The following is a 144179-nucleotide window of genomic DNA, read 5'->3' as shown; positions in this document are numbered from 1 at the left end:
TCAGGTGGACAGCGGGGAAAAGGTAATATACTGTTGCTGCAGAGCACAATTCAGAGCCTCCGGTGAGTGGAAGCAGTTTGTAGCAAAGCGCAAACCCTCCTGGCCATCCTCTCTCCCTTGCTCACTCGTTCAATATATACCTCCACCTCCTTCCTCTCTGCAGGCTAAAGCCCATATAGCAGCCGCTCCATCTCTCCTCAGTATTTAATGCATTTCTTCCCGAATCCTTATTTTTTTATTTTATTTTTATTTCTGCCAAACGCTTCCCTGACAACACATCCCTCAGCCTTTTTTGCAGTAAAGACAAGAAGTAATATGGGGCTCATTTCGCAGCATGCCCGTGGCGCTGACAGGAGCGGGCTTGTGTCTGACAGAGCTGATTACGTTCGGGGGGGAAAAATTGCTGATCAAATTGTCAAATGGCCTAATCTATGTTTTTTTTTTCACTCATGGGAAGAAAAAAAATATTGTGACCCCATTTTATTTGTGGGGCAATTTCTATGACACGTTCCATTTTTCTTTTTTTTTTGCAAGACAGAGCCTGGCGTGACTCTAAATCAAATTCCCCTCTCTACCCGTGCCAACCAATATTTCTCACCCACCATAAAAAATGAATTCCATGTTTAATGTCTCAAAATCCGTGTGGGGAATAATTCTTTCCCAGCGCTATTACCTTGCCTTTTAAGAGCCTGTGGCCTCTCGCAAATAAGCATTTTTAATCTTCTTTCATTAGGGTTTGGTTTTATGGGCTTTGTGATTAGACGTCTCAATCCTAGCGCCAGCACTGATTGTTGTTAACGGCAACCTGTATTGCAGAGGGCTATTGTTAGCTTAAGTGTCTGCATCCTTGTTTTTCAAGCATCTCTGCCCGAAAAACACTGCCGATTTTAATTACCGCTCCATTCTAAACAATGCAGCGCTGTTACTGTGATAAGCGTTCAGGATTTCAGAGTGTGAGTTTCCCCTCAAGAATCCCTGTTGTCCCCCGAGGTTGTGAGTGTGAAGTGCCTGTTTATGTGAGCGGGCTTCATCAAGGATGCTCCTGCAATGATGTATCACTTTGGATGAGGAGGAATTCTCCCAACCAAATAGGACTGTATTCAAAAGGCATAGCACTGCACTGACAGATGGTTTAAAAGCTATGCATGGTTACTAGTTTCCGACTGTTGTAAAAAATGGTTTAGTCAGACAGAAAGTGTTAAATGCAGCAAAGGTGACAGAACTGAAAAAAAAATAACGTTGTGCATAAGCTGTCCTCAATGTGTGTTGCTGTACACATATTGACAAACAGCTAACAATGTACATTAAAGAACACCTCTTGGCAATATGTAACATACCATTACTTAATATAGCCTTTGATAGCGTTATTATGCAGTTGCAATACTGCTCATTATGTATTCCGAGACGGAAAAATGAATTGAGTATGCACTGTTAATATCAACACTGTTATATATTGTGTGAGAGGAGCAAAAATGTATGTGTTATGCTTGGTTAGGTAAACTGAGACGATGTGACATGAATAAAAAAAAAAGTAATTTGGATTCATTCTTAGCTGTGTATGAAACAGATTTCCTCTTATGCGGATAACATACACTATGCACACTTGTTCTACATGACACCACAACAAGGAACTATGAGCCGCAGATGTAGTGTAGTTGTTGCAGGATGTTGCTTTGTCTGTTCTGTTGGTAATTGTGGTGAGTCAGAGAGGAGAAAGAGGGAGACTAGGGCCCCATATGTCCCCCTAAACCCTTCCACACACAAACACACACACACACATACACACACACACACACACACACACACACACACACACACACACACACACACACACACACACACACACACACACCCCTCTTCTGGGCCAGAGCCTCCCTTAGGACATCCTGGTCCCGTCTTGAGCTAGAGAGCAGGCAGACTGGTGATTCCATTAGCTTCAGTCGCTAATAGGAAGTACACCTGGGTCCTTTTTGTCCTGCAACATATCCCCCATCCATCTACCCCTCCACATGCAGACAGACACACACACACAAACACACACACACACACACAAACACACACACATACACTCCAGGAAAAAATGGCAAGACAAAGGAACAATAGTATCAAACATAAATGAGTCAAACCGGTGAATATTTCATCTGTGTAAAATAAACTCCTCCGGAAAGCCCCACATTAAGTTCACTGGAAGTTCACTGAAAGATCTCGAGTGATATGTTGATCTGCACTTGATATACTGCACCTCAGTTATATATATATACATATTTGAACAACAAAACAAAGACATTTTGCAAAAATGCTTGTGGCAAAAACAATGGATATTGTAGTTTAGACAAAATTGGCACAAATAAATGCTTTGGGCATTTTAACTTTAACAGAGCTAAAGAATTGAATGTTTGGCCATGGAGGTAAAAGTTTGAATTTTGAGCCCCTTGTAGCTTATTGTTACAAAGTTCACAAGTACAGGACACACACAAGTGCAAACACATTATTCAGCTTAGCCTGAAAAGCAAAGGAAAACAGGTCTCCCTTGTAAAAGAGTATTTGGTCTCAATGGGATTAACCTGTATAAAAAAATTAAAAAAAAGTTGCACTCCAACAGTTACTGCAGATTCCCGGCAAAATGTACAAGAAAAGGAAAATGAGCAATTGCGCTTCTCCGGGGGCCAATTAAAAATTAAGAGTTAAAAGCAGAGGCAATTAATCCAGAATCATTACCCTACAATAGTGTCACGGTGCCAATTATTCCTATCGCTTATTAACTATTCACAGATGTTACAATTCACGGTGGTGTCTTCTGATAATCGTGAGGAAAAATTATTCTGATTATTGTATCAGATGTGAAGTCAAGCCATTACAATGCAGCTAGGATGAAACAAAAGCAGTGAAATGACCTATCTTCATTATGCATGTTTAAAACAAGTGATGAGTTTTTTTGGCAGCCTTCGATTTCCAAGACTCAGAAAAAAAAGTAGTGTGGGTGGAAATATATGAGATTTATGGAAACTTCTCCCATGTTTATCGTACTGCCTTCTGTTGAATAGTTTTATTTTTAATTAAGTTCAGCAGAATTTGCATACAAATCTACACATTCAAAATGAAACGTGAACTCTAACAACCTTATTTTCCAAGCAGTATGAATATGTAATGTTGTTTGTGGTTTTTTTTCTTGTCAATTTGGGCTCCATGCGCTTGTGTTCCTGAGAGCTACACTTGCATTGTTCTATTATTCAAACAAATGAGTTGTTGAGATAGTTTCTTTTGTATTTGCTTCCAGAAGGTTACCTTTTCAACTCATGGGACATCCATCATAACAGCAATGCAGCTACACACAACTGGCCAATAATATAAATATAAATCATCACACCTTAGATTGTTGTTTGTGGGCTTGTAAGGACACTTTTTGTAAGGCTTTTTGTGCCCAGTCTGAAATGGCTCTGATTGACGTGTGACTCGGAGCATCCGTTCCACCTCTTGCTTAGCCACAGCCTGTGCCAAGAGGATTAAAAATGGAGTCCTCTCCGGCCGCCATCTGGACAGAGTTGATCTGGGAGCACGGGTTGTCAGCCAGGACTGCTGACTATAAAAAGTGACGCACAACTACATTCAAAAACAGCTTGCAGCCCTTTGAGAATTTTTTTTTTTTAAAGGGGGTCATTTCCACACAATTCAGCAGTCTCTCTCCCCCCCCCCACTTTACTCTTTCTTCATGTTGCCTCATCTAAGGAGCGGAGACGGATACATAAGATTCATAACATATTTTTACTTTCTGCTGATCATTTGTTTTTCACTATCTGCCTTCTCATAAGACGACAGCACACACGGCATAATTGGCAAATTGTTTGCAGTGAATTCTTTTTTAGAGAGAGTGGTTCCTGTAGTGAGTGAAGCACTCTACCCAATTATTTGTGTCTTGTGGCCATCTGCCTTGACATTTCAACAGTTAAAATGAAAGAGAATAATCTGAATTCAACTAGTTTCATGCAATTACATGTACAAATTGGGGCTCTACAAAGATTTTTTGCAGAATTTATATTGCAATTTACCACATAATTGCAATAGTTAATCGCGATGAAACTTATTTTTTTTGATTTGCATGTTTAAAAGTGTTTTATTTTGCATTATAACACCGTTTTTTAAAGTCAATATTAACAATGAAAAACAATATGTACCAGTGTATCTCAATTGGGTTTCAAATGCATGCAAAGAAAGATAGTTTCGGAACTTATTTCAAATCCAAAGTAATGAGTTGGATTCCACTGGTTGACTCCAGGCCACATCACAATACTCGTTCATTGTATGCACCTTTAGAAAAAAAGTTACAAAGTCTAAGATTATGGGATTGTGTTGATGTAGTTAAATAAAATAAGATCTGTTGTCAACACAGAGGGCTTTATTATGTTCTGCACTGGCATCCAGCAAACATATAAGCCTTGTGTATCTGCACCAGAGGGCTCCGGACTGCTGGAGCTGCAATGGAGTAGATACTTTCCTATACAGTCTATGGTTGAAGCACACACATTGAGTGGAGTGAATCCTATCAGCTCCGCTACTGTGGGGGAATGGGCTGGCCCTGTAAGGGTCGTTCGAAGGGTAACACTAGCAGCATGCACAAAAAAAAAACACTTTATGCTATGATTTTAATTTATCGCGTTCAACGTGTTAACACTGACAGCCCTATAGTACAAATACAACAATCTGGATGGTACCTCAAATTGAATCAGGTTTCTTTCTCTACATAAAGGGAAAAGGGAAATAAGGGGCATATTGTTTCACTGTGTGAGCTCTGTCCATCTTCAAGACAGTCAAAATGAAATATATGAGAGAGCACTAAATGCTAATGCCTCAATAACCTTTTCCAATAGAGTGATGTGCGTCACCTTTGATTCTCTCGCTATATCATGGGTTTTAATTTTAAAGGTTAAAGCTGGTGGCTTTCTCCTCAAAATGCCAAGAGGACATCTGTGTGCTGTCTGTGTTCCCAAGTCTAAGGGCGAGAAGAGGCAGTGCATTGTGTGTATCATGTAAAAACATGAAAATGAGAGAATTTAGGTCAGTGTCGGCGACAACTGCCAGAGACTTCAGAGGAAAACCCTTCAAAGTTTTGATGTTTAGATGATGTAATTCCTTCTCTTTGGTGGATCTCTGTTGGGAATATGACGGGGGGAGGTACTAGGGATTTCTTGATTAGCTCTGTGACTTGGAGAGGTTATGGGTATTAGCATTAACCAGCTGATTTGTCCGCTTCAAACTGGAATTATGCCCACCCCCCTATAGACCAGTCCTCTTTACCCATGTGCTTTATCAACATTGTATAGCCACATATGTAATGGAATAACCATGCAGAGTTTATTTATTTTGTTTTTACATGGTGACTTATGCACGGTATTTCCTATCTTTTAATAACCACAGATCTAAAAGACACTTTTCCACAAGCTCAAAAATATGCCCATGGACTATACATATTTTTTCATCATGGCACCCTGTAATCCTATCTGCTCACTTTAGCCAGGATTTTGATATAAAACCGTATCTTTTTGGAGTTTTTACTCTAAACACTTTAAGGCCCAAACATAAACATATGGGTGTTAATGTATGGAATTCAATACATTTAAGTGAAGCCTTAACTCACACTCAGTGGCGGCTCCTGACAATAATCTCAGGGGGGGCAATTGTTGCCATGATGGGAAATATGACCCAAAATGAATTGAATGTCATATTGCATTTAACTGTTTGTTTTTCCTGTTCATCTGGCATAACCACTCTGGCAACGTTAGACAAGCATTGCACTGTACAGTATTTCTGGAAATTAAGTTAGTTAATTAAATTATTCTTGAATAAAATTATTTTAGCTCTAAAATGATTTAATTATCCGGCTGTGGCCATCACAGATAACTTGTCATCTACCAGTGTGCTCCTCAGATAGGCTTCCTTTAAAGAGGACCTATTATACTACTTTTCTGGTCTTAATTTCTTGTTTTACACTGCTATAGAGCAACCTGACACGAATCACATCACAAAAAACTATGTAGATTTTCGGGAAGCTCTTTCTCTTATTTTGGCGATCCAGCACATCCTGTCAACACTTGAGTGTGTGTGCTTCGGCAATCTCCGCTCCCTCCGCCTGTGCATCGGCCATCTCCGCTACCCTCCCCCCCCCCTCCTGCAAACCCCACTCCGTTGTGATTGGTTACCTTCCTTCCGAAACACTTTCAGTGGCGGGAAGCGCGAGCATGGACCTATAAGGGCGCGAGGCAGACGCGAACAGGGAAGTGACAGCATTACCATACATGGAAACATCCGCGTGGTCACATCACCAATTTTTATGCGACGTCACCAATTATGAAAGGGTAGACCGCTTTGAAGACGTGACTTCTCGACTGGCTAGAATAGTGTTTAGTGCTCTGCACTGACACCCCAGACGGTCAGCAGGGAATACGTCGAAATGCATGTAAGTCATTATTTGATAATTTAGTATGGTTAAGCATGACTATGAATCATCATAACAACGTTTATAGGTCATAAAAGTCAAAAAGCATCATAGGTCCTCTTTAAAAATTAGGAGACAAAAATGGATGCTGGCATAGCATGTGCAACATTAACAGTGCTAATCATCACATTGGTTTGGGTTACTACTGTCTACAGCACTTGGTAGGCGGGTTTATGTCGGACGGTGAAAGCAGCTGTCAGCTAAACGACGATCAACAGCTGATCGCCGTTCAACAGCCGATCAGCTGTTGAACGGCGCTGGCTCGTATATGCAGATTGATGTTTAATGTTTGTTTTACCTTTTCTGAGAGATGATGCATAGGGGTGACACCCAAAGTTATCCATGCGGTCTCTGTGCTGCCATCAGGATGGATAAAAAGCCAGTATACAGTCCATAATCATCATGCAGCGGCAGCAGGACAGAGCGTTAGCGCATTAGCATCCTGCTAGCCTCGTTAGCCGTTCAAACGAGCCCCGTGAAAATCTGCGTTTATACGATCCCCCAATCCATCTTGGTAGATACTTGCTTGATGGTTACATTTTGTCTGGGAAAGACCTAGTCCGAGTCCGATCAAGTAAGTAGCTTGCTAGCCTGAGTTGATATAAAGTTGTGTTGGTCTTGAATATGACCACTCTGGGCTGCATACTGGACATGTGACTGTATCAGTCACTGTAATTGGTTTATTGTTTACTGTACGTACGACGACAACACGTTAGGGCGAGCACCCCCGCAACCCATAGAGATTGCATTACGAGGCTTGCAGTTTGAAAAAAAAAAGTTTTACATTGATGTCTATGAGAGCGCTGGGGGCGATTTTCAACCAGCCCGACATCGCCCCAGAGTGACGGTACAGAGCACAGACGCTGATTGTACAATGATATTCAGACTTAGATGCAGGTAAAAACTGTATTGAAATCATAAATTATGATTATTAAAAAAAATAAAAATAAATCATCATCATTATTATTCATTATTAGCCTATATTTTTGTTTTTTGCTGATATGGCTCAAGGAGGGCGTCGCCCTATCGCCCTCTATGGGCGAGCCGCCACTGCTCACACTAACACTCTAGTTTGTAGAGTTTAAATGGTATTTATTGAGTGATTGTGTTTTGAGTGCTATGTCCCCACACATAACCTTGAAAATGTACACGTAGCCTGATATGTTATTATCACATTAGCTTTTTAAAACACATTGTACAAGATGAACAATATATTAAAGTACTTGACCATGGACAGTTTAAACTGAGTATACTGCCTTTTCTTGAACATAGAAAGACATGCACCATATCCCTACTATTGCGCTGCCACTTATGTCGACCTGGCAACAAAACAAAAAAGTCCTCCGCTACAGCATATGCTGTGTAACTGGCAGTCCTTATGTCCTCACTTCATGGGCAAAACATGAAATAAAATTGGTATTCAAAAGCGTCACATTCCTCTCTTCTTCTTGTTTTGGGTCTAAGGAAGGCAACCCCCTGTGATTCTCTGCCAGCAGGACTGTGATTGGTTATCTACCTACACAGCTGGAACAGCGATTTGCATGAAAAAAAAGTCCCCAATCAAAACATGTTGGATCAAATTTTATTCAAGCATTAACATAAAGCAGTAATCGTCGGTTTGGTTGCCTTTTTTTTTTCGCAGTGTGACGGTAACACAAGCAGCTAGCCGTTCAGCAGCCTACAACATGGAAATAAAAGATCTGTCGGAAAACATCAACTCTTGTGTTGTAATGTGAGCATGTTGTGTAAAAGCATGGCAACACAAATTGTCCAAGAATTGGAATAGCACTTCCTAAGACATGGTAGAAAATGCACTTCATGTAGCTAGTATAGCGTGGTATCTAGTACTGTATCTAGTCGACTGTAACAGCTTTAAATATAATAGTGTGGAATGTATGCGGAGTAGGTTTTGAAGTTACATCATACACTGCTCCAACTCTCTGCTAAAAAGAATGAAACATTGTCTGCAAATGTGGCTTTCGGGTGACAGTTAAAAAGGTGTCCGAGGAACTTTCAGGCTTGTTTTAATTCTACCACCACCTTTGGACAAAAGCGGTAGTGTTTTTACTATGCCAGCTGTTGTTCCTGGGTGAGTGTACCAATGACAAAGGCATTAAGAAACAATATATAAAAATAGATGATGATTTTGTTTGCTGTTACATGCACTTTTGACTGTTTCAGCAATATTTTCAAGTTTCCTCATAGCACCTTTAATGATGAAAGTTTGTTTACACTGTGTCTTTTTCCCCCTTGCTGCCTCAGCTGTCAGTCGAACAGAAATAATGGCCGCCCACACCAGCACACCCTTCTTCAACTCCACCTCCCCAGACTCACAATCTTCCACAGAACATCCTAAATCCAGCAAAACTTTTTCCCTTATTTAGTTAAAAAAAATAAAAAAATACTTCTTCCAGCAAAGACCGAGAAGTTCTGTAATGTTTAGCTTGGGTTTTAAACAAATCCGCGAGTACACGAGCTCTGGACAAAAGCAGCATATCCAAGTGTCTCTCTGATTAGAATATCCCCAGTGACCACTGCACACACCACTGGCTATGCTCTGGTGTGTATGTGTGTGTGTGTGTGTGTGTGTGTGTGTGTGTGTGTGTGTGTGTGTGTGTGTGTGTGTGTGTGTCTTTGGGGGGTTGTGGGTGCTCGCTAGTTGGCTGTAATCTGCTTGATGATGAAGATCCCCCACTGCTCAGGGGACCTGACGAAACAGAGGAGGGGGGTTTGCGCTATCCTGCCTGCCTCACGCCAAGGCAATCACGACCGTCGCTCACCACAGCAGGGCTCAGAAATATACACACACACACACACACACACACACACACACACCCTCTCTCTCCATCTCTCCCTCTCTGATGCATACACACACACACACCCCCTCTCTCTCCATCTCTCCCTCTCTGATGCATACACACACACAAGCTTCTTTGCCTCACATCACCGCTCACTCACTCACTTGCTCCCTCTCCCTCTCTCTCTCTCTCAGTCGTCATTCCGTAACCCGCACACACACAGACGCGCTCCACTGTGGTAACTCAGCACAGCACAGTGAATTGCACTCACAAGCCAACGTTCTGTTCTTAGCGTGGGCTCAAAACTGCACTCCGGCGAGCGGGATAATGAAAGAAAGGCACCAGGGGAGAATGCAGGGTGAGAGAGGGAATTAAATAAGCCAGCATAAAGGAGAGGAAAAGGGAGTCCGCTACTTGCAAAACAGAAGGTTGGAAGGACAGTTTCGATTCAGTGACTATTTTGGATGTAAACTGGCTGCGTCTGTCTTTGCTCTATAAAGTGTCCCACTAAAAGGTGAGTGTCTCTTTATCTTTTCAAGCTGTATTTCACATGTATTGAAGTTTTCACCTTTGTAGAATTGTATACTGATTTTTTATGAACTACACTGATCATTAGTTTCGGCACCTGCTTTAAATTGGATCGCTTGTTGACGGAGCTGGAGATGAGAGAAGGTGCTTGATTTGAGTGCAATATTGGTGTCATATCATGTACACACACACACACACACACACACACACACACACACACACACACACAGTTAAAACACTTTTTTTTCTTACTCACAGCTGGTTAAGTGTGATGAGATGTGAGGGCTCAGCTGTGTCCTTGACAAGGTTTCAAAAGCAAAAGGAGTTGGAAGGATAAGCAGCAGCAGCAACACAAGCCATTCTAAGTCAGGGGAGGACCGCAGCAGACACTTGTGTATTTCTTGGGCACTCTATCTTGGCTTGTAGAAGGACACATGAATTCAATAAGGGTCTTTATGTATTGGTGGAAATGACTGGGAACACTTTGAATGTGCTGACCCCGTTTTGTAGGTCTGAATTATTTGAGTTTAGTCTGCCTACGAGAGGCTATGGAGCGTTTTTTTTTTTTTCAACTGTGTTGGGCAGTGTTCAACACTGATTATCACACCATGGCACGTCAAGTGGGCTTGGCCAGTTGAGCTAAGCTGTGGGGTAAATACGCACATTCCTATTTTAACACAGTTATTATGAAACTGTGAATTCAATTAATTAATTATGCCTTCCAAATTGAAATGACAACAACAAGGCAAAGAAATGTATTTAGCTTGAATGTAACATATATTGTAGTGTATGTGTGAAGAGTGCAGCACTTATAAAACTACTTTCTGAATAGGAACAGATGGAGCATGATGGCTCAATCATAGAGCTTGAGATGATTTGCTTTTGTTTGCACACAGTGGTTAGCAGCAATAGTATGAGTGGGTAAATCCCATTCTTGTCTTGTTGTGAGGGATTAGAAGGGGAACAATCTGAGAGGATATCAAAGAGGCTTGTGACAGAGTGTGATTTTTTTTTGTTGCTGGGAAAAACATTGAATCACAGATGCAACCTTGCCCCCATTCCGCAGGAGAGCAGATGCTTATTTATTTCGGATGAGCCACAGACAGGGAAATACATAAATGGCGCAAAATAACCCCAAAATATACCCTCGAGGGTTGCGGCTTCCACATCTGCTGCTGTGTGAATATACACATCTGATTGTCACAAAAGAAAAGTCCCCACTGCAAGTTGTTTGCATCTCTTCAGAAAATCCAGGGCAATAATTATCTCAAGTGCCGTGCTGCGTCAAATGCACGTTGAGTTTGAGAAAAAGTGACAGCCACATACAGACAGTATGCAAAGACTATAGATAATAGCCCCTGTATGGACTTTTCAACACATGTGCATCGCAATTAGTACACGCATAATAACGTAGAATACTCACTTACCAAGTGTCAGTGTGTGTGGTTGTGTGTGTGTGTGTGTGTGGGGGGGGGGATATGTGTGTGGGTGTGTGTGTGTGTGTGTGTGTGTGTACATCATTTCTGACTGGAGAGATACCCTGTGTGAATCATCAGCACAGGTTTTTTCAAAGTCAAACCAATCTTCTCTCAATTGATAGATAACAAAATATAAGCTTCTGCTTAGCACTAAGCACATCTAAAGTAACTCACTTTACTGCCATGGGCTTGGAGTCCACTTATCAGCATTCAGCTAAAAGGAAAAAAAAACACAACTACAAAAAAATAAAAAACACCTGCTTTCCAACAATCAAATTACCTTTCCAAGGAGTCCACTAGCAGATAAAAGGAGGAGCTGGACCCGTTTGAGTACACAGAGGATAATGTGCAGTAAAATGAGCATTCAGGGAATGCAGCAACCAAGCACTCAGGTATTATAACGTCTGTAGAGGGGATAAATGAGGAGATACACAATGTACTTGAGGTATATTAGGTGGCCACAGAGACACTGCCTGGATGGGGTGCATATACTAACATAACAAGCATGTCATCTACCCAGTGACAGTGTGAAATGGAAGTAAAATAGTTGTCAGTTGAGTAGGGTTTTTATATAGTAATGTCAATATTTCTGTCATTTTCTAGCTACAGGTACAGATGTTTCCCTCATTGAGTGTTGAAGCTTCTCTGCAAAAGGACAGAGAGCAGAAAGCTATCATATTGTATTATACTGAGTAGTGTAGTATGCAATGGCATTGTTTTCACACTATGGCAATTGTTTACAATTAACACAAATCTTATCAGGTCCAATGTTAGACCATGAAAGTAGTTGTGCATGTGCAGTTAACGAACACTTTTAAGTATATATTTTTTTTAAGGATTTTTTTTTTATGCTTTATTGATAGTGTAGAGACATAGTTGAAATGGAGCAGAGAGGGGAGTGACATGCAGAGAACGACCGCGGGCTGGAATCGAACCCGGGTCCGCTGCTGGCTGAGGCCCATGGGGGGGGACGCCTTACCAACTGAGCTAAGGGTGCCCCCTTTCTTAAGGATTCTTGATTAATTACCCCCTACGCCAAAAGACAAATTACATTTAACGTTGGTACATCAACAAAAAAATTCAAGAATGTCATGATCAGCAATTACTCTTTACTCAGTGATGATGTGGTTGTATGGTCAATGCAAATGGCATCACATTGAGTCATTTGTGACACATTAAACATATCCAACTCAAGTCTTTTCAATGCTCATGTACAATACGAAGAAACATGTGACGGCCAAAGCAAGACATGTATCAATTACCTTCATGTCCTGACAGATACATGTTTGCCACAGCAAGACAGCAACACCACTCGTCAGGGGAATTGTAAAGTCGACCCACTCCCTTAGACCAAATGTGATGGAAAGACTACTAGAGTGCTTTGCGGTAAATTAAAGTATGTGTACACTGAGCTGTCATCATATATTTGCATCCGCTGCACCTGTTTGACTAGGTCGAGCTAGTTTATTTATGGACGGTCCGCAGCCTTTACCGTAAGCACAGCTATACAGTGATCAGTCATCCGGATGTGCCACCTATCAGCGTGTTTTGAAGTGAGTGTCCATCAAAGAGCGTGGGTCTTAAATAGAATCGATAGTCGAGATTATTTGGAGTCTCCAGACCCTCTTTACCGTGGGCTCTTCAATCTCCCACCCTCCCCCTCACACCCACTCAATGGACCTCATTTTGACATCATTCCGCTCCAAATGAGGTGTGTCTGAGTGTGCAAATGTGAATGTGTGCCTGCGACAGTGTGTGAGCGTTCAAACGGGTTGTCTGCGTGCATCCCTTTAGCACCTAAAGATATCATAAGAAAGCTGTCAAAAAAAAATAGCTTCCACATTATTATTATTTCAAAATCAGTGAACATATCCTTGTGAAAAAAATGGTGCTTCTACACAGCCTAGGATCTGTAGGTATGTAAAAACTAAAAAAATATATGTAAACGTGGGGCCACGACGTCAACATGCCCGTTACAGAGCCTAGGCTGTGTATTGACACTGATTTTTGTTGTTCAGTGCACACACAAACACAGTATTGACAGGTAGTGGATTGTGAGGACATCTATTAGATTTTGACAACAAGCTTTCTCTAGTATCGCTGACTCCACCTTTAAAAGCCTTTCAATCCAATCAAATCAGTTGTATTTGTATAGCCCAATATCACAAATAGACATTTGCCTCAGTGGGCTTTACATTTCATACAGTACGACACCCTGCCCTTAGACCCTTAGCTCGGCTGAGAAAAAAACTTCCAGTAAAAAAAACCTTTATCGGACAAATCCTAATCAGATAGTGGGATTTGGTTGTTCACTCTGCAGTTCTCAACTCTAAGTTCAGACAAAAACAATTGTAACCTGCTGTGTGTGTGTGTGTGTGTGTGTGTGTGTGTGTGTGTGTGTGTGTGTGTGTGTGTGTGTGTGTGTGTGTGTGTGTGTGTGTGGCAGCATTTCCCCCCCTCCCGCCAGCCAGCCTACACTCTGCCAAAGACCCCTGCAGACCTCTTGTGAAAGGGCTCTCCCCGGATCTCAGACAATCATCAGCTGCGAGTCCTAAACATCTCAAATTAAAGTCTTGCGGTGATGGATGACTCTCAATCTCCAGCAGATATTGCTCAGGCTTTTTTTTTTTTGTTGCTCTGAACGATGGGCCAACTCCCCCTCACTTCACTTAGCAATTATTTATATGGATTTGTCTCCTGTTTGTCTGTCAGCTCTTTTTGGACATGCCAGTGTTTTTTTCTTCCGCCTCTCTGTGGTACACAATGCTACACAGTTTTTTTTCTCTGCAAAAAGCACTGATGCTATTGCTATGCCTTGTTTCTTTGAAAGCAAAGCAAAGCAAATGTAACCTTCCCTATGGTACAAAACTGTTGCATGTTGTTTGAAGTAGCGGGTGGGGAAAAATAGCAAGTAGGTAGGACGCGATGACCTGAAGATACCGTTTTACATCGAGTTTGGAAAGAGTGAAGTGAAGGGAAAGGACAACAGTTATTTTGAAACGTTTTTCCACGTGAATGCATTTCCAATAGCAACCTTTTCCCTTTCGAGATGTTTTTTTTTTTAAAGGAAACTCTTAAGGCAGGTCAGTTCATCGTCTCTGCTTTTGTTAGGCCACCTTTTTTTTTAATAAACATTCTTCCATTAAGGTTCAGAATTTTGCTCAAAATAGCCCAAAGAGATCCCTTAGGCTGTTGAGCGTTTTTGAATACATCGTGTTGTCCCTTTAGAGAAATCCAGCTACTGATTCACAGTCAACAGTGTGAAGGGATGGTTGTGTTCATAAGAATCACTGTAGGCCAAACAACGGGCACAAGTACACAAGTGGATGATGGAGGATGATTCCTTTGCCAACGGCTTCACTCTACTATTCATATAGGCTCTCTTTGGTGTGTCTTCGTATTTGGCAGGCCCTGAGTTACAGGTTTTCCATTGCTTGCCAGTATCAAGAAAAACAGCCAATTAGCAGAAAGTTTCTATACATAATCCCCATCAGGTGCATTGCAGTGATGGAATGCTTTTGGATGTGACACACAAAGGATCCATCCAAAACAATAAAAAAGTCATCTCCTGCTCAACTCGACTCCATAACCTTAAACACCACCTCGCCGGCCCCCCCAACGGCAACTTGGGAAAGATTTTCTGTCATGCAGGTGAATGACTATTAGTTTACTGACCCTAGAGGTAGGAGGGAGATTGTAATGATTTCTAGAGAGGGTGCTGGGGGGCCTTTCATTATAGAGGGCTGAGCAGCACTCTAGCAGCACTCCCGCGGTAAAAAAAAAAGAAAGAAAAAAAAAAGTGTGAGGTAGAAATAGATATGGCATACTCCATTCTGTGGAATTGATTAAATCTTCCACTGACGACTTCCGTTGCTATTAGCATATCTTTTTTCAAAGATAATGGCTTTGAAGGATCAATAGGATGCCAACATGTTTGTTTTCACTTCAGTTTTAGGCTAGGAAAAAAAATTACAAGATAACCGCTAAGATGCATGTACTATTTATTACCGATCGATTCATCTTTGGTCTCTAAGATGTCAAAAAAAATGGGAAGAATTAATATGACAAATTCCCAGAGAGCAAAGTTATGGTCATCTTCAAATTGCTAGATGACAAGCCAACAGACTCAAACCCAAATGTGTTGATGTTTATTAAGAGGGGGTTGGGGGGATAACATTAAAATCATTCACATCTTGAATCATTTCTATATATTTTGGCTTGATAAATAACTTAAAACTTCATAAAGTCGACAGATTATTCAATTAGTAGGTTTTTCGTGTTATGAAACAGTACATTTAGGTGAACAAATACAATAAAAAGCCAGCTGCCTACTTTCAAGTAACCTATTACTTGACATTAAGATAGTAAGATTTAACAGTGCAACAGCTTAATGCTGCGAAAAAAAATGTTATGTTCTGTATGATGTAAAATGTTTATGGCTGCGTTGTCCACATTTAAGACGTCTTACGCTAGTACATTGACAAACACTGTTGCCCGTTTTCCCATCATCAAAAAGCCTTAGCATTTACTTCAGTCCTCTTATGTATGCCACTTAAAGAAAGACAAAAAAATCTATTGAGCTCAGCCCCGTCAAAACTCACCTTCATTCCATTAATAGAAAATGCGTTGCTTGATTCACACCATTTCCCTAGTGCTGAAGACATAACGTTCCTGTGAAGTAGTACCTCTAACAAAGTGTCACATGTTCCTCAACACCCTTGAGTTGGTTGTCCTCCCTATAGCATATAGACTACATACTTTGAATGTAACCCGTGGCAGCACATTCGTTCAGTAATGCTATCACAGCATCTCTTACACCAAAGCCATGTTTCATCCCATGTCTTGGATGTCGTGCTGCATATTGCATCAGGTATAACATATATCCCTTAAAGACAGTTCAAGGGGAAGCACAACCGTTGTGACTACCGACTACAAACAGGCAGGAGTGGAAAAAAAGAGATATAGACGTACTGCTTACTCGGCCTGATTTCCAATATCTGAGATGTATTTCAAAGCATAGCGTGCCTAGAATGGCTTGTTTCTGTGCTGAAGTTTAATTTCAAATATTTACCCGTGGAAGTTGGTCCCTTTTGGTATCTCGCCCGTCTTATCGTTATCGTGACAGGGAAGAAAATTACATCATAACTTACCTGAGTTGAACAGAGGCCGAGCTATAGCACAAGCAGCTGTTTGATATGGGTGGATGGGAGCTAACCGCTAAACGCAATTGCACTTATCTATGAAATATCGGCACACTCATTGGTATTACTGTCGTGATGTTCTCAGTATGTACTATAGGGTTTTGTGCTGCCGGTCGTGTCATCCTCTGCTGACAATGATGGAGGTTCACCCTATGTGACCACAGCGGCTTGATTGTCTGTTAAACACGCCATAGAGCTTTTATTGTCGCTGCTTTTTTTTTTTTTTACTGATTCATTAATAATACAGAGCGATGATTTTTAGCAATAAACCTTTTTCACACTACATTTAAACAGCGCAGCGAAGGCAGTTTGATGATGTTAGTTATAATGAGCTGGATCAGCAGTTTTTTTTCTTTTATATGATAGAAGAGGTGGGTGGATGAGCTTTCTTTCATTAAAGAAAATTGGCTAATGCACACAGGGCCGGGTTGCAGCACACATTTGGTGGATTTTACGAATGGAATGATGGGTAATAGAACACTACACAGAGGAGTGTGGGGTGGTGGTATGTTACCGATGCCATGAACATGATCCTGCTAAGAGGAAGCAGGCGTTTAAAAAGCTACTCATCAACTGCTGCTGGAGCCACACAATTTTGAACTGTGACTATGAAAAGCTTAAAGACCTACTTCACCGGTGGGAACATGAAGGTGTATTGAACTCTGAGATCCTATGTAGTATAAATGTGCAAACATTTTAGAAATCGGTTCATCCTAGCCTGAGAAAAGGCAGAAAGAGTGTTTTATGGTCTCACTGTCTAACCCTATATTTTACTACTGTGACATCACACTAGTAAACATGTAGGGTTAGGATTAACAGGACAGCTGGACCAAGGAAAGACTGAGGAAAGACTGAGGGAAGAAAAACCTAATTCATTATATTATAATAGCGATTGTATAATGAACGCCGGTTCCGTAAGGGTGAAGTATTCCTTTAAGGACAAAGAAACACTTACCTCTGTTCACTCATTGCTTATCTTCCAACAAATGCCTTTGAGGGAAATGTCACTGGAGGAGATAAGGAGGGCCAGTGTCATCTGTTTCTTCGTTTATTATTCATAAGAGTGCCCATGTTAAAGGTGCTCTGAGGAAGTTTCAGTTTGTGTTAATTGTTCGCACCCCCTTTTGGACAGAAGTGGCAGTGTTTTAACAATGCCAGCTGTTGTTTCTGGGTGAGCGTCCCCATGAAAAAGGTATACAGAAAATGATATACAAATAGGATTGTTTGCAATGATGGTCTTGTTTGCTGTTACATGTAATGCATGATCATCAGTGGAACAATTAAGACTGCATCAGAAATATTTTAAAGTTCCTCATAGCACCTTTAACATTCAATTACCCATCCGACCTCCCAAACCATCCATTGCACCTAAATCTTTGTGACTTTTTTTTTTTTTTTTTTAAAAGGTATTTTTTTGGCATTTTTATGCTTTATTGATAGTGTAGAGACAGAGTTGAAATGGGGCAGAGAGGGGAGTGACATGCAGAGAACGACCGCTGCTGGCCGAGGCCCATGGGGGGGACGCCCTACCAACTGAGCTAAGGGCGCCCCCTTCTTTGTGACTTTTAAGGATATGTTTTTGTTGTGTGTGTGCGTGCGTGCGTGCGTGCGTCCGTAGCCTACTGGGTTTTTGGATTCAACAGCTTACCGTTTTCAAAAACAGGGTCGGCCTCTTTATGCCTTATATAAACCATGAACCTGGGGAGTGATAAAGCATTGCACTTCCTCCATTAAATAGAATAAGAAATCATCTTGACAGACCCCTAGATCTTGGCCTGGGTGAGTCTTCTTATATGAGCGAGACTTGCTCAAGGTCAGCGTGATGGTACTCTTACCGTGATGAATAGGACGTGGAGAGGGAGTGAGGGGCCAGGGGGGTGGGGTGGTTTTGAAGATTTGGAGGTGTTTGTGGGGGGGGAGGGTTAATGTATTGTGTTTACCTGTAAATAGAGGCCACAGAGAGTTGTGTGTACCTCAGTTGTCACTAAGATTAAGGAGGCTACAGGAGTCAGGTGCCTTTTTTTCTTGGTTTAATGCTTGATGTCAAAAGTTTTCCCAGGAAGACACAAATAAAAAGTTTTGCAAAAACTGGCACGGAAAGTCGAAGAGGTTACATGACAAATAAAAAACAGTCTAATAAAACACCTGTTTGTTGTGGCCTGGAATACTTTTAAATGACCTAACCATTTAAGGATGGACAACACCGCAAAATAATATTTATTTTTAAGCAACCTCAGTTGATGACAGTACAAGTTTATTGAATATGATGAATATTTTGTTTTAATTGCCTAAAATGATTGTTCAATGTATTTAAGTTTAGTTAAATTATTATAATTTTTTTTTAGAAATGGTTCAACTTTCTTACTGAGAGTGCCACCTCAAGGGAAACAACTTTAAAAGTGCAGATGGGAATGCTTGAAAGAAAGTCTACTGACTGAGTTTGAGACAGAGTATGCGGGATGTGATGAACGCAATCTACAGACAGCGCATTCAGCACAATGAAATGTGCAGGGAAACCGCATTGACAGTTTGTGTTAAATGGTTTGCATCCTAGATTGCTGTGTCAAGAGGACACACTCTGGCGCTGGTAATTTTTTTTTAGCTCAATATTTAAGAGTCGCCTTGAGGGTCTATTTATCCTCACAAGGAGGCAGCTTGCATACGGAGGGTAGAAAATATGTTTCTGGTTTGCTTAGAAATATAAGAAAATCACAGGATTTTGTATTCTGATGATCAAATGCTTTGGTCAGTGTAACAGAGAGAAGACATTGTGGCAACAGCATCCAACATGCCTTTATGCCTTACACCAAACAAACTGGTTGACAACACTGGGGCCAGTTTTCCTATATTGAAACCGGCAAATTACATCAGAAAGGATGTTGTAAATGGACTAACACCGTTTAGTCATGTTCCTGTTGTAGATTATACCACAGTGGCATTGAAGGTTGGATGTAAAGCCCCTATCTCACTGGGCTGCGACTGTTTGCGACAAGTTGGAGACACAAAATTGCGACAAAATATGCCAATGTGCGACAATTTTCACTTGCCGTCTCACTGAGTTGCAACTTACGACATGTTTGCGAATGTCCTTGCCGGGAGGTCGCATTTATGTCTCACGGACGTCTGGCGAGTGTCGCACGAACGGAATGTCAGTCACTCGCCAAACCCTCGCAAAGTTGTCTCACACTTCTCGCACTTTCTGACTCGCGGAGACTAAACTGAGAAGGGTTTGCGACGCGTGCGACACACCTGCGACGACTCTGAGACTATTTTGAGACTGATTTGTCGCACACTTTTTTTGAACATGTTCAAAATTCATGCGACAGGACTGCGCGGCTCTGCGACTCATGCGAGGAAATTGAGACCTCCGCGAACGTTTGGAGACAGTTTAGAGACTCGTTTGCGAATGCAGTCTCCAACTTGTCGCAAACAGTCGCAGCCCAGTGAGATAGGGATGACTGGATTGTGCTTGTGTGATTTTCTGACTCCATGCTTGGGGCAATGCATGAATGTGTTGGTCCAGATGGTTGGTTCTTGCACAGGCACTGCACCAGCTTCTGTGTGCTGTGGCAGACTCACCAAAACAATGTATGTGCAGATTTAATCGAAACTGTATGTCATGTAGTATTTTTACACAATACAGTATCATAAGGCATTAGTTATTGGGCTCATACATTTTGAATAGTCATGGTACAGAAATCAAGTCTTGTATCAAATACTGCACTGCCTGGGACATTGAAACATTACTTGGAAAGGTTTTGATGGATGGCTGCTGTATTTATTTTCTTAATAGTATATATGTGTCCCATTTTGCTGAGTCAAAGTTGACTGCACATATGTTTGTGCACTGCCTCAAGTACACAGCTGCATCTCTAGTACCAATGCACGTGTCAATGAAGCTTGATCTAGGCACCAGACAGATTGGTTCGGGTTTTGCAGTATCTACAAATACTAACACCAGTAAGTGGAACACAGCAATGGCTATTTGATCGTATTTAACGTCCACAGGTTCCGTTATATTATTCATCCTCGGAGCACAACAATGAGTCAGACGAAGCATCATTCAAGCCAGCCAGTCAGGCAGCCCCCCCCCCCCCCCCTCTCAAAGGCTTGGGGCTCTGTATTTGACAGCTGTGACCCAGCCTGCTGAGTTTTGCTGATTAGCAAGAGTCCTCTGACTTCATTGTGGAGAGCATAAACAACTGTGTGCCCTGTCTCAGCCTGTTGGCACAGTACTCTCACTCTAGGAAGTCCCTCTGCCAGCAACAACACCCCCCCGCCCCCCACCCCTCAATCCCTGATTGTCTACACACAATCCGCCGGACCGACAGACCTATCACCTTTTCTTATATAGAGCCATGGATCACTCGAGCTGTTTGGGGGGAAACATCTTAACTTTAAATTGAGTTGAGATTGAGGGGAAAGTTTTTTTTTTTTTTTTTTTTTTACTCAATAACTTGCGGTGACACAAGCTTAAAATGTGAAGCGGAGACATCCCCTGAACTTGATTTCTTCCTGGATGTGTCAGAGGGTTTGATCCTAAAATGGATTTAGCACCTGCACTTACTTGCACCTGAGTAAGCAAAACGTGAGAAAAGTGAGGTCATAGATGTACAGATGAAATCCCTTAAATGTTAAGGCTTCGAACCACACACTGTAAGCAATTGCTGTTAATTTACGGCCAAATTTTAACAGTAATTTACTGTATTCATGTATTACGGTTCTTTACTGTACTTAGCAATGCATTGTGGGAAGGTACATTTGAAAAGACAGCTCAGAAGCTCTTAACAGTATGATAATGTTTTAAATTACAGTATACTACAGTATTTTTTGGAAAGTGGGCGGGCAACGGCCTTTTTCAGGAACATTAGTTTGAAATGAGCCATTCCAGATAGGACAAACTTCGAAGGACATGTGCTACGCATCAACAAAAAGTCCAGCATTAGGTCTACTCTGCATTGATCGAGTGGAGCGTCTACAAATGTTAAGGTAATATGTTTCTGATCAATTATTTACTCTTAAAATGTGGCTTTAGATAATGTTTGAAATTAAACTAATGCTCAGCAGCCTGTGTATCAAGTGAGTATGTGATTTTAGAATATTGTTTACCAGTGAAGATGAGTTAACTAGCTCAAACATTTATACTTAAGCGCATGTTAGAGTCCATGTATGTTCAAACCTAACAGTGTTGAGCATTAGTGAGTCTTAGAGTCTTAGTCTTTAGAGTAGTAGCCTACTGGTTGTTTTTAGCTAGTGGATAGCCTTTAGCTCCTTGTGAAGAGCTGACGCATTGGAGCTGATTATCATATCATGCCACCTATACATTTGAATTGAAGCCTAATATATCAACTGTTTCAAGTGTAATACATTGTCAATTTTGAACCCATAAAATAGTACATTTTTTACAGTCAGTGTCTAATCTTTGACTATTCTGATTTCAGATGCTTCAATGGTATAGCCTTAATCTGGAGAGAGGCACAAAGGCCATCCGGGGAACAGTTCCCTCCAAGAAGACATGGTGTGGGGGTCCAGAAGAAGTCAGCTACAGTCAATACACATGTATCAGGTCAGTGCATTCTCTCTCATCTCTCTCTCTCTCTCACTACTACACTTTTGATTGAGTGATGAAGCAACATTTAGTCACAACAGACTTCATCAGCTTTTTCAGCAGTTGTTTCTGTACATTCCCAATTCTAGATATATTTTGACAATTTTTTTTGTTGCTGTTTTACAGTCTCAACACTGGATCAAATCAAGATGAAGGAGCAATGACAGCAAGGTGATGGTCATCTCTACCCGACCCAGAAGACTCCTCTCAGATACCAGCAGTCTACAAACAGCCAGACTCTTTCTGGAGCTAAGAATGCTCCTATCTCACAAGACTCTTTAAGAGGTAAAAGACAAGCCTATACCTCAAAGGATTATTTTAAGAGGTAAACCACAAGGCTTCCATGAGTTTCCCAAATGATCATATATATGTTTAACAGAGAATGCATTGTATTAAATAAATCAAAATTGTATAGCTGTATTTGTTAATACTGCCCTTAATAAAAGTCTGTTTGATTCACAATATTTTAAGTTGTTTACTGCTTATTTTGCATCACTTCAATATTAATGTATGATATGCATATGTCTTTAGGCCACAGAACAAAACATGTGTAATGTTAGAAGTTTGATATTTTAATTTGCTACATTGAGTTATTGTATTACATTACATCTGTCTAAAGCAAACATTTATCAGTTATCTACTTGCAACCATCTAATCAGAATGTTAATTTATTTTCAAACTGAGAAATACTGCATTTCACTTTTACTTTGAAAAACTGTAAAATATTCAACAGTAAGAATACTGTAGAATTAACAGTAACTTGCTGGCGTCTCTGCTGCCAGTATCTTACTGTAAATTTAAAAAAATACAGAAATATACTGTTTTTCGATTACAGTAAAATACTGTAAATCAATTTAACAGTAAGGGTGCTGTAAAATAACAGTAACTTGCTGGCGTCTCTGCTGCCAGCATTTTACTGTTATTTTACAGAGAAATTATTTACAGTGCAGAGCATTTAGTGTTTCTTTGAGGTCTAATGTCTTAAAGGTAAACTTAATGAAACAATTGCATAGCTGTTTTGTCTTTTTCCGCATTTTCTAAGCATGCCATTAAGATAAGTCATTTCCTAATTCACTCTACAACAATACATTAGTCACACAATGCCGTTAATCATTCTTATTAGCAGATAAAAGTTTTGCTTGCGACCAAAACTTTTTTTCTGAGGAACGTAATGCTTCCTGTTTTATTATGCAGAACACTTCTGAAGGCTAATGCATTTCGCCACGTGGCACATTTACTCTTAATCCATAATGCATTCATCATACATACAGTACTCAAATATCTATTCAGAGCTCTGTGGTTGGTGTGCTGCTGATATCTGAGATGGAGCTAATGCAGCAAGGTTAGCGATTGTGGTTTGGATATTAAAAAATGCATGCTGTAAAACTTAGAGAAAAAAAAACTGACAAGGAGTGCAATTCAAGCTCCCTGTACACGGTATACAAACTCATCTTCCAATGGGCATTCTCCATTCAATATAATGATTGACTATGTTTACTTCACACAAAATCAGTTTACCATTCACCTGAGAGATATACACCATCACAATGCAGTGCTGATATGTATGGGTGGGTTAGGATGAGTATATCTAGGTAATGCAGGTAAAGGCATGGCAGGTGCGTATAAGGAAGCTAACCATGGATGGCTACTGTGTCAAAATACATTTAAAAAAAAGACATATAACTCGGACATGTGACTCATTTAAGAAACACATGGATGATCTGCCGTCTGATAGCACCATCATCAATTACATAATTAAGTGTTAACTCTGGGGAAATCATGAGTTGAAGCTTGAAGCTGCTGTTGGGTAGTGTGCGTGTGTGTGTGTGTGTGTGTGTGTGTGTGTGTGTGTGGTCACATCGGACTGACGCTGTCTCACGGTAGCTGCTTTTTTTATTCACCTGACCACACACACACACACACACACACACACACACACACACACATAAATTCATTTAGTCACTTGTGCAGCACTTTCTTACAGACAGGGGGTAGTTTTACTTATATACTTGATTTATTTTGGCATTATTTTATGGAAGCCATTTCAAGTCTTTAATGGCATACTAAAAATACTAACCATGAACATGTTAGGTCATTTCATTAAGGCATTACTTGCAGTGAATCAACTGTAATGTGATTGCAATTCTACATTCTAAAACAGTCTCAACACTAATAAATATTATTGATTTAACTTGCAGTATTACAAGTGTGTAGATGGGGGTTGAAGTCAGTGTAATTCAACTGATTTTCCTTGAAGCAAAAAGGTTAAATGTATTCCCCCTCGCCCCCCTATTTCATCAACGTATCGTATTACCCTGTGGTTATATTTGCAGCCTGCAATGAGGGACAGCTTTGCAAAAACTCTCTATGCAATACATTTTTCATCTTACAGAATAATGGATAAACAACTATTTTCCGGGGGAGGATTTTCCCTATTTTTAGGAAATTCACATTAACCTGCTCCAGTTTAAATACATGGCAATAGCTTCTGGAAGTTTACCCGCTAACTGGAACTGAATAATGTAGATGAGAGAGAGAGAGAAAAAAAGGCAGAATGTGAAGTTATTCATAAGCCTTTTATAGCCATTGTCAGCATTAGACTCCATCTATTCAATATTTCAATACAGCTTGAAAAGAAATACAGTACAAATGGAGAGAGAGAGCGCACAAGGGGAGAGACTTCCTCCCTTTGGGACTTTTAGGGCCAATGTTGTTGCCACAAAGACCAAAGCTATTGCACACTTTCTGACATAGAGAATAATCCCTTCTAAATCTCAGGCAGCACAGTGTGGGAGAGGTGTGTGTTTCCATTTCTAAAAAGTAATAAGGGAATTTCTGCAAACACCTCGCTGTCTAAATATTTGGCAGTTACTATTGTAGAGACTGTCTGACACAATATGGCACTTTTCCATTACATGGTACCAGCTCTACTCTACATTTTTGGTTCCCTACGATCTACAAGTACTACAGTGTTCCCTACTATTGTGGTAACTTATCCATCAAGGTTCCAAAAGCAAGTACCAATAATCGCCATGATGAAGGCTGAGTTGAAACGCATAGGTGCTAATGTTACCCCTTAAGGTCGCTTTGACGACTAGCTACACAGACGCAGCACTATCATGGGTACAATCTTGTAATGGAAAAAAAAACCCTACAGAAAAGTACCCGATACCAAATGCGAGTAGAGTAGAGTTGGTACCGTGCAATGGAAAATCGGCATATGTTTCAATTGTCAGGCATGTTTGGAAATAGATGGAGTGGCTTTCATTTCATCCCAAGAATAACCACACATAATGGCAAAAACCAATCACCAGAAGAAAAAACTAGCTGTATTCATAAGCTACTCTTTACTTTCCCAATTAGTCCATGTAACAAACAGATTCCATTTTGTTCCTATTATGAATCCCCAGTGCCACAATTCATGAATCTTATTTCCCCAGATGTTGTATGCTGTACGATAATGCACTACTGACTCAGTGAGACAAAGCCATTGCACAAAATGACCGATTTTCTATCCAAGATATGTCTAATTTTTTCTCTCTCCCCTCTCTCGCCTGTGTGATAACCGTTTGATTAAGACGGGTTATGTCACCGGAGAGAGAGGAAAGAGTCCACCTTTTAATATAACCTGGCTGACTGATTAGACCAGCGCTGCTTGAGGCTAATAATGTTGAACTGTGATGCTTGATTATGAATGCTGATGAGGGGCCCTCCGTGATAAAGTAGCCTTCAACATTTTGCAAATATTAATCACTAAACAATGCAAATTAATTTTCCCCAAACACCACACAAACTGGACTGCCAATTAATTACCCTCAATAGTGAACACTTAAACAGCTCTTCCCATGACCTTATTGGTTTAATTTCAATGTAAACTATGATGGCAGGAAGAGATATTAATGCAGCTGTCTTTCATAAAAGGCTACGTAACAGTGCACCATTCATTTGGAAAGTATGCTGGATTAGTGGAACAGTGGGAAAATAAACAGTGCACTTGAGTCTAATAAAGAGACTTGTCATACTTTGAAGAATGCTTTGATTAAACGTTCTGGGACTAAATTTCATTAATTGAGTGCCAAAAAACAGTAGTGCTTAAGTAGCTTTCTGAAGGCCCCTTTGAGGTCAGACTGCTACACCTGACTAGTGAGCCCTCAAGAGTCCATTAGATTATCCGTGATTTGAGATGGAGGGAGGCTCGACAACCGGAACACAATGAATGCCAGGAGCTGTGTGTGTGTGTGTGTGTGTGTGTGTGTGTGTGTGTGCGTGTGTTTGTGTGCGTGTGTCTGTGTAATCTCATAGGATTACGTTTTACAGACAACAAATACACAATACACATGGCATTCGGTAGCTTGTTATTTACAATCCACTTCAGAGGAGCATCAGATTTACGGGGCAGTGTACGCTCCGGTATACTGAATAATAATAAAAAATACACCGACAACAACACTTGGCTTGTTAATTGAAAGCCCATCACCCTTGCTGTACTTAATGCCCGCCGTCAGCTTTGTGCCTCGTATCGTTCCCAGTAATGAGAGGCAAATGACAGCAGGCAGCGGAAGTGGCAAGTAAACAGAATCACAAGCGTTTCAAAACACAATAATCCCAATAGAACATTCCCCGCAAAGTTGCTGCATGGGTCCTATCACAGGTTAAATGTGCAGTGTGCAAAGGGAATTGGGAATTGTTAAGGACAGACTTGGGGGAAAAAAATCTATATGATATTAATGCGTATGTTTTAATTAGTGTATAATCAATTGATAATGATTTTTTTTTTTTTATTACATAAGCATAAGCATTTTTTACATAGGAGCGGAGCACCCTCCAAGGAGGCCACCATGTTGCACCGCCATGTTTTATATAGTGCTATAGAATAAATAACTAAACACATCTTCACCTCATCACTTGACATTGTGGAAAGACTTGAGGCAGTGGAGGAGGATGACATCACTTCTTGTCCTTGAAGGCCACAGTAGCTTCAGTGAATTATCTAGACGGGAGGAGTTAGCAAGGGAGCGTTGTAATCTATAACTTTCACCACTAGATGATGCCAAAATACTCATACATTGCACACCATATAAAGTGGAACTTTTTATGTTATTTGCTCGTCTAAGAGTAATCCTGCCTGGCAAAACAGCAATAGCTTGCAGTGCCGACTGCTACGGGGGACTATGATTCCACGAGGCGTATTGTTCATAACACATTGTGTGGTCACTGAGCCCTGCCTCAGGCTAAATCCTAAACACATCCTCCTCCTTTTGTGTTTCTTTTGATCTGCATTACATTAATTAATTTGATAATTATTACACTAAGTGCAGTGTTTGTGCAATGTGCATAATGGCCCATTAGTTTGGGATGTGGGATGATACAATCGGACCACTGAGTTTCAAGCACTTGCAACGTCTACGAAAAAAAAGGCTAGGATGAAAATCTTCCATGCTTTTTTCCCTCTGACATCAGCACTCGATGAGAGTGAATGAGGAGTATCACTACGTACCAACATGTACACATACTGTATGTTCACAGATGCACATGTCAACATGACCATTAGGCTAGCGCCAACACACACACACACACACACACACACACACACACACACACACACACACACACACACACACACACACACAGGAACAAACAGAGGCAGCCATTAGCATAACCAATGTGATGATCATAGCTATACATCAGCGAGCTCCAACCCTAATGCATTTTGAGTTCCTTTTGGCCCGATAATGAGGCTGGGCTTAATGTGACTGTGTGCCTAATAACCCATAGCACCATGAAAAAAAAATATTTGCTTTTGTCTCTCTCTCTCTCACTCTGCTTTATTGTTTGATTTTACAGCACAGCTGAGCAGAAAAATGGACAACAATACGTAGCAGTAAAATCGAGTGGGCATTTATAGAAGCAAGGTTAAAAGTAGAGAGCGAGTTGTGGAGGAGTTGAGGTTGACTGGAGGCCACAGTAGCGAGGTAACCTGTCTCGTGGTTGGTTCCCCTCACCAACCCTTCTCCTCTCCCAGGGCGGGAAGCTGGAGAGACCGCAGAGTTCAACTGCATCATTCTGGGTTCACCGACTTGGCAAAATCCAGCGTCTAATGAAATTAGGTCCAGAGCTAGTGCTACGTCGGGAGGTTTTCATTTCAAGGACATAACTCCAATAAAAGGAGAAATCAACTCGGCAGTATTAACCGATGTAATATCTGACGGTACAGCCATCCACCTCCATATTTGTTTTGCATTTATATGTTTTAATACAAACATAATATAACATATTTGGACAGTTGAAGGTTTTTTTCTGCATTCAAATGAAACGCAACTCACGTCAGTAAATATTGTTGTAAGGAGATGGACATATCTATATGAATATAATTTGTACTCTTCATGTCTAAGAACCATGGCCCCAAGGAGATTACTTTTAAAAGCACATTTACACCACATATACAGCAGCTTAAGCCGCGCTTTTCATCCGTAAATGGCTTTGATAAATGAAAAGGCTCCTAATTAAAACGCATGTTGACGTTTACAGCGATTCAAAACAAGCGAGTGATTCATATATGTCTTATTTATGTTATCTCAACCAGGGTCAATCTGTTTTTTTGCATTAAGAGTGTGTTTTTTCCACCATAATTGCTAAACATTTGAGATTTGTACACAACCCTTAGGTCATGGCTCTACAGTAACAGCTGCCTAGTTGCCCAAAGCATCTGAACTAGAGTCAACAATTATGTGTGTGGTATATGTGATTCAGCTAGCAGCTATTTGAATCTTATTTGAAACTAATTATGCATTTGCGTTGGTAAAATGTTCCAGCAAGACGTGTAGACTACCTTTGTGACGATTTGACGGCTAAAGAAGGCAACAAAATAAACATGCCTTTACAATTTGAGTAGTAAAATATGGCTGATTAACATAAGCGGACAGCTATAAATACTACAAAGCAAAGTGCAGTATAGCAGACTTAGACACTACGCATCAAAAAATTAATAAAAATCAATCTCGGCGCTGATCCAAACCAACTGACAATGCAAACATCCAGAGCACTCCTGCAAGAAGGACTTATTTTTTCTTCCGGAAAGTACACCGTCCCTTAAATAGTTACAAGTACCTAGAAAATATCGATTTGTTTTAACACTCCTTAAACCAACATACTTGTACCACCGTTGGGGAGTACTTGAAGTTAAACCAGCGTTGTTTTCTATTCTGTGACAAACACAGAGATGTCAAGGAAACAGTGTGGTGTAAAATCATCCACCATTGTTGATGCGACTTCCTCATTGTCGAAAAAAACACGGCCCTGATTACACCATTATAATTCTAATTACAGAAAATGATTGTAATAAAGCAGCCACTCAGCCAGTCCTTTTGCAACAAGTAAATTGATGTCTGGATGCCAGACCTCTCGTCGAGGCACTCAGTATGCGGGAGGTTATTGAAAGAGTCTTGACATAATGAAACGAGGGGTTGAACTGTCAGTACCAGGCTTTGCAGCGCCTATATTATTGGCTATAAGTACCACATGCATTTACCAGTTGTAGTGCACATTACATTCAGGCTGTGATCCTCATGTATAGATCAAAAATATGACTGATCATTTGGGATATGTTCCATTGAAAAGTGACATTAAAACACTAGAAGGATTAGAGCAGTTCACTAGTCATCATAAAAAAACAGGAGAAGCGTGCATTACAACTCCGGCCATTAAAGATCAGGGATGTGGTTTATGGTGTGTGTGACATCACATTTTACTGTGAGTTGGCGTCTTTCCAGTGTCCTAGCCCTGTTTATTAACTTTCAGAAAACTTCAGCACTCCTCCAACTGTCCTAACATTGTCCAACAAAGTATTTATTTTTCTTGCAGAGTAGATAGGTAGGGGGGATGTAGCTCAGTGGGTAGGGTGGCCAACCCGCAACTGCAGGGTCGGTGGTTCGATCCCCTGTCTCCCCGCCACATGTCCAAGTGTCCCCGAGCAAGACACTGAACCCTAAATTGCTACCGATAGTTAACTTGCACCCTGCGTGGTAGCTGCTGCTATCGGTGTATGAACGTGTGCTCCAGTTGTAAGTCGCTTTGGATAAAAGTGTCTGCTAAATGACATGTAATGTAGATAGACGGATGGAAATTGGTCCCAAACTTAAGCACTGCATTCCAAATGGTTGTCTTCTTGTGATCAAAATAGTTTCCTGCATACTTTCCCTTTGATTACAAATGTAAAAAGGCTCTTTGTCAGTGATAAAAGATCAAGGCACAATTGGTACAAAGGACTCGCCGTCACTCGAGGAATAACAGAAACCCTGGTACACACATACACAAACACACACACAAAAAGGTCTTCAGTTGGATTTCCTGGGGCGCGATTTATTTGCGCTGACAATCTGACACCTTTAAGCCGAGGGAAAGTATCGATCCATTTGCGGACATAAAGCGGGGGGGGGGGGGGGGGGGCATTTGTTCAACTATCCACTGTGCGACCTCCACACCATTATCTAAAATCTATCAAAAGTTTAGAGTGTAGAAACATGTATCTATTTCTCAAACGCGTAATTAGTGCTAGACCTGCAGCCAAGGTGCATATTTTCTGACTGATATCGACTCGTTATCTTTTATCAGTCTGTCATGTCTTCCCCCTCTGATCTCAATGGGAATTCAACCGTTGCTTTCAGCTGTATAACACAAACACGCCTGTTAAACCCACACAACATACTTTCATTCAAGCGGCCTATGATGTTGATTTTTTATGAACTGTTCATTTATGCCTGAAATGAATCCCAGAGCTCCCCTCGCTACTGAGGACGTGCTATGCTATTTAGCCCACTCTGCCTTTTAACTACGTCCTCTGAGCCAATATTCTCCATTTCAGCCATTGCTTGTAGGCAAGGCACAGCGGGCCAAAACATTGTTTTTTTCGAGTACAGAATCAATTTTGAGATGTATAGCTGTTGTGTTTTGATAACGTGTCCTTTGTTATACTAGTATAGATAGAAGGTCTACAATGTACATGTAGGTGGTTTATTTGATGAAGCCTTTTCTGTTGTATCTGTATATTTCTCCTATACACTATTAACGGCTGTTATCTCACCATTTCATACTCTGAACCATACATTTCAACTTCTAAAGCACATACACCCTTCATCACCACCGTCATCTTTCTCAGCACTATTATAAAGGTTATGATTATGTTTTTCATTTGTTACTTATCTAATTTATGGCACATTTTTATATTTTAGATGCATTTTAAAAAGACTGTGCATAGTATGTATTGATTTATAACATGAAAAAAGGCTGTATCCAAAATGTTTTCAAATGGATTATGATCACAGCCATCCACATTAGAAAGCTTGTATGCCAATTTGACCCGTGCTCGTTTTGCCAAACCATTGCATTGGGCCATGTCTCTATTCCATATGGTATTATGGTTGCCAGGTTGTTTCAGTTGTCCCACTTTACAATATTGAACATCTTATGCACACAACTCCCATCGATAGTTTAATCCCCTGCCACACAGGCTAATGAACCGACACACTGAGCCTACGCACACACTGATTAACGGGTCTGTATTATACATCTAAATATTAATATGCTGCTCTCTGTGCCAAGATTATAGTGGACTCCCTGTAGTGACGCCGCATCTTTTTTCATTATTTGCTGCAACAGAAGTAGTCCAACAATAGCAAATACCTGTGGGGTTTGCTTACCTTTCAATCTGTTAAAATATGGATATCATAATCACAGCTTATTACAATATACCCATGTGTGCGTTGGTGTTATTTTCATCAAACAATTTCTACATTAATCTTTGCAGTCACAACATTCATTATAATGCATCAATATTGAAAGAGAGAAAAACTCCAGCATTAAGTCCTGTATTTCATTATTGAATGTCAATGTAGTATTATTTTCCCAAGTTGATATTCATTAAAACAGATAGTAGAAGATTAGGGTCAGAGTCTGATATTAGTTTTGATGGAGTAAAACTTTTGAACCAAAATAATTTTCTAGATTTAACTGGGTTTAATTGAGAGTGGTTGTGTGGTGGAATAATTGTGATCTGCTTGTGATGTTCATTCATTTGATGTAGACTTGTGAGTCCATTTCAGGCATTAAATAATGAAGTAGACCTTTCTCTGATTCAACAGTGTCTCATTAGTTATTCCAAATGCTTATTGGACTATAGCAGACAATCTCAAAACATAATCATAGCGAGAAATTATTGAAATGTTTTTTATGAACCATCTTTTATGCCAATGTAGTCATTGGAAGGTTTGCAAATACTTGAAAAACTAAAATTAAAACATTCACTGTAACAGCTATTCAATGAATTCAGTATTTCTATACGTTTCTATATTCGCTGAGACTTGACTACTATCATATTGATGATATATGTTGGCAATTTCAGGATGTTCAATACACTTGGCAATGTGTGGCTTCGCTTCTATCAATGCAGCCCATTCAGCTACATAGAAAAATCAGCACCATGGACAGCGGCAGATAATGAACACGGTTGGACATGACATTTCGGTCATTTTCTATAAAATATATTTTAATAAAAAATACATGTTACACAAGGACACCAATTCCAGACATGTCCATTTTATAATTGAGATTATATATATATATATATTTATATATTTTTTATATTATTAAATGGATAGTCGACCGAGACAAAACTCCATCACTGCCAGTAAACATTGTGCTAGTTAATTCCCAGTGTGTGGGCTATGTCTGGCTTGCAATACAGTGCCATAATTAGTAATTGTGTTTTCAACAGAAATCAATCAACCCACTCGCTAACTTGCTACTATATAACCCACATAGCCTCAAGGTAGGACTGTGCACTCGTACCCCTTCATAGGCTCGCAAATCGAAAATGGCTCTGCCTTAATTTTTGTTTAATCAAAAAAAAAATTGTTTCCCCAATGTTCATTTGGATTTTAAATGGTAGTCGTTGTCTTACATGCATTATGGCACTTTAGTTATTGCTATCGTACATCTTTCTCAGATTCAATCTTTATTCCCCTTAAATTATTCCTGACCTGTTCTGTGTTGCTATTAAATGCCAAAATGTTAAGTGAAACATAAAATCCGCTTTAATGTTCCCAAGAAAGACACAGATAGCCCAGTTTGACACTAGAGACTGTAAAATGTATAATTAGCCTCAATTGAGAGAGGGTTCTTGTACTCATCAGTCCCTTATCAGGTGCTCTTACCAGCACTGATAGCAGCCACAGTGTGGGCATTACCGAGGTCATTGACTCTCGTCTTTGTTTTAAAGGAAAAAATGTCAAGATGTTCCGTACACTGTTTTATTCAAACACCCTGGAGCAGATTAAAAATGTTAACTCTTTTTCAGTTGAATAATGTGGAACTTCTTTATCCATAGCAGGACCGGTTAATATCCTGAGTCTACACAAAAAAAGTTGGTCAGGACAAAAATTGGAAAATAATTGATATCAAGTTCTAGGAGAGTGAACAGAATTGAGCATGCGTTGTTGAGCAGAAAAGTGTTCCCACACGCAGGTTACAAACACAAAATACATTTTTTTTTTCACCCGTGTACTATAGGAGTTTTGGGAGAGATTATTGGAATGCATTTAGAAAATGTTTGTCTAAAAGCCCTCTCCTTGACAAAGTAGGGACTATTAAATTCCTCAACATATTTTAGAGTTAACAAGTGTAAACTTTTGTATCTATCAGATTGCTTTTTCATGCAGGTTTAGCATGCATAGAAAAGTCCAGCTACCCTTGACCATATTTGGCATTTAGTTCCAAACTCTGAATATACTGCAACAGAAGCTTTACTCAATCTATAGAATATGATGTAATAATTAGCAGAGCCGGTAAACTAGGGTAACTTTGCAATTAAGATGAGCTTCATTTCCGCTAATTGTTTCCTGGCTATAATAGACACTGGAGAAATGAATGATATGGATCCAGATATTCTAGTCCTCAGTCCCCTGATGATTAGAGGATGATAAAAGGCGTTCCCGACCACAATGGCAGAGTGGCTAATGCCAATGTAGCAAACGTGCAGAGGAATATAATTGGTATCAGCCTCCCAACATGTGGGGCGACTTACCTCAGGATTCCTCATGGGGGCAACAGAAGTTACACAATAAAGCTTTACGAGACACAGGAGAAATGTGTGATGTGGTTCCAGATATGCTAGTAATGAATAGTGGATGAACAAAACAAACTTTATTTCTAAACGCAGCAGGTGTCCCCAACCGCAATGACAAAGTACAATTGAATGCTAACGTAGCAAACGTGCAGATCAAGATAATTTGCTATCAGACCACCACCAACATAATAATAATAATAATAATAATAATAATAATAATAATAATAATAATAATAATAATAATAATAATAATAATAATAATAATAATAATAATAATAATAATAATAATAATAATAATAAATTGAATTTATATAGCGCTTTTCTCACATTCAAAGTGCTTTACATAAACAACAACCTTACAGGGATCCAGGTTATATTCATTCAACATGTAAAGGGTTTTAAAGTTTCACCATGAGAGGCACGTTCAGGCTGCCGTGCCATGGATGTATTTACAGTGCTGGGGAAGAGCTGGGCGATAGTAGAATGCGACTCACCACCGGCGTGTCACTCAGGACTATATCCATACGGGGGGAGAATTGATGGCAGGGGAAAGGGAGGGAGGCAGGAATGATGAGACCTTTCACTGCCACCAATCCATATCACTTCTTCCAGGGTAGTGGTGTAGTAACACAGTGTGTGTATTAGTGTGTGCCTCACATCCCTCCGTTTGCTGTGTGCAATGAAAGTCACTAAGGCGGAGAGAAAAACTCTGCAATAGCTTCCCCCATTTGAGTCCAGATGGTAAATGCAGCATATGCCCCCATCAACCCCCCCCCCCTCCACCCCCCAATGTTTAAATGATTACATTTAAACATTGGATTTAAAATGGACAAGATAGCAGTTGAAACTGTCATTTGATTAGATGTTAAACTAAACATCTGGATCATTCAAAAGCATGGCCATGACTACATAACTCAGCTACTGATTGCCCCCTGCAATATGTCATCCCCCCTTTATTACAGTTATCTTCTCCTCTTCAGTCAAACCTGTGAATCGCTAGAAGGATTTTTTTCTTTAGAATGCATTCATTTTTACAAAGCTAACTCTGTGAATGCCCACAGACTGAATGTCAGAATGTATTCAATTAGTGACATTTTATTTTACAATATGTCAACATAAGCAGTCTTCATTGGAGATTAGGTGAGGTAGAACAGAGAGGCGTGAGAAAAAAAAAAGCACACATCTCAATTCTAGTGCACATGCTGTGCCAGAAGCATCATCCTAGTGGAAGAAGGGACAGTCAAAAAATTTGCATTTAGATTACTGTGGTAATAGAAAAAAACCATGGTGATGAATCTTGTTCCGAAAAAAGACTAATGTGGGTGTATTTCTGAATAAAATGGTGAAGTTCAACAGTCTGTATGAAAATATGTATTATGGAGTGATCCTAATCACCATCCGTCACACTTAAACAATTAAGTTATTGGCATTTGGAAATAGATTGCGCACAAACAAACAAAGCTTGTAATGAAGAATATTACTATACACAATTCTATTATTGTCATGGGGATATATATTTAGCTAATTAGCATCTCACTGCAATTGAGTGATGAAGTTTACATAGAGTTTACAGGTGCTCCGAGGAACTTTCAGTTTGTGTTCATTCTTGCGCCCCCTTTGGACAAAAGTGATAGTGTTTTTACTACACCAACTGTACTGTAGTTCCTGGGTGAGCGTATCCATGACAAAGGCATTAAGAAAAATTATATAAAAATTGCATTATTTGCAGTGATGGTCTTGTTTGCTGTGACATGTAATTGATGATCATCAGAGGAAATAAATTACTTTCAGAACTATTTAAAAAGTTCCTTGTAGCTCCTTTAAGCTTATTTTGTAGTGTGTTATTTTCAGTGTACTAAACATCCCAGGGACTAGTGTTTCTCCTCTATTCGCTGCAGACAAAAATCACCAAACCGGACAAAAACGAAACCACATGTGAACTATGGAATCAAAATACATTGAATGGTTAATCAGTCTGGGATTTTGCCACACACCATGTCAAGTGCAGATTTTCATATTCATGAAGCACCACATTGTTTGTCAATAGTGCATAAGCAAAAGGCCATATTTTTTTCTACCTGTCTTCCAAAATCGCAAATGTGACAGCGAATCTTAATTAAGCACAGCCAAGTCTGTACAAGTACTGACTTTTTTAAGAGCTGTCTCCAGTGATCAAATAATGAGGCATTATTCGCGGGAGAATCCCCTCCCCTCTTCCCCACCCCCACATCCTCTGTAGCCCTTACTGTGCTGGGCAAAATGTAAACGACAAGCACAACAACAGAACACAAGCTAGGAGAAAATGTATTCAGCATCAACTTTTTTTTTTCTTCCCTGTACTTGCTTTTCAAGTTGAGAGACAAGTTGGCAACAATGTGGTGTGTTACTTCACACCACTGGCAGTTGCATTATCGACTGGCGCTGACGCAAATAGAATGCGAGGGGTATTTTATTTCTGTGAAAAAAAAAACAAGACTTGTAACACAATACAAGTCTCATGAATGGCAGAACCTTTAACTGCACAATTATATTAACATGCCAAGTCCACTGCAGGGGTGAAGATGTTAGCCTTAATTTAAAAACTTCACAGAATAACAATGTTTTAGGAGCTTACAATTCATAATGTAAGAGTATAGTCAATGTGACCTGTTGAAGTGATTCTATTCAACACTTGTTTTTTTTTAATTCATACTTCAACACAAGGAATTTGTATCACTTGGTGTGTAATGTGAGCTATCCGTCTGCTCCATCAACAACATGAAGGCTGGTGGGTTGGAGTGTGAAGCACTGTGTAAGTTGAAAGCCTTTTGATCTAAAATGTTGAATATGAAGATGGAAATTTCAAAGCTGTCGTGCATAATAGCTGCGCATTCAAGCAAATGTGAAAAAACAAAATAAACAAGTGGGAGAGGAAAAGGAGGGCAGAGGTGGAACTGCTCCATAAGGCTTGATTGGATTAGATACTGGCACCTTCAAATGCCACAAAAAGCGAAACATGGCAGGTTCCTTTTTCGCTGCCACCATTAAACAGGAATGGCAAAATCGTTAGGCCATTGCCCATTTTTCCCCCCCGCTTTCTCTCTCTCTTCTCACTTCTCATATCTAATTTATCACCATCTGCTCGGCCCGGGTGTAAATCTGAGCCCAGTCTTGACTTGCCTCACGCCCGAGCTTTTATCTGTTAAACATTTAGCAATGTCCAATTATCGGAAATGGGGGAAACGCGTTTGGCTTGAAAAATGCAGTGGCCGGATAATGACAGTCATAATGGTTTGGGATACACGTCTGTCACAAGCAAGCGAGCGACGCAAAATGCACATATTAGATCAGGGGTAATTAGAAGAAGACAACAGCTGTGATATGCGAAAGCCGTTCAGCCATGATTAAAGAGGCCAACTTGCATTACATCAATGGAATTGCACGCTGCGCAAAATGACTGATGAAGGTCGCAAAAGGCAAAATACCTACAAGTTCTCCATGTACCCACTGATCTCATGGCTTGATGAAATTGTCAAGAATATACAAAAAAAAAAACGCTCTAATGGATAATCTGATGAAGATAAGACTAATTAACTGTGGCCGATCAGCTCCGATGTATTGAATCACAAGGATTTAGGGACGACATAACATCCACCAACAGCCAAATAGCTGATTGTTTTTCTATGCATAGCTTGTAGCCTCAAAAGAAAGTAATGCAATATTTATATATATGAGCCTTTAACTGTTTTGCTTGCTGACTGAATAGGTTGCCTAATGATAATGCTATATCGTCAGGTAATTGTGGCCAGTGGTATTACATGTTTAAGTCATGTTTAAATGTCTGATTACATATATACTGTGTCCACTTTAAATGTCCACTTTCTTATGCATACCATAAGCTTGTAGACCGATTTCCTACCTGCATTTTTCTTAAGATTGAAATGTTCAACATATTTCAAACTCTTTTGAAATAGTGTGTCCTTGAAAGATAACCCACTCGGAATTTGCCAACCGTAATAGTTGTCACTTTTATGTTTTGGCTTTATTGTGTTGCAGTTTGTGAACAGGTACAAGTTAATGTGTTTTACAAACTTTTTTTTAAGAAGCAAACTTTCCCCGGTAATTAGACATTCTTTATATGTTGCTTAATCAATAGTCGATGATAGGACGGCGATGGTGGATGTTATCTACAGGAATCAGGAAGTCTCTAGTGAAGAGATCATTCAAGTCTTTATTGCAAAACTCCATTGAGCTTATACAATGATTAAGGTGGAATGCTCACCATTGAATAAATAATTCAAAAGGGGAAATACAGCTGGGGTAACTGATACTTAACAGACCAAATGTAAACCCCTCAATGATGCTTTTGCTACTCAATTTATTCCGTAGTTAAAGGGGGTTTAACCCACGGCTAGATTTAATGCACTATATGTTAAAAGGGCCCATCCCCTACCTCACAAAGAATGGGTACAAATGAAGCTTTAAATCCATGTCATTTAAGGGACTACATTTATATTGCACTGGGGTTAATACAGGCATTTTAAACAGGCTCCCTCTATTGACTGCATAATCTTGTGAAAATAGGGACCATTAGATGACCTTCATGGTAGTAGCAGGAGATTCATCTGAATGTATTGCTAGTGAATATTGTATCAAGTGGAACTTAAAGGTGCTCTGAGGAACATTCAGTTTGTTTTAACACTTGCACCCCCTATGGACAAAAGCGGTAGTGTTTTTTACTACCCCAGCTGTTGTTCCTGGGTGAGCGTACCCATGACAAAGGCATTAAGAAAAACTATATGAAAATAGCATCATTTGAACTGATGGTCTCGTTTGCAGATGTAATTTATGACCAGAGAAAAAAAATGTACTGTTTCAGAAATACTTAGAAAAATCCTCATAGCACCTTTAATGCCCTTCATAGTAGTAGGATAGTAGGAGATGTGTGGGTAAACTGAATGTATTGCTGGTGAGGAATGTATCAGGTGGAACTTTAAAAAGGTATTGAGGCATGTCCACAATGCTTGTCAATCAACAAGCTTGGCAGAGACCAACAAAGACTCTCATTCAATGCTCCTCAGTCAATATGACAACGTTTTTACTTTGTAACATCCACACAGCTGTAAATCAAATCATTTCTGTAACAATATATCCAAAAGTGCACACAAGGATGTTTTGAAGGACTTTCCATTTCATATTTCATTGTATGATTGATTGTCTTTCAAAAATGTATCATATGCTTTCCTAGTAATCTAAAGATAATGGCAAAACCCCAAAGTATTAGCGTTTTTTTTTGAGTCCATTTATATTGCAGAGACTAGGTGATTTCATTATCTTTCTGTGCGAGTTTCTGCTTTTTTTTATACCTAGAAAAATAGCAGGTGCCTGACCGTTCGCTCCAATGCCATCTGTCTTGTTATAATCCGAGTTACCTTTCATAACCTCTTCCGTCAGTAGTTGTGCATTGCCTTCAGCAGAATTTAATGACACACTCGATAACACAATAACACAGGTTCAAAATGCCGCCTTCTCTTTGCTCAGACCCGAAGCAGCGAGGGGCCCAATGCGCTATCTTGAGTTTGCACTGCACAAATTGTAGTGGTAGAGAAAGCACAGTTCCCCCCCACTGTCAATTTGTCTTGTGGGCTCAAAGTCAAGCTGAGTGCTGACAAGTCTCCATATTCACACTTTTTTTCATTTTAATGTATGATCCTACGGTTAAGATCAAAGGGACAGCAGCAGTTCTGACTCTAAAGCAGCATGAAACCAGGCATCCTTTTTTTTTTAACAGTTTCACCTTAAGTGGTACTTTTTCTTCCTTTTTTTTTCTCCCACTTCTCTGTGTCTGTGCGAACGATTATCCATATCACTGAAAGTTACAAAGAAAAATCCAGAATCTAGATGCCGGGAGCCAGTGTGATGTTTCATATGTGCTTCCTTTTTTGAAAATCATAACCTTTCATTGGAGCCATATCTGTTGCATCATAGACGTTTGTTGGCAGGGGATCGAGACGTGCTCGCACAGGGGGGAGTGCTATAGCTGAGTCAGTGTGGTGCTTCTTTTATCGCCTCAGGCTAATTTTGTCTCCGCGGTTTAAGCCCTTCCCCGATCTCCACAGGGGGGAACAGTTCAGTCTCTGGCAGAGAGAGGCAACCTTCGTTCAGTGAGACACGCGAACACATTTATTTTTCATCATCGCTGAATTATAGGTTTATAGTGGTGCATTGTCTCGGGGAGTGCGTGGAGGGTTCCATAAATGTAAAACATGGGACTGGTGAAGGACCTGCTTTGGTGTTCCATAGAATCATAGGATTGATGCGAAGTGTATTGTGAGGAGTAGAAAGGTTTCCTTTTTCAAGAGGAAATATATCTAAAAGAAATAGAACCCAACATGGCAGCCATTTGTTAATGTTGTCAAAATGGTATGGGGACAGAAATATGTAAGGTCACATAAGTATGATTCTAAACAAACTAAAATGTTTTGATCTTAACAGGTTGTTAGTACGGACACAGTTCAGCCATTTCTTTAAGGTCTCCCATTACTCAACTGCTTTTGTTTCCCCATTCTAATCAATGCGGTTGTTTACAAGGCATTTCTTTTTAGCCCTGTGTTCCAAATCGCATACTCTTTACTTTACATTTGGGACAAACTATTTCATCATAACATTGTGCCTTGAACTTGATTGCTTTGCCCATAATATCTGTCAGATTGCAGGTTGTTCAGTTGATGTGATGTAACAATTTTTAGGGGGCATAATGTCTTTGACATTATGTATTGTATATATGTTCCGTCTTAAATAGCAATGAAGTATGGGTATTGGATCACAGGGCCTGTGCTTCTGACTTACACATACTGTATAACCACAATAATGATGAATCGGGTTACGAGGAACTGACAGTCCTTCATTGGGAGAGCAGCCCTAAAAAAAAATAGTCAAAGGGTCAAACGTTTGTTGCCGTCCTACGCTCTTTGAGAAGTGCCTGTCTGGATGACAGCGGTTGCCTGTGCACCATTGGCGCTGCATGGTTGCCTTGGGGCAACAGAGCTGCTTCATTTCATCTTTGCAGCCGCCCGTCTCTCACTTCAACATAATGAGATCAGGCATGTCTCCTGACTCCTGAAAATGTGTATCCGTCAAAACTTCAGATGTCAAAAGAACTGAGAAGACATCTGAGCACTGGATTATTTGGAAAAAGGGGAAATCTAAGGGGAACAAAAGATTCATTGATTTTGAATTGTATTTTTAACGGCTACTGTAGGCCCTTGAATGACTGTCAAAATCATTAGGTCTGAGCAAGCTAGTAGTTCAAATTGTGAGGAAGGTGTACAAGTTAAAATGTAGGAATGATGACATTCCATGTAAAACGAAAAAAAAAATGAAAATGACAAGTTGACATATACAGCATGTTGAACTTCTTGCTGAGACAAAGCTTGTCTTGTCTCGTTTGCTCCTATTACCAGACCATGATTTCTGAGAGTTACGTGTACCAGTTTCAATTATAAATCCTGGGCCAATTTCTGGAACTGGTGACATCCCAGTCAAGATTTTATTTTTTCATTTGATATCGAGTAGGGGCAGATTTTCAGAGTCTGATTCAATACTTACCATTGATTTAAAATATCCTTCACGTTATTAGTTTGTCAGACTATGTCTTAGAAGCTAACATATATTGCTTGACAGAATACATACAGTATCTGTTGGAGTTGTTGGACCTATTGTTTAATCGCTTGCACAGTTTTATTGTATATGTGAGGTTCTTCCCTCACAAAATATATTTGGCTGAGTGCCCACCAGCTTGCAGGGGCTACATTACCAGACAAGAAACAGGTTTAATTTTGGACTGTTATCAAGTTACTTGGTTTGTAAGATGGAAAGTACATTAATTAGCTACTACTCTGGGTGTCACTCGCACTAGTGCTCACAATCTCAGCCGTGTTCACACGCTCTTATTTTTGCTGCAATGCAAGTGAGGTGCAATGTTCTAGGTTAAGAAGGTTTGAAATGAGAGCAACAGTAAAGGAAGTAAATCATTTCTGGATGACTGCATTTCTGGATTTTTCCAAAATGAAAACACCAGGCCATGCAAACAACATCCCCAAAACTACCAAAACCCTCTGCAAAGTCTCATTCAAGTTCCATGTTCTGCGGACAGGGCACTTTTTTAGTAAGGTAAACATCAAGGCACATTTATCACAGAAATAGCCTTGGCGGAGAAAGTAGTCGCCATTTGTCACTATTAAAATAATGTGTTTTGGCCTACTGGCTTGGTTTTCCTAATGAACTCAATGAAAGATAGAGTTGTTGTTTTTTCCAACAGGACAAATCTGTGCACTAAAACACCAGTGTTCAATTGTGTTATCATCTCTTTTAAATTACCAAGGTTAGTTATGGCTGACTTGTTTTTTTTTTTTTGAGGGGGGGGGGCATGGTAGCACATTTTAAGGGCTTTTCCTGGAAGCCAAAAGCCCTGTAATGGGCACACAAAGAAGACGGGAAGACATGATAAAAACAAAACACCTATCAAACATATGTGCCAAGATTACTTTCCTAAAAAAAGAATATATATCATTAATGCAGTCTGACTTTAAACACCTTTATAATAGAAAAGCAGTTAAGTAGAAACTCATCATAATGTTGGTGCCCACAGCATTTTCAGTCCACTACCAAGTTAAACAGACATAATGTGAGTGGAAGGCATCCTTTGGCTCTCCCCAAACGCAATGAGATCATACTAATGTCTCCATTGTTTAGGGAAACAAGGCATGTGCTATGTGTTGTGCACAAGCATTGCGTACATGCAGCCCTCCACTGAATTACACAAATAAAACACAAATGAACAATCTCTCTTAAAAGTTTCGTATTTTTTCTTGTTTCAGACACTGCATCGTGTCCATTGTTACGACTTGAATTTAACAGTGAGTCGAGAGTCATTGTTTCACACCCAGACACAAATGGACCCATTTTCTTTGCCAAGCCAACAGAATGGCCGAGCCCAAACTGCATCGTAAATGAGTAAATGTATGTGAGTAACTAGCAGACCCATTGCCATTCACAATTCATTACTTTGGGTGCGCTATAACCTACGCATGAGGTGTTCTTTGATGATTTAGTTTGACTGGCCCAGCTGTGTTGTTACTAACTCCCCATTGTCATTACATTGCTACATCCACCTACACCTCTCTCCTCCCACTCTTCGCCCCCCCAATAGGGTTTCAATGATATTACCATCTCCTTTAGGCCCCTAGCCGCAGTGCCATGGCAAAGGCAATGTCTACACAGTGATTTCCCTGAATGACTAACACTGTTTTCCCTTCATAATATCTTCAAACATCAGGCGCATATTTTCTCATCAGTAGGTTGACTTCAGGTCACAGTTTAAAAAAAAAAAAATGATGACAGTGAATCACATCATATTGGTTATTATGAAAGGAGCTTTTTACTGCTATTGTAATCAGACAGAGAATAATATATTCTTTAAGAGTTTACTGCAGATCCTTTGATGAATGTGCGTAGAGGTACTTAACGTCCATGCCAATCTATTGTGGATAAAAGTTGATTGTTAAACCAACACATTTAATATTAAGGACCGCATAAATAACACAAGTGAATACACACATATTGAAAAGCACTATTAGAAATACTTTCTTGAATAACAAAAGAAAGTGTTGCTTCAAATATGTATGATCCAAAGTATTCCGTATGCGTTTATAATACTGTATGACAATAAACAAACCCACTGGACTCCTTCTTTAGAAATAACAACCATGACGTGATTATTATGCCTGAACAAAAAAGCTTAAGAAACACCTCCGCGGGGGCATTTGCCGCTCAATTCAATGTGTGTAAGCCGCATTAAAGAATTTGACAACACTAATGACCTTTCTATTTGCTAATCATGGTCTCACAGGTGACTATTCTCAGTGTGTTGCTTTTTAATGTTATTACACTAATGGACGGCCACTATTGTAGAAACAACACAGAGATTATATGTTTGAGTATAGGACCTACAACTGAGTGCACTGTTTGAGGAATAGTATGCAGGAAGCTTTAATATAGGACATTTAGATAGAGAATATTTTTCTAAATAATACCAGTCTCAGATAATTGCATTGGTAGTGTATAAATCACACAGCTGCAGATAAGATCCCGGGTTAGTTCCCCCAAAAAATGCAGCTATGGATTGGACTGGCAACCAATGTGCTCACTGCAATTTTACCTTAGCTACAGTATTTGCATCAGTCAACTCAACATAGCTCATATCCATCATATCATCCTCATACTTAACTTCATCTTCTCTCAATACATACATGTAACATTGTTAAACCAGTGACATGGTTTATGCTGGAAGGATCCTATAGGATGTATTATATTACTGTATTGTTTTCTGATGTTTGCACTACTGCTTCCCATTTGTGAGATGAACTGTAGTGCTACGGTTGGGGGATCAGTGGATGAATTGTGCGTCTTGCATCGCATTGAATAATATAGCCCTCAAAACTGACTTAAAAGAGTGATGGTTCATTACATGTAGGGCATCCTCGCCATTCACACATGACGCCATTGAAATATATGATACTGCACTTCTACTCAGGAATCTACCACTACTCCAAATGTGAATCACACTAATTTTTATGAAAGTATCAAAAGTTCTTAAGAATTGATTGATCTGTATAAGAAACCTAAGAAGCTATAGGTCTTGATCTAAACAACTGTGCCTTATTTGTGTCTCTGTAAGACATGCAAGTCCATCATTCAAAAACCTGCGGTTGTTAAAGAAGGAGAAAGAGAAAAAAAATGAATAAAATATATCTGCCCACATATCTATCAAGCATTGAAAGTATATGCAAAACAAGAACTTGATCTAGATGACTAATCATTTCTCTCCCCCGCATTCCAGGAGAGCCGATGTGCCTTACTTATTTGTTTGTCATGTTGATGGCAGCCTTTGACAACTGATAACTTTTCCGTGGGCAGTCTCTTGTGGGCAGTGTATAAGTCTGGCAACAGCGGCAGATCGGCTAGCCATATGTTCCTTTGATTATTGAAGGTGACGTGTGAGAAACGCTGTCAAGCCCGCTGCGTCGTGTTATCTGAAGTAGACACACGGGGTCAAGGCTCACGCAACCGAAGCACCGACACATGCTAATGAACTTATCTCATAAAATATGCATGGAGCTCCCCTGCCAGGGCCCGAAACGAACAGTGGCGGACACGGAGGCGTGATTTTGCAAGGAATTATGGGTAGCAGTCATCTTCCATTATGTCACCATAAATGAGGAGTGACCTACCCGGTAGAGAAGGCATGTCTGACCCCCTGTGTCAAGACAGTTCCTGCCCCAATTTTGCACGGAGAGCTTCTTTTTTTTTTTTTTTTTTTTTTTGCAGATCGGTTTGGACTTTTTGAAGATACCGTAGTGACAAGAGATAATGAATGGGTCCGGGTGTGCCACGGTGTATAACTTTGTTGAAGTAATCTCTCTTCTGTTCCAAGTCTGTATAATTAATCAAAAGACAATGGTGTCAATGAGGGCTCCGGTTATGAAAATTAGAGGCACGCCGTCTTCCATTACTGTACAGCTTAGACGTGCATTAGGAGGGACAGAGAGGAAGAATAGACCAGGTGTGGAAACCATTAGCTCCATTCTTCATTCCGAACCATTTGTAGTTCCCGTCTCTTGTTTTTTTTTCCGGTGCAATTAAGTGTCTCGTAACAAGGCTAGGGTTGAATGCTTCAGTGTTGATACGCTATGATATATGTGTGTGAACAGCAACAGCGCAATAGCTGCTTAGCTCAATAATGAATGAGGTGTCAAGAACTAGGTTGGTTCTGTTGTAGTTGTTGTTGTTTTATGCATTATGCTGTGTAATGGATGATTGTGCAATCACAATATCAAGTTTGTGTCCAGTTAATTAAAGAAAAATGTGTATAAACTAATTAAAGTTCTACTAATATGGTAAGTTATTCAGCACCTGTTTTTCTTTCCATTTGTATTGGATAAATTGTCTTGGATTATGTTTGATTAGAAATAATGTGGCTTCAAAAAGAAAGGACTGCTATTGCATGAATTAAAGTGTTTGAGTTGTTTTGAAGTAGTCGGAAAAAACGTGTGTTGAATAATATGTCTTGAGAAGTTTATTTATTTTTCGTAACTACACACAAAATCAAACTCGATGGCGTGACGTGACAATGTTTTGACATGCTCCATCGTGCGTATGCCAACCGCTCGCTGGTGCTTCCACTGATCTATGTGAAGATATAAAAAACATATGGGATGAAAAGAGAGGAAAATTAAATATGCAATTGGAATGTCTGTGAGCTGGATTATATATTAGTAAGCTCCTTGTATTGAGTCGGCCCTTTCAACGGAATGCACGTCTGTCAAATGACAAGACTGACTTCGGCAAGCGGAACAATCTCCTGTGGCCGCTGGTTGTCAAATGGATTGTGCTCCTCCTCAACCGGAATGATGTGTGAGAGGGAGTATCTTAAAGACATCATTGTGAGGCACGCTGCTTTGCTGCTTTGACATCTCATACAGTGCACATCAACTGGAAATATGAACTGCTGGCAACCGCAACATGTTACATCTTCAGATGGTTGCCTGCCACTGATGTAACCAGCACATTTTTTTTTTCCTGCAGCTTTCTGATTATTAGTAATAAATAAACTAAGACGAGGTCTGTGAAGCGAAACATAAAAGCTCATCAGCTCTCCCTCTCTCGTTTAAGTGTCATTAAATAATACACGACTTTCAACCTCTACGGGCAATTAAGGAACTGCAGTTACACCGCCAGGTCAGCGCCGTTTTAATTGACAGCGAAAATAAAGTCCCAGTTTCACTACATAAGAAAAGTGATCCGGCTAATTAGGAAAAAACTCTCTAGTACACCCCAACACTGGATCACCAGGCAAATGATTATAACACTGATTTGTATGTGTGGTATTCATTCGTGCCATTCATCACTAGGCAGTTAGAATTTTAAGTAAGGTGGGGGGGGGGGGGGGGGTCGGGGCAAAGATTACGAACCAGAAATAATTAGCAATTAACACCCCAAACATGATATATGTGACGACCATGTGTGCTATCAGACTGTTCTGATCAGGAAAATAAGACTAACAATGCAGCTAACAGGGCTTCATCTGAAAAGCAAACCTTTTAACTGTTCTATTTTTTCTCTTCTTTTCTTTCAGGTGATGAGCTCCATACATCTTTGAGTGGGCTCTGGACAAGCCCCCCGGATAAACTACATTTTGGGTTTGCCACATCCCGGCACAGAACCCCCCCCCTCCTCCCCACCCTAACCACCACCATTCCCCATACCCGCCTCCACAAGTCGTTTCAGTGTGGCTCTTCGGCTCTCGCCACTGGACTTTAAGAACTTGGGGTAAACCTGAACCTCCCAGATCGCCAATGCTAACAAGGAACTGCCTGCTGCTGTTCCTTTGGATTCTCGTGGACGAAGGCTCTTTGGTCTCCTGCTTGCGTCCGCCGTCGCTGGCGCTGGGGCGGAGCCGGGCGGCGGCGGCGGGGAGGGAGCGCGCCAGGAGCAGCTCGCTGGTGGCGGGAGGCCCCATGAGGAATGGCTTCCAACGGGTCAAGAGGGGCTGGGTGTGGAACCAGTTCTTTGTGCTGGAGGAGTACATGGGCTCAGACCCGCAGTACGTTGGCAAGGTAAAAAAAGCCTTATTTTATTTTCCACTTTTTTTTTTCTCCATGGTGCGTGAGAAGCCATAAATCACTATAGTAAAGGAGCTAGGGGAAATAAATTGAATCCATGGTAAATGGAGGGCATGGTCGAAACGTGAGGGAGATAAAATAGGAGAAAGGGAAGACAAAGGAACACTAATGTATAGAAAGTTTAAAGGAGGTACTAGGGTTTCAAGCAGGGCAAAGTCAGCGAAATAAATTATCACAATATGTATTATTGATAAATGCATTGGGGCGGCGGGGGGACCTTCCTTTAGTGCCCTTTTTCTAAATCTCTATTCAAACCAGTGCATTTAACAACATGGCAAATGGGACTTCCTCACCTACCCTAAGGGCCATTTGAGCGTTTCAAGTGCCCCTCTCATGTGGCCTTAGTAGAAGCATTGTAGTCTGCCATGGTGGCCCCCAAGTAGCACCGGAGACCAACCGTTTGTTTTCACCCGAAGAGGTGCCCTGATTGGACACCTTCATGCTTTAACATATTTACCCTACTGGCCCATCAAAGGGACAGTTCAGTGGCTGTGTGTTTATGTCACCTATTAAAATAAATATATAAAACGTATATACACCCCAATGTCTTGGGAGTCAAGGACGTGCCCCACACGTTGGGCCATAAGTTTGTTCACATGGAAGGGGTGCACTTTTTTTTTCCGCCCTGCCCCTTAGAGAGTATGTCCACGCCACTCAATTCATTCTTATAATCAATGGGACAATATTTTGGGTCAATCAGTCTTTTTTTGACCAAGTTATTGTAACTTGTACTCTCAAAAACCACCCATAGCTCTGTTGGTGAAAGCCCCGAGTTATACATTTTTATTTTTCTCCTGGAACTAAGCCTTCATCCTTTAATGCCCGTGTTGTAAAACTGTCCCTGTGTGTTAGTGTTTTAAGATAAAGATGGTCTCTGGCATGGGAGAATAAAAAAAAATCCATACATGCTAACAGAGCTGTGCCTGGGTTTCTATGTTAGACGAGCCAGACACACATGACAATGAAGTGGTGAGAGAATCGATGGTGTGGCAGTCACATACATTTAAATTACAGTAAACCTGTAAAGCTGTCTGAACGTCAAGAGCCGGGGAAGATGCCGACAGTAATAAAAAAAATAGACACCGGAGCGAACCAGATTTGCTGAACTGAATCCAGAGATATACTCAAACCTTAGCCAACTCTGTTTTTTTTAGTATAGGACTTTTTTTTTTTTTTTTATTATTATTCTCCACTGAGGCTTAAGGCATCCGTAAGTAAACTCCACAGGGTTTTAAGGCTAAACTTGTAATTTGGCACCCCTTGCTTACATAGGATAATAGTAAGACTGACTTATCTGCCCCAGTGCCGCTGCAATCAGCCCTGACAAAGCTGTGCTGTTTGTGGGAAGTCTCTGGGGCTAAACACAAGGGGGGGAGAGGGAGGGAGGCTGCTTGTCTGCTCAACTCCTAAGTCACTTAATCCTGGGCCAGTGCACTGCTTGAAAAATAATTGACTGATTCTTTGCCATATGAAAAGCATTTGGAGATGGGATCCCTAGACCTTTTGTCAGGCCGATCTTAAAGGGGGAAAGAAAAGGCTTTAGGTTCAAAAACGAGCTGGATAACAGTGAGAGAGATAATGCCTGGGAGAGTGGGAGGGCGCGGTGTTAGTGACAAGTCTTCTAAAAAGGACTTTATCAAGTGCCACCAGAGAGGCCGATAAAAAGGAAACAGTTTTTGTTTTTCAAGGCACATAAATGAACTCTAATGGGCCGTGTGTCTTAGTGCAATGGATGCTGCTTGTCGTATAATATATCACTGCCCAATTGTGGTAATGCATTCCGCTCTCGAGTGTTGAAACGTGATTTCCATTTAGTGACCCGCAGAGGATTTAGGCTGCAGGGGGGGGCTCAAACTGACTGCCACTTTTAGCCTCTGTAGACTTCCGAACCAAATTAATATTTAATTATCCAAAATATTGAACATATTATTTTTTGAAATGTCAGCGCTTATTTAATGAACATAATGCGTACTTTATTACATACGCATTGGTGATTTTGCTCCGCAGTTCCGATTGGTTTGCTTGATTGCTTCAGAGTTTCAGGACTAGTTTCGTCCATTGTGTCTCATTCATGAGTTAGTTGACAACTGTTGCGTTGTTCTACTTGTTAGTTTAGTGTCTTTTCACCCTTTAAACACATGTGTAATGTGTATTTACATTCGAGCAACGTTTTGCCTTCATATGAATGCTGTATAACTTGTCCATTGAAACTGTTGATGTCTATTGCAGCATAAAAGGGTATTGGTACACTATGCCTTCCCCTGAGGTAATGCTGCTTCGTTAAACCAGCATCATGTTGGATTTTGTTTCTGTAAGCGACGTACCTAACCTTACAGCATATAAAATAGATAGGGATGAAAATGTGGATTTGAATACAGTTCCACCTCACCCATATCTTTGTGAAGGTGGCTTGGTTGTTTTAATGGCTGTGGACCAATTTCCCCTCATGAAGAAGAAGTACTTTTATTCATAAAAGCCCAATGGAATAGAAATAGAGTAGATGTCGACTGGGTGAACAAGTCAGTCATTTATCTATGGCTTCAAGGCCTTTTTAAGCAGCTATTTAACTCTATGGCTTCTGGATTAGTGTTTATCAGACTGTTATGACGGTGTCTCTTTTTGTATGCCTCTGTGCAATTAAAGTATCAAAAGAACTAGACACTATTATTCAGAAATGTGTAATTATTTTCAACATTGTGGAAGCTTTGATAAAATTCTGTGCCGTTTTTTTCTAAAGAAAAATCTGACCATGTAAGCAAAACATAAATATCTATTTCGAGAGTGTTGCATTTAACGCTTCACCGCCGGCTGTAATTGCAACGACCGAATCGCTTTCTAATTAGCACTGGCCATTGAAATTCAAATAATTCACAAAACTAACAAGAGCTGGTCGTTTTTTGTCAGTTCTGACAGCGTGGGGAATGCAAGACAACTGCTGGGAGGGTGTGTGTGTGTGTGTGTGTGTGTGTGTGTGTGTGTGTGTGTGCATGTGCGCGCGCGTGTGTGTCTGTGTGTCTGTGTGTGTGTGTTTGTGGGGGGCGGGGTTGTGGGGGGTGCAGTAGAGTGACGGATCGAGAACTTTCTCTATTAACAGTTTGCGTTGGGCTGAATGCACTGCTGCTTTGCTTGTCGTGAAGGCAGACAACATTATAACCTTGTAGAAGGATAATTGTTTTCTCTTTTTCCTTCAAATTTCTAAAACATACTCCTCTGCGTCTTAGACTTCACTGAAGCTATATCAACCGCAGGACGTTGTATGGCACATTTATTCAAGATTCATCACCACCAGAACAGCTGCATATTCGATCATCAGAGCAAAGCATTTGTTTACAACACAACATCTGGGTCTCCTACTTATTCTAATATGTTGCACAAGTAGGACATACACAGAGTTGAATGAAGTTAGATAAAACTCGGCCAAAATGATCATATGCTCTGGGAAACTCCCAACCAAAAATGGCAATAGCTTTAAAGAGATATCTATTAAAACACTTACTTATTGGATGTTTGAGGTTAATATGTGTTTGTCTAGAGAGGTTTATGATTTCAATGTCAACTCATCAGTGCTCAGTGGACAAACTATGTACTTGTTTGACTGTTCACTGGATCACCTAAATTACCTTAAACCTTGTTTGGCATTTCTGTAGTGCAATTTTGTCTTACATTTTGGCATCAAGCCAACACTGGTATATCGGCAATAAGCGATTACTGCATTGGTCTGATTTATCGGTTACACTCTAACCTACTTCAGGGCTGTTTGAGTGTTCTCCATTAGATTGTACCTGTCAGGATTGTACCAAAATGGCAGGCCAGAACCCAATAGCACGACAACAAACGGTTCAGATATAGCAACAAAGTTTATTGAAGAATCAAACCAGGTGGTAGCGAGGCAACAAGTCCAAGAGGGGCAGGCAAAGGGAAATCCAAAATCCAAAAAGGAAGGGTCAAAACACGAATAGGCAGGCAGGTAAACAGGCAGGAATTCAGGATAGGCTGGAGAGCAATGTAACACAAAGACAATCTGGCAGGGAACTGAGGGAATGAACCGGTATATATACTGTGGGGCTAATGGCTGATGGGGAGCAGGTGAGTGTGGTTAGGCCAGGTGGAAGTAATCAGCAGGGAGTGCAGAGCAGGGGGAAGTGGCCGGGTCTGAAATGACAAGAGAGTTAATATGGGAACAGACAAGTGACAAAAAACTAAATTGTGGCTGAAGTAGTGACAGTACCGATGTTGTCATTTTGGGGGCATCCGAGTTTAATTTCCAAGCCTCAGACTAAAATGAACTTTTTTTGAATGCTTGGGGCGACATTTATGTAAATAGATGCCTATGTAAATATTAGTGATGTTCTGGGAATGGTTGTGGGAAGGACATACTAAACAAAAAAACATTATCCCTCCCCACATGCTGTTTGGTCTATTTCAGACTGTTATGCAAGCAAAGCAACATTTATTTTCTTTTGCAATACCAGTAGAAAAAAATATGCCATGTCTGCATGTCCATGTGTTATGGTGGCATGATGTGACTACAAAATAATGAAAGGGAATTAATTTAGACTTTGGTTATATTACCATTTAATGCATGCAACATCATTTCAGAACAAAGTGAAAAATTACATGAACAGTAACATATTGATATCGTTTACACACACACACACACACACACACACACACACACACACACACACCATAATACACCTTGCCAGACTGTAGCTATATCCCAATCCAAAGACCGCATCCTTCGGTCTATGAAGGCTATAGCTTGTGAAGGCCGATTCGAAGGCCGAACGAGCGTTGTTAAACGAGACGGTCTCCGCAGGTCTCCGTTTACGAGCATTTCCGGTTTGCGTAACAAGCCGTTGCCTTGCGTGACAACTCGCCGCTCCTGTGCTGCCAAGCAACCCTGATTGCTGCCAACGGAGACAGCCTTGTCAACGGAGGAAAAAAGAAAAAGAAGTTGCCTACCAGACGAAAAGAAAAAAAAGTAGAAGAAAAAAAGAAAGGAAGATAAAAGTTAAGAAGATGAGCAACACGTTGCTGTTTTGTTATTTTTATTTTATGCTATCTCTGAAAAAAACGCAATGAATCTTGGGATATGTTGGGCCGGGAAGGATCCATCTGTTGCAGCCTTCAAAACCGTGAAACGAAGGCTGCATTTCTCGGCCGCATATGAAGGAGCCTTGCAAATGGAACAAGCCTTTGCGCGCCGCTATGACGCAATCGGTCTTCAAATGCAGCCTTCGTAGGCTGTAACCCCTGAATTGAGATTCACCGTGTATATAGTGTTGTCTTCAAGGAAGTTAGAATGGCACACACCAAAAACATCAAATGAGTGTTAGAAAACCTACAGGGACAACTGGGTGCTGCATATTATGTTACCTGTTTGGTACTTAAGTATATTATACCTATACAAGGTCATAATAAGCAAGATCTCTATAGCACTACTACTTGTCCCTGCTAACAGCATTAATATGGAAGCAACTGCTTGGAGGGCTTGCTCAAAGGGCAACTGAACTACTTTTGAAAAGTGGTCAATTAATATTTCACATAAAAGGCTCAAGAGGCTCTGGGCCATGTACAATGAATGAAACGGTTTGTTTTCAGTAATACAATGGATGTATCAATAGCACAATGGTTCTACTTCTATTTAAAGATGCTGTTTAAACTTTAACTGCCTTGTGTCTGAATTGTGCTATATAAACAAACTTGCCTTGCCTTGCCTATACAGTATACGTGTTCAAGTTAACTGCAAGGTTGCAATAGTGGTGAGCTTCCTAGTTCCAATGACACAATAAATAGACAGGTGTGAAAACAACAAACCATTATGTCTTCTCCCTCTACACTTTTAAAATCCCATGGCTATTTATTCCGTCGCATAAGAAACAAAGGGATCGCCATAACGTATTGATTAGAGCACCAACATTGTGCATTTAATATCATTCACATTTCGACAATATCCTTTTGATGACGACCACATTTGTTATTGCTTATTAGCAATTAAATCCCCGGAGGCTTAAAGGGCTTGATGTAACAACCCATGTGCACTCACTATTGGATAATGCTGAGGCCTTTCCTATGCTGAGCGGTGATTATCTGCAAGAGAAATCGGCCATTAGCGTTTCTGGCTGTATATATCCAGAGCCAAGCTGCTTCCTCTCACTCTCTATTAAACTCTCGGCTGAGTCCGGCACCTATTTTCCTTGCATTTCTGTCTATAGCCTCCTCCATCCTATCTTCATTGAAAGTACCGGTCATGAAATGCCATTTGGCATAGTTTGCACAGCATTACAGTAAATGTGGCAATTCAGGATCGATTTAAAAAAAAAGGAACTGTATACTTGGAATTTCAAATAATGGTAAACTATAATGGCCGCCGCTTACTGCCGATGGAGGTGCAATCAAAAAACAACACATCTCCAATGGCTTTCCTTCATTCAATGTCCTGGAGGGTTTTTATCTTACCAGAAGCTGCAGTGTTGTATTGACAACATATCAGGCTATACAGTGTCTCATTGTGATGTATGTGGAAGGAATTCAAAGCATGCCAAAGAAAATACAATTCAGCGCTTGTCTACTATTTTATACTGACCCATCCTGTGCCAGCAATAAGATGGACAAAAAACCTTTGATATACAAGTAAGAAAAGGATGTGTTTTGTGTTTGAGGAAGAGGGGTTAGAGAGATATTGGTTTAAAAAAAAAGCAAGGGAGCTAGAGCAAACCTATCATTTGGAATCCCATTGATGAGTGTTTGGACCCAGGTAAGGACTTCCTGGTCTCCAAGTTCTCACTGTGTCTAAAAAAAATATATAATTTGGCCGTTGTTAGAGATACTCCAATGTGTTACCTCTCACAAAAATCCGCACATACACATGCATATTTTTTTGGGAACTTGGTAGAAAATCAACATCAGAAACTCTCTCAAAAAGGGGACAAAACAAATTATACACTTGGCAAGAAAAAACAGCCGGGGCCATCTCTTCAAGTTTCCATAAAGAAAAAGCACACCAAGGCTGCAGCCATTAAGTTCAGGGGAGCAGATATCATACCCATAACAGCACCTGCACCGAAGGTTAAAGAGAAATCCAATCAATTTAGATTGAGTCACACTAAGGACCTATAAAAGGGGAGGGGATAAAAAGGTCCCTCGGTATACCCTTTATTGCAATAGAGCATGTGATGGTATGCAATGTGGCATGCTCCATTGCCCCGTTTCCCCACACCTGCAGACAAAAAGGTCGCTCATTTGAATACAAGTCAATAAAGCACATTTTGCTAGAAAGGGCAGCCCCCTGTTCCCCTCCTACAACTTGTTTATTCCCTCGCTCGCTGCCTGACAAGGAATGACCATCCTTCTTTTTATTGATGGATCTTCCCTTACAGTTCCCCCCCCCCCCGTATCTGGCTTGAGATTTACGACTTGACGTGGGAGCCCGCAATTTAATCTTTCAATGAGGACCTATAAGAAGGACATAAAAACCTTTCCGACAAGACTTATGCCCCCCCCCCCCCCTCGACAAAGAGAGATTCCATCCTCTGACAATATGAAAATTCACCAGACTTTTCTAGTGACGGCCAGTTCCACGTTGTTAAATATGGTTTGGTTTAAATGTTTTGGAATGTAGCTGTACAATGCTTAAAAACCTGAAGAGGCCCATTTAAACGCAGCTAACCTGTTTACACATTATGCAATGATGATAATAGCCAATGTTGTAAAATACTTCAGTGGGATTTACTGAAAGCCAGCAGTTAATTACCTTCTACTCCTAAATCACGGGCTGCATAACTTGATTGCTTTGCACTGATCTATGCAGGTCTATTCAATGACCTATAGCTAAGCATTGCTGGCATGCAGAGTTGTTTTGAATGCCAGTAGAAGAAAATGCAGTAAATTTGCAGACTATGTAAAATACTGTATGTAAAGAATAAAAAAACACAGATATTACCGTTAAAAGAAAGTCAAAGTGTGAAGTAACTCCTCGTCAAATCAATTTCAAAAGTAATTTGAAAGAATTGCTCTCCGGGCCGTATTCACAAAACATTTTATCTTAGCGCTAAGAGTACTCCTAAGGAGCACTAAAAGTTCTTAGTAAGGAGTCATTTCTTAAAACCTATTCACAAAGCTGATAAGACCAACTTTTACTAAGGAATGGGAGGGACTACTAAGCTAAAATGAGGGGGCGGGGTTGACCCTGTTGCTATGGATGACGTCATGTTCATACCTTCTATGCCCACAGTGATTGGCTGAAAGGGAATGAGAGCTAAGAGTGAATTTATGATAGAAACACTGTGGGAGATATCCATATCGTGTCGCTGTATTAAAGTTAAGAGTTTTTAATACAATTAATGACAAGTGACACTGATTTAACATGAAACCAAGATACTGCAGGGTTTCCCACACATTCGTTCACTATTAACCTATAGGCTACAATAGCGCCACATAGGTCTATTCATTTTACATTTTACAATGATTTGAATCGGGACAAATATCCTCATTGAACAGCTGCACGCCATGCACTCTCACTGTATTTCTCTCAACGGCGACTATGCAGCAATAGTCAGACAGCGACAAACCAGGAAATTCACAATTTGGAAACAACAGCCGGCGAAATCGTAAAGTGCATGCGGAAGGAAAAAGGCGAGACGAGCACCTATACAGACAGCGGACCTGTGGAACGGAGGAGATGCTGCGAAGCGCCACATAGGCTATAGGCCTACTCTAGTACGAAATTAAACCCAAACGTGACACCAACAGTAACTTTCAGCGCATCGTAAACCCAAAGCAACTGCAGGAAAAGGAACTTAATAAATATATATATGAATATAATACATATAAATGTGTCTACTTTCTAAATATAACTTCACTAAGATCATTAAACCCTCACAGTTATTAAAGGTACCTTTTGTTAAGCTCACTATCATTAAATCTCTCCAAAATGCCATCAAATGGTTGTCTGTGAATTACTCTTAGTGACTTAGGAGTCCTCTCGAGGACTCTTAGCTTTTCATAGATTTAGGAGCTAGTTTTAGCGCTAAAATGCTTTGTGAATTAAACTTATCTTAAAAAGTTAGGAGTCCTAAAATTAGGAGTGAAACGCCCCTTATTTTTGAGAGTTACTCCTAAATCAGCACGTTAGGACCTACTCTTAGCCTTAAAATGTTTTGTGAATACGGCCCCTGAACATTATGTGTTAGGTGTGGGCGAGGTTCCAGCCGCTAGTTAGAACATATTAAGAGGTCGGGGGCTATCTACAATTGTAATGGTATGTATATGATTTATGATTTATGAATTCTCAACAGAACAGCTGAAATAAAAAAGGTAATGACGCCATTCATCTGTCCTGCCAGTGAAATATATTTCATTTTCCTGGCGGGTTAATGGACTTTTCTTCCTGAATTGCCTGGATCATATATCCAAACAGCGTGCTAATGCCCCAATCGGTATCACTTTACGACCCTGGTCAACGTTTTTTTTGTTGGTCCTTGACATTGATGGGCTCTAGTGTTTGTGATTCTGGGTAGAAAATTGCATTCTAGTATGTTGTATCAATATCACTATATTGTTTAATCAAGTGTGATATGAGAAAAAAGGGGAATCAAGCCTTAACCCTATACGAGAGCTCACCGAGATCAATAACAATCATGTACATTGATGTGACGTGTCAAAAATCATTCTTACACCATGTAATTTGCTATGCAAGAGGCAACCTAACGGGCATGTATGGTAAAAGCTGCAATTGTATTGAATTATTTCGATTGTTGACCTGGTAAATAGTTTCAAGATTCCAGATGGTTTGATTGTGGATAATGCACAACCATTGCAGCAGCAGTCATTGGCAGGCTTCCTTCAACAGTATGTATAAAGTTATATTAGACTATATGGTTACAAAGTTCATCCACCCACAGTACAAATAGTGAATGCATATGTCTGGGTTTAGATGAATGCCTGTTTGCAACTGAATGCGACGTTGTACCGAGCGCTGAATTGCTCTAATACAGTTTCACTGGTGAATACAACTCAACTGCTTCAATCTGTTCTTGTCACACACACCCACGGCTATATCTGTCAATCTATTCCATTTTGACCTCTCTCCATCTTTTCCACCCTTTCTTATTTTCTCTCTCTATAGTGTACACACACACACACACACACACACACACACACACAAACATTTCCTGTGTTTGCATTTCCACCGGTACAGCAGCGTCCATCTGTGTGGGTGTGGGTGTGTGTATGTGTGCACTCCTTCTCCACCTCCGTCCCCATTACCTGACTGAGGTATGACACAACCCAGATAGCGAGCTCGGAGCTGTCAGCTGCAAAGAAATGGCTCGCGAGGAAAAAGCCAATATCGATCAGCTATAATAAGCTCGCACTATGTGACAGTGCTTTTCTTTTCCATCAGCAAGCCTTGCTCCGGTTCAAATAACCCTGTGCAAACTTACCAAACAGCCAACAGTCGTGACACGGCCATGACACTGGGCTGACAAGGCACAGACCTGGAGCAACCCACAACATATGTCAACATACGAGGGCTTTTTTTTTTTTTTTCTTTTTTTTTTTTGGTGACAGTGGTTGAATGGTTAGCTGTTGTATTGAAGGGAACATGTCAAACCGAATAACCAACAAGAACCAAAACAATAAATAAAATACAGGAGTGGGCAAAGGATGGAGGATAAAGGAAGAAAATTGTACTTATTTACTGTAGGATTTGCTTGGCTATATTGAAATAAGTATAACTGTATATTAATATAGAATTTCTCATGCAATACATGCAGCTCAAAGTGCCTTACAAGATAGAAAATACAAGGCAAGAGTTATTTACATAGACATAAAAGAAAACAGATAAAATGAAATAGGATGGAAACTAAAGGGTGGACATACGGTATCCATTGATGTAGATGGAAACCAGAACAGTACTCCATTGAAATGATGTAAAACTAAGGTCACCAATATGAACCAACATATACTGTATACAAATGATGCATGTTCCCCTTTGATTTCTGATCATAAAAAAAAATATTAAAAGAGATCTGAGAAAAGAATAGCACACTGTAGCAGACAATGAAATGGATATTGAATTACATAATCCACGCTGATATTTTCAAATGCATTTAAAGATGAGAAGAGCAACTACGAACTGACCCTTTTTTTCCCAATAGTGTTTACTGATTTGTAAATGCATTTGCTGGTGCAGGGTTGCTAGGACCTATTTTTTATTTTATTTTTTTAAAAGGAACTACATTTGGCCCACTATCAGCAAGAGTTGTGTGGCTTCCATATGCATTCCTGTGAGGGGGGCTCACTCGCATAATCCCAGTTTGCAGAAAATCCAATTACAGCATTTTCTACAGAGGTTGGTTACATTCTCCTTTTTGAAATCACTCAAATTAATCAATGTGCAGGTTCACTGCGTAGCCAATGAGGAGGGCTACGAGCTGCAAAAATCCTGAAAAGTAAGCACAGGGCACAACACCATCTCTCAGAGAGCCAAGCATTCCTGGTAAGGCACCATCATTGCCTTTAGCATGCGACTGCCCCCGAAAGCCAAGTGCTAAATGGGTTAGCAATTTCCTGATTTGTGGCCAATACTTGAGTAAATTGGGGTAAATAGCAGTATTCCTGAGCTGATAGGAGATGAGTAATGTGCCTGCTGCCGGTGTTTGTTTTGACGACACACCACTGATTCATTGCCTCAAACTGATCCAGATAGGTCAAGATTGCTTAATGGCTAGAGGAGAGAGAAGATTGTGGAAATTATAGGTCACAGCGTTTAACCATGCTATCATCTATTGCCTGTCCATTAAAAGACATAAATCCTGGCAAATTTAGGTTAAAGCCAGACCTGGAAATAGGGTTGGTTACCTTAAAATAGTCATTTAAGGTAACTACAGCGCTTGAACACATCACAATATAACTCAATGCAAACAACAGCCTAAATGAAGGACAGCAACTTAATCAATGCATGTAATGTACTTGTAAAGTATTTTAAGCTATACAACCCTACTAACTGTGTCATGATTACTGAAACGTGTGTTGGAAATAAGCCCTAAACTAAACAGTCTGAATTGGTGAACAGACTTCCTGGATCTTGAAAATGTGTGAACAGTGGGCAATGATCAGAGGGGAGAGGGAGGGGGGGGGGGGGGGCTGGGGGTAAAAAAAAATCCTGAATGCAAACATAATTCCTCAAACAGATGGCGTTAGTTAGGATGGTAACGGGAGTCTTGTTAGCTCTGTCCTCGCTCTACCTGATTCTTTTTATAGCCGCCATGTCAACTCTCAACCCTGAGCGGAGCATCTTGCTAATTATGCTTATCGTGAAAAATGGGGTAGAGTGCGAAAGACATTCTCGCCATAATTTGGCCGCATATCATCCTCCCAGTCATTCTGCACATGCTTTATTGCAACCCAAATGTGTGTTTGCTAGTAGTTGGAATCTGGCATACATACACTGTGCTTTGCTGGTTTATGAATTATAAATTGGAAACAACAGTAACAAGAAAGAAATAGGACATTTCCCCCCTCTTCTTTGTAAAAACACTTATTTTCATTTGACATACTCTCTTAACAAGGTCCTTGCTGTGATTTGTGCCTCTTGCCTATTGAACCTGATTGGGTGTATTGTAGTTGAAAAGCAGCCTGTGACTGCTTAGCTAATAAAGAATCATTTTTATATAACTGATTACCATTGTTAGCCTAATGGGTTTTTTAATTAAGATCAGTCAACTCGCACTTATAATTAATGGGCAAACATGCCTATTATTTTTTATGTTTGCATTTCCTTTTCATCTTTAATTGTGCATTTTCTGATTCGATTAGCAGGTGCCTCTCCTGGGTATTTGCATTGAATACACTGCACATGTGAAAAATAGGCTCCAAGTTTGCTTTGATTTTTTTTGTCAGTCAGGACAACACAATGTATAAACTCCCCATTAATCATGCATTTGAGATAATTCATTCAATAGCACACACATGCATAAGTATACTGATGCCGAATCCTTCTGTTATTTTTTTTTTAATTTGTTTTGAAGATTATTCAAGACTGAACAGCATTTAGTGAACACCTAAAAGTAATATACAATGCTGCTGTGAAGCTAACAATGCTAACACTGTTAATTATTCAAGAGCGGGCCAGAACTATGTTGTTTCAGCTTTACAAGGTATAGATTTCATTGGAAGGATAATCATATTGTAATATACCGAAAATCAAAAACCGAAAAGCATTAAAAATGCTCAACAAATCTCAAACATATGCTTAGCAACTTTTGTCTGTTGCAAGCAATTTGTATCAGTTTATACAAGATTGGACAGTGTGGATCCATGTGTTTATAATGCCAGCAATGAGTTTATTTTTCACCCATTTTTATTCATTTGTTAAGATTACGAGAAAAAAGTCTGCAACACTAAAATCTTGAAATAAGTATATATTATACTGTGAAAGTGTTTGCAGAAAGATAAAGGGTTTACTAGACAATAGGAAGGAACAGGGGATAATAAATGTGCAGAACACTCAACAGCAGGATGGCCTTTTACTGGTCTGACTAAGACATAGAGGTCCTGGGATGCACACAGCGTTTTATTAAAGACCGGGGAAAAACGTGTAAGCAAAAGTTTGTGGGGAGCGCCTGAGGGCAACAACACTCTGGAGCAGAGTAACTGCTGACAGCTAAGAAGGCCCACAAGAAAATAGCTCTCTCTTCCATTAGGCTCAGGGGGAAAATACAGCTGTAGGATGATGCATTGTGTTTTGTAATATCAACGGCTAAAACAACCAAAACCCATACTTTAGTCAGAGGATCAATATTTTTTTTTTTACAAAAGTTATGGTTTATAACCTTTAAGATAACAACAAAACATATGAAATACTCTTGTGTGTGTGTGCTTCACCTACAGACATGGCATTTCACTCAATCAGAGAATTAACGTTAACTGTGATCTATACTTCCAAACTGTATTCTGTTGGGGGCTAATTTAATAAGAGAGGGGGCTGTCTTTCTGCCCAGTATCAACAAACACATAAACAAAAAATAACCAAAAAAATAAGCAAACATTGACAACAACCCTGCAACAGGTAGACAAAAGGATGGCATAATGTATTCATAAGCACAGACACACACACACACTTTGGGAAAAGCAAGTGATACAATGACCAAGATAACAACACAACAGCATAAAGCCAAGCATCACTGGAAAATATGGGAAAAAGTTGGAATTAAAAATTATATAAATATGTTCCTATGTAAATATAAAAGGTATTAAATAGAATGTTGCATCTGTGCTGCTGTTAAATTGATGCCCGGGCCGGCCAAAACCATCACAGTATACATTTCCAACTTGCCATCAAATAGTCTTCACTAAAGGCAAAATTCCTGCACTTGTGTCACTACAATACCATTAACACTTCCGCAGTACAGGCACTGTTTCAATCCATTTCTGTTGAAACCAAAGCCCAGCTGAATATGTGCTAATGACTCATTATTGAACTACACCAATGTTATAGCGACAAGTGATGAATTATTGCAGCCAGTACAGCAGAAAGTATTCCCTTAATGTGTCTGACAACACGGCCATACACAAAACCTGTCCATAATTAATAAGCAACAATACTATATATCCACACAAACAACATGGGTGCCACTGCCACAGCAGTATGGACAAAACAATACTTGCACATACAAATGCAGCCCGGTGGTACAGCGACCAATACCAGTAAAATGGTACCGGAGAGAAAAGTAATAAAATATCCCATCCAGGACAGAATTCCATCTATGTGCAAAACCGTCAACATAGCCGTTCAATTTGTGTCATACATACCAAATGTGTGTTTGTATAACATGACGTTTCACAACATGTTGCAAAGGATGTGTCGTGTAGTGGAAAATAAATCATGGCATCACATAATACATACATTGCGATAGAAGAATTTATGATCAGCAAACAAAGAAAGCAGACAGAGACGAATGAAAAGCATAAAAAGCATTAGCACAGCAGACAGCAAAACACACAGCATAACACATAGCACAGCATGGAAGATAATAAAACATTATAGAACAGCATTGAGTCACTTCTCTGCCAAACGCACGCCTACACCCAGGCAAGCACTTAACTATGGGCAATATGTTTGAACTAAATCTCCTAATATTAATGACATTACATTTCCAATTGATATATGTCAAATGCAAACAAAGTAAAATACACCAATCTATGTTGCTGTAAACTGTGTATGACTGCATAACATCTGTCAGAACATGCATAACAAGACAATTAAAAACTTGTATAAACCATCTTGATGGATAATTTAGTTAAGGAATTGCTTTATAAGAACAACTTGCACTCCCACGTAAGGTTGATTGAGTGTAGACCTAATGGATTATCTACCAGCTCTACAAGGCTCTCAGCAACCAACAGAAAAGTGAATTATGGCTCAAAGAAAGAAAGAAAGAAAGAAAGAAAGAAAGAAAGAAAGAAAGAAAGAAAGAAAGAAAGAAAGAAAGAAAGAAAGGCAGGCAGGCAGGCAGGCAATGTGGCCTCCAAGCAAAGCACAGTGTACAGTATAATAAGAGTCATGGCCTACCTTTTGAAGTCTTCAGCCATGCAGGCCACATGTAACTCCGTCCATAATCCATATCATTCCATTTTTTAAAAGTTGAAACCACCAGGAATATGTAATAAAGGCTGAAGTTCACCTCCAAAGTGAAATCCTTTGAAAAAGTCCAGGTGGAAAACAAGAATCCATTTTTGCTCTGGATAGCTTGGTTCTATAATGTGATTCAGCCATGATGTATTCAATACGTCCATGTGTCCCTGTTGGCATCACCTGCGTTAGGTTTATGGCTTTCATTTTTTGTAGTTCAAAGAGAGGAATTACAGTTTGCGTTTCAGTAACGTAACTTTCAGGGATTTTTATTTTTTGAGACGTCGTTGTAGGCAGGCTACTCAGGTTGCATCTTATTACTTTCCATGCGCCTCTTCTCTCTCTCATTTGGGGCTTTCACACACCTGCTTCTCCTCCTCCTCCGCAACCTGTATCAACTGTCGTCCGTTCAACAACGTGACACAAGCAGGTGTAACACTTGTAACAGGTTCTTTTTTCACCGTTTCTTAGCGAAGTTATCAGCGAGGATAAATGCTGTGCGCGTGCATTTGTTTGTTGGGTTACCTTCGAAAATGTCGTGACGTGAGGACGGAAACTCTGACAGGTGCAATGACGAGAACTGGCGCGCATCTCGCGGGAGTGCGCACAGCTAAAGGGAGAACTGGCCCACCAAACATTGTATTGATTTTTAAATAAAAAAAATACTTCTTTAAATGAATCACATGTTTTTTTTTAATCAACAAATACTTTATTTAATCAACATTGACAGAGTGAATTAGACATCCCATATTCATTTATTTAAGGATTCAAAAACCTTATTAAAAAAAAACTTCTGAAACTAAGTAATTATTGGTGGATTATTCTAGTAAAACCTTGTCAATTTAAGACCAAATATATCATGGAAATGCTCCAAGGCTGTACTGAGTCTGATACAATAGATTTATGAACCTAAATGTTTAAAAACAATGGATTTCTTCTCTGTTATTAACATAAATTAACCTGAAAGTGAATATTTGGCTTAGCCTTTAAATGTTTTTTTAAACAGTAGGTTTGCCTTAACCATAATGAGCTCCCACCGATATGTGCACTTCTTGGCAGGCAGGTAGAACTTGGCTTAAACACTTGACAGAAACAATGGCTGCCAATTTCCAATTTATTTAAAGCAAGGGCAGAACTATCCTCCAACCGTTCCCTCTTGTCCTCATTTTGTCTCCTTGTATAAAGGGCATAAAGACTTCTGGCAAGACCCATGAAAAAGCGAGTGAGATAAATAGCCCAACATAAACTTTTGTTTTTTCCCTGTAAGAAGCCGACAGTTGTTCATCATAAAATGCTATAAAAATTTAAAACTTGGTATATGGATGGTGTGACTTGCCAGTTGTCAATAATGGGTTGGAGTGGAGCATCACAACTCATAAAACTTGTATATCATAATACAGTATACCTATTACTATTGTAAAAAGTAGCTCTGGTGCCTAGCCCTACCCCTAACACATTGATGTTGGTACACATTTGAAAAAGGGGTGCTTGGCACTGCATATGAATCAGGCTTGAGCTGTACAAATAGAATGTATCATCTTCCCAAAATGTGCAATGTTACCAACAAAATAATAAGTAAGGAGCATAAATGTTAAACCTGCATGGACTAAACAAGTGTGTAACGCTATATAGTGAGGGAGTATACACAGAGAGTTAAGTTTGTGATCTAGTTAACATTATTGTCAGATTGCATTTAGTTTGTGGAGGGGCATAGTGTTCACATTATTCATATTTACATTGCAGAATTTGAGCTCATTGCATAAAATGTTTTGGGACTTAGTTGTCACCCCAAAAGGGTTATGAACTAAAAATATGTGCCACACTCATTTGAATAGCAATGAATAATGCACAATGGGTGAAGAACATTATGATGCCATGCTATGTTTGTGAGCAAGGGGCAATTTACACTGACTCACCAATTACTCCCAGTGTGTGTCAGTGCTCATGTTTGCGTGTCCCCGGTTGTTTAGAATCGTAACTTGCAGCAGGGAAATTAAAGCTGCAATTCAAATGTCCTCTCCCCTCGCTATGGAAGCCACGACAGCTTTATATTCATCAGTGGGGGAAAAATAAGGACATAATTAGAAACAAAATAATAAAATGTAAATATGTGGATTCAGTTGTCTTTGCCTATAGTGCACGGCAGCTATACAATGGTTCAAATGAGTGGACTATGATGGCTTTGGTACACAAAGTCTGGTACAGATACAATAGATGAGGATTAGAAGATAATGAAAATATGAAAATGTAAGCATTCATTTCTGGTCTTAGATTGTTGCCATACACAAAGGGCACGCAATGTCAAGCATTCATTGGACATGAAAAAAAAATCCCCCAATGCAGACCTAATTCTTTGGGATAGTATGGTCGTAAATCCGAAAATGGTTAAAGGACAGGACTAAAGTTTGACCACACAAGTTACAATCCAAAAGCATAGCTTATTCTGTTTAAGCAGTGCTAGAAAAAGGCCCAAATGAATAACAAGGTGTAGGATTAGAGAGGTATTTCTATGTAAGACAAGAGCGTCCATACTCGTAAATAGTTTTTGATTCTGTTATCAAGAAATATTTCGCCGGATAACAAGACAGTTCATCTTGTGATCAAGGGGTCACAAAGCTTATTCACATTCATAACTTTTAATATAATATCAGTTTTCTTGAGATCGCACATTCATTAACTTGTAATCACAAACTGTTATCGTTTTAAAGTAAATTGAGATCTTGCGATAACGGCACCTTATATTATATGAAAAGAAGCATGGCCTTTCTGGGCCTTCCGTAAATCTCATGTTTTTGAATAAAGGGCATGAATCCATTTTGCACAGAGCAAGCATGCACTCGTGTTGACTCTGCTATACTGCATTCCTCTCGTCTCCTGGAATGTCTCATGTTTTTCAATGGTGTCGGTGGAAATTCCATGCCATTGATAAGACATCAAAAATCCATACCCATGTACAGTATATATGGTGATGATCGCGTTGCATTTTAAAGCCCTTTTAATATTTGATCAAGCCTTGAACATGAAGGCCAATGTCCCCAGGGGAGGTACACATGACTGTATCAATAAGCTTTCTGACACCAGCCTAGAATGTATTTGTCCAGTGCAAAGAGAGGTGCTTCGGCTCCTGGACCTATATTAACACAGATAGGTCCAGAAGATCTATTTCTGACAGGAGTATTGATATCATATGTTTGCAACTGAGCTGAGAGTGATCTGGTCACACAAACCTCCACTATCAGGTGAAGGCATTCAAAATGACTCATCTGGAAAAAGGACTATTTACTACAAGTTTTCACAGTCTGATCTTTGCCACTTTGAGAGAGAGAGAGAGAGAGAGAGAGAGAGAGAGAGAGAGATAAAGAGAGAGAGGAAAAAACCTGCCTATCATCTCCTATCTTTATATGAGAAGAGAGGGATTTTTTGATTCATGCTCGAGTTAGAAACGATTCCACGATGTTGAAGACTTATCACCGTAGTGTAATTGCTCAGAGAGAATCTATTATTTATGAGAGATTTAGCCTCATTAATCTGTGAAACGTTCTGAAAGCACCATCATTTTATCTTATTCCTCACGACTCTTAGTGTTTTGCAGATCTTTGCAGAAAAAAAAAATTGTGAATTTCCTTCTTTGATGTGCAGTCAGTTTCCTTAACTGTCCTTGTGAGATAGCGTTTTCTGTGACAGCTCTTCCCCAGTGCTTTCAATGAATCATTATCTGTGCCAATGTTTGCAACTCAACCTATCTTGTTCTTCTTCTTCTTCTTCTTTTTGTCTTTTTAGCTACACACTGACCTGGATAAGGGGGAAAGTGTGGTGAAGTACACTCTCTCGGGGGACGGGGCCGGCTCCATTTTCACAATTGACCAAACTACGGGGGACATCCATGCCTTAAGGAGTCTGGACCGGGAGGAGAAGCCTTACTACACCCTACGCGCCCAGGCCGTCGACTCAGACACCAACCGGCCTCTGGAGCCCGAGTCGGAATTCGTCATCAAGGTTCAAGACATCAACGACAATGAGCCAAAGTTCCTGGAGGGACCGTATCGGGCAAGCGTCCCCGAGATGTCCCCAGTAGGTGAGTGTGTCCTTCGGAAGTTGTCCACTAAAAGAAAGAGACACCAGAGAATGCCTGATACAATTGTCTGATTTTTGTACAGTGGATCGACATTAAGTAGTTACTTTACTGCCATAGGTGGAGGAATGCCATCACTTATTGATACATATCAACATATCAGAGAAACCAGCAAACTGACAGTCTCGGCAACAGGATGCAAACTGTGATCTAAAAGGGACTAAAATGTTTCAGGCAATCAGACAATTAACAACATATGAACAAATCCTTCTGTAATAGAATTTGGCATTGTGCTAAGAATGATTATGTAAAGTGTATTGAAGTATGCATTTTCTCATCTAGATAATGGCAGATAGAGGTGGTATAGTAGAACTATATGGATGCAAACAGCATGGTAAGGTAAAAGTAACACCTAGATGTACATTCCGGACATTTTATTGAAAGTAGACCCATAGTCTGGGAGCAGAATAGCCCATACAAACTCAAAATGTACCAGTGCTTGAAAAAAGCACTGCAGTGTCCCACCTTAAATCATTGGAAACTCTTGGCACTGAAAAGCTTTTGTCTTTTCCCCACTTATACAAAAGTTGAGTTTCAGTAGCATCACAGGTACTACCAGAGGGGGCAACATTACTCCCCCCCCCCCCCCCCACACACACACTCACAACAGATTTTGACATTTCAGAGCACCAGTTATTCTTGGCGTGCCCTGAGAATATATCACAGCTTTATCTTTCCACATCCGCCCCCAGGGAGAGAGAACGGATCAAGGTAATTCGCTGGGAGAATGGTTTTCCTCATGATCTGTGTGGCAATGAATCCCTGAAAAAACCCCAAAATCAGCACTCTCTCTCTGGAGGGAAAGGGGAGTGGGGGGTGGGTGGGGGTGGCAAGCAGGAACACAGCGCAGCCCCCCAAGTGAACACTGTAAATCATTAGGTGTTGCAACAGTTTACTGTATCAGAGGCTCTTTCCAATGTATCAAAAAGGCATCTGGTGGGACCATGGAAAGCAGGGTACAGAGATTAGCTTTAAAACAACCAACCACATAATCAATCAAGGAGATCTTTAATTCAGATAATTGACAAAACACGAAACTAATTAACCTTAATTTAGATAATCGCTTGGACTTGCTTTCAAGTGAATTAATCAAACAATTAAAAATGGTTCCCTTCTTGATGATATGAAAAACATAACTAATTTATTATCATGATTTAATTTTGCCAGTTACTTTGTTGTGTACAATGAATGGATACTAGCCATTATCTTTAAAGGGCTACTGCGTCACTTTCAAACATTTGTATACTTTGTCAAAGTAATGCAGCGACAGAGATATCCTGCCCAAGTATGAGTCATGCCTCAACAACTTTGGATCTTACTATCCCATAATGCAAGTGGGTAGCGCATTTCATTAGGTGATACTTGCAATATAAACTTTCTAACTCCTTTTAAAGGTGAAGTGAGCGATATATGTATGTTAATATACATGTTAAATCACTCTATATTCATACAGTGATCACTTATTTTGTGTGCACGCTTCATAACACAGGTCTCTTAGTCATCCGCTCTGCATGTAATCGGCAAATAAACTTTTCAGAGTAGGCCTATCCCACAACCTGATGTCCAATCAGAAGAGAGAACGCTACAAACTGCCACACGTCTCACTGCCGGTGTACGCGCAGAGAGTGACAGAGGGGGGAATGTTTATGCGCCTACAATGGCGGAGATTATGCTAGATAACTCGCTGCTTGAAGACTGCAGTGCATTAATGTGGTGACGTAGGGACGAGGGAGGGGACTGCTAACTGCAGTCACTGACAGGAAGTTAGCTAAAAGTACCATTTTGCTTACTTTAACTTTTACTTTTACTTTAACTCCATACTTCCAGTTTGTAACACAGTAGTGCCTTTATAAATAATTAATTTAAAATCCAAGCAAGTATCTTGAAATGACCACAATGACATAATCTGGCTTTTCATTTCTTGTGCGACTGATCAATTATGTGGAGGGGGTTTTAGCACTGTCACTCATTATAGTCATCATCACCACAAAAAAATCCTAGTTATTCATATTACCACATTATGCAGAGTGATCGCGCTGTCGTAAATATATTTGCTGGTAAATCTTCTGTGAGTTTTTAAATAGCCCCCCCTGCAAGTTGTGAGTAGGTTTCGTGCTGCAGGAAATGCCAACCGGTAAAGTATCTAACAATATTTATACCAAGCAGACGTGTGTGGGATCAATTATTTGATTAAGTGTTTGTTACATCATTATTGTCTTTGGTGAGAAAAACGCCCGTGGGTGTTTTTTTTCTGTTAGCGGGGCTAAGCAAACAAACTAAAAGAGAGAAATTCGTGACAATGGCTGGTATTTTATGGCTAGACATTTCATAATCACTCATGGCAATAATCCAGTGACTTTTCTGGAGTTGTTAAGCAATTATCTCATCCCTGAAGCATTAAGAGAAAGTGACAGATTAGTAAAAAAGTATTTCGGAGAGTTGCCTGAGAAAAAAATAATTACCACAACATGTCTGGGGCTTGATAAATTTAGTTGACTTCACCCCTTGTCTGCATTTTAAATAGTTAATATCAGACTTTTACATTCGAGCCCTCTCCCAATCGGATTAATCTGTTGGTTTCACTAAATATTATCTTATTCTTATATACAATATGTGTATGTATGTTGTGCTATGCTAATTAGTTTGTTTATCAAACCAGAAATACTATTTGACGAATGCGCTGAGTCTGACAATACCGATAGATAATATTTTTTTTTTCCAAACCGCTCTGCATTCTCCTCATGTGTTTACCAGCCATGACCTTTGAAGTCATACCCTCCTCCACAGTTCTCAATCACACGCGCAGATTTCCATAATTGCATGAATAGAATGTTTTTCACAGTTGTCTATAATGCCTCCAACCTGGGATAAAGGCTGTTGCCTGTGTCACATTGAAAAAGCGTGGGTGTCAGCCACGCTAACAGGCTCTTAAACTTTCACTTCATCTGAGCTTTGTATGCGATTTCTGCTGATTTCTCCTCTCTCCTCTTTTGCCAATATGAAAAAGGTGTCAGTGTATCATCTCATCTGTTGTTTATGTGCTTTGAACACAATGCAGTATCCTCCTCTGGTGTGTATCTAATCAGGCATGTGTGGCTTTGTTATGGGGGGAGGGGGATTCAGACACTAATCCTTCTCACCTAATGTTTTAATGCCATTGTTAGCATCTGCTCCGACGGCCAAAGCCTATTTGCAACACGGGAACTTATTTACAGGCGACTAGGAGCTTACCAGAATTTGAAATGGCCATGTAAATGCCAAACCCCCTGGTTCCCTGCAAATCCGGCAGCTGTAATATATTTGACACATTATAATAATGTTTTTAAGCTTACCGTATAGAGGAATGTGATACATACAGGGACATTTTTTGTTGATTACGGTTCTGGAACTAAATATAATGTACTTAATATTTAATCGGATTAGTATCTGTTTCTGCTGGGCTGTTCTGTTCGGTTTGGTACGGTACGGCAAACGTTATTTGTGTTTTCACTGTCAAAATTTGGGAAGGGTACCAAAATAAGCGAACAGTGCCTTACCTATTTTGTCACCCTTCCATTGGGTTGCCAAGGCATCTCAAAGGGTCCCAAGCGGGTGAATATTGCAGTCCATTGATTGGCTAACATAATAGTCATTTCCATGCAACAGATCAACTGCCATGTGTAATCACATCAGCAATAGTGAAAAATCTTGTGTTTAGAGACATGTTTTGGCACACAGCCCATTGCTAACCATGTCACATGCTTGCCATCATTGGATTCATTGGCAGACACTGTGTTCCGCTGTTATGATGCCACTATTAGGTAGCTGCCACGGGTATCGCCCTCCGAAATATACTCCACCTACCATGTAACGGTACAATAGACAGTGGAAATGCAAGCCAAATCTATAGGGTTACCGTTCCATACCAAAACCGAACTGCACTGCTCAGTGGAAACTAGACATTAGGTCATTTAGATCCATGGTAAATAAGGACCGTGTGTTAATTTAATAGTGTTGTCGCCGCCAGTTAGTTAAGGGGGATGAGCCAAATCTCCAACAAGTAATTATTCTGTCTCCGTAACTGCAGGAGTTTGGAGAACTGCCACCCCTATTATACTGATCCTACCCAGGCCATTTGTTTCTTAATGATGGCTTTGTTTAATGAATGGTCACACAAGAGCTTTTTTATTTATTTTTTAAACCGTTCCAGTTTGAAATCCAGTTTGCACCCGTTTTTATACACAAAATCGTTAAGTGGTCAGACCCATTAGTAGTGCTCCAAATGTACAAATCAAACCATTCAATCAGCAACATCCCAACACATTCCCAGTGTTGCAAATCACATACTTTATCTTTTTACTACAGTACATACTAAAGTACAGAAGAGTTTTAGGGCCACGGGACAGAAAAAAAATCAGATAAGGAAGTTTTTTTTTCCCATTATGTCGAGAAATGTCGAGAATAAAGACAAACACTCCAACATGCTATTGGATTTAGTGGGGCATTTATGTATTTTCAGCATACTACAATTGGCGTCTATGTATTGGGACATGCTAAATCTTTTTCTGGCATACTAAATAGCAGGGAAGTATGGGGATTGGAAGTGGAATGCAGGGATTCTCTTCTACTCCACACTCCTATGCATATTACACTCTGTATCAGGGACCTTGACTGTTCCGTTATTAGTCGTAGCCGTGTCACTTGTGATTCATCACTCGTCAGTGCCAGGTCGAGATCGTTCAGCAGACTGATGAACTTCAAAGAGTTTAGGTTTCAGTCTCCCGAGGAAAACAAATTGAGTCAAAGTCAATACGTCTCTCTTTTTCTCTCTCTCTCTCTCTCTCTCTCTCTCTCTCTCCGCCTCTCTTTCTATCTCTCTCTCTCTCTCTCTCTCTCCACCTCCTGCTCTTTCCCCACAGGGACGTATGTGACGCAAGTGACAGCCACGGATGCAGATGACCCCACCTACGGAAACAGTGCCAGAGTGGTATACAGCATCATTCACGGGCAGCCATACTTCTCTGTCGACCCTAAAACAGGTAAAGTACCTTCCTCCCCACAGCTGATTTATGTGACCAAATAGTGAAATGGCGATTCAGTCCATGGGAAGCTCATAAACATATTTATGTTTGTACTTTAGATTATGCGAAAAATAAGTGTCAAGAAGTGTCAGAAAAATAAGCACCTCCATTTTCATGTGTACCTGGCGATTTTTCCGGCGAGGCAGTGAAATAGGGTTATCCAGGCCATTAGTTTTCTGAATGATATGTATGATTGAGGGTTTTTCGAAACAGCGTGCGTGATAAAGTGTGGACCAGAGCAGAGGCATATATAATACGAATAAAACTGGTTCCAGAATTGACCCCTGGGCCATGCCACCAATCATCACCATGCTCTCCTGTCTAAAGAGAGTGAATTATTTATTTGACAGGTATGAAATAAAGGGACTCTGTATCAAAAAACTGAATTTCTATCAAACAGCCCCTAATATCCAACATTTATTATGGTCAGAAAGTATTGGAATGGAAGGTAAACATTCGGGAGATATGGTTTGCAGACAGCCTGATAAAAACATTGTCAGTTTTTATACGCCGGTTCTAAATTCGGTAGTTTCTTGCTTGCCGGGGTAGAGAAATGCCATAACTTTTTGCAACACATCAAAATGTCGAGGCAAACCCACAAACTTGACAGATTCAGCATCAGGAAGCAAAATATGATCTCAGAAAGCCACCAGGGACTTTCTGAATCTTGGCTGCAAACGATACTGACAGAAGTAAATGTTCTGGGAAATGTTTAAGTTATGGTGAGACACTGCAGTTGAATAGGGGAACGTTTTTGAACTTATAAATATCATCATGAAACTTTGCCCAACTGATTAAATACTGTACATTAAAACAATTAGTTTCTGTATTATAATTGTATCCAAAATGTTTAGCATAAATATGCAAATATGGTAATATATGACTAATAATGCATACATTTGCATATCGTTAACAAACTAACAATCTAGATGATGGATGGAGCCAGAGTTCAAATCTGTATTTCATTTTTTACAACATAGGGTCCAAAGCTTTTTTCAGAACATTTCTTGGATACATAAATCAGACAAATCATTCCATAATATCCTTCAGAATAGTGCTAACAATTATCAAGGAATGATAAGTTGATGTAAGTGCTTTAGAAGTTGATATGTCAGAGTTTTGGGAAAAATAACTAATGTTGAGATAATGTCAGTGTACAGATGGTTGAATAGGAGAAATGTACAGAAGCAAACAGACAGGGTTTAGTAAAATGAACACATACATGTACATTTTGGACCTTGTATTCATACTAGCATGCATGGATGAAGACAAGTTATGGAAGCAAAATAGCCAAACATCTAAAAACAGACCAGTACTGTACAAAACAATGTTGTTTCCTGCAGTGTCTTGTCTTAGGCTAAAGCAGTGCCCTTTGGAAGCAAAACATAAACAACACAGCACAGCATAGGCTTGCTATTGCTATTAACTTATTTCCACATTGTTTGTACCTGCAGTGTTAGGCGGATGGTGTCATAGGAGGGGGAATTGCAGTAAAAAAAAAAAGGTTGTAGTGTGGCAGCAGGGGTAGTGAGCGACTCTAAATGGGAAATACCTTTTGTATTCAGACAGTGTTTTGCCTTAGCGGGTTAGCTGCTTGCTGGCTTGCTATCTGGGACAGTTCAAAGCCTATGGAAATTGGTTCATACACATCACGCGGTGCAGATATGCAGCGGAATCTGTCGCTGATTGTGCCTGTCATCCGCTCCGGCTTTACTGTGCAGCATACTGTGAAAAAGACGAACGAATCAAACTGTTAAAGTAAATGTTTGGCCTGCTGGCTCCGCGTCTATCTACAAACGTGCATCCACGAGAGAGGGAAACAAGGTGATTAAGTTGGGAGGTAGAATGAGTATATCTCCAATGCATGTCACAGAATTATCCCTCTAACAGACTGTTTTACTTCAAAACAACAATGACAGAACCTTCAAAAAATAATTTACACATGCAACGGGCGTCTGGATAAAAAAAAAACCCTTTACATCTCCTGTCATGTAATAGAATATGAGGAGGATTGAAAGTGAGCAGCCACACCATATTGTGCTGCCCGCTTGCCTTTTAGCAAGGCAACCTCCCACTGACCCATAGCCATTAATCTAGCATTATACAAACGCTCTCTGATCTCAGGGTCTCTGATCGTCAAGTGAATCATTATGTGGCTTCGCTGAGAGTCACGTAGTGAATGTCAAGTGTTTCTCTAGTTTGTGAAATGACCTCTATTTTCAGTAAGCTGCTTAGGTGGAAATATGTTTATGCATTGTAGAGTTAAATCGTGCATTTTGCGTCACAACATAATTCCAGGAAATGTGTTATGTTGACCACCTTATCCCCTCTGATGTTTTTTTCGGAAATGTATCTATCTATCTATCTATCTATCTATCTATCTATCTATCTATCTATCTATCTATCTATCTATCTATCTATCTATCTATCTATCTATCTATCTATCTATCTATCTATCTATCTATCTATCTATCTATCTATCTATCTATCTATCTATCTATCTATCTATCTATCAATGGGGCTGTATTGGCATGGAAAAAAACTGAAGTTAACTGTGTCTGTCTACTGTGTGTTAGTAAATGTGTATATGGTCTGTGAACTGTCAAAATTGATTTGCCCTTTGGGATGAATAAAGTGTGAGGTTGAGCTAAAAATAAAAGTGACAGAGCCATATGAAAACCAAAACAAAAGTGATTGAGCAATATAAAACCAAAATATAATAAAACATGTACAGACACGGGAATTCAACATATATCTATCTATCTATCTATCTATCTATCTATCTATCTATCTATCTATCTATCTATCTATCTATCTATCTATCTATCTATCTATCTATCTATCTATCTATCTATCTATCTATCTATCTATCTATCTATCTATCTATCTATCTATCTATCTACCCACCCACCCATCAATCCATCCATCCATTTGCACTGCTCTATATATTCTCCTCTTCCTCTGTTCCTAACCCCCCTTTTATGATGTGTACTTTCCATCCATCTTGCCGTACACTCCAGGGGTTATAAAGACAGCCTTGCCCAATATGGATCGAGAGGTGAAGGAGCAGTACCAGGTTTTAATCCAGGCCAAGGACATGGGAGGCCAACTGGGGGGTCTGGCCGGCACCACCACCATTAACATCACCCTCAGCGACGTCAATGACAACCCACCCAGATTCTCCAAAAGTGAGTATACCATATAGGATGAGCATTTTTTTTTATACTTACATTTGTATTTGTTTGAAAGAAAATTGACAAAAACTAACAGAACAATACAGCCAGGCACAGTTAATAATACTAATAAATCCATTATTCCATCTTGGTAAGTACATATCTTTTTTGCCAACTACGCAGAAAGGGTAGTATGTACAATTATTGGATTTCTTTAATGATCTCTAGACATTTTTTTTTTATATAGAAAAAAGGCCTACCTGTACCAATTTACGAGTAATGTCTTTTTTTTTTGCTGCCAATGTCATTTTTTTTAAGGAGGTATCTATCGTTCCTGTTATTCCTTCTGGTAAATCACCCAAACACAGTGACACACAGGATAGTGACACACAGGGACCTTTAAATATAATGACCGTGCAACAACAATTATCATGCAGGTGACCGTAGGCATGGTTAAAACATTTGTTTTTTTCTTAAATAGCAAAATAAACGCTGTGCAATTACAACAGGGCACGGACTATTTATCATGCCTGTACTCTTTGTAATTGGTTTTCATTATTTGTCATTATGCGCTGTCGTAAACAGACCTGTTTATTTTATCCTGATTGCATCTGCAGCAACGGGCCTGGTGTTATTTTGCTCATGCGGGCCATCGTCCTATATTTAGATCTGATGTACTGAGGATTAAGACCATGTATTTAAACACTGTATTTTTATCGGGTCTTTTTTTTTTTTTTATAAGCCGATAAACCAGATTAATTTGATTGTGGCGTTCAGCAGGTCAAAAAAGCCAAGCTTGAATAAAAATGTTTTCATTGCTGTAAACACATAGATCTATGAGCACTTATCTACATAAGCTAAGCATGAATATTGAAAAGTGTAGGAAAATGAATTGTTAGTCCAAAAACAGCAATGCGTATGATAGGAAAGCCAAAATGCTGTCCTGCATAGAAACAGCTAGGTATGTCTTTTTAGGTATTTTTTGCGGCGACACTAAAATGCTCTCCTCTGAATGTTAATACAGGCAGTCAGTCGGTCAAGCTCCTTTGGCTGTGAGGGGGGGAAAATATGATATTTCCATAATGCTGTCACAGCACAGAGGGTTCGGGCCAAAATATGGTGCCTCCTCTGCCCCTGCCCCAAAATCCTGTCTTTGTCTATTTCTCTTTTCAAATCTATGGTAAGCTTACAGGTAAAACTATATATGTGGTGGCCATGTTGAAGAAATACAATCAAATGACTCAGTTGTGTTTTATAATATCGCTGCATGGATCCATCCCACATACAGTATGCATCCTTTTTTCCCCACTCCATAGTGGTTAAGGATTAGGTATATGTAAACCGCCAATCCCCCTGGATGAAGCTTTGAATGGCACTACATGTGGTCATAATTGGAAAGCATGCAAAGGTCATGACTAATACTGTTATGTATACCTTCACGTGGCATTGCTGCTGTATACTCACAGCTTGTTAGCTATAACCGACAGTTCCTTACAATAGCTGTGTTTTTTACCACTCTTAACCCTTTAATGTCCTTACTAGGAAAACACAGCAGGAAACATTTTTATCTTCATCTTTTATCAATGTGTATTGACTTTTTAAAATTCCCGAAAATATCAACAGGCAATGGATGTATTATGGGTTTTTGTTGTTTTTTAAATGTGTTTTGATGTTTTTCATTTGTATTGATTTTTATCAGTTTTGTGTTTGTTATTTTTTTTTTTTTTTTTTTCTTCAGTTTATTTAGTTTTTCGTTTTTGTTGAGAATTCATCTTCTTATTTTTTTTTTACCAAATGTTTCAATATAACCCAATCATATGTTGGAGAGAACATTACAGTGTTATGAAACAAACTCTATTTTGGCACTGAATAACAGTCATAGAGCAAAAGGATGTTAAGGATGATTAAAATCACTTTCAAATGAATGCATTTTCCTGGAAGTACTTGATTATTTATTGAAAACATAGCACCAGAATTCATCAATTTTCCCTTGGCCCTATCCCTGAATCAACACTGAGAATAAATGGTAAGATCCACAGTGAAACTATTGAATAACAAGCGAGAGGGAGTGCATACATCACTGCAGTGCCAGTATCTCAGAGTGTTGCCCAACCTACAGTATTGATTTAGATTGATGCAACGTTTTTCAGAAGCCTTAGCAGGTACGTGTATATTTTGGTTTTGTTTCAGTACATTTATTTCGGTCTTCCTCCAACAACAAAAAGAAAAAAAAAATCCCTGCCAAGAAGCATCCATTTTCACCCTTCTAGTGTCTAGAGCGGTGACACTCGGGCATATCGTTGACATTTATGTTCAAGTTTGTGCTATGCCATTGTGTGTGTCAAGTAGCGCTATCCTCAGTGTGAAAGACCGGTGGTAAGCACAGCACTGGAAGAGAAGGGAAAGGTGAAAATATCGGCTTTATTTATCCAAAGTATTCTCAACATTTAAGACAGGGAACAAAAAAAAAAAGTTATAACCGCATATGAACTCAACATAATTGCTCCAGAGCCTATGCATAAATCAGCAGAACAGATATTAGTTAAAGCTACATAGTGAAAGTAAGTGGCTCCAATTAAATTCATATCAACGTCATTCATGACACACAGGTTCATAGCAATAAAAAAAGGGTCAGGGTTAGGGTCAAAGTTCAAACACCCCTATGGCTGCGGCAGAATGACCCAGTCATAGAGGTGACTTTTTTACCCAACCCCATTTACTTAGGCTTGCGCAAGTTCAAGTATGGGTTCATTTGTCATATAGGGTCTAATTTCTTTTTTAATTACAGGTAATGATGTCGACTTGTAGAATCTCATTCAGACAAGACAAAGAGTCCCCGGAATAAATGCCATGAAAAAGGAAAACCAGCTCAGGATCATGTTATAAATAATAAGATTTACCCCCAAAACAAGAAAAAAAAATGTGTTACTGAATCCCCCATGGGATATATCTATGATAATAATAATGAATGGATATAGCGCTTTATTTCTATGTATAGGAACTCAAAGCGCTTTACAGGGTTCCAGGTTCCTTTCATTCACACAGTCATGCCAGTGTGATGACCTGGTGTCAACACTAGATTCATAATGCAAAAGTAAAGTTCTCATTTCTTTGGCACAAGCCGATGCCATTGTTCAAAGATCTAGCTGTGTCTCAGAGAGTGGAGAGGTAGGCACGGTTAAAAATGTATGTACGCCTATTGTCATGTGTAAGTGGTTAATCGATCAATCCACTGTTTGTTTGTAGATGTTCCTCCCAGTCCAGTACCTCCGCATTGTATACGCTTTGTGTTTGTTGACGTTACAGTTCGAAAGCAACGGCCAATTACAAGGTGCTGAGCGGCCTTGATGTCCAAACATGTCAGAATTGAATAATGCCCATGCCGATAGCAACAGGGGCTTCAGACTTCATACAGAGCATATCAGCGGTTTGCCTTGTGTGAGATGAAAAACCATATAAAAGACAGGAGATGTAAAGAGATCTGTTGATTTGTTTATCCATCTGATGTCAAGTGATGATAATAGATAAATATTCTCCATCATGAGGGGCTGGGGGGGGGGGGTGTATAGGGTAGGGGGTGGGGTGTGATAGGATGAGAAGTACCTGTGTTACATGTGGATGAAGGATTGGGAATTATTGTACAATTTTCTTTTTGTTGAATGCTTTTTTGCTTTGGGATAACGCTTTGATTTCTAATGTGTAATGTGGGCTTGACACCATATCCAGATAGTATACTGTATGACCTTAACACCAAGGTTTGTTATGTTGATGTGTGCATGTTTGGAAGATATTGTATGTGAATTCTTATATTAGATGCATACAATTAAATTAAAATTGTTATTAAAACAATTTGGTTTCTGATGTTTGTTTGTTTGTTTGTTTGTTGACAGGTTTCTTTCACCTTAAAGTCCCAGAATCCTCTGCGGTAGGGTCTGCGGTGGGCAGAATCAAAGCGCACGATTTGGACATCGGGAGGAATGCGGAGGTGGAGTACACCATTGTGCCGGGAGACGGGGGCGCCATGTTTGACATCACCACCAACGAACACAACCAGGAGGGGATCATCATCCTCAGACGGGTATGGGATCTAAGAAACAATGAGAAAATGTTAAAGCTGTACTATGTATGCATAGCCTTCCCAAGACGCTTGCAGGCGGGGGTGGTTTTTTCCCATAGGTATGCCATTCTTTACAATGATTTAACCTAATGGATTGTATTTATACACTCTTTAAAACACTATGGAAATCCCAGGATGCCTCATATGAAAGATAATAAGCTTCCCAGTGCCACTACAGTATTGCAATCATGTGACTGCTGTTGTTTGAGCTAGGTCGAAAAATACCTCAGCAGACTATTTTTAAATGTATGTATTTCCAACAATCAACAAAAATCTAACATCATTGGACATAAAAATGGAGGGAGCGACTTTCAAATATTAATATTGTGATAGATAAAAAAAATATATAATGCATGATAAAATAAACGCTAATACTCATTTCAAAATATGTAGGGGCTGCAACTGTTATCTTTAGATTCCATATCATGTGTGTATAATCTCTAACAAGTAGTCTCCTTGCTGCCCATGTACCTTAAGCACAGCTCCTAGCGATCGAATAGCTCCCCTCCGTGCACCCCGTGCTATTTTAAGGCATTCCCTCAGCATGCCAGGGCTCATTTACCATTCCATATGTTCTTTTTTTTTACTAAGTGGATTAATACATCCAGCGTGTGGCGGCCCTCGGCGAGAGGTCTTGCTCTTTGGCTGCACTTTCTTTGAACCACGGAAGCGAAAACCTATATCTCATTTAATACCAACTTTGACCACATGGAGTGGTTAGTAAGGGGGCTATATGATATCACTCCTCACAAAACAGCAGCAAAGGCAGTGGCAGTGAAATAATATTAGAGAGAATGTATTACTCCTAAAGCCTTCGAGATCTACTTTCTCATTTTCAAGGGGGGGGGTGGGGGGGGGGACTCGCGACTGCCAGAGGTGAAGGAGAAAAAAGGACATAGACTAAATTTAGAATAAGAAATATAGCAAGACCCAGCCGGTGCCTTGAGTACTTATCTGCTAAATAGCTCGGCTAAAATAAGACGTATTATTACGCAATCAATTATTAACTTTAGCCTATATATGAAGACATTAAAAAAAAGCTCTGCTCCTTCAAGGCTCAGTTCATCCATATGTTTTAAAGAATAGTATGACCTATTGTAATTTAGAGATAGATAGATAGATAGATAGATAGATAGATAGATAGATAGATAGATAGATAGATAGATAGATAGATAGATAGATAGATAGATAGATAGATAGATAGATAGATAGATAGATAGATGGATGATGAATGGCTAAACAATTCCATCAATAAACCATACTATTTTAAAACTTGTATAATAGAACATTAAGTACCAGCTTCACAGCTGCTCTGTAGAAAAACCCATCAGTGAATTTCTCCATCAATCTTAAAGTTCTTGTTCTCATAATGTATTCATGTATTCATGTTGTTTTCTCTTATTAAGTAAAGAAATATGCCCATTAAAAGTCTCCCACTCTCTGTTGTAATGCGCTCCTTGGGGTTGTGACTGTGTGGATGACATGGCACATCAATCAATCCCAAACACACTCAATAGAAATCATATCTTTCTACCCACAAGGCTTTGACTGTTGAGAGACGGAGCGTAATATTATTTCTCTTTTGGGCCTTTAGAAGCGTTCAGCTCGGTGACAGTGGCCGGGCGATATGCATTTATGGATGTGGCGTGAGCTAGAGGATGAAAGAGGCTCAGGATGGTGTTCATTAAGGTTTCAGGAGCCTTCTCTGTTAGTTTAAAGGATAGTTCTAAAACGGTCTCCTAGCGTCAATGCGACAGAAAGGGAATTAAGGCGAGACACTGCAGGCAAAAAGCCTTGTTTTTCTTCAAACACTGGTCAAATGTGAGATTTTTTGTTTTATTATTGTTTCATACTAGTATAAATAAAAGGTACAACATGGACATGCAGGTGTTCTTTTGAATACACCCTGACTGTTTGCATCTGTTTCTTCTTTAAAATAATCTTTAACAGACATTAGCTCAACATTCATTTGTATCAATAGTTTGAAATAGTAATCTCAACCTTTAAAAGCACTTACATCAACTCAACTTTCCATAAATACGTTTTTAAAGAGACGCACATGTACGCAAAATGTGTTATATATTGACACATTTGCATATGTATTCACACCTTTCTGAAAGAATGCCAATAAAAAACCTCAAAGTATTTAAAGTTTTCATGACGATATCTACCGGTAAGTTAAACATTTGACCCTATTCACCTGCATTGTCTCGCCTTAATACAAAATATTTGCATTAATGCAATCATCATTTGACTGATTCCTTGCCCCTTGTTGCTCCACATCCACCAACAAGTAGAGAGATTTTCTTTTGTTTGTTTGTTTGTAGCATGTCAATATGTCACAGCATCACACATTGCAGGCTCGGCCACGTCAGTAAACGAGAGCCGTTTTCAACCGTTTACTAACTGTTGCCTCTCGCTGCCATTTGGAACAGAACTGCTCATGCTTCCACGCTCATGCTGCCAGCCTGGCATCAAAACACATCATGTCAGTATCACTTGAACTGCTGTGGTTGCCCATGTTTGGATCAGTGTATGTGAATGCACCATGTAACAGTTGAAAACAATATGACATAATTGTGTTGTAAGGTCACACACACATATGACAGAGGCGCACACACATGAAGTGAATTGCATAATCTCACACAAACGTTGACAGATGTAAGCTCTCGAACAGAAATACTGTATACTGTATGACGCACGCACGCACACACGCACGCACGCACGCACACACAGAGAAGGCCTTTGATTCCTTCAAATGTGTGTGCTGCGTTTTCCTCCTGGGAGAATGCAGTAGACCCCCTGTGGCGAGTTTAAATGCCATTTGTTCTCAGTGCCATTGAAGATCAATAGAATAAGAGAAAACTGCAGAGCACTTTTAAGTTTGCGTTTATGCAACAGCCACAACATGTCTCGGATAAGGAAAACAATTTGAATGTCAGAAAAGTTTTTTGCAAGCAAATTCTCTCATGCACGGATGAGATGGATTCCTTTTCTGGAATGAGTTTGTTTACAAATCTCCCAAAATGCAGTTTGGGTTTTGTGTACATATTTTCACCTGAGATTTGTGCCATGATTTCCAAAAGACATACAATACTTTGACGCACAGCAATAATTATTTAGCAACAATAGAAATTGCTTTTTTGATTTGTATTCACTTTGCATTACAGATGATATCTGTTGTCATAAGACATGTAATACCCTATGACATCCGTCAAATAAAAAAGCTAAAATAAAATCAATTGTATCTTCACATATTTTGGTATTGTTTCACCATAACGGATACAATATAATTCCCCACCTAACCTCAAACTTTTTGATATAAAACCTTCAGAATTCCTCCAAAAGTGTGTAGGACTCAAATTCAAACCCCGGAGTTATAAAAAAAAAGTGTGCTTCTCATTAAACCCTTCCTTTTCCTGCAAATACCCCTTGTTACTCACTTGTAAGGAGTGCTAAGAGATCTCTTTGTCACCTGTCTCACTTTGGGGGATATAACTGCATATATTTCCTGTGATTGCGCAGCCAATTCTATCAGCTCTCTCTTGTGCCTTTCGGGGGTGTTGCTGATGCAAGTGTCTAAAATGTACTGTGGGGGGAATGCAAATCTGCGTTTGTTTTTCAGATATATCAAACTGAGTTTTTTTTTTTTTTTCGCTCGGTAACTGCTCCATTTTTAGAACATGCCCCTGCACACCAGCTACACAAAAGGTGTGCCATCCTTTGATCCAACCAAAAAATATGCAGCGGAGTGAGTAATTGATTCCCCGTGCTTGGTGTAAAAAAGGCTCACTCAGTATTCCCGGTGCAATGTGTGGGAACATAATGCAAGCCTCTGTGTGTGTAATGCATTGACGTACATGCACACATATAGGGCCTATACTGTACAGTATGTAGTAGACATGTGTTTGAATGATGCCCATGGATCATGGCTATATATCATGTTATATTGACCTTCTTCATTGACACTAATGGGATAACAGAATGAGACGGGAAAGCAATTATGATGTAAATGAAGACAGCTCTTTGTGTACATCGTTTTTTAAATGGCTGGAGAGAGGATGTATCTTTCATCCTATTGTTTCCATTGTGTTTGATAGGCTGCCATGTGACAATGAGGCAGCCGGAGAGATGCATTCCCTTGTTGATGGGGGAAGGGGGTGGGGATCATTCTGAGAGTCTTTTAAAGGTGGAGTCAGCGATTCTGGAGAAACCTTGTATTTTTCACTAATCACTTTTTGTCAATATCAGTGAATATCTTCTCATGATCGGTTACCTGCATGTACTGTATGTATAATGTGTGCCGGTGAAAAACACCTAGTCTCAATACACAGCCTAGGCTCTGTAAACTGGTGTATAAACACATGATATAAACAAAGAGGGGTCACCGTAGCCGGCAACATTCCCGTTTACAGAGCCCAGGCTGTGTATTAACAATTCTGAATCTTTTTTTTTCAGCGCATACACAGTACAGCTTTGGGGATCGTGAGGAGATATTCACGGATTTTGACAATGAGCTTCCTCAAGAATCACACTGACTCGACCTGACCAATCCCCCCCCTCAGTATAATGTACTAAACAGTGTGTGCCTCTGCTATCGTGTGAAGGACTATGATATTGGCATGCCATTGACGGAGAAAGAAAGAAAGAGAGGAGAGAAAGAATGAGCCGTGCCTTTGGAAAGGTGTGGGTAAGAAGTGTGTATATGCAGTATAGCTGGAGATGATGAGGCCTTTATGAGTTGTTCCCACTGTGTTCCCAGAATACTGACCCGCCCACACACTTGTCTTATTTCAGATTGGTAGAATGTATCCCGGGAGACAGGTGTGCAAATGTGTGCAGACAATAGCACTCTTTTTCTCTCTACCGCTCTACCTCTGTCTTTCTCTTTTGACGTCCCCTCCCTCGCAAAGCACAGACGTTGAGAGACACACATAAAGCCACATTGTACACACATTGAGCACATTCTGGCAGACCCCAAATTAGAGAGTGGGGAAGGTTGGTTATGATAAGAGGATCAGGCTGAGTAATGGGTTCGAAGCGTGTTTTTTTTCCCGGTGTGCCGATGCAGGGGGAGAGGCACACAGGCACACACACAGGCGACCAGGGGATATTTGCACATCCCATCTGCAAAAACACGGGATTATAGAAGACAATAGATAAATCCACCGATGAATTCCCAGGTAAACATACGGACACACAAAAAAAAAATCTGTGTGTGTGCGCTGAACGACTGTAAATGCACACTGAAAAGCCCCCATTCAAACATTTCTATATAGAGAGAGAGTGTATGGGGAGCAATAGCACTCTAGTAACACATTGTGAGCGTCGACACAATGATAACCTTGGGTTATGTTGGGGGAAAATAAAATCTCTTTATGTCAGATTAAATGTTGTTTGTCCATTTGCATGTTTATTTACCTCCTCCTGGGAGAAGGGAAAGGATGGCAGATACGCGTAATTGAAAATGTTTGTTGTTCTCAGCCCTAGAGGAGCAGGCATTGTTTAATGACAAGCATGTGTGTGGCATACGATTTTCCCTGACTCGCATCCAGGGAATCCAAATTTTCAATACAAGACTATCTCCTCACTCACTGTACCAGACGCAATGATGCCCTCGGTGGCCACAGTGCATTTTGCAGCAGACCTCTTGGCACTGCCACCAATTTCCATTGGCACCAGAGTGGCAAAGTGGTTCAAAAGAACATTGTAGAGACGTGCAGGTGACTTGTGTATTACAAAAACTGCTGCATGTAGCCCTCAATCAAAGGATAGATGCAGTATTTAGTGATAGAACAGTTGATAATGACCATAGAAAATAACTGTGAAATAAAGTTTTTAAAGAAAGGTTATGAGTACTTGCTCACTAAAGTCAATTGGTTGCTTGGTTTTTGGGGATGTAGCTCAGGTGATATGATGTTTTGCTGATGATGTTGCTTAATTGATTTTGAGCCATGGGATGTGGATCTGTAGCCTGGCCTTACCAGACCATTGTACTTATTTTCATTTGTACAGAAGGTCTGGAATCGCTCAATTGACAAAACTTTAACTCACTTGAAGGCAGGTGTCTGTTGAAGTTTAAAACTATTGGATTTGCCCAGTGCCACTCTGCATCTGCCAACCAATCGCATACCGTTTGGTCGTGACACATGTCATGCGCCGGCTCCTGAGCCACTCCTTCTGTTCGCTGATTGGACTGGCAGAAATCTGGCTAGAGAAAACCCACTAATATACCGCAGACCTAGACTGACTACTGAAGGGAAATTCAAATTGAGCGGAAGTATGTTGCCGGGCAGTGCCAGGCTAGTGGATCTGTAGGTAGATAGAGCAGGTTAATTCATGTCAGTGTTGGTGGTTCGATGGTTCGATCCTGTCCACATTATTCTTGAGCAAGTAACTTAACCCCAATTACTCCCTTAGGCCAGGTCTGTGTAATGAGAGTCACGTTGTAAAGCACTGTGTCCACCTAAGGTTGAAAAGTGCTCTCTACATGCAATCCATTTACCAGGGTTTGTGTTTTATAGAAGTTATTTTTGGGTGTTGCTAGGTGATTGCTAGTTGTTAAGGTATGAGCCCATGCCACATGGATAACTTTATTGTTGCCATCCCAATATGGGGCTTTTAGATGTGAAGATATATCCTTCAGGAAATATTTGTTTATTGTTCATGTAAAATAAGTAGAGTTGTGTAAATTCAACAGTGAATACATATAAGGGGGAAATAATAAATGGAGAATAGCGAATGACTAAACAAGGGAGACATTTCTGTCACACTCAGAAACGATGTATAAGTGGTTTAATACCATGCACAAGGACAGTTATGTACTGGTTTGAAGGGCTGAAGAACAATAGTAGGATATTGTTTTTTTTTATTTTTATGAATAAAGATAAATATGTCGGTACACTGACATTTGTAGCACACTGATAGAAGAACAGTTTGATCTTTTGGTCGGTAATTTACAAGTTATTTATTTCTGCAAACTGATTTGTTTCAAGTTTTTAATCAGGTTACACCAACAGTGGCCAATGATACATCCATCTTGCCTTACGTTTTAAAGAGAAAAAAGTTGATACACATTACCATACAAACAAAGCCACTATAATTGCCTGGATTCTAAACCAATCCAACCCCCTTTAGACTTCCCTAAAGTCAATACAATTGGTAGTATTGAGGTGAGAAGCCTTTTTCCATCCTCCTCGCTGACATCAATTAAGGAGTTAATTTGACTAAAGCCAGACAGTGACTGCAGTCTAATTTCTCCCTCAGAAAATGTCATTACTGGGCTGTTTGAACAGTAAATCATTTCAGAGAATTGGAAGCAGTCACTGTCTTTCAGTCCTGATGAGATACTACCAGGGCTGGAGAAAAAAGTAACGGTCAAATGACTAAAGTAATGAACAAAGTGCTAACTTGACTGAGGGCCAGAAAACAATGAGGAATGTTGGTTTGAATACTAAAGAACACAAGGGACGGTGGTCTTACACGGTTTAAATGAGGACAAGCCGATGCTTTTAGCAATGACGAAATGTCCTTACCTTGTAAAAAAATTCTCCAGACTTCAACATAATCTCCATATTGCCATTAGGCGTTTGCAATATATTATAGCTTGAAAAAACGATAGCATTGGTATTGATAGAGAATGGCTATATCCAGTGGTATGTAGTATGATACCAACCCAGCCTTGCTCACACAGACAGGGGTTGAAACTAATCTATTGATTATGGGCGCTGAGTGTTCCAGTGGGAGGTGGAATGAGTTATTTAAGGCCAAGGTGTGAAAGAAGTCGAGAGAAAAGAAACAATACCTCTGAACAACAGGAGATCCGGGTGTCCAACAGAGAGAAGGATAACACCTCACCACGCAACCAAGCAGGGGGGGGCAATATGTCCAAGTCTTTTCTGTGCATGTCTGGTTATGTATGCGAATGTGCTACGTGTGAAAAAACGAGTACAAAGAGATGGGAATAAAAAAGAGAGAAGAAAAGGTATCGACAAAAGAGGCAGCAGAGGTGGTGTTTGGAGTCGATGAAGTGCCATCTCTCTGGAGGCCCCCGGGGGCAGCGTGGGAGTAATAGATTAAACTAGCATCTCGGGGCTCATCCCGCGGCTAACCCCCGTCCTATTAAGAGTGGCAGTGTGCGTCTTTTGCAGTCACTCCACTATACACTCCACTTCACTGCTGTTTGTGTGGACGGTGCTTCTTGCTGCTGCTGCTGCTGTGGGCTAGGCTTTTCCCAATGACACTCCACTGCTGTTTGTGAGCACCGGATGGCGGATGGAGATGCTTGGAGGCACCCAAGGACACAAACCGATGTGACTGATGGCAGCACAATAAAGTGAACATCCCCTCCTCCGCACCGCGTTAGGGGAGGCCCCACCGGTATTAGAAAAGGGACATCAAATTGGATCTCTGGGGCATGTAAGCTTTAACTCTGCTGATGATGAGCTCATTGTGCTTTGTGGTCAAGTTGACTGCTGATGACACAATGGTATAGCTAGAGGTTCTTTTTTGCATTTTGTCTGCATGACAGGATCTTGCTGAAAACTGTCTGTCATTGACTGCAGTGACCGTATAAAGAAGTCACTCGTTCACCAGACAGATATTAGGCCCGGCCCGTCAGACCAAATGAGTCATAATTGCTTTGCTCAGAATCTCGGTGGAGTTTTCACCACAAAGCGACTTTGCATGCCATAAATAATGTGTTAAGCTCATTGTGCATTGTGAGGACTATTACGGCTTATACTGCAAACCCCAGCAGGCAAAATCTTTAGCCTTTGGTTGATGTGTGCTGTCATGTGGGATCAGGAGGTTTGGGCCTCTCTCTCTAGAAATAAGCACCCAGACACATGGCCTAATGCAGTTTCAGAGAAATATACTATGTTGGCTCACACAAGTGCAATTAAAAAACCTATGATATGATATTCCAGGCATGTTTGGCTTGTGGCTTTGATTTACTCTCAAAGGGATAATTCATGCGTGCGGTTGTTAATGATTCACAAGTGTTATTGTACATACATTATACTGCGGTTAAATGAATTTTGAAGTCACGCTGCATATCATAGATTAACCAACATTTACTGTGTTTTTCTTCAGCCTATTTATTAATCGTCAGCCCGTTCAGGTAATAGCCGTGCTCAGCACAAACAAATGCCTTCAGCTTGCCAATGCCTTGCTGCGCGGTGATAATGAGCCTTCAAGGGGAAAAGGAAAGATTCACCCTTGGGTGTTGGCAGGAGAATGTCCCTTCCATATTATTAAGCAAGCTTAGCAAAACATTTGAGAAGAATATTGAACTTGGCTATTGTGAACCAAACACACTTAACAAAACTGAGAGCCCATTCAATATGCATACCGTCATGGTTCTGCAGTACCAAAAATAACTGGCACGCTGAAAAAAACAGCTGCAGCTAACACTGGGCATTGTACGAAAGAGTTTTAGGGCAACGGGAGACTTTTTTTTTCTCATTATGCACTGCAAGAAAAATTTCAAAAATATACAATTTTAGATTCATTTTTAGCGCTTGTCGCTTTATTAGACATAATGGAGAGAGAGAGAGTTGAAAAGGGGGCAAAGAGGGGATGACTTGCAGATAACTGACCACGAGCATGATTCGAACTTGGGTCTGCTGCAATGAGGCCTGAGCCTTTAGGGGACGTTCTAACCACAACCCCCCTCCCGAGTTGGACATACCGTATATTGACAGATTTGAACATCCTTCACCAATAACTCACAAATTACTCAAAACACAAACATTATATCTTTGCTATCATCATGAGGCAGACAATGAGCTACAACCTAATGTTTGCCGAAAAGAGCCATCCCCTACACTCAGCGAATAATAATACACTGCACTCTATGTACACTGGGCTGAGAGACAAGAGCGCAGGTACCATCAAATAAGCGCAACACTGAAACCAAACATGTTCCATACCTTTTCATTACAAATAAGGTTATAGCAAATATATGCTTGTGTTTTAATAAAGTTTTTTATCATGAGTTATTGATCCTGGAAGTTCATAATATCTGTCAATATCTCTCCAACTTTACTTCAGTCTCGAAATGTTGAGTATATTCTCCGTTTTTTATTCATTCCGTAGCGTGGAACAGCTGTGGGGGAGGGACCAGAAGCAGATACAGATCTCAGGTTATCTTTCGTCTCGTATTATATATATCGGTATAAAGTATATTCGGCAAGCAAGTCCATTGTTAAATATTCAAACATGAGATCTGACAATGTAAGAACGTATCAATGCGCGTGAAGAGTAATGCTGTATAGCTTTGAGACTGCGATTGCCTTGATTAGTCCCCTGTTATAAATCTTACTAATTCCCTTTGGATCGTTGCATGTTCAATTGGCAAGGAGAAAAAAAAAAGTCCTTCATTCAGTATCACTGCCAGTGCAATGAAGGTGCACATTTACATATCAAAGGGCGCCGCGCCATGCCTAGAATTTCAAGTGTGTTCTGTTGTGATGTTGAAGAGCAGCAGCACTGACATGAGAGGAACTCGGTCTGTCCTCCTTACAAATTCCTCCGTTGATAACACTTCCTTGTTGTGTCCGCGGTAACCCATTAAAAGGTGTACAAGCTGTATAATGAAACTTCGAACTGAAATTGAACATGCATAGGTGTACAATATATGCAACATTGTTTTAAGGATTATATTTGCGTGGAGATGGGGAATACATATTCATACAGAACTAGTTTTTTTGGAGCTCATAAGTAGGTCATCCTTGAGGAAAAGGACGGGAAAAGAACTCAAAATGATCCATGCTCTCAGTGAATGAATGGACGTTTTTCTTTTTTTTCTATTTCCTGGGATATTTCCCCTATGGCCTCCCGATCTGATTTGATTCTCCCCAAGTCAAGCGTTGACACATTAGCACGTCTTCTCATTAACTCTGAGTTTCTCATTACCCCCTCCTGGCCCCCCATTTTATTCCTATTTAACAACAGATATCCCAGACACTTCTTGGACCATTGTGAGCGTCAGACACATTAAAAAAAGGCAGTGAAGCTCTCAACATTACCAGCTTTGCACCCAAAACCGGAATATGTTCAATTATCACTGGGATTTTTCTTGACAGTTATTCCTACGGCCGTCCATGCATTGTTTCAATGGGTGTCGGAAAGGCTGCTCCCTCCTCCGTCTGCTTAGGAAAATGAGCGCCATTTGTTTTTTCTGATGGCATCTATTTTTCTTGATTAACTTAACCTTTACCAGCAAAACTTCTTAATGTGTGCTTTATTTGTCAGATTGACTTATTCCAGTTTTAAAATGAGTTGAACGATGTGATGAATTTGGATGGATTTAAATGGGAAACCCCAATATGTATGATGGTATTCTGTACAGAGCCTCCCCTCCCCTACAACAACCTCTGTTGTCTGTGTTGGATGAACTTAATTATAACAAATGGAAGCAATAATCTGTGTTTGTTGATGACATGATCTTATTAGTTAGCAAATAATAATATCTGGTCAGTGAAGTATTATTCTTCTTCAAGTGCCAGGTGTATATTAAATAACCCTAACATTGTTTTGACCAAATATATAGTAGTGTTTTGTTTTTTGTAATTCTAACTTAGCCTGCCTGCAATTTAGTGTTAAAGCTAGGCTAGGTGTTGCAGCACATATTGACAAGGTTGACACGCTAGCTCTATAAATAGCTTAGTTATTAAAACATCTAATCAAACCCAACACTTTTAACATAACGGAGACCACCTGCACCTAAATAATATTTTTTCACACACCGTAATTTGTCAAATGGAACTCCAGGGCACCAGCTGTGCTCGATGGAAGATATGTGACCCAAGTGCAAAAAAAAAAAAGAAGCATCGCCATCTTCCCATCACACACTCCTCAAGTCTGTCTTTGGTTATCTGAGGATTACATGAAAATTAGACAGTTATTAAGGGGGAGAGATTGGGCCCCCCATTCCTAACTGTGGTGATGCATCGTGTCGAGATGGAAAGCGCCGCCTTGCCTTGTCCCTGGTGAGACTCTCTGGCTAATGAGGCCTGGTGTTCACCTCCTGCTGTCTACCTCGCCTTCCCCCCCTCCCCCTACACCTGTGCACCTGCGTCAGCTGAGCTATGCACACTTGTCTACATGTAATGGTTCAGGCACAATATCGCATAAGCATACAGTGTAACAGGGACTCTTATGAGGTATTACTTAATACGTTTTAGATCATTTACTAGATAACACTATCTAGCGACTCGATTGGCTATCTGTGACACTGCCATTTCCAAAAATGCAGTGTGATTGCATCTTGTTCCTGCTTGTCTTAAAGGAATTCATAGACTTTTGATATATGGAGACCTTCTTTTTTGCACATTTCCATTGCTATTATGAAGATGCACAGCTCCTGCTCGAATGATTGCAGTAAACGCATGAAGAAAATGCAGCTGTTGTGCTGTGCTGTGTTGCGTAGAACCAGACATGTGACCACGGATTCCATATATTCAATACTTTTGTGAAGTTTTATTGTCATTTATGACTTTTTTCCCACTGCGATAAGTATATTCAGTCCCTTCAGATTTGTGATTCCCATAATTCCACAGTCACCATGGCAGCTTTGTAAACCAAAGTAATGATGGCTGTACATTTCATGGTATTTTTTAGGTGTACTTGGGGTAAAATTGTTGAGCGAGATTGTAGGGAACCGGCATATGATTGACACCATAGATAGCAAATAATATGGATGTAGCATCCGGGCTGACCTCAGTTATTCACTAATTGTATCTTATTTTATCCGGTCCTGTCGCGTCAGGGAGTTCGCTCTTTCCTTTGTGTTGTCACTTCTTGAACGAGATTGAAAGGGACAGACTGTGTTTCCTGTTCAAGGATCTTATAGCTGGGCCCAGCCAGTTGCATCTGGCACACTGTAATCAAACCAATCATGGTGGTTGATGGTCAATGATTGCTTTCAGACTGGATTGCCTTCACACAGCTCTCTATCTCTCTCTCTCTCTCTCTCTTTTTTTTTTCTTTTATGGACACCTGCTGTGCTAGCAAGACTGTGAAACCATGGAGATGGAGGGGAGGCAGGGCTTGAAAGCATCTGCTATCTGCTATCACTATGAAATCAGAATTGCACAGCCTTTAGTCATTTCTAGCGCTTGGACTACTAATTAGATATCTAAATAATGTACATACATTTGATTTAGTCAGATGACTGGTCATATTCATTTAGCATCCCCAGTAATTCTGGAGACTGATTGTTGTCAAAATCGCTTTTTGTCATACATCAGTGAATTTCTCCTCATTATCCACCACCCATACGTACTGCGTTTGCGCTTGTGTGTTGAATTGGTATGTAAAAACAGTGTACACAGTGTTTGTAAACACAAAGGGGGCCACTGTAGCTAGAAACATGCCTGTTTACAGAGCCTAAGCTGTGTAATAACACTGGATGTTGTGTTCAGCGTACAAACAGTAAGTGCCGATAGCAGATCATGAGGAGATATTCACTGATTTTGACAACAGGCGTTCTCCAGAATCGCTGACTCCTTTTGACTCTCACCTCTGATAAGCACATTTTGCAGTCATCGTTACCAGCTGTTTTGACTTTGCTCTGGAACAAAATGCCGGAGAGAAGCCCCAGAGTCCTGGGGCCGGGAAGATAGCATTGCCGCCAAAGTGGTTCCATGTTAGTCAATTTGAAATACACAGAAAGGAATTTCTCTCATGTGACTGTGCGCCAGTAGAGCGTGAACGACTTGCGCGCTCGCCCAAGTAGGTTTTGGTCACACATGAGAGGGCAGGAGACGGGCAGAAGTACGAGCACGGGTGTCACTGCTGTCAGATGTTTACACCTCTGCAAGCAGACACACCGATGCAGAATCCTCTCCCCTCTCTTCTCAGCTAATTGACCCTGAGCCGAGATGTCAAAAGGCTTGAGATGGTAGGAAACACATGAAACCCCCGAGCTGTTGTTTGAAGCAGTCTTGTAAAGGGGGTAAAGGGGAGTGTTGTACTGCTGAACCAAGTAAGTGCAGCTTGACTTACTCACACTAAGGGGATGGGACAAGTAACCGGGCCAAGATCCAGGGGCATCGTAGTGTGTGTGTGTGTGTGTGTGTGTTTATTTTGAAGTAATTAGCATTACACATACATTTAAATTAATTTTGTTGAATAAGTCAGTAGAGTGACTGCATTTTGCATCCCAAAAAATTGTGGAGGATCTCTAAGGCCACATTGATCCCCTTATAAAAAGGTGCAGGATGGTTTACTACTATTCTGCACTAGGATTTGTCTCTATATTCAACTCATTTTTGCTACTGCTGCAGCCCTAAGTTGTTCTGTGTGTTTAAAATGAGGTGAAACTCTGCAGAACATACAGTATCATATATTATTTTTTACATTTAAATGTAACAGTTCCCAAAAACCACTATAGATCCGTGTTGTTGGCTCATTGTTCAACAAACTAAAACATGCGGGAGGAAGAGGGCCCACGGAGACTGATATAGGGCCCGGAGTTATTTGTAACACCCCTGCCAAGACCCACTGTGTACCTCCAATGACAATGGTTCCACTGTGCCAATGACTGCCTTTTGTGCTGTCATTTAAACAACAAGAATATGCAAAATCATCACTTGTCATTGTATCTGAGCGTTTTCTTCAGATACAATAAGTGTGATTACTCCTTTAGTTCCGCTTTCTCAGACAGGTGGGAACAATGCGATTTGAATGGGGTTTTGAGTGACAACATAAAGACTGGAACTCAGCCAAAATACTAACATTTGTTGGATATGAGGAGGCTGATGTTGACATCTGAGAGCAGTTACTCATCCTTGAAAAATGCTACTACAACAACAACACTATTGAACCGAGGGGCGAACTTGCTGTCAACACGGATGCTCATATTACGTTACTGCATTTATTCAAGTGCTCTCAGCTCATACAGGTTAAACACTACAGCGAAAGTATGTAGTAAAAGCAGCGCTGCAGACACGTTCCAGAGCATGGCCGCAGCTGTGATTTGAAAATGAAGTTGTAAAAAGTCACTTTAAAAGCTAAAGTTTTTCAAGCCACTGCCAAATCAGTTGAAACAAGTCGATTTAGCCCATCAGCTTCCCGAAATGAGTTCTGTATTTCCCAGTATGGCAGTGGTTACAGACTGGTGTCGCCCCCCCCGACACTGGTCCAGGAGCCCAAGAAGCGCCCAGGAAATGTTTCAGTTGTTGCTACTACTGCTAAGAAACACACTGGACATAGGGTACAGGAGGAGGTATACAATCCATGTGTGATCACTGAAGGCTTTATCTCATGTAGATGCACCGACCAGTGTTGTGTTGTTATCACACAGAACGTACGCAGTATAGCTTTAACGGTACTGTATCCTGTTTTTTGTTTTGTTTTTTTCTAGCCTCTGGACTTTGAAACCAAGAAAGCGTACACCTTTAAAGTGGACGCCACCAATGCCCATCTGGACCCCAGGTTTCAAACCTTTGGGGCGTTCAAAGACACAGCCACGGTGAAGATTAACGTGCTGGATGTGATGGAGCCCCCAGTGTTCAATAAGCCTTCCTACGTGATGGATGTTTACGAGGACACACCCGCGGGCACCATCATCGGAGCGGTGACGGCGCAGGACCTAGATGCCAGCAGCAGTCCAGTCAGGTAAAGTTTTAAAAACTCTTCCATCTCAAACAATGTACCACTTTGCAGGTAAGTTTCTGCACACTATACTGTTGTACTTTCATGAACATAGTCATGGATAATTCTGACTAAAAGAAGACTGAAATGCTCAGACTTATAGTCGACTGAAACTTGACTGGACTAAAAAGAGTATAAACGGGACTAAGACTAATACAAACTAAAATGACAGTTTGACACAAAGACTAGACTAAAACTAAAATTAAAACAGGGCCGCCAAAAACAACACTACTGTCAACCATGACACATGCAAAAATGTTAACCCTTCCAACTTGAGTGTTTCACATCATTTATCAAACTGATCTTAAGGTTTCTGCACATCTCATAACAAATGATACCAGAAAACATCCGCACTGTGTAAGTAGAAACCGCTTTGCTCCATTTAGGCAAAAACGGCCCCATTAGCAAAATGTGTTTTTTGAGTTTACTCGTGACATATTTAGATTATGTTCAGTGGTGAACATGTGTTTATTTATCTCTCTAGCAAACAGTCCAAATTCCCAACGGTAGTGGAGCTTAATTAAGGGGGGCATCGGAATACTTAAAGGGCAGCATTTGGTTGTTTTCTTAAAAATTATACAGTCTAGTTATTTTTTCATTGAAGAATACATATTGCATCCCCTTTCAAATAATTTTAATTAAACAGATCTTGCACTGTTGTTGAATCCATCTTTCTTGCCACATGTTTACTTTGGACTTTCAAAGACACACTGAACTAGAAATAAATAACACTCTCTACAATCAAATAGTTTAACAGTGTCTATCGTAAATTAAGTATGGACTGATTTTTAATCTATAAATTAACCATTGTCTTAGTTCTGTTCTGAAGTACTCAGAGAACTAGATTGTATAACAAAGGTAAGTGTTCGGTGAAACTTTCCTACTAAATTAAAGGCTCTGTAAACTGGTATTTTGCTAGCTATGTTGGGCCCCTTTTGTTTACATATTGTATGCATACAAGTTTACAGAGCCTAGGCTGTGTATTAACACCATATTTTTACAACACATTGTACGGGGCAGGTCGAGGATTGTGAGGAGATATTCACGGATTTTGACACAAAGTGATTTTGACAAGCATTCTCCAGAATTGCTGACTCCACCTTTTAATATAATGCATAGAAGGGGATTGATACTAATACTTATAAAGTGACTGAAGTTGGGCCTAGCATGGATCTCAAAGGCACGTCTTCATCTTGAGAGGATTTCCTATTGAACCGAATGTCTGTGGTTTATTCCCGTGAGGATAACAGAGCTAAAAGGGAGCAGTGCTGTGATACTGCAGCCCAGTGATTGAGGGGTTTTAGAACACTAATCCATTCATCAATGTCTCCAGTCTCCATTCATCAATGTCATCACGGCCTTAATCTCCAGAGTATTGTCGCCTTGACTCATCAGGTTAGGGACTAATCAATCTATATGCAGAACATTTGACATTGTCATGTTAGATTGTGCTGGCGTCATCTCTTTGGCAGTGTTGGATTTTAGTTGGTGACGTTTTTAGAAATCGAGGGGAAATTTCTGTAAATGGAATAGAGACATTATTGTCAGTTGGCCCCAGATTTGTATACCTAAACCTGAAACTGAGCTTTTAGAATATTTCAAATGTGGACTGGTTATTTTTTACGATGCAGATATTATCTAACTTTAGTTTTTACTGTTGAACTCACGTCTTAAATTCACTGAACTACTGGTTCTGCTAATGGACATTTTAATGGAACTCATTTGAACATTTTCAGTTTCCATGACATTATGTCTGTGTCTCACTGCAATATATATTAAATACAAAAATATGTTGCCTTTAACTTTAAGTTAAGGAGAATTATTCTCACTCTTAGCTTTTTCTAACAGAGGCAGACAACTTTGAAACTAATGTAGACCAATTTTAGCTGCTGTAACTAAAATGGCTGCTCTTAAAAATAACAATAATTATTCAGTCACCTCTTCACCAGTCATGCAAGTTGTATTTAGTGGTGTCATACTTTGTATACATACAGTAGTTACAGAGCGCCTGTTTTTTTTAAATGAGAATACTTATTTTACATCACTAGTAGCATCTCATTTCGAACCATGTGAACCCCTTAGTCTGGCATTCAAAATGGAAGAAACAAATGTTCTCGCTAACTAAATAAGTGTGTGTTATTTATACGAAAGTGTTTTCTCAAAATAGTGGCTTACTGTTTCCAAACAGTGAGATGTACAGTAGTCATTATTTTTTTAAATTTTGTGGAAACATCTTGCCAACTTGTTTTGGCCGTACAAACAATGCTTGCACATGAAATATTGAAAACATTGTTCAGTAGCCATGAATACAATCTAAACTGAACATGACAGGCAGTGAAAAATACAAACGTTAGTGTAGTATAATTCAGCATAGCCCAGCAGAGGCACATTTTGTTGAATATTTTCCCATAGATCTCACAAACTCATCCTCATCAAACAGAATTCATAGCAGGGCAAGACGTCCCAAAAAACTTAAGGGTCCTAAATAATTTTACGAGGCACTGCACTGTAGAGCGCCGCCGGTCTCTCCTCTGTAATTATCAGGTGGCCCATTCAGACATCACACTGCTCAGCTTTATAGTTAGTACATGCTTGATTCAACGAGTGATTTCAACTCAAGGCAAGTGTTCTGTCCCAATCTCTCTGGCTTGTTATGTAGCAGCTACACCAAGCTAATACACTCACTCACTCACTCACTCACTCACTCACTCACTCACTCACTCACTCACTCACTCACTCACTCACTCACTCACTCACTCACTCACTCACTCACTCACTCACTTTCCTATGTCCTACCACTAAAAACAAACCTTGAGTGGTACATAACAATAGACTGTCATTGACCAAAGAAGAGGACGTTAAGAAAAGCATTCTTAAAAAATGCATGAGAACCATTTTGTTAAAACCTATTACCGTGCCTACTGCTTTTTTTTTTAAAGGCACATTGTTTCGTTGTAATGGTTCTTTGAAAGAGAATCAAGCGAACGATACACAAATGGATAATAAAAATAAACAAAATACCTTGTTTTATTTTTAGACATTTGTTTTATCATGAATATTTCATTATGGAAAAAAAACAATGGAAGATGCCGCCATTTGCTAAACAAAAAGCTTATGCCCTCTTCTGTGTGGAGGATCTCCACTTTTGTCTGCAGCACTTTAAAATATTCATCAATACCACGGCTGACATTGTTCATTGGTGTGCCTTGAGAGAGCAGCCGCACATTTCTTCACTTTAGAACAATAGACTCAATGAGCCATCATGCATAGGGAATTATGCTTTTACTTCAGACTCCAGCGATTCTGCTCTTTAGCTAGTATAGTGCCGAGTTGTCTCTCGAAACCGGCCGACGATGCAGTATTCATGATGTCCTTTGTGTCTCCCGCCAAAGAACTGCCGAAAAGTTTTAGATTGAGTAAGTTTTAAAAGAGTTCGGGCCAACGTCTAAATTGGTATTACCACAGCTCCCAAAACACTGTTGGTCAGAACTTTAATGTGTTTACTGCAGGAAATACATCAATAAAATAAAACAACTAAAGAAAAAAAACTTTTGTGTGTAACGTTTGCTGGGCTAAATTAACACCGCTGCAGTTCAAAGTAGGGGAAAAAAAGAAGTAATTTTTTTAAATGTACTAGAGTTGAGTAGACTCTTTAGATCTGTGATTTCTGTCTCAAAAGCTGTTGTGAGCGCTATGTTTCTTCATGATAACACAGGAACCAATTACAAGTACACACATTTTTTGATGTGTTCTATCTCACATAAAGAGGATAAAAAGGCAGTTTCTCAACTATATTTTTTCATCGTGTATTCGAATGATTACGCATGGCGGGGGTTCTTTTTCTTGGTCAAGGCAATTTTCAAATGTTCATTGTCTGATTTAATCTGTAATATTCTATTATGAGGAGGCCACACAGACATATTTTTCAGTAGCAGCTTGACTCCAATAATACCAACCTCCCCAAAAATGTCTGTTTTGCCCTGAGGAAAATTTCGCAAAAAAACATTGATCTTTTGAACCCCTTGACGGGAGTTTGGCTTGTGATATTTATCAAAAAGAGTCACACAAAACTATTGTGACACTATCATGTTCACTTGAAGGCCCACGCACGACACACAGTTACATAGAGGACGTGGACAAATCAAAAGTGAAAAAATATGATGGAACCAAAAAGCCTGTGACGAAATGTCTACTGAAGTGGTTGTGATATCATTCTCATTACAGTAAAAGACTCCGGGGGTTGAAACGTAAGCTAGACCAGTTTTCTCTTAATGAGTGAGACAAGTCCAGTTTTGAGTCTCTCTCTATAGTGCAAAAAAAAAAACAGGCATCATAAATATGCATGAGTAATACCCTTTTAAGATCAAATGGGCTTGCTATGCGAATGGCAAAAAGAAAGAAAGAAAAAGAAATGGAAGAATGGTTGGCCTAGAGAGTGAGTGGCTGTCCTATATGAGTCACAACAAGCCCATGAGAATATAAGCATCTTCTTTGGATCAAGGCACTGCACTACATGAAAACTCTGACCCTCTTTGAGATGGGGAGAAAGACAGGAACATTTATGTTTTTTCTTTGGGAACTTCACCCGTGGTCACACAATTATTAATGAAAAATAGCCTTTTTAAGATCAAATGGCATGGCGCAATGAATGCTGTCAGTGGTAGTTTCAGATGTCTTTGGAACACAGTATCCTGTATTCTCAGACACCAGACCATGCCTTCAGTTGTTCATCGGATAGGTGAGAGATTGATATGGTTTCAACGGTACCTAAAATGAATGTGTGCTCCCAAAAATGTTTGCTCAGCACGCATGGCCAAAGTGCATGTGTGCCCCATTACTAGATTGCAATATCCGCATATGCGTTCCTCAGCACATTTTTTCTGGAAATGACCATTCAGAATGAGTAATGAAGGGCTACCACGCCAACATTATATTACACCTAACTCATATACATGAGCCCAGAGGGGTGGCAAATCACTGTGGTTAAATGATCTAGGTTCTTTATGTTGGAAAATGGCCGCCATTATAAACACCCTTTCTTTCTTCTTTTTTTCTCTCAGGTATTCCATTGACTGGAAGAGTGACTTGGACAGCTACTTCGACATTGATCCGGTGGAAGGGACCATTTCCACAAACGAACTGCTTGACAGAGAGAGCATTGCCCAGCACAACATCTCCGTGGTGGCGACCAAACTTAGTAAGTATGACACCACGGGGGATCGATTGGCGATTCTTGCAGGTGGCGTTTGTCGTCCCCCCTTTTCCTCGCCATAATCAGTGTGAAGGATTTAACACTCTTTTTTACTCAAGTCAATACTCAATCCCATTTGAGCTGGAGAGGTTTATGGGTGCCTATAAACCATGATGGTTCTCCAAAGGGGGGCTGTATCTTCAGGACATTGTCTCCTCTGGCATACCCCCCCCCCCCCTCCTCCCCCACCGCCCTCAACTCTGCTTTCAAATTTAACTGTCTTTGTTTTAACACATCTGATGACATTGGCAATTGGGAAGGGAAGGGGGGAGCCTTTCTTACCGGAGTCAACTTTTATTTACGCCGCAGTAAAACATCCAAACCTCCTCTATGGAGTTTTACTACAAGCCGATCCAATCGCCATAATAGCATAACTGTGAGCCAAGCCTCGGGGAAATGAGGAGAACTTATATGGAGAAATATGTGGCTTTAAGACATGCCCATCAAGCTAATTATGTTTTTATATGAAGGAAGTGGAGCAAATTTTCCGGGATAAATAAGCAAATCCATCGTCATCAAGTCATCAAATCTGCTAAGAACCGTCAAAGTCATTATGGCCAGAGGCAGGCTGGTGCTCAATCAAAATTACCCACGCTGTATATTCATTAGGACCGACTGTGAAATATGGGGCCGCTAAAACTTGAGTCATTGTCGCCTTGGAAACTGATATAACTCATTTCCCCTCAAGGTCACGGCAGTGACATGCTAATTTTGCAATGTGTGTGTGTGTGTGTTTAGGTGTGTGTGTGTGTGTGTGTGTGTGTGTGTGTGATCCTGTATGTGGCTCCCGTGCATAAATGTCAAGGAGCTGAAAGGGATATAGGGGTTGGTGGGAGGAGTAAGGCGATGGAAGTTTTACAAGGGCGTTCCATGTTAACTCCATCATACTTGAAGCATGCATGAACCAAGCAGCATTCATACACATCTTGCCCTCACCAGACCACCTACTATTGTCTTATCACCTTTCCCCCAAGTCAGCCCTCGAGAACACTTACTATACTCTTGGATGACCGATGTTCCTCTAAACACTGCTTTCACTGTGAAATAAATAGGTTGAAATGCCCATCCAGAATTACTGGTATAGGTATAATGGTCGGCCTGGTGCAGTAGGGACAGTGATAAACCCTGCACCCTGGGGTGTATTGTCCCAACTTGTGAGTTCAAATCTCTCTCTGACCTTGAGTGAGACTTGGCACAACTTTGTGTTCTGGGTACTGGCTGGTGTTGTCATTATAGGTCCTTTGTGATGCATTCTATTATCATCGTATGTTTGTGTGTGTGTGTGTGTGTGTGTGTGTGTGTGTGTGTGTGTGTGTGTGTGTGTGTCTTTCGCAGGTTTCGAAACCATGAAGAATAGCAATACATATGGAGAAAATATTTCCTTCAATGCCAACATAAATAATACATTGTATTGAGAGAGGTCATGCAGACAGGGAAACAAAAGTGTTCTGACTTTTCCACAATGTCTAGCAGCCTCGACTGGCACCGAACAGAACATTATTGAAAAATCTTCTGTATTTGACCTCTCCCTACATCTACACTGTGTCCTTGCTAGATAATGCCTTCTCCAACACTTATCCGCCCACACTGTGTATTCCCCATCACTATGGTTCTAGGAAGATATACCCAACGGATATGAGTTGTAGGCTGACATGACATTTTATCCTTGATTAAAAGGTGCCTTTTAAGCTGCAGTGATTAGAACGCAACCTGAGTTGGGAGACTTTTCACTTTCCGAAGCCCTGGAGAGAATGGTCCGGTCATTGCTATAGACACTGCAGTCATGCAGCAAAATGAGAGCACTGTCTGCTTCCCCCCCTGGGACACAGTACACAGCAGAAGGCGTGCTGAATAAGAAGCCTATAGATTAACAGGGGTTTGCTTTTTGGCATTTAAGCCCACTGGCAATTTTTTCGGAGTCAAAGAGAGAGCGGAAGATCTATTAAATGCAATAATACCCTTGGCAGGAGGCAATGAAGTACTGTGCTTTTAAAAAAAAAAACCTATCTAATAAAAAAATCTATTTACAGCGATCGGGTGTAATTACACACTTAACATGGAGTTCTGTGCTGCAAGTTTGCCTACTTATTCTGTCTACAGTTGCACTTTTAACAGATTGGGGTCCACAAGGAATCTTTCTATCACTGGGTTGCAGCCCATTTTATAGATTTGTGGTTGGCTGCTTGCAGAAGATGGGATTTTTTTTTTTTTTTTATTAAAATGAGCTTAATTAAAAAAAGTTATATCCAGCAGAAAAGCAGTTATAAAACAGGGAAACTTTTTTTTTTAGGGCTGACCAACCAAGCACTCTGAAGCGTTGTTTCAATAAAATAAATAGAGCATTTAAATGTGTTGCTGAGAAATGCTGACGTTTAGTAAAGATTTGAATACAAGCACTGTACCATTGCTCCATCTAGTGGGCTATGGGATATATCACTATGATGATATATTGAGAGAGGTGGTCACCCAGTTACGGATATGAGTTTGAGACAGGATTAAGGAGGAAAACGATAAGGTTTTGTGGAGCAGCTTTGGGACTTTAATGACACATTTTCATTGATGTAGGAGATTTTTTGAAGTTAAACTTTCTCTAAGGTCGAAAAAAAAAAATTACTATCAGTATTTTTTTTTCTGCTGGGTGAGCAACATCAATGTTTGTAGTTCAAGTCACCAGCAAAGCAGAAAATCCCATGGCTAGTGGTTGGTGTCATTTTATACCTCAGCGGGAGGATTGCTTTTCCCCGTCAAGGTCAGAGACAGGTTACTAACTGAGCTGTGGATGCGTTTTCACAATCCCCTTGAGATGACTCTACGGACCCCCTCCCTCTCTCTCTTTCTCCATCTATATCTATCCCTCTCTCTCTTTCTCTCTCTCTCTCTCTCTCTTTTTCTCTCCATCTCTCTCTGTCTCCCTCTCCCTCTCTCCATCTCTCTCTCTCTCGCATTCTTCTAAACCGCCCACCTACACACACACACCTACACACCCACGCACAGGCACTTACACAAACAAGTGCATGCTAAGCCCCTTCCACCCCCCCACATCCGAGCAAAACCCTATTCCCACATCAAATCCATAAAGTTTACCTTACGCGGGCTTTCAAACAAAAACAACATCTCCCAATTGTGCCCCTGCCTTGAGGAAACATTGAACAAACAAACCCTGGATTAAAGTCAGTCCCTCTCAAGAGGGCTTCACCACTATAATTAATAGAAACAACAGAAAATCACATTGTAAAAAAAAATATTCTCTTTAAATAGATCTATTCTAGAATGTGAGACATGGTTGATTTGTAGGCACGGCATGGCAAGCACGTACTCTGTGTACTTTATTGAATTTCTCCTTTTCATCATCAATCAAAAAGCGTCATAGATCAGTAATGTGTCGAGGAGCGATTCAGGCATTAACATGTACCCAGACACATCATTGGTTTTTCTGGCAGAGGCATTAACCATGGTGACCTGCAGTGGGCGAAGCCGCTATAGGCGCTCTCACCATCCATCTGCTGTGCCGGACAACCGGGGCATGGCAGCCCATTTAAACAACTTGACCATCAGTTATGAATCTTTATGCGTTCTGCCTGCTCCATCACGTGCATGGCAGTACTTTATGGATCCACATGATGTCAGTGCTGTGAAAAAAATGATGTATTGAAGCAACACTGTATGCAGTCCTGAGTGTTGTATGTGATCTATGTAAGATAGATCACATTCAGCACGGCAGACAAAAACTGTTTTCTCAAGCACTGGCAAATTTCTAGATTTTTTTTTTTGGGCTATTTTTCCTCCTTAAGATGTCTTATTTCATAATAATATATGTAAAAGGTCCACAATGTACATTTAGGTGTTTATTTTTGTTTGCATCTGTATATTTCTCCTTTACAATCATCTTGAACATCTTGAACAGCCATTATATCAACATTTAATTTTTTTTCAATACTCTGAACCCAAAAAATCTCAACTTCTAAAGCACTTACATTAACTAAACTTCCCGTAATCATTCTAAGCACCATTCTGAAGGTTATTATAGAAGAATGTTATTCATATGTTGTAAACTGTAGCGTCTCGCCTTAAACACCTCTATGTTGTCTGGGCGCTCCGGTGGCGTAGTGGATAGAGCGCTTACCATATTGGCTCAGGCCTAGTTGCAGTGGTCGCGGATTCAATTCTCTCTATCTGTCTCCCCATTTCAACTCTGTGCTGTCAAATAAAGCTTGAAAATGCCCCGAAAATTATATAAAAAAAAACACTTCTATGTTGTGCTTTCTTCTCCAGACAGTCCGGTTCTAACCAGTCGTGTGGCCGTAACAGTGCAGGTGTTGGATATCAACGAGTTCCCGCCGGAACTGGCCAGTCCTTATGAGACCTTTGTGTGTGAAAACTCCAAAGTTGGACAGGTATGGTTCACATGCATACTCTTGTCCCTGCTTTTTTTTCTGTGCACGCCATACACTCGTAGCATTGAACACGGCTGCTTCTCTAATGTGAAGATGTGTTGTTGTTGTTTTCGGTGAGTTGATTGAAGTGTTGTGTGTCCTCCTACAAAGACGATGTGGCTTCAAAGTGGTTTAAAATCAGTATCTTAAGGTTGATTTTCAAAGGTGTGTTTTTGAATCAAGAACGCTGTAAAATTGTCTCCACTTAGGCTAGAATAAACACTGATTTTTGTGGTGGGTTCAGATCAAGTTTAGAGGTATGCTTGTGCTTTTTTTGGAGCACCACATTTCAAAAGTAAATATACACATTTAGCTGTGACGTCGGTGCCTAATAGAGGGTCTTTTACTCAGTGTTTTACTCAAGGTCATCTGAATGCAACCGCCCTTTTTCCACATGAGTCTGCGGACATTTTCAGGACATGGTGTGAATCTTAATCCTAAACTGATTGTGACACAAGAGTTCGATTCAGCAGGAGAAGGCAAACCCTCACACACACACACACACACACACACACACACACACACACACACACACACACAATCATAAAGCAGAGCAGCACTTTGCCCATCAGCAGCCCGGAGTACATTTCGGATGATATATTTGGGGGATTGCGGTGAGGAGAATTTGCTGTAAACCACATGTGCCTGTAAATTAGCCCATTAACTAGCATCTATATGCGGTTAGCGTTGTGAGGGGGAACAGCTTCGTTGGCAGTCTATCAAATTGCTGTAAACTCATCAGGTTGAGGATGTTTTGCCGTGCTCCTCGGGCCCGGTGATATTTGAAAAGGACGGATGCATTTGAAGGCATCGCTGTCTTCCTAAAGTTGGCTGGGAATTTTTGCCATGTGTTTTACTTTAGCCAGATTGACTCAAAACCAGAATGCAGGGTTAAGGCAAAATGTAATGTTGGAATTAGAAGAAATTAAATCCCAAATGCAAAAGTAATTTAAAGGAATACTTCACCCATACGGAACCGGCGTTCTATCATTATAAAATCACTATTATAATATAATGGATGAGGTTTTTCTTCCTTCAGTCTTCCCTCAGTATTCCCTTGGCCCAGCTGACCTGTTAATCATTTATACTACATAGAATCTCAGAGTTCAATACACCTTCATATTTCCACCGGTGAAGTAGGTCTTCAAGGCTTATACGATCAAATGGCATGGCAGGATGAATAATATTAAACTTCTACAGATCATCGTGAAACGTTGTCAGTTGAAGTTGTATGAAGGAAGACATGTTATGGAATCCAAATAGCCAGAAATCTAAAAAAAAATTAGCAGTGCTCGGGGAAAGAAAGCAATGTTTTTGCCTGCTGTGTCTTGCCTTAAGGGTTTTTCTTAAACAAACTTAAACCTGTAATTTCACTCAGCTGCTTACTATAATTGGATCCTATATGAACACAACATTGTCTGCGTATATTTACTATCTTGACTTGCAGGATCTCAGATCTGTTTCTGCCTGTGCTCTTAACACTGGTTGAAAGGGGAAATAAATCTGTTTAAAACTCATCATCTACATAAATCCACCAATCAGGATTGATCAACTTTTGAATTAAAATGGGGTGTCGAGTGTTAAACTCTTCATGAAAAGTGACTAATGTTTTCTCCAAACTTTGCTGTAACTGTTGCCTATATTATTTGATCATATGTTTTTTACGGATACGGATGAATACTTGTTTTCAGGGGCTTTAAGAATCAAAACCTTCACTGGCACCACTTCTACACTCTGCCCTTCAGCAATTCAATATATCAGACTTTGACACAAAAAATCTATAGAGGAATGTTGTCCTTCGTTTTGTACTGTTGGGGATAAAGTACAAGATTGTGGACTTGGTAGACAGAACAATATACTTTAGCAAATATAAAATGTAAGAAATGTCAAAAGTCAATGTCAAAAAAACTGAAAACAAGTGCAAGACCCATCTATAGCCTTATTTTCATATACAATGTGTTATCGATGGCATAAAATAAAAGCAAATTCTTCTGTGGATAAGATGATAAAACGGGGCGGATTGTGGGTGATATGTCTCTGCAAATCATGGAGCTCTAAGCGCATGTCAACCATTCTTTGTGGATGTGGCCCTTAGCGATGTCAGACAAATATGTACGTCAATGTCAAAAAGAGACATAAAACAAGTGCAACACTATGCAACTGTAGCCTTATATCCACATATGATGCAATCATCATGCACCATTGGCCCTGTATTTAAAATAAACCACATTGCCTCTGTCCTCTCGGTTTATCCTCCATACTCCCTTGCTTTCATCTCTTGCTTTTTAATCCCCTCTTCTCCCTCTCTCCTCCCTTGCCCTCCAGTGTTGAATCTACACTTTTTCTCCAGTCTGTTTTCCGCAGCGTGTATCCAGCAGGTGTTGCTCACAGCTGGTGAACGATAAAGAAGTGCAGATCCATGGCTTGTAAAAATCCATCACTCTGGCGTCTGCCTCAGTGATTATCGGCACTCACACACCGCCGCTGAAAAAACATACAAACGGCTTGTTGTGGAGGACTTCACGCTGTGGCAAGACTTCCATAGGAGATAATCTGTAGCCTGGACGTGGCCAAGCATGAGAAGCAACCCGCCATTTTCATGTTAATGTGTGTGGGGAGAGAGCAGTGAAGGAGAGTGGGCTCAGGGCTTAAAGGTGGACTCAGCATGCTTGTTGTGAATTTAAGAAATTCAAAAATCAGTGAATATCTCCTCACAATCCGCTACCTGTATTGTGTGAACAAGATCAAGTGTTGAAACACAGCCCATGTTCTGTAAACGGGGCGTGCTGCTAACTACAGTGGGCCCCTCTTGTTTACACACCACTTGTTTACATACTAGTTTACATAGCCTAGGCTGTGTGTATTATCACCAGATTGTTTTTCAGTGCACGCACAGTATGGACAGGTAGCAGGGATATTCACTGATATGGCAAAAAACAAGCGTTCTTCAGAATCGCTCACTCCACCTTTAAACTGAGTTTTTTTTTAAATAAAAATGGCTCTGGAAAATGAATACACTAGAATATTTCCTTATGTTATTATTGGCTGTATATTAAGAGTCCCGGCTGGTCAACTGGCCAAGTGTGAAATGAGAAAAAGCAAACCACAAAGAAATCACACAACAAGCATAACTACTACTGTGGAGTTTTACCTATTAAAATATACTTAGAACAGCCAGTGCTATTATGTGTCCCGTCCTCTTTTAATGCATTTCTCTTTAGCTTTTTCCATAATGCCCCATGGAAATGCTATATGGATGAATCAGTTTGTCACGCGGAGAGAAAATTACATTAACATTTACAGCATTCAGCCCACACTCTTATCTAGCGTTAGCTGACAAGACAGCAGAGTGCCAAAGCAGAACACACTTAAAGCCATTTAACATGTACAATAGCAAACAGTTAATGAGCAGTTACAGCAGCCACAGCTCCACTTATGAACTGACAAAAGGTGGGAAACACTTTTGAGTCCAAGAAAAGCAGTATTTCTTGTTTCTTTGTACATAATGATAAGAATGAATGGCATATTATATATAGAGAAGAAACACAGACCTAAGTGCTTTAAATGCTAATGCCAAATAATAATGATTAGCAAGCCGGGTATGGCCAATGTCATATACTAAAATGATTATGTGTCTTTTTTCCCACTTTAACATAATTTAAGTAACAATTAGAAGGGAAATGTTGAATAGAACAACAAAAACGTAGTGCAAATATACACTACATTTTATACAGAGATTATCTCAAGCTGCAGGGAGGAACTTTCATTTTTTTAGTGGTGGTAAATTATCATCACTGTCGGGCAGACATCTTGGATCTTCAAAACAGTCATTTTTTAGGGGAAAAAACAAAAGAAACATTGTATTTTTTTAAACAAGTTAACTATGTGTTGTCAATGAACAAGCTCTTATTATCACTTTGCATAGGTTAATAGTTTATAAAACCCACAAACACAATTTGATCCTTAACGGGTCAAGTAATAACTTTTTGCGTTCGGTAAACTTTGATCGTCTCTAGCAATTACTTCTGACATAACTGAATTACTGAAAAAACAAAGTTAGATTGATGGATGAAATTGCAAGTTGCAGCTTCTAGATTTATTCATCGCTAAGCTAATTTGGTCGCTGCAAATCAATAGTGTGAAGTGTACACAGCTGCTGTGGGGAACACACCAGAGCACTCATCACACCTGGTGTCAGCTTTAACTCCCCGCCAGGGAATTATATTCAAATGCTCAATGTGAGGGAAAGAGAGGGAGATGCATATAGGACATAGTCAGGGCGATATGAAGGCAGAAGGGCTGATTAGTGGCTGTTACATGAAGGGGATACGAGACTGAGGCATAATGATGCGTTCCAATGTGTACTGGGAAATCAGAATGTACGAGTTCTGAGAAAAAGTCAACTATAATTCCCCCTGAAGTCGGAATTCCTACATGGAAACTCGGATAAACTTCACCCACCCTTCAACATTAAACATGGCTGCCCTGCACATGAACAACAGTGAACACTTTGATAATAGAACATGTCAGCTCTTCTGTATTGTTTATGTCACCTTAAATCACCTGTACACATGGCAGTGGCACTGCTCATTTTCTATCCGTGGATATGTTGCTATGCTATTTGTATGCACACAATACAACATAGAGCATTGCCATCAAGTGGTTTTTGCTAAAAATGGCTAACCGTGATTGCCAAAAGCGAACGTTAAGTAGGGGAAAGCTAAAGGTATTAGGTGTGTGCTACAGGTCAAGCCTAGTGAATAGGGGATTGAGCAGGCTAGCTCAAGACAGCCCATTGCCAGACAGAGCTCCAAGTCTTTTGGGGGAAAGTAGAGAGTAGACAGCAGTCAGCAGTCTGGTACAGAGGGGGCTGAATCAGCAGTCTGTGAACACGTCTAGGGGAGGTGGAGCAGTTGGTTGGCTGAGGTGTTGTTTATTAAGTTAACTATTTGCACTTGATTATCGTGTTAGCAAAACAAGAAGACGAGAAGTAGTTTGATTTAGTTTAATATTTTAATATGTAAACTTTGAGTGAAATAGGATTAACATAGGGTATGCTATTTGGCAGTACTGGTGGAGCTGTCCTGTGTGTATGTGTCTGTCTTTTGTCTTATCTGTGTATTTTGTCACTATCATAAGTGCTGTGTTTTGATATGATGCTAGTGTGTGTGTAAAGTCATTGTCCTACGATGTCATATGTCTTAACTTAACTGTGGAACCAACTGCCACCTGACATACGTGATGCCCCCTCCATTACTGCCTTTAAATCAAGGCTCAAAACCCATCTGTACACCCTGGCTTTCCCTCCCCATTAGCTATCTGACTTCTACACTACTGTATATTGTTTGTGTGTTGAAGTCAGTGAAAACTGTTATAAATGTGCTTTTATAAATACATTTTACTTTTTTACTTACTTACTTGTTTATGGTATAGTGTAGTATGTTATCATGTAAATTCATTATTGAATTGTCCCAATAGGATCTAAAAATGACCCTACATGAACAAACAATGTTGAATGGAGGAGTAGATATTCGATTGATCAAACTGTGAAATTTTTATATTTTCTTGTGTGTTTTTTTTGTGAATGCAATTATAGTCGTGCTCTTAGAATATCTACTACTATAATAGTGTAATGTGACAACTGATGTTGTGTCCTCCAACCAAGTAACATAAGCTCCAGCAGTTTTGAATGAACTTAATCCATCTCACTATATATATGTTGAGGTGATATAAAAACGTTTTTCAATACATTACCAATCAAGTGCTCGGGCGACCGTAGCCAGAACTATACAGAGGAACAATCCACTGCCTTGTTTCAGCACTGTCAGCTCCGACAGTTCAGTTCGGGACTAGTCGACACTTCTGTTCCACGTTGAATAATTTCACATTTTCTGCCAGAACAATTTGACACGGAGCGGAGTTGTAGAGTTTTATTTGTTCCATTATAAAAAGGGGAAGGTTTGACATGGGAACAGCTAAGAAAAAAAAACTCTGACTTCAGCAAATCCACAGTCAGTTTTCTGTCAACATGTAGACGAAAGGGTTAGCCGTCTAAAACCAATGTATACCCCATACCGATAGGACCAAAATAAAAGTATGATTTCAGCTAAAGCATACTGTAATGTCTTAAAGAGCTACTTCATCGGTCGGAATATCAAGGTATATTGAACTCTGAGATGGTATGTAGTATATAAATGTGCAAACGTTTTAGAAATCGGTTCATCCTAGCCTGTGAAAAGGGAGAAAGAGTGTTTTATGGTCTCACTGTCTAACCCTACATTTTCCCATGAGTGACATCACACATGGTAAAATGTAGGGTGAGAATTAACTGGACAGCTGGGCCAAGGGAAGGCTGAGGGAAGACTGAGGAAAGAAAAACCTCATTCATTATATTATAATAGTGATTTTACAATGATAGAATGCCGATTCAGTATGGGTGAAGAATTCCTTTAAGTTATTTATGATGAAATACAATTAACCAGATTTTTCGTTTCTAACAGGTCATTCAAACATTCAGTGCTAAAGACCAGGATCTATCGAGTGCCGGGCAACAGTTCTCCTTCAAGTCACCAAAGGAAGATGTAAAAAACAAGAATTTCACCATCCGGGATTTCGGAAGTAAGTCTTTTACTCTTGTTATTTTGTCGACACCTCTGTGTTTGTTGCCATTGCAAATCAGTACAGTGCAATTCAGATGATTGATGTTTGACTACATAGCCTGAGCTGACATCACCCAGTCACACTAATTATCACAAATTATGCAGCTTCATCTTGTATAGAAAACAGGTTCACTTTCAGCTAAAAAGAAGTGTTTTAGTTCTTTTTTTGCACCTGACGAATGATTACAGTTTAGCGGTTTGAAGGATAAACAAATGCAATCAGTTACACTTCCTTAGAACGAGAGCAGATGGTAAATGTGTTCCGTTATATGACAGACAAGAAGAGCAATTAGTTTTTTTTTAATACTCAAAGGGGTTTCCATTTTTGGAAAGTATATTTAAAGTGACATTGATAGTGAAGAAAGGAATCAGCATATGTTAAATACACAGTTGAATATGAGGGTAAATAACCAAACAAATTGAACCATTTCTATGCCTCCACAAGCCCATGTCAACTTGGACTCACAATTTAACTGATTGGGATTTTTGTCAAATTTAGCTTACACCTGGACTCTGGGCTAAACTGATTAGATTTGTGAGTTCAAATGTTACTGTGATCTAACATGGTGTGAGGTCACAGTAACCTTGTACCATATTATATCATCTTATGAGCTTTACCTTTTTTTAAAGCATATTGTACCAGCACTGTACTCTCACCATTCAGCCTTGTGGATTCCCTGCAATGTATATGCAATTAGTTAGTTTGGTTTTAAGTTAACCACTCACTTGACATTACTTACTATTACGTACTTACTAGCTACCTGGAGAGTGTGATACTTGATATCACATTTTGATGCTAAAAATAGCCTGAATACATGCAGTCAGCGGTGTATTATGATCTATGACACGCTGCAGTTCACCAGTGGAGCCCTTTGAAGTATGTGGCCAGAAAGAAAGGTAATGAAAAGTGAAAGGCGAAAAATGAAAAGTGGGACATAGGCACGGGGGGGTAGCCAATGCATTCATAACACCTTTGACAAGCCCAGGTCCGAATCCTCTGATCCAGTTTTATTTTCTTACCTTTTGGACACAGTGTCTTGCAGTTTTCCCGTGACTGCCTCTTCAGATAAAGGGAGAAAGAGAGGGAGAGAGAAAGAGGGAGAGAGCCAGCACAAACAAAATCACAGTAGTGAGAAACATGCAAGGTGTGCTTAAACGCCTGACCTCCTGTCGTAAAACGGTGCCAAGCCTTTGTCAGTGGAACACAGCAGGTTTGACAGGGGTCAGACAGCCTAGCTGTAGCAGACAGGCAGGTCCAACACAGTCACCCACCCCCCCTCACTCTTCCCCCCCTCTTTCTCTCTCTCTCTCTCTCTCTCACAATCTCTCTCTCTCTCTCTCTCTCTCTTATATTGTCGACCTGTATTCCACTCACTCGCTATCCTCACACCTCCCTGGCTGTGTTCCTGAGTATTTTTTTTTATTATTAGCACAATTAAAATTTGTACAGAATGACAAAGATGACATACTAATGCAGTGCACCAAGGTATAGTAGCAAAAACAAAACAGCAAGATAACAACAGATATGTAGTTCTCACAGTTCAGGTATATACTGAAAGCGCTTTGCAGTGTTTGAGGGAATGATGTACTGGGGTGTGGTTTAGGCTCTATCAGCTTTTGAGGTGAGCAGTGTAAAGTGGGGAGAGCTTTGACAAGACAACGCTTTGATACATTGAAGAGGATTTGAACAAAAAAATAATCTTACATTGAGAGTTACCAGACACTGAACAGTTGTATCTATCTTGGCATAGTTTGGACCTCCTGAAGTGATGTAGCCCAAAAACAATGTATGGGCGGAATGTTATTTTGCTTTGGTTGAAAATATCAAATAATAGGCATCCCCCCCCCCCATAAATGTTATTGTGATTGTCTTATGGTTGATTGCAAACCCGCCCCCCCTCTCTCTCGTCCTTCCAGACAACACAGCCGGCATTGTGACGAAGCGGACGGGCTTCAGGAGGCGTTTGCAGGAGATCTACTTCTTGCCTGTGGTGATTGAGGACAATGGCTACCCGCCCAAGAGCAGCACGGGCACCCTGACCATCCGCGTGTGTGGCTGTGAGTCCGACGGCTCTCTGCTAACCTGCAGCGCCGAAGCCATCTTTCTGCCCGTGGGTCTAAGCACGGGAGCTCTGGTCGCCATTCTACTGTGTATCATCATCCTGTTAGGTGAGCCCTCTTGTCTTATGGCTTGTAAAATTAGATTTATTTTACCACAGTTTCCATCAAGTGGTTGGAGTGGAAAAATAAAGTAGTTTGGTCGGAAGATGGTTGCATAGGCAATTTACAGTAACATGTAATACAACAATGTAATAAGCAGTTGTACCAAACCGGAAAAAAAATAAAGAAATGGGTTTTAATTTTTTGCAAGTTGGTATTGTCCTTTCAGTGTAGTAAGTATTCACCATGTTTACTACTTTTTTTTTTTTAATTAGAGGATAATTTTTTTTCCAATTTTGCCATTTATATCAACCTGTATTGATGCAATACCTCAAAGTGTGCATAAAAGCAGGGTCAACTTTTATCTTAAACTCATTTGGTCTTTCTTTCAAGTAGGATAACATGCTTCAAAATGCCAATCTCATCTAAACAGACTTTATGTTTAAGATTGAAAGGCCACGTGTATGTGTACCTTTAAAAAATCCTTACGGTATTGGCTTTTGATGTCAAGGTTTGAGGATTACTTTACTGTAGGACACTGAGCTTAACAACTTAAGTACAAAACAACATCCAAAAACTGCCGGATCTACTTACTACTTGTTTTCCCCCCTCCCTTTTACAATGACACCCGACACCAGACAAACTATGCTGAGCCATCATACCTGATCTGGTGCCTCTCAAGGAACAGCCGCGGTTAATTATGGAACCCGTATGAATTTGGTCATTCAATGAGGCGTGCGAGATTGGAGGGAGGGGACGCTTGAATCTATAAATGAAATCCAATTTTGCTGGCCCCTGGCTGCCTCCCAGGCTACAGCTTTTTACAGTCCACACAAGGTCATGGTTGTAAAACTCCTCTTTAATTCGCTGCTATTAATGTCCAAACTCATCTACATAGCGAGGGAGAGGAAGTAAATGTAGGTTTATGGCATCATTTTATAAAATTATGAATATGGGATGGCCTGTAGTTAAAAGAAGAACCTATATTGCTGTGAAAGTCAAGGGTAGCAATGACCTTTGATTTGAGCTGTATTTACATTTGCCCCGTCTTTCTCTAATATATGGTCTAATAAAGGATCTGCTGTTAAATTCAAGCAATGACTTATCATAAAGCCCTTTTCACTGCCTTCATTAAGGTATTAAAGGTGGAGTCAGGGATTAAGGAGAACGCTTGTTGTCAAAATCACTTTGTCAAAATCAGTGAATATCTACTCAAGATCTGCTTCCTGTCCTGTTGTGCGTGCGCTGAAAAAAAAAGATGCTGTTAATATACAGCCTAGACTCTGTAAACTGGTATGTAACCAAAGGGAATGTAAACAAAGGGGCCCCACAATAGATAGCAACATGTCTGTTTGGAAAGCCTAGGCTGTGTATTAACACTGGATTGTTTTTTAGCGCACACACAGTACATACAGAGAGAAGATATTCACTAATGTTGACCAAAAGCACATTTTACAACAAGCATTCTACAGAATTGCTGACTCCACCTTTAGTGTAAAATATAAGCTGTAGTTGCATCATTTTACATGTGAGGGAACATAAAAAGGAACACAGTCCATGGTGGCAATGCTATAGACACTGTGGTGTGTGTGTGTGTTCTCTCCATCTGAGAAAAATGTCTTCAAAGCGCCAAGCCAACTCGCCCCGAAGGCTTAGGCTGACGCCAAACTGTCATGCTGTCCCTGAATAGTAAAGTGCCAGAGAAAATCACAGAACTCACACTGAGACACATTTGCACAGAAGCCTCTTAGCTCCTGTGCAGGATTGTGTTCGAAATGACGAGGTAAATTAAAGGTGCACTATGTAACTTTGGGTGTGTCAGAGAAGTGAACATTTTCAAAGATCTATTCTCATGACTGAATAAACAAAGTTTCCTCACAGGAAAATGTGATCCCTGGAACACTATTTTGAAGTTAGAAAGATACCTTAAATGTTAATGTTTCACTGTTGTGGTTTACGGCAGCAGGGCCCACATTTTTTTCTTACAAACATATTCAAGTCTTACGTTTGGTTCCAAGTGCCTCAAAATAAAATAGAAAATAACATAGCGTTATTTAATATACATTTTCATCTAGAGAAAATATGTTTTCTTAACTAACTGCAGGATCATGTAAACAAATCCACCTCCCCTAAAAACTGCATACTGTACCTTTAAACAGATCAGCACAGAGACTTTCATCCGAATATCTGTTCATTCCAAAAATGATGTGGATTAGTTGCGCCCAGTCCCAAGCTGTGTTCAACCAGCAGGTCCTGTGATACAAATGTTGCTGCAGTCTTCCCAGGGGCCACAAGGGGGAGCTGACACACTGTACACAAGTAGATGGAATCACTTGGGAATGCAGGGAGGCATAAAGGAAGAGATGTACAGCAAAGATCTAAGGGGGAGACATACCCTGAGTTCCAATCCCCATACTTCCTTACTGTTTAGGATGTCCCAATACATCCACGTCGATGGTAGTATGCTGAAAATACATAAATGCCCCACTAACTCCAATAGCATTTTGGAGTCTTTATTCTTGACATTTCTCGACATTATGAAAAAAAAATCTTCTTTATTTGATTTATTTTTTCTCGTCTGTGGCCCTAATACTCTTCTGTACTTCAGCATGTAGTGTAGTAAAAAGAAAGAATGTGATTTGGAACACAGGGATAGTATGCTTTATTTTCCTTTTTATTCCACATGTATTTATTTAAATCAGTTGTATCCTGGCCATTGGGCTTCCTCCATTATGTACCCTACTCATGGAACATCCTGCAGTGCACAGCAGTATACTACTCAACACATGAATGTCAATTGGTCACTTTAAATCCCTATTATCCAACCTTACCCCATTACCTCAACATTCAGTTGCATTTTAATTAATTACATTTTGAATTAATTGTGGGTTTAGCATATCTGTTGTAGCCTACACTCTCAATATCATTGTGCAGCTTGCTGTCAATGATCTATGGAGGTTTAATAAAGTTTGACTGCATTAACGGATAGATAAATACATTAGTGTGCAACTGTATATTAAAAACCCAGAGGAAAAACATGTGTTAGTGCATGTTTCACTGAGGTGACAGAGAGAGTGTCATAGAGGGAGACAGGTAGCGCTGGCAGGAGAAAGGGAGAGGGAAGGAAGTGTATTGTAACACTGTATTGTAATGTGTTGAAAATCGCATCATGGCACTACAGTGTCTAGAATGTGAAGAACCTCAAGCAACCCTTCTGAAGAGGTTGCGTGCCAAACGAGCTAAACCTTTTGCTTTGTGTGTATTTCCAGCTTACAATTTTACACACTGCTATTATAAGTATATATTTCTGTCAGCACACGTTATATGCTTTGTGTCACAGAAGCGATACAACTCTCAGTATAATTTAGCAGGAATATACATTTAGTTTGAATCAGGGACACATTTTGTTTAATAAATACGTCTTTTAGATAGCGTGGTTACTTATAACCAAGGCAAGTTGTAACTGTTTAAATGAAATACTCTTGACTAGGCATGTAAACATGCTAACCTTAGCTATTTACCACTAGAAACAAGTTGGCCTACAACTCAAGCTGATGGGAATGTTCATAAACCAAATCATTTGTAAATTAAAATATTTCATAGCTGGAAGTGATAGCTGAAAGATGAGGGTACAATCTCTAAAGTCATTACCATTCATGCTTAGGGGGATAGGGTTACCCATGTCGATTTCTATGGCAATACAGACAGATGGGCAGACAGGCCGACATTGCCCTTCTGAGAACAATGCTGCAAGCATGGTATAAAGTCTTTATACCTAATAAAAAAAAATCAAAATCCAACACATTCAGCCCAGTTCCAACCAAATACCTCAAAAGCTTACAGAAAATGGGATGTCATGTCTTATTTCCTAACCATAAATTGGTTCAAGTATCTGTAATGTAAGTATACTGTGTCAACAGCCGTCTAACATGTAACTATCCTTATCTGTGCCCCTCAGTGATCGTGGTCCTGTATGTGGGCTTGAGACGGCAGAAGAAGAAGGAGACCCTCATGTCGTCCAAAGAGGACATCCGGGACAACGTCATCCACTACGACGACGAAGGAGGGGGCGAGGAGGACACGCACGCCTTCGACATGGGCACGCTACGCAACCCGAAGGTGGTCAAAGAAAATCTCTTCCGCAGAGACGTCAAGCCCGAGCTGAAGAGGGGTCCCAGGCAGCCCGTGTCTCAAGACAGCGCCGACATCCGGGATTTCATCCACCAGCGTCTGCAAGATCACGACACGGACAAGGCAGCACCCCCCTACGACTCCCTGGCAACGTACGCTTACGAGGGCAACGGGTCGGTGGCAGAGTCGCTCAGCTCCATCGAGTCCCAAGCCAAAGACTTTGAGGAGGACTACGATTACCTCAATGACTGGGGTCCCCGCTTCAAGACACTGGCGGGGATATTTGGGGAGCAGCAGTCGGAAACCCGGTCAGACTCAACCACCACCACCACCACTACCACCACCACCACGGAGAACACACATTGATGTTATTCACTCACAAGACTTTGAAGAGCAAATATGTAACACTGTTCATTTTTTTTTGCGGGGTGGGGGTTGGCGACACACTACGTTTTACGATTGTTTTCGTTCCACGTCACCTTTTTATTATGCATATGTTCTGTTTTTTGTTCAGTATTTTTTATTTATTTTTGCTCAGTCCCAAAATTGTAAAAAAAAAGAATAAAAAAATAAAGAGGGAACATATGGGAACATGATCAGACGAGCAAAGCAGCCATTCAATTACATTTTAATTGAATGCGATATCTTGTCTTAAATGGTGTTTCCTCTTGGGGGGGGGGGGGGATTGTGCATACACACACGGAAATGCTGTCATTTCCCAGAACATCCTTAAAAAGTGCCTCGATATAATTGTTCTTTCACTTGCTATGTCATGCTACATATCCAGCGTTGTTCCTTTAGAACCCCCCCCTGTAGGTAAAGAGAATCCAGTCGGCATACTGAGGCATCTACCAAGACCAACGTGGACTCTGTGGGGACAATGAAGTGGCCCAAGTCTGGCCAAAGATCTTTTGAATGTTATTTATTGTTTTATTTATTTATTGGCTGATTGAATTTGATTTAGATTTTTATTTGTGTATTTATCTATTTATCTCTCAGTCATCAATCTGTAAATTTTTTTAATTTTTTGGAAGACACTCGAGGAATTTTGTAATTAATCCAAGGCCCACATGAAAAAATGTATGTTTCTGTTAGGTGGGTCCTGTGAATAGACTTGTACTAGAGTTGTAAAAAAAAAGACAGAAAAAAAATTAGGGCTAAATACTGCAGTTCAGTCATGTAATAAACACAGTTTTCTTAAATAAACCACACTTGGAAAAAAATGACATTGACATTGATTGACTTTATTCATTCATTATATTATTACCAAATGTTACGTTCAGTCTCTACTTGTTTACATTCTCCATCAATTGACATGTGTGAATGTGTGTCCCATATCGCACCAACACACCCTCCCTAGAAGAGAGTAATTACCTCACTGTTGATTAGACCTCTTCAGACAAATCAACAAATAAACACTTTTAAATGGAGTGTTTTTTTCCCCCTCCAAAATGCAGCTAAACATCCCCATCCTGAGGCAATCACGTCGTAAGAAATAAACACCCAACACAAAGGCCTCGGTATGGTATCAAAACGGCCTTATTTCTCCAAGTCGTTGATTAGAATGGCTGAGAGACCTTTCTTGCCATGGTCTGGTGAGGACATAATGGAAGGTCTGGATGAAAGCCAAATCAGTCAGTGACGTACGACGCAGCGCCTACACCGATGGATTGTGAAGTGATCCCACTCTCTGTCTCTCTCTATCACAGCCAACAGGTTTTTACCTCAAGGCTGAGCTGAGCTTCCACACATTGTGCACTGATGTGTTTGAGTGCAATGTCACGTGATCGGTGACCTTTTGCAAGCAGCGGAAGTTTCAACAACAGGGACCTTAAGTTAACCTGTTCGCCTACAACCAGACCTTTGAATTATGATGGTTTGTTACTGACAATAAAAAAACCTTTGGTGATGAGTTAGCTAATTAGATCAGAGACAAACAATGTAGGAAAACGCTATGTATTTATGATTGTGTAATACTGTAGTATTTTAGTAGCATCTAGTGGTGAAAGTTCTATATTGCAATCTTCCCTTTCTAACTGAATTCTCGGTAATCTACAGAACCTACATTGGCCTTCAAGTACAAGAAGGTAGTATAGTATAGAATCATCCACCACTGCCTGAAGTATTTCAACAATACCTAGTAGATGGACAGAAAGCATTATTTGATACCTTAGTCCCACATTGTTCCTCTAAGTAACAATCACAGCCTGGTGGCATTCCCTAAGAACATTGTCACTCTGCAACTGTCAAATAAAGATGAAAATACAGAAAAATAATCTTTAAAAAAAGGGGGGACATCGAGGAACTTCTGCTGTATTCCACTCTCTCTCTCTTACCAAGTAAGGGCACTCCCCCTTCTCACTTCCTTAAAAGAAGCAATAGTATATAAATAGGAACCTACACTGCACTACTCACTTACCATCCTCACTGCAGACTGTTTGGATGCAGTAACAAATCTTTAGGTATGAAAATATTTTTAGAATGTCTTGATTGGAACTTATCAACAGGTCTTACTTTAAAGAATGGACGCACAGAACGCATACGACTATAACGATGTGGTGACATTCATAATCGTTGCTATCGGCCTTCCTTTGATCCCTGTGGCCATCTATTCTCTGGTATGTACATTATGACTGACATGTATTTGCTTCATGTCTGTATAAACTTTCTGTTATACATGTTGTCTTGGACAATGTTTTTATTATGCATTCTAAGGAATGCTAAGGGAATTGGACTCCTAGTTGACATTTAGCCAATGCCTCTAATGTAATTAAATGTGAACTCTAACCACCTGCGTGGCTGCATTCCAGTCTTCTCTGGAACAGCTTATGGTAAAAAATAAACATACCATTGTTTAGCAAAACAATTACAGCAGGTTAAAACATTATCTGCTGAACATCAGCATTGTGACATTGTTATTATGATCATAACAATACAATGTGCACAGCAGTTTTATTTGAGTTAGCTATCACAGTATGTGTGTATTCAGCATTTGATATACTGAGACAGCAGCTACTTTATTTATTTGTTTATGTCAGGCTAAGTGTTTACAACTGCTTCTTGAAGACCTACTTCACCGGTGGGAATATGAAGGTGTATTGAATTCTGAGATCCTATTTAGTATAAATGTGCAAAATAAATTGATATCGGTTCATCCTAGCCTGAGAAAAGGCAGAAAGAGTGTTTTATGGTCTCACTGTCTAACCCTACATTTTCCTTACTGTGACATCACAGTAAGGGCTAGGATTAACAGGACAGCTGGGCCAAGGGAAGACTGAGGGAAGACAGAGGGAAGAAAAACCTCATTCATTATATTATAATAGTGATTTTATAATGATAGAACGCCTGTTCCGTATAGGTGAAGTATTCCTTTAACTTTTACCAATGTTTTTGCGCAGGTGCGAAATGATCATGTTGCTCCGATCTACGTGATCAACCTTCTCGTGTCCGACCTCATTCAGCTCTGCAGCCTGATAGTGTTGGAGACGGTACGTCGGGATGGCTCCATATATGACATCTTCAAGTGTATTCACCTGTATTGTGTGATGGCCAGTGTTGGCTTTATGGCATGTGTTGCCCTGGAAAGGTAGCTATATGTGAATCTAACTCCCATATAGTTTAATTGTTTTACTTTATAACTGGGAAGCTCCTCAACGACCATGTGTCTGTCTTGTATTACAGGTATTTGGTCATTGCCTGTCCACTGTGCTACCGCTTCAGAAGAACTACCAAGATGTCTGTGACGGTCTGTGCCATCGTCTGGGCCCTTCCTTCTGTACTTTTATTCACTTTTAGTTTTTGGGTTAGATCAATCGTCCCGTTTGCCTTCATAGCTGTGCTTTTGCTCCTTCCCCTCCCACTGTTCATATTCTTCCTGGGTGGGACCCTCAAAGCCCTGTCCGCTTCCAAGTCAGTCCCCCCTGACGAAAAACGAAGAATTGTGGGCGTTTTGGTTCTGGTGCTGCTCTTTTATGCACTTCTGTTTTTACCAAACACCATTTTTTACTTTTCTGTGGAACACAGAATATTTGACAACACCCTTGACGACCTGTCATTCACCTTGCTGAAGTTGAGTCCTCTCGCAGACTTAGTTCTGTATATCTTCATGAGAAAAGGGGCCGTGGACAAGCTGTTGGCCTCTGTGTGTTGCACAATGGACAGCAAAGATGACGACAGGCCGACAGTTTTAGTAATGACAACATGTACAGTGTCGGCTTCAGAGAAAGAGGGAGAGAGAATGGGAATCAACCAGAAAGAGAATGAAGACGAATAGAAAAAAAAGTGAGATCTAGTGAGTTGATATCCAATTGATTAACAATAAACATTGGTGTCTAACAATCCCCTAAAAAACATTGTGTGTTGTGGCGTGTCAGTGTTAACAAACATGCTGATTAGGTTGTCTGGATTAAGGTTTGAAGACAGTGCAGGAAAGTCAGGAACTGGGATCCCCTTGTCAAACAAGTCAAATACATGTGTTTTTTTATTCTGCTTCACATCTATACACATCTGTCCTTTAAATAATAAATAATAATTTCTCCCAAGACGCTTTTCTCCCAAGATGCTTTTTCACTTCCAGCATCCCTGGTTCCAAGGAATACTAAAATACTGCTGAATCATTTCCTGCCAAAACCAACAAACACAGCGTGTGACTGTGCTTGTTGGAGTGGAAATTCCAAGAAACATCCATGCAAGTATGTTAATTGCATTAGAAATATAAACATAGTTCTTCTGCAATGGCAATGGTATTGTTCTCCCCAATTCAGATGATCAAAATTCTCTTTCCAAATAAGGCCATCAACAATTCTAAATAGTTTCTTCAGCACCTTTATAACCACCTTCACAATGTGTCATTAAAGGCCTACTTCACCGGTTTGAATATGAAGGTGTATTGAATTCTGAGATCCTATGTAGTATAAATGTGCGAAAAAAATTAAAATCGGTTCATCCTAGCCTGAGAAAAGGCAGAAAGAGTGTTTTTTGTAACCCTATATTTCTCTTTCTCGTGACATCACAGAAAGAGAAATATAGGGTTAAAAAAAACGTACTTTGTAAATATTACTGTGATGTCACAGTAAAAGACATCACAGTAATATTTACAAAGTAAGTTTTTTTTTAACCCTATACTTCTCTTTTTGTGATGTCACGAGAAAGAGAAATATAGGGTTAAAAAAAACACTCTTTCTGCCTTTTCTCAGGCTAGGATGAACCGATTTCAATTTTTTTCGCACATTTATACTGCATAGGATCTCAGAATCCAATACACCTTCATATTCAAACCGGTGAAGTAGGCCTTTAAGGAATATATATATTGTTAACTGCAGTCATATGTTAGTGTCCAGTTTTGTGAAGGCAAGCTTGAAGTGATACAAGCAAGCAGTTGGGATCACTGACGTACTACATTCGGACAAACTGTTCTGTCAGTCAAAGGAACTAAATATTGGAATACTCTCCCACTCACAATAAGAGACTCACAAAATTATTCAACCTTCAAAACACACCTCAAACAGTGGATACAAGAAAACCAAGTATGTGACCACCTTTAAACTCTTTTATTTTCTTGTGTTATTTGTGCCTTTGTATATGTATTCTTTTTTTAACCTGTATTTCTTTGCATGCCAGGGACAACAGATGAAATCTAGCATTTTTGCTAAAATCTGGCATTTTTACAGCTGTAAATGTTACAGCTGTTCATGAATATGCACTGTCCCTAACAAATAAACAAACAAACCAACTGAAGACTAATGCAGCCCCGTCCGATTTGTGGCCTAGCTCAAAACACACCATTTCAATAGCACTTATGACTCACCCTGTCTAGTGGCAGTAGGCAGCATAAAGAGACCCAACCACTGTAGAGAGAGAGACCGAGAGAGAGAGAGAGGAGTGGTGGTTGAGAGAGCTGCCTTCATATACATAAACATGAGATGACTGCCACAATCTACGCAACAGCACAGGGGAAAACTACCACTACCGCAAGCCCAAGCGAAAAGTGGTGATGGCATTTCCAAATTGCATTTCATACATAAAAAGTATGTAGTTAGTATGCAGTAAGCATATTCTGTACCTGGGACATACTCTTACCATAACTTTGCGCCTTGAACTTCCCTATGGTTTATACTGTACGTCGCATTGCTGGTTGTTCTCATACAGAAGCTCCGTTAATGTGACGCAACTGCCAGTGTGCAGTGCATTGTGGGTCAGAATCGCTCCCAAAAAAGTGCTGATTTCCACTCAGAAAAAAATGGTTGTAGTAGGGTATCCGGATATAATAAAGCATGCTGCATCTGACCACATGTATTGGGTCACCCTCATTGTTTTTCTTCTCCCAAAGAGCAGGGAAGTATGGTTATTGAAATGCAAGAATAGCCTTTCTTGCATGTCATTTTTCTATCAATAATTTAAAACAAGACGTGACAAACATTGGATTTTTTTTAAATATGTGGAAACCTTAAACATTTATTGGGCTTTGAAATCGTGGGAAGATTGTTTTGCTGCGAACCAAGGTGTTTACAACATTACATGTCTGAGTCACACGAGTCTGTGCGAGCAGGCATACAGTAGCTGTCACGATCCAACAAAGACGAGTTGTCTTGGCATTTTATTGTTGTAGGCGCGACAAAACAATTTGCTGAATTAAATAAACGAAATGCACTACATCGCCGACTTCACTTCTCTCTATTATTGCTTTTTAGTTTGATATGGAACGAGCCTCAGTATTTTTAATGAACCGTACACCTCTGCGTTCGGGGGAATATAGTACTGATACATATAAGTGATTTTAATTAATACCGTCACATTATATTACTGTGCATCTGAGGATATTTTTTCCACGAGTGTTTACGCATATGGAAATAGAGCTGTCACCATGGCTGTCGAGTGCTGCCTATAAGCTGACATGTTCGCTGTACATGAGCGTGCTGACCTTAGTGCACATGTGCTTATGGCAACTAACCTTTGTTAACCGTGTTTTAATTATGCAGCACAAACGGTGACTAACCTTGAGACGGTGTCATGGCAAAACACACACGGCACACATTATCACGCCTCGAGAACATGTTTACTAAGAGTTACTTTATGATTGAAACATTAGCCCGAAGGAGGCGGAAAATAATGGCTATGGTTGGTAGGTAGTGTGAATGCAATTACAAATGCTACACAATATAGGAATTATTCTTGCAAGGTGTTTCACATTATCGTCAACACTGTGTCAGAGATGTATTAGGGTCGACTGGAAGGCCACGGTTGGAGTATAATTGTATTGGATTGTGGTGGTGTCAAGTCACGAGTTGTGAGTTTCCACCCTCATTGCAAATGTGGTTCATTAATGATTGTGCACCATCAATGCAATTGAAACGTGTCAATACATTTACGGCTCATTTACTTGGACATCAGTGAACAAGTCTCAGAAGCTTTACCAAACACTATGTCTGGTATTGACAGGGTTGAAAAGGTCAGGTTGGAAACGTCAAGTCAAAGCCAGTGAATAAAGAGCACTGTATTTACCCTTTGAAGGTATTATATACACAACACAATAAGCTGAAAATTAGCATTTTAATTCCATCCACAAATTCATAAAGAAAATCTTAATTTTTGTTCTTCAATCGCGCTGTGATCCTAAACCAGTTTAATTTTTAATCACTGTATGACTTTAATTATGTCTACGCAGCAGGAAGGGCAGAACTACAAGGGAATAAATCAACCACTGACACCCAAACTTTAGACCAAAACTGAGCTGTAGAAAGGACCACTTAACATTCAAAATATTGACATGTTGGGATTTCAGATATATAATATTGTTTTTGTGAAGTAGTATAGGACAACATTTAGGTTTCACATTTTGGACTTCCTCTTATATCACTTATTGCTTTACTTAGCATGAAAAAGGCAAATTACATAACATCATTTGGTTTCTGATAAATTCAGATTAGAGAGTAAAATAAAACTAAACATAATTAAATTAAGCAGTATTTTCAAATCTTCCATATGAAAAAAACATGTTAAACATAGCTTTAGTGATGGTGTGTAATTTTGACAAAAAAAAAAAATACAATAGGTTGTATGTCACTTTTTAATTCTACATCAATCCTCAATGCCTCTGCTTTGTAGTTTAGAAGGTCCTAGATATCACTGCACCAGGTGATAGATGACAAGAGTGGAAACAGATGCATTAAACATTGAATGCCAAAGTACTTAGCATGCAGCTTGTAGCATCCTCCAGCCCGCACTCATGATCTAGTGCTTCAACATGGCAATGAGACACAATATAAACTGAAAAAAAGGCAACATCTTGTTCTACTGCAGGGGAGAATGGGATGCTAACCGATTTAAAAATGTTTAATAATGCCTCTTGCCTCACCTTACACATACTTATCTAAGAAGTAAAACTATAGCGCGTAACTTTTACATATAAATGAATGTCTTTTACATTCAGGTCGTCGGCAAATGAGTTGACACGAAGTTGATTGAGCCTATCATCCCCACAAAACTCTCTATATTTCCCAATATGGCAGCATTTACAAACTGGTGTCGCGCCCCAACACTGGTGCAGTGAGCTCAGAAAAATCCCCAAAAAGCCCCCATGAAATGTTTCAGTTTTTGATTCTACTGCTAAGAAAAAAACCTGGACGTACAGCAGAAGGTTTAAAATCCATGTGCGATCACTGAAGGCTTACCACATGTAGATGCGCCGACAAGTGTTGTTGTAATTACTCAGAATTCCTTATGGGGCTACATAAGTTACGTACAAGCTTATACACTTATCTATGACTTTATTAATAGTTAAGAGTTTGACAGAAAGAGAGACACGAGAGAAGTTCCTGTGGTGTTGCTGAAAAGGCAAAATACACCGCATGTGTTCTTTAATCCCTCTACTGCAGAACATAAACTGCTTAGTTTATGAAAACGATTTGTCTCCTTGGTCCAAAAAATCACCAGAGAGATACTTTGATACTTTATCAGCTTCCCTAATGCTCTGAAAGCAAGCAGGGAATGTGTTAACACCAGAAAATCCCCAAATAGTCATCTCTCCTAGACACCCTCATCTTTGCCAGCTCATTAACTAAGAAATAAAACTGCTTTTCTCTTCACCACCAAATGAGTCTAGGACCATATGCCCCGTGCTCTGTTCAGACATAACATGTAGAGTACACATGAGTTGAACTCATAGCTCTTACTTATCCAATGGGCCGCCGTAGTGCTTTGCAAACAACAGCAGACACCGACCACTTAATAAGTGGTAACGGCCCCAATGTGCCATGTGTGTGTGTTTGGTTGTGTGTGTGTGTGTGTGTGTGTGTGTGTGTGTGTGTGTGTGTGTGTGTGTGTGTGTGTGTGTGTGTGTGTGTGTTTGTGCTATTTTCAAAGCCAATAAAAAATATGTTGAGGTGCCCCGTGAGATACAAACCTGCATGCTATTACAAAGCCAACTACTGCTATTAGAGTGCGAGCGAGTGATGGGGTCTTATCTAAAGGAATATCGCACAGGGATGCTTTCCCTGCAGTAATCTCCTTCTTAGGATTCTTTCAATGGATTTATGATTTTGTGAATATATTTGTAGGATATATTTCAGAAAGGGAGGCACGGTGTAATACCTTTGACGTGTGAGGATTAAGCTAAGTATGTATACTTGTGCTTCAAGCGGGTTTAGACTACTATTTTCTATACTTTCCCAATTCAAAGGGCATCTAAGAACTACTTTAAGAACTATTGTAAAGGTGTAGTCAGCTATTCTGGAGAAAGCTTGTTGTCATAATTACTTGTTTGTCAAAATCAGTGAATATCTCCTCACGATCCACTACTGGTGTGGACAGAGCCTAGACTGGATTTTTTTTTTCATCACACACACACACACACACACACACACACACACACACACGGTATGGACCGGTAGCAGATCGTGAGGAGACATGCACTTATTTTGACAAAGTGACTTTTAAATGTTCAAAAAAACTATAAAACTGTGATATTTTATAAATAAATAAAAATAATAATAGAGAAACAGTAAATGACATGAAGGTAAATAACAAGGTTGTGAAACATTGTTATCATAGAATATAGCGGGGGCCTTTAGGATGAGGGTACAACTCCTTCTGAACAAATCTCAGCAAAGCAAACGCCAAAAATACATTGTCTATGGATGACGATAACCTAAACAAAGCAGCACTTACTCATGCTTGGAAAGTGGAAAAATGCACCGAGGGCAAACCACAGGTCTAACTGCTGTGAGCACCAGTTTCTTTTATTATCTGTGTCCAGGGGCGGGCCGTCCATTGAGGCAAACCAGGCAATTGCCTGGAGCCCCGGGGCCCCATAAGCCCCTTTGGGGCCCCCAAAATGCCCTCTTTATATTTTGCCCCATATTTATTGTTTTTTATAAAAAATCTCTTCACAATAGTATCATCGGGATGTCTAATTACTCGCGTTTTGACGGCCTTTCTGCCAACCGTGCACCCCCCTTCAGTCTGCACTACATGGACTATTCCATTACACATTACGCTCATGACACTGCACGTTCACGCGTAAATCCAAAAAAGTAAATAGCGGGAGAAGAGAGAGACGAGATAACCTACCTATACCAAAATGAAGCGAACATACGAGAGCGGGTCACAAAACAAACAGAAGAAGGACCAAAGTCAGGACTTAATATCAAAGCTGCCGAAGCTATTAAGCTTTTTTACAGCACCCAGCGCGGTGGCAGCGGGACCTTAGACGGAAGAACAGCTGTCTACATCATAAACCGGTAACGTTCCAGCTCCTACTGTCAATCCAGGTGGCTCTGGCTCAGCCAGCAGCTATGCTAATGACGTGAATGTGTGTCAACAAACTGATGGAGATAATTAATGGTGCAACGGATCACGGTTGATCCGTGGTCCATTCGGACCAACCCTCACGGTTTGGGACCCACGTGAACCGCGGATTGGATGCATATGCTAAAAAAAAAGACGCCTGTGTGTTCACGTGATCGGCGATCGTGTATTACAGAACAGTTAGTGGCGATCGGGGCCAGCCTCTAGGTCTACTGTAGGCTACTGACAAAAATCACACAACACATTGCCTGTATTTTTGTAACAATATTTAGGCCTATTAGTTTAGGCTATATTTGGCTGCTCCACTTTAAGTCAGCCCAGCCAGGCGATAGTTAAGTTTCAATTTCGTTTTCACCTCCGTGTGTAACAGCTGTTCAGAACAACAGCTGATAGGCTTGCGACAGCAGGAGTCAGTCTAAAGCCATCAATGATCAATTTAAGTAAAAAAGCAAAATAAAGCTATCTCTTCCTCCCTCTATCTGTGTATATTTCTCTCTCCCCTGCACACTTAGTCACTACTATCCATGCTTAAAGAAGGCAGGGTTATAACCTAATTTTCTTTTTTAAATATTTGAAGATTTTATTTCAAATAGGCCTAGACTCTGTGGACACAGGCTATTTTGTAATTCACTGTGTATTTAAAAAATAAAACAACACATTTAATTGAAAGCAAAGTCATATTGGTCTCTAGAATTTTATCCAGGTTAGTGGCAATCATCAACTTCCTGTCAGAGAGAAAGCTTCCTCTGCGTGGCCCCTCTGACACACTTAATGAACTAGGACTAGGCAATGGACATGTCATGGGTCAGGTTCAGTTAATGGCTCAGTTTGACCCTGTGATGTGGGATCCTCTTAGACCAATCCAAGCTAAGCCTCTGACACGTACCTGAGTAGTCTCATCCAAAATGAAAAAAAGCTAGTGACTTTTGTTCATCCCTTGTATGGAGTATCTCATAGGCCTTTCACACCAAAATTAACCAAGAGTCAGTTCCAGGCTGGTGTTGGGGTCAGTTCAAAACTGGTTACAGCCTTATCCCAGTTATGAACCTTTTGGTTTCACATCGACCGGAGACAGCCATGGAGCCGGCAAGAGAGCAACGTCATGACGTCACTGTAAACGTGTGTGTACGTCACCCGACGCCGCTTTCTTAACCAAACAGGACCCATACAGCGTATTCTCGCCGGTCAATTTGATCGCTACGTTCGGTAATTATGTTATGTTTACGTCTCGTAGTAGCGGTGTTTTTAAACATGGCGGGCATGAGGTTTTAGTTGGTCTGGTTGGTCAGGATAATCCCTCCCCCGGCCGCTGGCGCAAGCAGTTCACTTCAAACCCTGCTCAATCCTGGGGTATGAGTTGAACCGGTTTTTACGGCCCGGAGCAGGCTTTCTGGAGGTGTGAAACCAAAACACTAGCTCTAACTCCGAACTAGCCCAGAACTAGCGCCGATTTTGCGGCGGTGTGAAAGGCCTATCAGTGTGCGCGATATAAGGTACATTAGATGCAAGGGCCCCCAAATGACTGTTCGCCTGGAGCCCCAAAATGGCTAAGTTCGCCACTGTCTGTGTCTGGTGTTTTATTTTTGTGGTGTGAATTCACCTTGTTACCGCTGCACCCAATTTGGATGTGAATCTGCCGAGTGAGAGTGGGAGCTTCAAGAGTATTGACTTTTTTAGCAGAGCAACCCCAGAGCCTGAAGCTTTCTCTCCTCTCTGCACTGCTGGCACAGTCAATGATTGAGCACGGAAGACCCTGATTCCTTTCAGAAAGATTTTGACCACAGATCTGTGAAATTGAACAGCTACCGATTAACTCTTGGAATGCACTCAGAAGGTAGACAACCATCGCCAAGGACTGCACAATGTCCCATACCTTTTACTGCAATAAAAGGGTCTGGGAATGATTGTGTAAAGGTGACTATAGTCCAACAAAATGAAGGTAGGAAGTGAACAGTGATGTCACAAATTAGTTTGATTGAATTTGTTCACCAAGATCATGATTATTCTCCAAAATTATCAAAGTATTTTTTTACCTAGGGATGGGCATGGGTAATTCATTCCAAGATCAAGGGATCTCTTTGAGAACCGATTTAGCATTTATTTTTCTCATTTACCGTTTACAATCTGTCTGTAGGAATAACATTGCACAACAATATAGCCTATCCATCCAACATAGTTCAAGAAAGCTTTGAAAAAAAAAGTGTATAGTGTCCCAATGGAGAGCAGACACCCTACCAACTGAGCTAAGGGCGTCCCCTACCAACAGGTTTTTGTCTGAAAACATTATATATTAGTTCCAACAGTGGCAATGACAAAATGTTGGTGAGAAAATATACTTCACAAAAAGTGCAAGATCACAGTTCTGGAGTTATGAGTGGAAAAACTGAAAAAAAAGCAATTCCCACAAGTTACTAAGGTTACTAAACTTGATTTTGGTTGGCAGCAAACCTCTCTGTCTTCAAAATATGATTGAAGACTTTCCTGCAGCTCTTCCAGGAGCACTTACTCACCTTACATGCCCTTTCACTCTTCCTTTATCTCTCGCTCCTTCTCTGTCACTCTCTGTCAAAAGAAAAGACATTGTGCGGTGCATTCATGTCACTTCATGTACCCTCAGACTTTTTGGCACTTATGTCAAGTGAACATTGAGGCACTTATTCCCCGAAGCTTGACCTACTGTGGGTTAGCTTTAACCTGATGTGTGCATCAGTTTGGATTAGTGTGTGCCAAATTAAGTAATTGTACCGATAATGTTATTACAACAATGTTGTATCAAAAATCAAACTCCCCGATCCAGCAATAGAAAATACAATATAAACGAGTCTACTTGTTAGTTAACTGATTACTAACTTACATCAACTTTGTGTCAACTCGTTTGGCAATGGCTTGAAGGTTACTGACATTAATGTATTATGAAAAAAGTTACGCACTGTAACTTTTATCGTATCTCATACATTTGTCCAGCACTGTTTCTCATGATCAGGTCATGGTGGATTTATATTTTAAAAACTTGAATTTGTTTCAGTAAAATGTGGACATCTAACACAACCAACTTATGTGCTTTGTCCTGCATGTAAATATAAAATGCACAGTGCTGGAGTGTGAAACATATCATATTCAGTACTGAGAAGATCTTACATATGTTTTTTTTTATATACAAAATTACCACATCTGTGTCCGCATGCGTCATAGAATATTGGTTTGCATAACAAGCACAGACCACATCCATATTTCTTTTAAAGCAATATGTAAATATATATTTAGAAAAATGTCATGAAAAGAACCTAAGTGCTGTCATTTTTACCATTTTTACATTGTGTAACGGCAAATGGCTGCTGTCCCCCAGCAATACAAAGACATGACAGCTTTTAGCTTTTTATGCACCAGCTGCATTGAATTGATGGAAAAAATGACATCTGATGTCTATGTTGTTCAGACAGTTTAATAACAGTCATCATGGCTTCATTAGTCATACTGGTTATGTGTGAACATAAGATGACATTTTTTCTCCACTGAAACAACCTAAGCTTTTACCATTTAGAACACTTTATAATTCGACATACAATTATAGACAGAAGTTTGATTTGGAGGCTGGTGTTAAAATCCACACCTATTTAAAATGAATTGGTAATGTATGACACATGTCACATTATAACATGGACGAACTATGTATTTACTGTATTCTGTATGTATATTTCCCCTGCTTTTTTAATCACAATTATTTGATTTATTTTATAACCTCCAAGACGATTATAACAACTTGTTATTGCAATGTTCAAGTATCCTCAGTATTCATGTGAAATACTGGAATATTTGTGCACGGATCTGAACGGTGATATTTATTCAGATCCTTGTGTTACTCCAGGCTTTAGCCAGTCTCGAGGTCAGAGCGCCACTGATTTTGATCTGCATGATTCCATCTTAATGCTGTGTGCTTGACCTTATAGTCAAAGATGGACGCCATGAGGTCTTAGGATTTTGTGTTTCCTCTGTCTGTGTTCAGTGTAACCAGATTCAACCTCACAGCTCTCATAATCCTGTGCACCAGAAGGGGAATATCTTCAAGTAAAGCCGCTGCAGCCGAGTGTGTTCATTCGTCAAATCTTTCTTTTGTTTTTCTGCATCTGTTGCTGTCTCTATGGTGTTTGTTCTCTTGTATTTAATCCTTGTATTTTGGCAATTTACCTTGAGTTTGCTGTTTTGCTAAGTTTGCTTGTATTTCGCCTATTCGTTAAGTATGCTCTCCTATTTATTATCTCTGTGTGTCTACCAAAAATACACACTTGGGCGTTCCAAACAAAGTCCTAGATTCTACCTTTTAATACAAATGTTGTTACCACCTCTAGTAGAGATACTTGTTTTATTGTGTCTCTGGCTGCTTTGCTAGCATGTCTTCCCTTTGCACAAACCTTGCTTGTTTTAAACTGGGTTTATTTTTCTGTAGAATGGGGCTGAATAAAAGGTACATGTTTTTAATAAAATGTTCACAGTCTGCCCGTTTACAGATCCTAGGCTGTGTATTATCACCAGCTTTTTTGTTAGCGCACACAGTAGGTGCAGGTAGCGAATCATGAGAAGATATACACTGACTTTGACTAATTGATTTTTAACAATAAGCATTTCTCCAGAAATCGCTGCCTCCATCTTTTGAGATTATGATAAAACTGTATCTGTGCTGTGTCTGAAATCGCGCACTTCTGTACTTACACTTACTTTTTTGAGTGCACTTTGCGCAAAACCGGAGAGTGTGCCAAAATGCAGTGCACTGTAAGTTCCTCGGTCGTGCACTCAAAACGGTCTAAAACTTGAGTGTGGAGCGATGGACACTTTCCACACTCAACGGCCGCCATCTTGCCTACGTAACGGAGAAGACGGGACATTAAAATCAAAATAGAGGAGCTTGAAGCAACCGTGGAGACGGACGCGCTCTACAAAAGTTAAATTACACATTGTGTTTGTTTTTCCGCGACTAATGTGCCTGTTTTGGCTATCGGTAACGCAAGCAGAAAAAAATACCACCGAAGAAGAACCGTCAAAATGCAAAGTAATTTCCGGTAGGTGCGCAACGGCAGTTTGGACAGTGCACTATAGAAATGAGAGCACTGCGTTTATAAGTAAGTGTACTGTAGGGATAATAAAGTGCACTCAATGTAAGTGCACTTACGTAAGTGCGCGATTTCAGACACAGCACAGGTTTCATCAATTCAAGTTAAAAAAAAGTATTTCTACTGGTGTTTAAGTTTGAATGATATAAATTAGTCTGTGTGAATTGCTTGTAGACTTCACTAAGACCAGTGCAAAAAAAATCCTGACAGACGGTGGGTGCCACAAGTTCAACTCTAATGACTTTGCCAGAAGCACACACATCGCTGAAATAGAAAGTGGCCAAGAGAAAATGAGGAAACTCATTACCCATGTCAGTTCTGTTCACTGATGAGGTGCAACTCAACAACTGCCAGGGGGGGAAGACGGACAAAGGAAACCAATATAGGAGTTCCGAAATTGGACACTTTATTCATCTCTAAGTGAAGGTGTTTACAGTGCATTTTTTACAAGATAAAACTCTCCTTAACACTCCTGAAAAAAGGATGGAACTAATTATTGATGCTTAACCAACATGGTATTCAAACAAGGCTAAAAGAGTGCCCCCTTCAAAATACTTGACTCTAGACGCCAGTCTGAAAAAACAAATGCTAGAGCTTTAGTCTGTCAAGTACTTTGGCCCTAATATAGATTATATGATTGTTTCGCTCGTAATTGTTTCTGATTGATGTTTATTTGTGTGACAAGTGTTGAAGTGCTTGTATGATGTACTCAGAGATAACGTCACAGGCCTGAATGCTTGACTCCCTACATTGAGAAGATGGTGGCTTTGTTATGCTGTGGGGGGTGGGGGGGCTTTTCCTGGCATGGTTTGTGTCCCCTTGTCTCCTTAGAGGTGGGGGGGGGGTCACTGCAAATCAATACAACGTTTCTCTGAGTGATCACCTTTATCCTATGATGAAACATCATTATCCCGATGGGAGTGATATGTTCCAGAATGACAATCCATCCATCCATAGGGCACAAGGGCTCACTGAAGGGTTTGATGAGTAGAACAATGATGTGAATCATATGCTATGGCCTTCACTGTCACCAGATCTCAATCTCCAGTTGAGCACCTACTATGGGAGATTCTACCGACATTTTTGACAGCAATCTCCACCACCATCGTCAAAACACCAAATGAGGGACTATCTTTTGGAGAAAAAAACGTTGTTTCATCACGACGCAGGTGCAGACCTAGGGATGTCTGAAAGTTATCGCCGGGGGATAACCACAAAAACACAAAGCACACAGAACTGTAAAGGGCCACACAGGCTACCTTTCAGATAACACACTAAACCTACTAACTTAACCACCACTGCCAAGCAGCTGAAAACACAAACAAAAACACTTGGAGAAAACCTCTCACCATCGCAAAGCGCAAACAATGACCACCACAGAGCACTGGGGTCTCAGGGCATATATAAACTCCACTATTAGCCAATCAGTGCCACACACACATGATTGCAATTGGTGGGTCAGTAACCGTTCTCACAGAGCTGAAAGATTACGTGTCCTCACAGAAAGGCATATTGCAGTTGTATTTGCAAGCGGTGCCTCAAAACTACAAAGACACTTGTTGTTTTTTTGTTTTTCCCTGGTCTGTACTTTGCATATCCTTAAGGAACAACACTTAATGGCATAACACTGTCATGACAAGTTGTGGCAGTAGTTATATGACCCTGTTATGTGCAGGAGTTTTACTTTAATTAAAAAAAACAGTTCTGATTCTTACATCAGCCAGATAGTGGAACTGATCTACTGCTTCTCTTATCTCTTTTTCGGCTAATGAAGGGACTCTCCAGGAAATAAAGTACTAAACACCTTTCAAATGTGAGGGCAAAACAGTGGGCCTTTGAACAGCTAAACTGTGTTTAACCATGCATAGATGTGTTGCGGCTAGTAGTTAATTGGTTGCCCCTGTACTTCGAAATGTGTTTTTCTTTGAGGTAGGGTTAGAAGAAAGCTTGGAGGGTTTAGTTTGTGGGTTAGATCAGTCGTCCCCTGTGTCTAAGCAACACAAATACAGCGATTCCCTTTAGATCAATTGGTGGATCAGTGGGGAAAGTGATAACGAGCAGGGTCAACAACACATTTAGACCTGTAAATGCATCAAGTTATCTATTCGTGGTTCCAAGCTTACGCACTGATTTAGATATGGAGAAATTTATGTTTAAAGCGTGATTGAACCTCACAGTATGGCAATCACGAGATGGAATATGATTCCGTATATTGTACTTGACAATGTGTAGCAGGCAAGGGTGAGTGATGAGGGTCCAGGCTGTACACTATACAAAATAATACCGTCATTAGGACCCATGTCAAATTGTTATCCCATAAGATAAAAAAAGAGAAAGTAGTAGTACAAGTATTGAACACAATCTTAACAAAAGTGACTAAAAGGAAATGGATTTGATCAGAACCAAGGAAGCAAGATGACATTGTGTCAAGTGACATACTGAGTAAAAATACACACATTCACACACAGCATTCTCTTGTAAATCCCAATAAAGAGATGCACTCTCCATCCTTGCATAGTGAGCGATCCGAGTGAAATAAATGAAAAAAGACAAAAATAAAATGTTCATGTTGTGCAAGTTTTTTCTACCCTCGAGATTCACTGTAAGGCAAGGAAAAGTAGGTTTATTTATATGACAAATGTCAGCAAAAAAGGCATATCATAGTGCTTTACATAAAATATTAAAACCCCCCAAAATACATAGAAAATAAAAAGTCTATAACGAAACACAAGTGTAAAAGTAAATAATGAATAATTATTTGATTTTTATAAAAAGAGAAAGGTCTCCAGCTTTTATTCAAAAGGACTGGTGAGTTGCAGCATTGTGCTATATTTTAGTTTGTTCCAGATATGATGGCACATACAAAAAAAAACTGTACACTGGTCCTCCATGCTTTTAGTTACGACTCTGGGGACTAGAAGCAGACTTGTTCCAGACAGCACTGGGAGGTGTGGGTGGTTCATGATGTAGCAGAAGATCACAACATGTGTTTTAGCCCTCGAGCCATGCAGAGCTTTTCTAAAACCAACAGGGGTGTTTTGGAATAAAATGATTTAAGAGAGAGAGAGAGAGTCAGAGTAAAGACCTCAGAAGTGGAGTGATGTGATCCACTTTCTTGGTCTTACTAAGGACTTGAGGAGAAGCGTTCTCAATCGTTTACAGTTGGTCGATTTTTTAGGGAGACCTCTAAAGACACCGATAGAGTAGTTGAGTCTATACTGAAGAAAAATGCACAGGTTGTTCTTAATCCAGTTGAGACATGAGTACTTTACTCCTCGATATATCATTAAAGTGATAGTTGACTCATTTAGTTGTTGTCTTAAAGGTGCAGCGTGTAATGAATGTGTATGTTGGCATCATCTAATGGACAACGTTGAGAAAGATGTAAAGAAGCTACGGTGGCCTTCAAGGACAAGAAGCTATTCACTAAAGATAGCATCATCCACCATTGCCTCAAGTCTTTCCAAAATACCAAGGTTGAAGACGTATTAGTATGTTATTCCATAGTACTTATTATGGGCATACTTTGCATAAGGCATTCCTCTGAAGAGATGTAAGCAAGGCACAATGCCCAAAGGCATTCTGACAACCATGGCTCTACTAAAACATCTGGGAATTGTGTCTCGTAAATTGTCTTTTATTTCAGTTATCATATTTAAAGACAAAATAGGTTACAGTCTTCCACCCACTCACCCACTCCACGCCCTGAAGGTGATAAAGAACAGCACCTTCAGTCAGAGACTAATTGCACCAATGTGCAAAACAGAGCGCTTACAGGAAGTCCTGTATACCAGCTGCCATACGATTTTATAATGCACAAATATAACTTGCACTTTGTAGTATTTATTATTGTATTCATTGTTTTTTTTTATCTTTTTTTTAGCTATGAGGGAATGTGTGTTTGTTATGTCTGTCCAGACGCTGTTTTGTGTGACACTGTAATTTCCTGCAAAGAATTTTTTTTTTTTCACAAAATATGACAGCAAGCAGCTCTACCAATCACGCAAGGGAAAGGGCCGATGACGTTTTCGCAAAATGTTGATTGACAAGCGGCTCAGCCAGTAGCGCAAGGGAAAGGGTTGATACATTTTCGCGCCTCTCAGCAACATATCTCTGGCTGTGAGTCACGTAGAATAACGCGAGAATATGTCCCGGAAAGGGGAGAATCTCAGCTTTCCGGTGATATTCAAACCACATTGCTGCGATTTAATAATGTTAAATAATTTATTAAAACATAACGAAATCACCGACAGAACGCCATAGAACGCAGTACTGCGGGCTCCGGGTTCAGAGGGTTAAAGCATTTCAATTCAATTCAATTCATGACCCATATTATTGTCCCAAAAACAAAGATTTCATACCACCTGTTTCTCTCAAGGTTTTTTCAAGTTCATTCATTCACTTGATGATAGTGGGGCTGAAGACTAGGATTTTGAAACTTAAAACAGCGGCATCCATTTGGATTCAAAACTCACGTTCCACTAACTCAAACCACAGTGTTACTCACGTATATTTCCTCTTAAGTTCTTTGATACACATATCGCTGCTTTTATTCCTCACAGAGCCAGGTTTCAAAGGGTCCAGAGAGAATAATTACTAACCACCAAATCCTCCCTTGGTAATACTAACGCCTTCTGAAGTGGGGCTTTTAGTCCAAAATATATCTTTCCTCAATTTTCATCAGAAGTTTTTGTGTGTGTGTGTGTGTGTGTGTGTGTGTGTGTGTGTGTGTGTGTGTGTGTGTGTGTGTGTGTGTGTGTGTGTGTGTGTGTGTGTGTGTGTTCAACATAAACATGGCTACAACAAAGGTAATTATGCTGTGTGCTTTGGAGCTGGTTAATAGAGCACTTCATTCTCAGAAAAATTATTCTCAGTCAAATGTTTTTAACTGAAATGTAATTGCTTGTGTGCCAGCCAGAGGTACTCGGAAGGACTTTGTCTATGCTTTACCTAGTAATCTCCAAACTACATGTCGGCGACAACACTCAAGCATAATAACCAAGTGTTTAATTGTTTCAACTTTAAAATAAGTAAGGATTAGTGTTAGTTCAGGCTAAACCTGTTTGTAGAACCAATACATAAAATTACAACACAATCATAATACATATTGTTGGATGCTTTCTTCTCCAAATGTTTCATGCAAATAATTTCATTGTAAGACCACAACAAGCCATTCCAGCTTTATCTGTGTGCATCCCCCCATGTGCTTAGCTTGCCCACATGGGCGTGTTAGGTAGGGGATCAGCACGGTAACACAAGCTTTGCTGGCATAACTCAACATTCTGAGTGTGTGTGTGTGTGTGTGTGTGTGTCTGTGTGTGTGTGTGTGTGTGTAAGCCTGTGTTTTAAAAAGAATGGGAGTAAATGGTGGATTATGCTTGAAGTCCCTTGCAGCAAAGCAGTCGGACAAGGTGACCCTAGAGAACAAGGCTGTGTTTGGAAGATATGGAGATCAGCGTGGTCATCCATGACTGCCAGTGTCTTACCACACACACACACACACACACACACACACACACACACACACACACACACACACACACACACACACACACACACACACACACACACACACACACACACACACACACACACACACACACACACACACACACATTTAAATTCCAATGTAGCGGCGGAATTCAGGATACTGTAGAGGGCCCCCGCATCCGCACAAAACCTTTACACATTCACAATTTTATCTCCACCATAACTAAGTGGCATTTTATTTGCACGCTAATATTTAAACCTAATAAAGGGAGCGACTCATTCTGGATTATAATTATGCTTTAAATTCCACTGCAAACACACTGTAGCTTTCACCAAGAAGCACAAGAGGAATTCATCTTATCAAAGACATGTATGTTACAGAATTAGAAGAAGTTTATATTTGTCATATTGCAGTCAGAGATGAGTGAGTCATCAATATCTGGAACAATCCTAAATGGCCAATATGCTGCTTTAAATATGTAAAGGTCAAGTAAGTGCATATGGTAGGCCTACAATGAAATGTATTCATTTCTATTGTATTATTTCCTGGTGGGTTGAGGAGGGTGAACTACAGATTATCGTATTTATCTCTGTTTCAATAAAAAAGTCATGAAAAATCCACGAATAAAACAAAAAATCTTATAACAAATGTTTTTTTCTTTCATCTAGGAGTTGTAGAAATGTCCATTCTCCTTTGTTTCTCTGGTTTAGATGGTAGCAGACTAAGGGCACTTGTATGTTTATCATATGTGCATTTATTCATATATGTTGTATGTGGGATCCTATGCGCCATAGGGTACGATAATTCTCACTACATCTTTGGTGCAAAAACACACCATGCAATTTATTGTTTTGGAGACTCTTTTTTATATATTTTTTTATAAATATCCATATTAAATCAATAAGGAAATTAGGAAACCCTTTAAAGTACCACTGTGTTGTTTTAATACTTAAAAAAAATAGGTCCTACTTGAAATTGAGGGAAACCCATCCACAATATTACCGGGGTGTGTTCTTGTGGCCACTCACTGTTAAGGTGACACAATATTATACCCACAATGTCATGTTTATGCTGGTGGGCAGGCCTGAATATTCCATTTAATTATTAATAACAGACAGTCAACTGATGTGCAGTCAACAACACATTGGTCACATTGGCTCCATAGCAATAAACCTTCAACAGTCTTCAACTTCTTGCCTTTGCTCCCGACACCTTCGAGAGTTCATTTTTTATATTTCTGTTTCCTTTAAGATCCCTCCTGAAATCATGTCAGACTGTTCAAAGCAACTCCGGCGGATGCTGCCCTATTTCAGTGACAAGACAGGAAAAAGGAGCAGCATTCAGCTCAAAAACAATGATGCGCTGTGGAGATACTCTCAATACTGTCTTTGTGTGTGTGTGTGTGTGTGTGTGTGTGTGTGTGTGTGTGTGTGTGTGTGTGTGTGTGTGTGTGTGTGTGTGAGAGAGAGAGAGAGTGTGTTTGTGAGAGAGAGAGGGGATTCATTCACAGTACAAAGCTGAGCCTCAATAAAGTGTTGACATCAAGAAGGAATCCCCACCAACACTCTCTGAAAGTAGAGGTTTTTATTATTCTTCCATGGTGGCTACTTAAAGCTGTAGTGCGTAGCTGTTTCATATAAATGCATGTCGGTTACATTCAAGCCATCTTTGTTGACACAAAGTCGATTAAGCCTATCAGCTCCACAAAACTCTCTCTGTATTTCTCAGTATGGCAGTATTTGCAAACTGGTGTTGACCGCCAACTGGTGAAGGAGCTCAAAAAGCGCCCACTGAATGGTTCAGTGGTCGATTCTACTGCTAAGAAAAAACCTGGGCATGCATCAGAATGTATAAAATCCATGCACAATCACCAACGACTTATGTAGATGTGCCCGTTAGTGTTGTTGTAATTATTCAGAATTCCTCATGGGGGCGACATGAGTTACGCAATATGGCTTTAAGTTGCAATATTACTCAACTATACTGCAAAAAACATGGGATACAAAGAAGACAAAGGACATATTTTGAAGCTATTTGATAGCATAAGAAGCTGACTGAGTCTACTGCAAAAAAATAAAATAATAATAATAATTCTGATGTGTCATCACTGTCGCATAATCTTTCACCCGGCTCAGGCCCGTATTAGTCTTGTCTGAAAATCGCCTTATTGCAGTGAAATTCACCACATGCCATCCGCTGACACTCTACTCATACAGGATCAAATTAACAACAGTCCGCTCACTGTGCTTGGCAAAAGGAAGTCAGAGAAGAAAAAAAAAGGAAATTACTGATGGAGATGTGAGCCAAGGGGGCATCAGGCTATCTCTGTGAAGTATGCTGCCGCTCAAGGTACGGTCTATATAACAAATGAAAAAATGCTTTCTTGCAGAGAGTTATATGAGAAGATTGATACAATTATCATGGTGCAACACGGCCAACTTGAATATCATAATCACAATCAATCATTCTGTCTCCAAGGGGAACACTCTAAAACTAGATGTAGTCTGTATGACCCAATCATTGCTTTGCAATTCACAGAAATTCAATATTGTACACTTATTTTTTAAAGTGTTTGTGTTGTTTACATCATTACTTTGGAGCCTTTGATTATGTGAAACAAATATGAAAAAATTAAATTAATAAATGCTGCTCTCTCAGCTTAATTAAGAGTTTAACCGCAATGGATGTTCTCCTGTTTGTGTAAACAGACCTTGAAAAAAGCTTTTAAATAGAGCAGTGTATGCTTGCTAATGTAGTTTGGTTCCATCAGATGATTGTTTCTATTTTACTTTTATTTGAATTAAATTAACTTTCAGGGGAATAAGTTGGTACATTTGTGGAGTAATTAGTGCATTTGAAGAAGGAATTCAGGGCTGTGGTCATACACCTGGAGTAAGTGTCAGTCTGTGTGTTTCCTTATCTGTCTCACTATATTAACCTTCCTCTCGTGTTAGGGTCGCCAGCGACCCGTTTTGGATTTCAAATGCATAAAAGAACCACTTACATTTTGTTTATTGCATCAAGATTTCTTGACTTTGTCAGGAACCTCTATTTCAACAAAATAAAAAAAATTAAAAATGTTTCACTTAATTATAAAATGCTCTGGTGGAAATTATAACACTGGTGGTGTTAGGGTCGTTTTCGACCCGGTTATAGAATAAGATGTAAAAAACAATAACTAGAGCCAAAACTTAAATCTTAAGTGCACTGTCAGCCAACACAATGACAGTCAGCTCCTCTCCCAATCATGTGAGCTCTGGGGGGGTTCTCATTTTGACTTTTTTTGCCCTTATACCTGCATAAAAGCGAAACAAACAGACAGGCATATCCAGACATGTGAGGTCAATTCAGTATAGAGTTGGTGACTTGCACAGTGCACATCTCCTATTTGCAGTATTCAAAAATGAGGAGATATACAGTGAGCCAAGTTCTGGATCATGTTTTTGGTGAAAATGGCCACCTGATTATAAAAATAAGAGGTGTTAGGTCTGCCGAAGCACTAAGGACAGACAGATAAAAGTATTGTGCTTTACCTGCAAGAAATATGTCTGCAAAGAACACTAAAAGTGTTGCTCTTTGCCACACATCTGTACACACAACCAAACACATGCACACAGAGACTTTTACTCTGTTTTTTTTACTAGTTTTGGAACTAGTAATTGATTTCGATTGGTTTGATTTGTTGATTGGTTGTTGTTTATTTTACCTTACAAATCTATACTTTGTGTTGTGACTTGTTCTGGTTTTCATTGTGTGTTTGTATAATGCTGAAATACAAGTTTTTTTGCTGTTTTCTGAAATGAATATATATGGGTCGTAATTGACCAGTAACACCGTAGAAGTTAAAAAGGTCAATAATATTTATATGAAAAAATAAATAAAACAAATTTAGTTAAGAAATGTGTTCTCATACCCCTCAGTAATAATCAGGTAGCACAACAACCAAATATTTATTTATATGATTCTCTTGAGGTTCATTTTACAATTTTTTTTGTTGAAATTGAGGCGCATACTGACAAAAAAAAGGCCCAGCCTCCAACACCAAAAATATAATAAACAATATTTTCATGGATAAGGAAGCCTAACAAGGTGACCAAGAGATGAGAAACAAAAAGGATGATAGATAATTGTTTTTAGTTTTTTTTACAGCTGATTTCAGACACGGGTCGAAACCGACCCGCTAACACCATGGATGGTAGCAGAAAGTTAACACAGGAGGAAGGTTAAATAAAACATGTTACATTACAAAAAAAAAAAAAGATCAACAGCCCCATCAACATACAACACATATGTTGTATGTTGATGGGGCTGTTGATCTTTTTTTTTTTGTTGCTGAGTAGACTTGATGCTTTTAATGCTCACTTGAAACAATTTGCCATTTTGACGCCACACGCAAACTGCCACTTCCCTTTTTTAACCATTGTA

At 40.0% G+C, this 144179-nt stretch overlaps 1 protein-coding gene across 1 annotated transcript; it reads left to right on the top strand.

Moving 5' to 3' along the window:
• Positions 1-47609: 47609 nt before the first annotated feature.
• On the top strand, positions 47610-118721 carry LOC307268120 (cadherin-12-like; the record flags this gene model as incomplete). Its single annotated transcript, XM_080050643.1, has 11 exons — positions 47610-47876; positions 67360-67654; positions 72610-72729; positions 75792-75959; positions 79835-80022; positions 95432-95685; positions 100782-100918; positions 105245-105366; positions 111906-112023; positions 113982-114233; positions 118183-118721. Exons 1-11 carry the CDS (start codon positions 47616-47618, stop codon positions 118719-118721), a joined length of 2454 nt encoding a protein of 817 aa, XP_079906769.1. The 5' UTR covers positions 47610-47615.
• Positions 118722-144179: the final 25458 nt, after the last annotated feature.

The sequence above is a fragment of the Ammodytes marinus genome (assembly GCF_949987685.1).
Source record: "Ammodytes marinus genome assembly, chromosome: 21".
Classification (NCBI taxonomy): Eukaryota; Metazoa; Chordata; class Actinopteri; order Uranoscopiformes; family Ammodytidae; genus Ammodytes; species Ammodytes marinus.
This window is presented reverse-complemented; position numbering and strand designations above follow the sequence as displayed.